This window comes from Rana temporaria, chromosome 11 (assembly GCF_905171775.1).
Source record: "Rana temporaria chromosome 11, aRanTem1.1, whole genome shotgun sequence".
Classification (NCBI taxonomy): domain Eukaryota; kingdom Metazoa; phylum Chordata; class Amphibia; order Anura; family Ranidae; genus Rana; species Rana temporaria.
This window is the reverse complement of record NC_053499.1, coordinates 61,584,886-61,729,064: the sequence shown is the minus strand read 5'-3', so window position 1 is coordinate 61,729,064 and position 144,179 is coordinate 61,584,886. Positions and strand designations below refer to the sequence as shown.

Genomic DNA, 144,179 nt, shown 5'->3' with positions numbered 1-144,179 from the left:
AACACAATAAGCATTTATTGATTGGTTTGCGCAAAAGTTATAGCGTTTACAAAATAGGGGATAGTTTTATGGCATTTTTAATAATATTTTCATTTATTAGTAATGGCGGCGATCAGCGATTTTTATCAGTACTGCGACATTATGGCGGACAATTCGGACACTTTTGGCACATTTTTGGGACCATTGGCATTTTTATAGCGATCAGTGCTATAAAAATGCATTGATTACTATAAAAATGCCACTGGCAATGAAGGGGTTAACACTAGGGGGCGATCAAGGGGTTAATCATGTTCCCTGGGTGTGTTCTAACTGAAGGGGGGGGTGGGACTGACATGGAGAAATGACAAATCGCTATTCATACATTGTATGAACAGACAATAGGTAATTTCCCCCCCTGACAGGATCGGGAGCTGTGTGTTTACACACACAGCTCCCGGTTCTCGCTCTGTAATGAGCGATCGCGGGTGCCCGGCGGTGATCGCACCCGCCGGGCACGCGCGTCGGGATCAGGGCCGGATTAACAAAGGGGCTGATGGAGCTGCAGCTCCAGGCCCCTTCCTCAAGATAGGCCCATTTGCCCCTCAAAAAAAAAAAAAAAAAGATCGACTTTGAGGATTGTAGCTCAGCGACCAGGGGTCACAGAGACTACACATTTGAGGGGTATGTACCTGAAGACCCACCACACAACTGTTCAAAATATGGGGCTGCTATCATTAATGGTTCCGGAGATACGGGGCTCCTTGCGAAGCCTGTCAGAAGCCACATACAAAGCGACCAGGTTAAATACAAGCTGACACACTCTGCAGCAGACTGAGAGGATGAGATCACAGGGCCATATTCTGAGTAAAGTTACGATGGAGTACCTCAGGATACTCCATCGTATCTCTCTTTTTTGGCCAGTGTATCTATGCGAGTGATTCTTAGAATCATTTTCGCATAGATACGCTGAAGATCCGACATGCGTAAGTCACTTACACTGTCGGATCTTAAATGTAATTACTCCGCCGGCCGCTAGGTGGCGTTTACGTTCAGGTCTCATTTGTTTATGCAAATGAGCCTGATACGCCGATTCCCGAACGAATTTGCGTCGCGTAACCATCGCTTACGTCGTTTGCGTAGGCGTAAGGTTACCCCTGCTATATGAGGGGCAACCTTACGCCAGTCCCACATAGGCCATGTTAAGTATGGCGTCGGGTCCGCGTCGTGTTTTCCCGTCGGGTACATCGTTTTACTAAGTCGTTCTTGAATACGACTTTACATCAATGACGCATACGTCGGCGTCATTGACGTTTTACGCCGAGAACTGGAGCATGCGCACTGGGCTATTTCAAGCCCGGCGCATGCGCAGTTCGTTAGAATCGGGGGCGTGCTTAATTTAAATAGAAGCCGCCCCCTTGGATATACGCGGGGATACGCCGGGCCAATTACACTCCACCGCCCCAAACTACGGAGCAAGTGTTTGGGGAATACAGCACTTGCTCCTGTAGGTTGGGGCGGCGGAGTGTAAATGGCTTACGCGCCGCCCGCCTACTTTATTTAAGAATATGGCCCACAGTGCTTATAATAATTATTTGTATATTACTTATGGTAATTAACCCCTTGTCACCCAGGCCAATTGTGACACTCCTCTCCTACATGTAAAAATCATCTTTTGTTTTTTGCTAGAAAATTACTCAGAACCCTTAAACATTATATGTATAAAAAAAAAACACTAAAGTTAGCACGATTTTTTTTGTATACTAAGCCAGCGGTCATCAACCCTGTTCACAGGGCCCACTAACAGGCCAGGTTTTATGTATTACCTTGGGGAGATGCAGACTAGAATACTGCAATCACTGAGCAGCAAATTATATCACCTGTGGTGTATTTCAGTTATCTTGCAAACCTGGTTTGTTAGTAGGACCTGAGGACAGGGTTGATGACCATTGTCCTAAGCGATGCTTTAACTTTTTTTACAGGTTACATATTTAGAGTTACAGAGGAGGTCTAGTGCTAGAATGATTGCTCTCGCTCTAATGATCGTGGTGTATGTAACCTGTGTGTATCTGGCTCTGATACTAGCCAGGGCCTTCCCAGGCACTGACTAGTATCTCTCCCCAGCCTGTCCCCACACACCCTCTCACCTGCTGATCTGTGGATGGGGGAATCACTTCTGCAGTGTTATTGTGTTCCGCCTGTGAATACAATGATCAGTGTTGCTAACTATAGCTGGCAGCACTGATTGTTTTGGGAAAAGACAGATAATAGATTGACTTGTGTAAAACCAGCTAGCCCATACATAGATCGACTATGGCTGGTCTCTGCTTAATTGGCGTAATTTCAATATAGATATAGCTTTCAATGTATGTACCGCTTAACCACTACGCATTTCCTAAACATCCTTCTACAAACCTTTACATTTTTCCTTCCCAGATTCCTTCATCTTCCTCACCTGTACATACTCTCCATACTTCTCTCCTGTACATACTGCTCACTGTCATAGCCTCCACACTTCTCTCCTATACATAGTGCCTGCTGTCATACCCTACACACTCCTCTCCTGTACATAGTGCCCGCTGTCATACACTTCTCTCCTGTACATAGTGCCCACTGTCGTACTCCCCACACTCCTCTCCTATACAAAGTGCCCACTGTCATACCCTCCACACTCCTCTCCTATACATAGTGCCCACTGTCATACCCTCCACACTTCTCTCCTATACATAGTGCCCACCATCATACCCTCCACACTCTTCGCCTGTACATACTGTTCACTGTTATACCCTCCAAACTTCTCTCCTATACATAGTGCCCGCTGTCATACCGTCCACACATCTCTCCTGTACATGCTGCCCACTGTCATATCCTCCCCACTCTTCTTCTGTACATACTTCTCACTGTCTTACCCCCACACTCATTTAATGTACATACTGCTCAGTATCATACCATCCACACTCCTCTCCTGTACATACTGCTCGCTATCATACCCTCCACATTCCTCTCCTGTGCATACTGCCTATTGTCATACCCTCCACACTCCTCTGCTGTGCATACTGCCCAATGTCATACCCCCCACACTCCTCTCCTGTGCATACTGCCCACTGTCATACCCTCCACACTCCTCTCCTGTACATACTGCCCACTGTAATACCCTCCACACTCCTCTCCTGTACATACTGCCCACTGTCATACCCTCCACACTCCTCTCCTGTACATAGTGCCCACTGTTAGACCCTCCACATTCCTCTCCATCACCTGCACTACGTCCCTACTCCTCTCCTACGCCTCTTACCCACAAAAACAGTTCTTTAAAATTATACTGAATATCCTTAATATTACCAGCTTTAGAATGGGCACACTTTTGTTAGTTCAACTAAAGGAAATCTTCTAAGTCCTCATATTTGTTCTGCCCATTAATAGTACTCATTTAATTTTGTGATTTCTACTGTGATGTATGGAGGAACATAGGGGATCTCAGCTACTCTAAATCTAGCACTTGTAAAAAAAAGTGTCCCTTAAAAATATTTTTGAAATGTTGGCAACTATGCACTTAGGCACTGCCCAAGGGCCACCGGGTCAGTAGGGGGCCCCATGAGAGGCTCCTTGGATCCTGTGATAATAAAGCAGTAGTAAAATTCACTAAGATTACTACTTTTTAGAGGCCCTGAGGTAGGTTATGCCATATTGTACAAATATGCACAGCATATTAGCACATTAGGGTACACTTAAAGGGTCACTAAAGGATTTTTTTTAGCTAAATAGCTACCTTACTGCAGTCCTGGTTTCATGTCCTCATTGCTCGTTTTTGCTCTGATGTTGCTGTAATTCTTCTCTGTTCTGAACACTTCCTGGTTGTCTGTTTCCTGATGACCACAGTACTGGGAGTTTCTAGTTTCATGTTCCAAAACATCACTGCTCTATGGCTCTGTATAGCACAGAGGCAGGATAACATGCAAAAACGAAACTAGATGCAAAAACGAAACTAAAAAACTACAGGTACATTATATGATTGATTTTTATCTATTTTTAATCGTAAAAGGAATCAGTTAACTATTATGTCTCTATACCCTGTAAACAGTCATTTCAGCAAAACATTATTTTTTTCTTTACAACTCCTTTAAATTGTCAGACTGAGCCTTCCAGTGCTTCGATCTGTGATCTGTCCGGCAGGTCCCGGCGCTTCCATCTTCACCCAGTCTTTCCTTCTGGGCTCTGTGCCTTCGGTCACTTGCCTTGGCTGGGCTGCGTTGATGTCATTCCCATACATGCTCATGCGCATCCTCTCTCTCTAATCCCCCCTTTCTCTCTCATCCTCCCTCCCTTACCCCTCACCCCTCTCTCATCCTCTCTCTCTCTCTTTCTTTCTCATCCTCCCTCTCTCTCTTTAATTTAATTTGTTATAACAAAAAATTGTTTGTATATTTATTATTTATAAAAGACCCACCAAAATCCTCAGCACCAGGCCCATGATGTTCTTAATCTGGCCCTGGTCGGGATCAGGGGCGAGCGGGGGGCTAGTGCGCGCCTCCGGCGGCACGCACGCACCCCTAGTGGCCGCTTCGCGAGGTGACGTAGATCTGCCGCCGTATAACAGTTATACGGCGGCTGGTCGGCAAGTAGTTAATGTATTAATTCCCACGCTTGGCATGCTTTTGATGAGTTGGTAGAGTAGGGACAGGTACCCTGTCAGGGACAGTACAAACGATAGTGAAAAGTTACTGACTGGAAGGGAAAGCGTAGGGTCTCAATGCTTGGACATCTTTCTGTTTGGGGCACTGGACAGCCAGGCCGCATTACCCTCTCTTAACAGACGCTGATATCTTCACATCATTAGCATTCGTCAGTGTACTCGGATGTGCAGGCGTCCCTCTGGGTTGTTGTGAACCTATGGGGCCCACACAGGATCGGTTTGGTCCGATGAAAACGGTCCATCAGACCGTTCTCATTGGTTTGACCGATCATGTGTACGCGGCATTAAAGTTTGTAAATGTAACTTTTGTGGAGAAGCCCATACAGTTTAATTTCTTTGAATGCTGTGACACATATTATCTATACCCTGTGAGTAGGCACTGCTGTTTCACACATAGTCCACTGTCTCCTCCTCTTATCACCTACAGAGCCAATGAGAGGAGGAATTTCAGGGGGAGGAGTCAGTACAGACAGCAATGTTGACCTTATTCCGACGGCCCACATGATGTCTTAGTGCTGTTTTTAACTACTTGGCCTCCTGAGTATTTAACCCCCTTCATGGCCAAGGCAGTTTTTTTGCGATAGGGCACTGTGTTCCTTTAACTGACAATAGCATGGTCATACAACGCTGTACCCAAATAGAGCTTTCTTTTGGTAATATTCAATCATCTCTGCGTTTTTTTTTTTTTTGCGCTATAAACAATTTTTTTTTAAACAAATAAAATTTTGAAAAAATATATATATATTTTACTTTCTGCTATGGAACCTATCCAATAAAAAATTAAAAAAATCAAATTTCTTCATAAATTTAGGTCAATATGTATTCTGTTACATATTTTTGTTAAAAAAAATCCCAATAAGCATATATTGATTGGTTTGCAGAAAAGTTATAGCATGTACAAACTATGGGATATTTATTTTTATTTACGTTTTTTTACTAGTAATGGCGGCGATCAGCGAGTTATAGTGGGACTGCGATATTGCAGTAGACATTTGGACATGAATAGACAGTTTTGATACTTTTTGGGGACCAGTGACACTAATACAGTAATAAGCAATGCTAATCAAAAAAGATTTTTCCTTCTCATTAAGAATATCCAGGTGAAATCTTTAGTAATGATTTTACTCAAAACGTTCTTATATTTTCTTCCAGGGTCCAAAATAAGTGGAGCATAGGTATCTCTGTCGCCAAGGATACGTTGCATCTCTTCCATATAATCCTTTTTGTCAAGGACAACAATCCCTCCCCCCTTGTCAGCCAGGCGAATGACCAGATTGTTGTTAGTACACAGAGATTCTATACCTTGCTCGATAGTTTGTTTACATCTAACTTGTTTGACTTTCATAGTGTCAAGATCTTTCAAGACAAGGTCTCTAAAAACCCTTAGTGAGGCTGGTAAGTGTCCAGGCGGATTATAAACAGGGGCATTAGCCAAACCTGAGTGAACATAGCTTAAAGTTGCTTTTTTAGATGGATTGAAAGGGTTTGAGGACATGTAACGTTGAATATTAAGTTTACGGACATACTTGTGTATGTCCATATAGGTCTTAAATTTGTTGATGTTCTTGGGAGGGGCATATTTCAGGCCCTTATCCAAGACCAGCAACTCAGGTTTCGTCAACAGATGCGAGCTAAGGTTAAAGATGCCATCGCCTACTACATCCTTGACCTTTTTGGACTTAACAGCCCTCCCCCCTCTAATTCCTCTTTTAGTTCTGCCACCCTTTTGATACCTTGGCCGGCCCGGGGAAAACCCCATTGTGGTTGACCATAGTTGCCCAATTGGTTGGGCTCACAACCAACCCCATAGCCAAACTCATATGGTCCCGGGTTGCCATGATCAATATTGCTAGGTCCTGGTGCAGAACAATAGTCTCCCTCTGTCCCATTGGACAGTTTACCAAGAGGTAGGAAACTATTGAGTGTTAACATATTATATTCTGGTTCATAGTTCCCAGCATAATGAACCACCTCAGTATCTCTATATATTTGAGGGGGGCCATAGTTGGGTCCCTTAGTATGGTGAAAACCTTGTGATGCCCCATACTGGTTGTTATAGCCAGTAACATAACCCTGATTTGGTTGTGGTGGAGGGCCGATAGCACCTCCTCGTCCCCTTGCCCTAGGGGGACCCAAGCCAACAGTCTGAGAATGGCCCCAACCTTGGGGCCTAAAACTTGGAGGGGGGGCCAGATGACCACGTTGACCACCACCACCTCTACCTGGATTGTGTTGGTATGAAACAATGGGTTTCTTAGTTTTAGATGATCCTCTTGGGGTATTCCCTGAGGCAGGGCGCGCCTAAGTTGTTCCTACAGAAGAGGAATGGGAGGAATTCATACCACCCCCACCCACCTGGGTGGTTAATGGATGAGGGATGGTATCCATTGGTGGATTAGTTAAAGCATTAGCCTCAGCCAATAATTTTTTTTGCCAATCAAAGACAATATTAGAGTGATAATCTCCCATATCCCTATTGAAATTCAAATACCTATTTACATATGGTATTTGATATTTACTGTATGTTATTGATTATTATTGATTTTATTGTGCTTACTATATATATATATATATATATATATATATATATATATATATATATATATATATATATATATATATATATATATATATATATATATATATATATATAATCAATGGGCATAATATTAATAAAGTTATATTTAAATGCAAAAAAAACAACATCAAGTGAAATGTGATAAATAGGGCATGGAAGGATTGCACCATACAGTATTTGTTGAACACTGTCTCGGCAACAAATTGGCAACCAGGGACACTGCACACACTTGCATGATTATTTGGTCCCCACACAATGTGCAAAAGTCATCCAAAGCATCTAATGGGCTATCTGCATCTTTACATAGAGTGGGAGTACATTATTCCACTTATTTTGTTTGGTTTAATTTTTAAAATGCCCTTTGTTTTACACTCTTTCTGTGTCATGAGAACTATTATTTGTGAAAGTAATATATCTGTTGGCATCAAAAAACAATTTCTATTACTTCTGTGTGCGTTGATTTGAATTGATCAATGCAGATTGACCTACCTAGTGTGAACAAGCTCTTCTAAAAGTAAAAGTACACTTTTGAGCATTCTAAGGAGGAAACAAATCCAGAGGCTGTGAAGAGGTAAATGGTGGCGAGTGTTAGGAACTTTATTGATGATTTATTGGATATAAATGAAAATGCATTTCCATTTCCTATTAAATATCACAATATTTAAAATGTTTACAGCTGAGTTTGAAAAAAATGCTACAATATTAGATCTTGTAAATTTGTACAGCTCACTTGTTAAAGTGAATCTCCAGCTTCTATTATTTTACTCACTTCTAGCTGGTGACTTTGCCTACTTGTTCCCCCCTCTGCCACTAATACTCTATGCTCTGCCACCAATGCTGCCAAATTCTGTGCACTCCAATGCCTGTAATGGAATTTCTTGGCTGAACAACATAAAGAATCCAACACCATTTCCGGTCTACTCTTAATGTGATTTATACTTGAGGTTTTTCAGGCTACAGTGGTGATGTAATGACAATACTGATATTGCAAGTGGATGTTACTAGTGGTGATTACTCCTCATTCTAGCTTAGGCATGGTTCCCTGATGAGGACATTACGCTGCTCCCCTATATAGTCTGGAAAGAGGAGTAAGGAAGTGATCAGAGTAGTTAAGTGTCTAAGGGCCAGATTCAGAAAGAACTGCGGCGGCGTAACGTATCGTCTTTAAGTTACACCGCCGCAAGTTTTCCTCGTAAATGTGCCTGATTCACAAAGTACTTGAGTATAAACTTGTGGCGGAGTAACGTAAAGACGTCCGAGGCAAGCCCGCCTAATTCAAATGGGGCGTGTACCATTTAAATTAGGCGCGCTCCCGCGCCGGACGTACTTCGCATGCTCCGTTTTGAAATTCCCGCCGTGCTTTGCGCGAAGTGACGTAATTTTTTTGAACGGCGACGTGCGTAATGTACTTTCGTATTCCCGGACGTCTTACGCGAAAAAAAAAAAATTGAAATTCGACGCGGGAACGACGGCCATACTTTAACATGGCTCGTCTAAAGTTAAGCCATGTAAAAGCATGCCTAACTTTGCGACGGGAAAAAATTACTAGCGACGACGTAACGAACGCGAAAACCTTTGTGGATCGTCGTAAAAGCTCATTTGCATACCCGACGCTGGAAAATGACGCAAACTCCACCCAGCGGCGGCCGAAGTATTGCAGCCTAAGATTCGGCGCGTGACGGCGGGGGAAGCTGCCCCACTGGGAGAAGACAGTGATTATGCTAGTGGCTATAGCAGCTGTTAGCAAAAATAGCAAGTGAATCTAGCAGGCTGGTTGTATCCAAGTTGATCAATCGATCAACTTGGTACATTCAGCCTGCCCACACATGGTTCAAAGCGATTTTATGGCCCACTGAATGGTCGTCACATGACTCTTATGGATTCATACTGGGATTTTATCATTTAGTAGCGCTTACTTAACCCCAAGCCATAACCCAAAATCAATTACAATTTTACATCTACATATATATAAAGAATAAAAATGCTAATTCAGTGATAGCAAATATATAAAATAAAATACAGTGCTCCAGTATTCATGTCCGTCAGCATTATCTTGTGCTATAAATGTCTGCAAAGTGCCAAACAAACAGTGCTGTGGTCTCACGTGCCCTGTGTAAGTAAAAAACTCACCAGAGAGTAATCACCCTAGACTATAATTGGGACAATACATGCTTATTTGAACGTAGGATGCCACCACTTTGAATCAGGATCAGAACTTTGCATCACTTTTGAAACTCTCAACCTCAGGCTCTGTGCCCTCAGTATAGCTTAAACATGGGAACAGAGGGATCCAAAGCAGAAATCATGGTGCAATCAGTTTGTTAACCCCTTTGCGCCATCTCCTGCCAGCCCTTTAAGGGATTGGGCATTTCAGGAGGCGGGGCTTTTGACCATATGACCGCCGTGATTGGCTTTCACGACGGTCACATGATTGGAAAACTCGTAATTGTAAGAAGCAATCTGGAGCTTTTCATGAGCTGCTGGAAGCGCACTTTCAGCACAGCTCTATCAGCGCTAATGCACACAAATATGCGTCACCAAGACCAGGCCAGCACCTAGGGGTTAAATCCCAAAAAATAAAAAATAAAAGAATTACCTACTCACATGATGTGCTGCCTACCCGGCACCCAGTATAACCAACGAGACACTAATGAGAAGCAAACTGCTGCTGTTCCAAACCCAAAACCAGCGTGACGCCATCACCCAGAAATTATGTTTTTGGCTGTGACATTGATGTCCCTAGACCTGCCTCTATGCATTTCGCCTTCAGTAGGGCATCCTCAGGAAGCTAGTTAAATGCCATTTTTAGAATGGAATATATACCCACAGTGGATTAATCACAATTTAACCCCTTATATGATAACTAATTCTTACACATGTTTTATTGCTTGATATTGCTGGATATACCTAACAAATACATGTATGCCCAACATATACCCAGGCCCGGATTTCCCACAAGGCCACTGAGGCCAGGCCTTGGGGCGGCAGGGCTCCAAGGGGCGGCAGTGGCATGGAGTACCCCGAAACATACAGTTAAGGGCGGTAAGTTATGCGGGAATCCGCTCGCTCGTTAACAAGTGATTGCGGCGATGTCGCCAAAATCACTTGTAAAATATGTGCTCCCGTCCGTCCTCCCCTCTCCCCCCCCACCTCACATACCTCTCTCTGCTGGCTCTGTCTTCGGGACTCTGTCCTCCCCCCGGCCACCGAGTCTGTCTCCTGTCCCTGCTGCCGATGTACACAGTGAGAGGGGAGAGCTGTGCTCTTCCCATCTCAGCTGTGACAGGAGTTCTAGCACAGTGCTAGGACTCCTGTTTTGGAGGTGACAGGGTCAATAAAGAGAACCTCCAATTGCTATCAATATAGCTATAAATTGTTTTCTCCTGTGTGATAGCAAAAAAGTTAAGTGGAAAAAAATTGATAAAAAATAAATAAATAATAAGAAATAATAATTAAATTAATAAAATAAAAAAGTAAAGAATAAGAAAAATAATAAGAAAATTATACAAAAATTAAAAAAAGTAAGCGACAAGCTACAAATAAATAAAAATAAAAAAAGTGATAAAAAAGTAAAAAAACAAACAAAACATATTTGAACTAACCGTGCCGCACATTCTCCGTTAATTTGGGGGGGGTTTGGTTGGCGGGGAGGGGGTGCATTGTGGAACCTGGCCTTGGGGCGGCAGGGAGAGCAAATCCGGCCTTGCATATACCCACTTGCATACCCACTTGTTGCTGGCTGCACTAGCCTGGGTCACTTGCACTGGTGTAGCAGAGATCAGGAACACTGTTGCTGGGTTCACAGATTTAGCAATGCTGGGACTGGTGTGCCAGCAATTTAGAACACTATTTCAAGCTTACACAAGTCTGATGCCACAGGAACACATGTAGTAGCAATTAGGAACACTATTACATGGGGAAATGAGACAAGGTGCATGTTGAGGGCATGTGGCCTGGTATGGTTCAGGGGGGGGGGGGCTCGCTCATCCCTCCCTTTCCTGACCTGCCAGGCTGCATGCACGGATAAGGGTCTGGTATAGATTTTGGGGGGGTGGACCATGCCACTTTTTTTTTTAACATTTTGGCATGGCGTTCCCCTTAAAATCCATACCAGACCTTAAGGGTCTGGTATGGACTGGGGGGACCTTACTTAATTTTTTTTAACATTTTTCAATTGCCGACATTTTTTATCTTTACATTCATCAGTCAATGGGGAGTTGGCGCTGCTAGATAGAATGTATATTAATACATGAGTCCATCAGGTAAGTCCTTTAAGAGGAGTACTCAGTATAAGAGCAAAGAGGGGCTAAGATGGAGGACGTATACCTATATATAATATAACAGTCCAGAAACCAGGGCAAGCCTTTGTAGGGGAAGTTGAAAGCAGACTCCAGATATGCTAAGAAAAGAGAGACAGGTGCCTCTAGGCTAGAAATGTAACATTTTAAAATAATACAGATGCATTATCCACTTACATAGAAGTTAGGGAGGTAAGGCACATGTCCATCCACGCTAGTGTGGCATCTGTCACTATGCAGCATCGTTCCCTTAGCTGTCTTTGCCTGAAGGAGAAGTATGCTGGCCGGCAGGATCTCTGCAGCCTGAGAGATGAAAACGTGGCTTGGATCAGGCTGATTCACGATGGTGAGGACTGGAACGCGGCGTCGGGTGTGATGCCCCACCAGTGACGTCCTCACAGATCATGGTTGTTGATGACTCATGGTTGTATAGGACGCGGGCAGCCGACTTCCCGGCCCACTGCTTAACAACCAGCTATTTCTTCACACAGAATTTGAATCGGTCGATTGTTTTTTGTTCGATCCGAATTCTAATTGTTCTAAAAAGTTGGAATTCGTTAGAAAATTAATAAGCGACAAATTTTAACAGATTTCAGCTAAATTTGTTACTATTCGTTACTATGTGATTCGGAGATTCGGATACTTTTGAATCTCTGAATAACCCAAAATTTGTCTGAACTTGTATTTGGACCGAAATGAATTGCACATATCTAATGCTGGCCCTGGGGATGCCTTAACAAAGATGACACTGTCAAACTAAGCAAATTGAAGGCAAAAGCTGTTGATTTACTAAAGGCAAATTGTTTTTTCACTTTTCAAGAGAATATTCCATTAGTTTAGTAAATGCTGGGGACATGGGACTAAACAAGTGTCCCCATGTAACTTGTTCACCCCACTACAATCAACCATCTACTGTTCCTCCCTGTGTTCTTGTCAATGATTAACAGCTCCAATTGTATTTGTACAATAAAAGGTACTAAATCTTTCTGATGGCTTTCTCTGTTTATCTTTTCAGATCACGTGGCTTTTCTCCCCCACCTCACATACTAGTCACTGATAAGAATTTACAGAAAACCTATATTGCCAGAAGATCCTCACTGCTTTGATCCGGGGCTTAAAAGTTGATAATTTGAATGTAAATTAAGCAACCAATGGGGTTGAAATGTTTACCTTCATGGACCCAGATTCACAAAGCACTTACGCCGACGTATAACAAGTTACGCCGACGTAAGTGCAAATGTGCGCCATCGTATCTGTGCGCCAGACCCACAAACTAATATGCGCCTAAAAACAGGCTACACCCCGCCGACGTATCTTGCTTACGGCGGCGTAGAGTGGGTGCACATTCAAACATGCAAATTAGGGAAATACAGTGATTCACGAACGTGTGTGTGCCCAGCACATGCTACGCTAGATGCGCGTAAGTTGTATGTCAAATGAATGTCTGCAAGGTAGACAGACAGAATAGTGTAATGATTCTGTTAAAAAACGAGTAAATACCTATTAAATTCTTTCATCTATATCACCTCCGGCGTTCTAGTTTCTGTTCTCTCATTCACTTCCTGGTTTGCGGCGCTCGTTCATGTAAGAACTACATTTCTCAGTATGAATTGCGGCACGCCCAGTAATTCACACCTCCTTGAAGTCTCTAACAGAGAGAGTATCCTGCCGCACAGATGTAGTTCCCAGGAGGGGGCGAGCACGTTACTGACCACCGCAGTAAAGCCTCCCATTACGGTGGTCAGTAAAATCAGACAAGCAGGAAGTGAACAGAACAGAGAAGAAATAGAGCAACTTCTGAGCAAAAACGAACAATGAGGAAGTGAAAAGAGGAATGTCTGCAGGCAAAGGATGCTTATTATGAAAAAAAAAAAAAAAATCCTTTACAACCCCTTTAAGTTCTGCGGACTTACATCATTTAATTATGTACAAGCAAAAATATGTTTTCTTTTATTTTCCTTGCACATGGTTGGGTAATTTTTAGCACATTCCCTAAGATAGGGGAAAATTCCCTTGCAAAGTGGATAAATATAATAAAAAAATAAAAAATTAAAATTAAAACCCTGCTGTCAATCTCTCTGAGAGGTATATTATGCCTGTTATGCATTACTTAATATGCATGCACTAAGCATGAAAATACATCTGGTCCTTGGTCTGCTTTTATAAGGCTTTGGCCATAAGATTAAGTGCTGTACTTCACAATATATTCCACTTCTGTAGATTATGTACTTTTTTACACTGAAACACAACCTGCATTATTGTCTAAGGCACCCCGGCATCCATAGATTTCATTTGTGCTTAAGTGTCCTTTTTGATTCTATACACTGACAGAACTCTTTGTCTAATGTTAGTTCAGGAATAGCTAGCAGCTTTTCTTTCAAAGCAGGATTGGTAATGCTGATCTCAATTTTATCTCTAAGCAGAAGATCTTTGGTGCTTTTAAGCTTACAGTCTTTGGCCTTTTAGCTTTAGCTCAGCCAGATTTGTTGTTACCTCCATTGTCTCACATTGTGTGTGCTCTAAACTGAAATATTTCAAACAGTTTTTTTTCTTTCTAGAATTGCAGTACATTCTCATTTCTGCCAACATTTTGCCTATGATGGGTGTTTGGGGATTCTTTGATACATATATTCAATAACAACTCCAAGCCTTTGACAAGGGGGTACAGCACAATGGATACTGTCTGATCCCTTGTATATTTACAAGTAACTCCTGCAGTCAGATATAACTCCATTTTTTGTTCCTATCGCATCTAGTTTCATTTCAACAGGGTGTCCATCGAATATCAAAGTGTTAGGAGGTTTATCAGGTGCACTATACTTGTTAAATAATCTTTGTAGAAAACTGTTTATTGGAAATGTACAGTGGTGAAAATAATTATTGGTTCCCTGCAGATTTTGTAAGTTTGCCCACTTACAAAGAAATTAAGGCCCAGATTCTCAAAGGCGTTACGACGGCGCAACACCATTTGCCAAGTCCTAATCTGGCTCCGGGTATCTATACGACTGATTCTTAGAATCAGTTACGCATAGATACCCATTAGATCTGACAGGCGTAAGGCTCTTACGCTGTCAGATCTTAAATGCACTTTTTTTTTCCGCCGCTAGGTGTCGCCGACATCCTTTTCCCCGTCGCTTATGTAAATTAGCAAATTACGCCGATTCCCGAATGTACGCGCGCTCGACGCAGAGAATTTACGATGTTTCCGTAGCCTTTGCGAAGCGTAATGTTGCCCCTGGGGTCTATGAGGCGCAGCCAATGTTAAGTATGGCCGTCGTTCCCGCGTCGAAATTTTCAAAATCTACGTCGTTTGCGTAAAACGTCTGTGAATGGCGCTGGACGCCATTTAAGTTAACGTCTAAGCAAATGACGTCGGTGCGACGTCATTTAGCGCAATGCACGTCGGGTAATTTACCCGACGGCGCATTCGCAGTACGCTCGGCGCGGGAACGCGCCTAATTTAAATGGTGCCCGCCCCATTTGAATTGGGCGGGCTTGCGCCGAGCGCTTTTACGATACACCGCCGCAAGTTTACAGGTAAGTGTTCTGAGAATCAGGCACTAACGCTGTAAAACTGCGGCGGTGTAACGTAAAACACATACGTTACGCTGCCCAGGAGCAACGTAATTGTATGAGAATCTGGGCCTAAGAGTCTATAATTTTAATCAAAGGCATATTTTAAATTATAGAGACAGAATATCAATGAAAAATCCAGAAAAAACACTAAACAAATGCTATAAATTGAGCTACAGTTGGCAAGCACAGAGGTAAGACATTTCTTTTAGTTGGTTACCAAGTTTGCACACATCTCAAAAGGGATTTTGGTCAGAGTGGTCATGGTGGTCTTATGGTCGTAGTCAGCCTTTTTCTTCATCCAAACACAGCGAGTTGAGTTACATAGTTGGTAAGGTTGAATAAAAACAATAGTCTATCCCGTTCAACCTGTGTGGGTGCACATGTGTCAGTGTGCCAGATTCAGATAGATTAGCGGATCTTTAGATCCGCGTAATCTATCTGATTTACGATCCGCCGGCGCAATTTTGAGAGGCTAGTGCAGTATTCACAAAGCACTTACCTCGAAACTTGCACCGGCGGATTGTAACTCCCCCGGCGGAATTCAAATTCTGCGGCTAGGGGGAGTGTAGTATTTAAATCAGGCGCGTCCCCCCGCGCATGCACCGCCGGCTAAATTTCCCGGCGTGCATTGCTCACACTGACGTCGCTAGGACGTCAGTGGTTTCGACGTGAGGGTACCCTGCGTCGGGCCTAATTCTGAATCGACGTACGCAAACGACGTTAAAATTTAAAACTCAGCGCGGGAACGACGGCCATACTAAACATAAGATACGCCGCAGTTACCCCTGCTATAGCAGGGGTAACTATCTGCCGGAAAAAGCCGAACGCAAATGGCGTGAAAAAAAAGCGACAGGCGGGCGTTCGTTACTGAATCGGCGGTTCTCCTCATTTGCATATCCGACGCGTAAAAAACCGAGGCGACACCTAGCGGCCGGCGGAAGATTGCAGCCTAAGATCCGACGGTGTAAGTCACTTACACCAGTCGGATCTAAGGGAGATCTATGCGGAACTGATTCTTATGAATCAGTCGCATAGATCCGACCGTCGGATCTCAGAGATACGACGGCGTATCAGGAGATACGCCGTCGTATCTCTTTGTGAATCTGGCCCAGTGTCTATAATTATTTCCCATATCCCTTTATGTTGTGTTCTTTAACCACTTAACGACCGCCGCATGTACATATACGTCCACAGAATGGCACGTACAGGCAGATGGGCGTACATGTACGTCCCTGCCTTTCCGCGGGTCGGGGGTCCGATCGGGACCCCCCCCCGTTTATCTCTGGCTCTCTAACATTTGTCTTGACTTGGCTGACTATCCGATCCAGTTGCCGAACTTTGGCCTTCAGCCGCAAATTCTCTGCACAATAACAATTATCAAAGCGGCAGTTCCACCGATTGATCATTCTTATAGGCAGCAGGAGGGGACTCCCCCTCCTCCCGCAGCCATCCGGTGCTTCTCCGGGCTCTCCCGTGCCATCGGGGGCCCGGAGAGTGAATCGGCCGGCGCTGGTTGGGAAGCATAGAGATGACTGGTGACCAGGTGGTCACCAGTCATCTCTATGACCGTCGGAGGCCTGGGCGCGATGTTATGACGTCACGCCCGGTACCCGGAAGTAAACAAAGCCGCAATCGCGGCTGTCGGCATGAGATCAGTGATTTTTTTTTCACAATCTCATGCTTGTAAGCCTGGAGGAGAGATGTGTAGTCTTATTGACCCCACATCTCTCCATAAAGAGGACCTATATGTTTACATTCCTTGTAATAGGAATAGAAGTGATAAAAAAAAAGTGTAAAAATAAAAAAATGAAGTAAAATAAAAATATTTTTTTTTTAAAATGCCCCTGTCCCCAGTAGCTCGCGCACAGAAGCGAACACGCATTTAAGTCCCGCCCACATATGTAAACGCCGTTCAAACCCCGCATGTGAGGTATCGACGCATGCGTTAGAGCATGTGCAACAATTCTAGCACTAGACCTCCTCTGTAACTCGAAAATAGTAACCTGTACATTTTTTTAAAGCGTCTCCTATGGAGATTTTTATGTACCGAAGTTTGGCGCCAATCCATGAGTGTGCGCAATTTTAAAGCGTGACATCTTCTTACTTGGCATAACATCATCTTTCACATTATACAAAAAATTTGGTTAACTTTATTGTTTTATTATTTTTTAATTCACATTTTCCCCAAAAAAAGGCGTTTGAAAGATTATTGCGCAAATACCGTGCGAGAAAAAAGTTGCAATGACCGCCATTTTATTCCCTAGGGTGTCTGCTAAAAAAAAAATATATAATGTTTGGGGGTTCTGATTAATTTTCTAGTAAAAAAATTGTGATTTTTACATGAAGGAGAGAAGTGCCAAAATCGGCCCGGTGGTCAAGTGGTTAATTAGGTTTTTTAAATTATGGTATAGAAACCCAGGTTTCACTTTCGCTCTTCTATATTTATTACCTATTGGAATGCACTGTGTGATACCTTTGTTAAATATGCTCCTAAAGCATTTCCATTTCTCTTCCGTGTTCAATGTATCTAGGATTTGGTCCCAATTGATGTCATGTAGTAATGACAGTAATGTCCGCAGTTCAGAAAAATTGTCTCGTTTTGAAATTTAGTGTACTTGTGCTTTCCTCGTGCCTCCTTTTTCTATATTTTACGTTAAATGTGCTTAAAATGCTAGATCCCAAGTTGTCCCGTATTTCCACATCTGAGATCGGACTAGGATCGTTCGTAATTAATAAACATAGCAGGGCATTCTTTCTAGTTGGGAAATCCACCAATTGGGACACAAAGTTGTCCTGTAAGACATTCATGAAATGACGTGCCTTTAATAAGTGAGCTGTCCCCTCTGCGCAGTCAATATCGGGATAATTGAAGTCACCCATTATGATGATATTTCCCTACCTCACTGACATTTCTAACTGTGATAGTAGGTCCCGCTCCTCCTCCTCCTTCAGGTTGGGTGGCCTATAACATACCCCCACTATTAATTTCCCACTTACTTCTTCTCTTTGAAGTTCTACCCATAATGATTTCACCCCCCCATCCCATTCAAAATGTTGCTCCTCTCTACCACCCTTGTATCACTTTTTACATATAGAAACACCTCTACCGCTCTTCTACCTTCTCTGTTTTCCACTACAAGGACTATCCCTGTATTTATGTCAGCCATCGTATGAGCTGTCAAACCAAGTTTAAGTTATTCCCACAAAGTCTAAGTCCTCCTCATGTAACAGCAGCTCCAGTTCCTCCATTCTGTTAGCTAGGCTCCTAGCATTTGTGTATACACCTCTCAGCATTATATGGGTGCATATTAACTTCCCCTTAGTTTTCCTAAGGCTTTGGGGCTGTTTCTCTGCTAAAGGTACAGACCAACTTTGCCTCATTGAAGGGCCAATGGATGGGGCCATATATTGTAAAATCTTGGATGAGAACCTTCTTCCCTCAGCCAGAACACTGAAGATGGGTCATGGATGGGTCTTTTAGCATGACAATGACCCAAAACATACCACCAAGGCAACAAAGGCGTGGCTCAAGAAGAAGCACATAAAGGTCATGGAGTGGCCTAGCCAGTCTTCAGATCTTGGATATAGTGAAAACTAGGGGGTGCTGCTAGTGAAGCTATATACTCATACAAATAGTGTAAATAATTGCAAACGTGACCAACAATAAATTAAATAGAAAAACAGACAATGTGAATAATAACCTAAATAACCCCCAAACAAATGGGGTTATTAGTGGTAATACATAAACAAGATGAACCAATTAATCAATCAATGTGCAAAAAAGTCCATTAATAAAGTGCTGGTGCTCAATAAAACGTGTGCTTGAATACTGGTTCAAATCCACTATACAAGGTTTCCACCTCCACCAAGACGAAAGATCACCCAAAATGTGCTCAAGGATGGCACCTTACTAAATGGTGTTGACCTGTTTACTTAAAAAGAGGTCAAAAATAGCATGTACCACAAGCCTTGGACTTCATGCACGGCTCTTAGTCCCTTGATTCAGCCAGACTCCATTACAATGAAGCAAAACAGAGAAGAGAAAGGACCGCCATAATATAATAAAGTTTTATTTTAAAATATTAAAAGCATACAGCGCCAAATGGCCCCTTACTGTTGTTGGTGCCTTTCCCCGGCACTGAGGCTGTTCGGCATTGCAAAGCTAGTGGAGAGATGGTTCCACGCTGGGGAAGCTGGCATAGAGCGTGCGTTCCACCTCTCGGATCCAGGGAGCGCTGCCGAAATGCCTGCAAAGCACTTTTAACCCTTTTTTGGCCACAAGCGGACGTAAAGCTCCACTAAAAATAGCGTTGTAAATACCTATTTAGGATGATCTTAAGGCCAGTCACATGACTCGCGGCCGCTGTATACATCCGATATATGGCTTCTGCAGGAAAGGCTAAGATCTCCCTCGGACGTCAGCCGGGGAGATCACATGGCCACTCAGCCCCTCCTGCAGTAGGAAGCCAGCCAAGAGTCACGTGACCGGCCTGAAGATCACGCTAAAACTGTATTTACAATGCTCATTTTTATAAAATACTTATACAGTGTGCTATGCCTAACTATATTGGTTAACAACTTGTGGATGAGCCACAGTTTTACCCTCCTTCTGTGTACCCCCTGTACATCCACCAATCACAACCTATTAAAGGGAGTGGGGGTGCTTGTGCGGGGTTCAAGGGGTTAAGGTGGTGAAGAGCCAATACAATGCCTCCCCACTGCCTAGCAAATGCTAATTGAAGGGCAATCAGAACACAGATTACAATTCACATGTGAACAAGTCTTTATGATGACACGCTGACTGGTATAGCAGCGAATAGAGACACTGGGACTGGTGTGACAGTGATCAGGGACAATGTGACTAGTGTGATGGTGATTAGGGACAATATGACAGGTATGGTGGTGATCAGGGACACTGTTACTAGTGTGATGGTGTTTAGGGAAAATGTGACCCATGTGGTGGTGATCAAAGACACTGTGATTGGTGTGGCAGTAATTAGGGACACTGTAGGTGAATAACGGTGATTAGAGACACTGATGGGTGGGGGCGTGATTGGGGACACTGACCAGTACTGATCTGGTGACATTGTACTGCTGTGGCAGTGTTCAGAGACAATGAATGACTGCACTGACATACAGTGATATCAGAGCAGCCAGCTATGGTACACAACCACCGCCAAAACAGTACAATGTCACCATAGTGACACTGCATTTGGTCTGGTGACAGTATGTAAAAAACAATAATTTTTTTACAATTTTTCTTTTTACTATTTTTTTTACATATTTTCACTAGAGCAGTGCAGTGAAGCCATAGGGGTAGATTCAGAAAGGGCGTCCTAACTTTGCGGCGGCGTAGCGTATCGTGTTTACACTAGGCCGCCGTAAGTTAGCGAGGCAAGTACATGATTCACAAAGTACTTGTCTGCTAAGTTACGGCGGCGTAGCATAAATCGGGCGGGCGTAATGGCGCCTAATTCAAATTTAGCTGAGGGGGCGTGTTTTATGTTAATGGGGCTTGACCTGACGTGATTGACGTATTTTACGAACGACGCATGCGCCGTCCGCCTACATATCCCAGTGTGCATTGCGGCAAAGTACGCCGCACGGTCCTATTGATTTTGACGTGGACGTAAATGACGTAAAACCCTATTCACGGACGACTTACGCAAACGACGTAAAATTTTCAAATTTCGACGCGGGAACAGCGGCCATACTTAACATTACTATTCCAGCTATTTGATGGAATAACCTTAGGCCTGATAATGCGTTACGTAAACGGCGTATCTGTACTGCGTCGGCCGGGCGTACGTTCGTGAATAGGCGTATCTAGTGATTTACATATTCTACGCCGACCGCAATGGAAGCGTCGCCTAGCGGTCAGCCTAAAAATTACACCCTAAGATAGGACGGCGCAAGCCGTCGTATCTTAGATATGTTTAAGTGTATCTCTGTTTGAGAATACACTTAAACTTAGGTCGGCGCAGATTCCGAGTTAGGTCGGCGTATCTACTGATACGCTGGCCTAACTTTTACTGAATCTAGCCCATAGTGTCACTTTACTGCTCTCAAGAGGGTGATCGTGTTATTTTTGTTTGTTTTTTTCCTTAACACTGTTTAAACACTGCATTCATGTTTCTTTGTTAACTACTGTGACTGCTGTGATTGGTCACAAGGATCACGTGTACAAGGCCAATAAGTTAATAAAATTGTCCCTATACTCTGAACTGTTATCCACTGCATCCGAGGGACATAGCAAATTACAGAGTGGGCATACACAAGGTTTGCGAGCAGGAGGATATACAAATCTGTCTTCCCAGAATGGCGCTTGTCTCACCTGACTGTTTATGTACAGTGGCTGGAATGGAAAAAGTTAAGGTAGACTGTGCAGAAAAGCATATATAATGGAAGGGTTTCAGGTTTTAAAAATTTGTGTTTTGAAGATTGTAAATGTCTGATGTGAGCTTGTGGTGGGTAATTAACCCCCGGAAGGTTTACCATCTTCATGACCAGGCAATTTTTTTAAAAACAGCACTGCGTTGCTTTAACTGACAATTGTGCGGTCGTGCAACACTGTACCTAAATAAAATGTATGCTTTTTTTCCTCATAAATAGAGCTTTCTTTTTGTGGTATTTGATCACTTCTGCGGTTTTTATTTTTTGCACTATAAACAAAAAAATACAAACAATTTTGAAAAAAATAAAATATATATATTTTTTACCGTCTGTTAAAAAACACACCCAATAAATTTTTTAAAAAAATCTAAGTTCTTCATCAATTTAGGCCAATATGTGTATTCTGCTACATATTTTTGGTTAAAAAAATTCCCAATAAGCATATATTGATTGGTATACGGACAAGTTATAGCGTCTACAAATGATGGGATAGATTTATGGGATTTTTATTTATTTATTTATTTTTACTAGTAATGGCGGCGATCAGTGACTTATAGTGAGACTCCGACATTTCTGTGGACAAATTGGACACTAAGTGACACTTTTTACACTTTTTTGGGGACCATTGACACTAATACAGTGATCAGTACTACAATATGCATCGTAATAATGACACTGGCAGGGAATAGGTTAACATCAGGGGCAATCAAAGAGTTAAATGTGTGCCTAGGGAGTGCTTTCTATCTGTGTGGGGGGTGTTTGTACTGTGGGAAGGCAGAGATCCGTGTTTCTGCTTAGCAGAAACACAAGATTACTGCATTCCCTTGTCACAGAACGCCGCTCTGCCTTGTTTACATAGGCAGAGTGCTGTTCTGCCTGTGCCTTGAATGATCGGTGGGTCTGGTGGACATCGCGTTTCCCGGACCTGCTGATTGGCTCTTGCTGTGTCCAATCACAGTAAGAGGGGGTCGCCGGTTGCGCACATGCGTGCCCAAGTCCCGGAAGTGCAGAATCATGTACCTGTATGTGATTCTGCGCAAAGGAGCCGACACCCTGCAGTAAATGTATGTGGGGTGGTCGGCAAGAGGTTAAAGCATGTTTTGCTGGTAAAAAGACTGTAGTAAATGTCTGCTGTATATGCAGTGCTCAGTTTTTTCCCATGCCCCTTTAAGCCTCTCCCACTGTTAATGTGATTTGGACACACCCACCTATTTGCTCAACCTTATTACTCTAAACACAATTTTTTGTATGGGGGGGCTTAAAAATGATTGGCCCCAGGTGCCAGACATGTTGGGTATGTCACTGGATAACCTACCATGAAAAATGCCATGCACATTTTGCTGAAGCACATACATGTAGACAGTAATATCAGTAAGAGTTCACCAGCAACAAAAGAATGAAAGTGGCTGGTGGGGAAAAATGTCCCCAACATCAACATATGGGACAATGGCAGACAAATTAGTTAAAAAAAACAAAAAATGATACAATTTATTTAGATGTCAGGCACACTTACCTGTGATTGGTTAAAAGTGGTTTCCAACGGTTCTGGCACAAGTCAATACCTATAAAAAGGAGAAAATGCATCATAACTAGAAGCAGTTGGTGGAGATTGAGGAAGAAAGGACATCTGCAGCTGTTTTGTGCTTCATTATGGGGTCATTACTGCGGAAGCTTATGGAGCAGGCTAGCACGGTGAACGGAGAAGAGTGGATGAAGCATTGCTTGTCCTTACTTGGGCATCCTTCGTTTCTCTCACGACTTTCCTTACTGATGTTGGTGTCCCCCAGCCACAGCCATCCATTACTATTATGGCCCTGCCGCTGTTTCCGGCAACTCCACTTCATGATGATGCTTTCTCCCGTGATGTCATTCCGGCCTCCTCCGATTCATCGTCTCGTTCCCGCGATAGCCGCTGTGATCTTGTTCCCTTAATGATGACATTGATCCTAATATGTGTTCGGTTTTTACTCATCTTTTGTTGGTGTTTTGGTTAAAATTTGTGCTGTTGACGATTCAGCTCTTTTAGTGAAAGCTGATATAAAATCAGCTTTCCGTTTATTTTCCATCAGCATTCAATTCTTTGGGATTTTTTTTCAAGGAGAATATTTCTTTGACAAATGCCTCTCGATGGGCTGTTCTCTTTCTTGTAGTTACTTTGAGCTTTTTTCTACTCTCCTGGCATGGGTTGTGTGTTATCGGTCTGGTTCTTTTGGCTGTATACATACACTATCTAGATGATTTCATATTTATTGGTAAAGCAAACTATTTGGATTGTCTTTACATATTCACAGAATTTCAGATAATTTGTAGATCATTCGGGGTTCCTTTGGCATTGAAGTTAGCAATCTCATTGTCTCGTCTACAGATGGACACATTTTTAATATTGGTTCCAGATGCAGTTCAGATTGGCCTGTCGTGCCCTCCCCATTTATGGACTTTGATATGAAAATTTTAACAATTTCTGTTCGGAACTCCTTAGCTCCTTCCACGTGGGTTGGATATAGTGCTGTGTGGAATTTATCATGTTCCTTTTTGAAATATAGAGTTCTGAATAATTAATTTGGAGAAAGTCTTGTGCTGTCCTTTTAAAATTATTTAGTTAGCTGTGAATATTTTTATTCTTATATCTTGAAAACTCTGTCAGGAGTGTGATTTTTCATACGTTTGCGTGGTGCACCTTCATGCGTTAGTTTCTTTTCTGTGCAGTGTGCACTGAAAGGTTATCGAAAAGCACACTTTGTTCATGATAACAGACTTCCAATCTCTGTAGATTTGTTACTAAAGTTGTGTTGGTCGACTACGACTGTATGCTTTTCACCTTATGAACCCTTATTATTTAGACATTCTTTCTGCCTTTAGAATCTCTGAGCCGCTTCCAATCAATAAATATGGGCGTTCTGGTCTAATGTTTTCTAGAAATACTTTGTATCCTCTTGCGCAGTAAAACCGATCAATTCAGACATGGTCGTTTGATCATCACCCACAAATACTTGGATCATTCTACCTGTGCTGTATCCTTATCTCAACAATAATTACGGTATCGCCCATTGACTAACAATCTATTTCTTGTTTATGCTAATAGTTGTCCGTTAACCATATATAGTTATTTCTGTTTTGAAGAAATGTTTGGCGTTTTTGAAGATTGACCACCTTCCCATATCCTTGCACTCCTTCCGGATTGGAGCTGCTACTAAGGCAGCAAATTTAGGTCTTTCCGAATTAGTCATCAAGGGTATTGGTGGGTGGAAATCCAACTGTTATAAATATTATGTATGCCCTAATGTTTCCATTTAATTTTCCGACTCTTCATGCATAGTCTGGATCGTCTGACATTTATATGTGTTCTGGGCACACAGAAGAGCCGAATATAGATGTTATGTCCTTCTTTGGGTTTTCCTCCGTCTCGATTTCGTATCTATTGGTATGGACTACGGGTATGAAGTGGACTGATCTTTGTCTAAGTTGTATTTAAAACTGTTATGAATATTATAGTTTTTCATTTAGCTGGCAACAATATTGGTCTCCAAAAAACTTTGGACAAGTTCTTATTAAAAAAGATTTAACTTGCCTCGATTGCTTTGGCTTAGCCCAGTGTTTAAGCATTATGACAAAATTTGTAGGAGAATTAACTGTGTGATGGCTAAGTTTATGCCTCAGACATGTGGATTTGGAGGGAGGTATTGGAGGTTTTTACCTACATGACCAAGTTCACTTGTCTGATATTGTTTTGGACATCTTAAATCTTAATTTGCAATCCTGTGTGGAGTTGGCTGTGGGCTGGGTGGGGTGCCATGCTCCTTGTGCATGTGCGTGGTGTTTGGGACTTTGAATTTGTAATGTTTAATAGCTTGAGCTTGTAATAGCTAAATATGCTGGTGGTATATTTTTTAAAGATCAGTATTACCATTTTGCTGTTATTAAAATTTGAATACCTATAATAAAGGGCGGCGGCCAATTGAATCCACAATAAAGAACTCTATCCTGAGTTATAGCTTTTATATAAGTTAATGTTAAAATATGTTCTGAATCCTGTCCCATTACAAATAGTTATAAATATGACCAGGTCATTTTTAGCTATTCAGTACTGAGCTATCTTTAAGTGGTTGTAAACCCTTACACACCACTTTTCACTACAGGTAAGCCTATAATAAGGCTTACCTGTAGGTACCATGGATATCTCCTAAACCCTTGAGTGGTTTAGGAGATATCCACTGCATCAACATTTGCTGACCTCCATCGGCACATGCGCACTGAAGAAACGGATCGTTTGTGCTGTTTATTCAGCTGATGTGCCGTGACCGGTGGCTAAGCCAAGTAATATTCTGGAGACATGTCACCCCCGTCACAGCGGTGTATGGGGACCGCAGCACCAGCTTCGATCTAAGGTAAGTATTTCATAATGAGCTAGTATGCGATGCTTACTAGTTCATTATGCCTTTGTCTTGCAGGTTTTATTTTATGGATTTACAACCACTTTAACTGGCAATTGCGTGGTCATGCAACATTGTATACAAATTTATCTCATTTTTTTTCACAGAAAAAGAGCTTTCTTTTGGTGGTATGTAATCACCACAGTTTTTTTTATTTGGTATTATACAAATTAAAAAAGAACAAAAATATTGAAAACAAACTACTTTCTGTTAAAAAAAGCTTTTTCAACAAAAATAAATTTCTTTATAAATTTAGGCCAAAATGTATTCTTCTACATGACCGAAACGCTGCCAGTGATCAGGGCTGATTCTGATAACATTTGGGACAACATACTGTTGAAGACACTAGGACAGTTCCGATCATGATAAAAATACTGATACATACAGACACTATACTAGTAATGGTGGTAATCTGGCGCTAACTTATTAAAATGTTTCTTTATATTAATCTTCCTTTTGTTTGAAAATCAATAAAAACATCAAATTTCTTAAGGTTCCTATCTGGAGCATATTTAAGGCCTGGTTCCAATTTTTTTAATTCTTCTACTGTAAAAATGACTTCACTTAGATTGAAAATCCCTTGCATTAAGTCTCTTGTTTTATTTTCCCTCCTCTACCACCTCTTGTCCTTCTCTCCTTATTTCTTCTCCATAAAGTTAGGGTGGTAACATGGGGTACCAAGGTCTCCATTCCCCTTCTCTCCTCCCTGGGAATATTGACCCCTTCCCGGGCAGACCTCCATACCCCCTCCTCTGAAAATTCCCCCTGTGGTTATTATGTACTGGGTGGGCTCCTTGTACCCTTCCTGGGGGACTCCCCCTGGACTGATTGACAGTCCAAGAAGGACCTCCCCAACTTCTTCCATCATCGTAATCTCCTTGGTGATGAGACCCCCTCTGTTTTTTTTTTTGGATCAAGCAGGATTTTTCAGTTGTGGTAGGTGTGTGATTTGTAGGACTTCTAAATCTAGGATAACTACACATTTCACATCCATTTTTAATTTCCTAAAAGATATCACTTGTGGGACCACACATATTAATTACCTTTTAGCCTGTCCCTGTGTGCTCCAATATGTGGGCAGAACCGCTAGAAAGTTGGGGGTTAGACTCCAAGAACAATATAGAGAAAGGTTATAGACACTACAGTTTGTCCAACCACTTTAGACTCCATCATGTGAAGGATCCAAGTGGTTTGTAGAGGACCACTGGAGAGGAGGAAATTTAAAAAAGGCCCTTTCCCAAAACGAAACACAGTGGATCCATCATTTGTGGACGATGAGTCCTTATGGGTTAAACATAGAGTTGGACTTGAATTGTTATCTGTCAAATAATTCCTCATTTGGTCAGATTTTTTATTCAAATGTAATTTAATTCGATTTATTTCATATTTGTTTTAAATTTTTTAATTTTATTAATTTAAAATTTTTTATTGTTTCATTTTTTTTTTCATTTTCATGTTAGTTTTGTTTTAATTTTTATTTACATTTAATTTTTATTTATTTACAAAAAAATGTATTTACATTTAAAAAAAAATAGTTTTATTTGTTATAATGTTTTGTTTTTGAATTAGGGGGTTTATTTTTAATTATTATTAATTTTAATAAAGCATGTTTTTAAAGTTTTCACAAAGTGATTAAGATATATACTTGTGGATTGACATCCTTTGGATTGATTAGACATTTCTAATCTACGGGAAAATGGATAAATAAACTTTTTACAACAATACTGCACTATTGGGGCACTTTGTTTCGTTATATATGGAGAGTCCATGATATCAGGTGTCACGTCTGGATCTCGGTGGATATCTAACCCTGTAAGGGTTGATGCTGTTTTGCTGAGCGTGAGAGTGCAAGGCATCGTCATTTGGTGAGTTTTTAACCAAAGGGGAGTGGAAATACTGAGTTTCATGCAATGTGGTGAAAGTTTTGAAGATCCCACATCAGGATATATTCAGATTTTCCTTGTTTGAGACAATCCAGACTTATTTATGGACAATTTTTTCACAAACTTTAAATATTAGTTTTTTATTTATGTATTAGTGTTGATCACTATCACCTGTCACTGGGTTTATTTATTCATACTGCTTAGCGCAACTCTCTATAGAAACCAATCAGCTTTCTGGTTTTACTGTCAAAGCTCAATTGAAAAAGTTGAAGTTTGAAGCTGATTGGTTAACATACACAGCTGCACCAGACTTTGCACTCTCCAGATTTAGTAAATCAACCACATTGTGGTTTATTGCCATTCATGTTTTTGCCGTTTTTCTATGTCTTCCAAAGAAGTGTTTTGACAGTGTATGACATCTTGCGGGGTGGTATCCCCTTTGTAGTTCCAGTGAATCTTCTGATTTCAGGCAGTTCAGCAGGATCTGGTGGGAAACTTGATTTAGGCATTGTGAGTTCCACCTCTTGTTCTGACTCCTGCACAGGATCGCTTTGGTCAACCTTTTCCTCTGGTTTGTTTGTCATATTCACTTCACAGCTTTCAGGGATCAGTGTTTCTGATGATGGACGCTCATCAAAATAAACACTATGGATTATTGTCACTTTGTCAGTGTTTGGGTGTAGGATTCTGTAGCCCTTAGTTTGCTCGATGTAGCCTACTAGAATGCCCTCTATGGCTCTGTTCTCCAGCTTGGATAATTTTTTCACTTGGAATATAGGCATATGCTTTACATCCAAATACTCTAATGTGCCCTATGCTAGGTGTCATGGATATGCAATAGTCTGGCAGCTTACCTGTTTCCATTTGTCCATTAGAGGCCTGACTCTGTTCTGGTTACCTTCTTATTTCCTCTCCTTCCTGTATGGCCCCACCCAGGCAATCCCAGGAAGTCTATATTAACTATTGCACTACAGGCCTGCAGTGCTGTTCAACAGCGTTGTTTGCTTTAGTTCCTATCTGCAGTGTGCTACGATTACCTTGCTGTGTACCGTTTTGTCTCGTCCCTGACTTCGCCTGTTTGCCTGTGCCCTTGACCTTTTGCCTGTCCCTCGGTTACCCTAGTCTGCCTGTTGCCCTGACCTTGGCTTACCCATCACTACCGTTTGTCCTGCTTGCTTCTTCCCCTCTCTCTCTGCGGAGCGTGACCTAGGGGATCCCAGGGGTCGCGACCTGGATCCAGCTGCGGCGAAGGCCATCCTCACCTGTAGAGGCTCTGGTGAACACAAAGCTGGGTCTTAGACACTGTGCCCTGGGCGATCTTGGGATTGCTTCCTCTCTGATCACAGCAGTCGGCTATAGGGTTCACTACCCTGTGGTGCATCCCTGACCCCCACGGGGTGCACTTGTCACCTGGCCACAGGTGACCTGACAATAGGCTTTGATCCATGCCACATTTTGAGAGCAATTGGCTATACTAAAGCTAGGTTGGGACTTTAAATGAGGCCATACCTGGTATGTACCTCCATCCCCAATAGGTTGAAGAACGAGAACTATGTTTTGGGACTTTAAATGAAGCACACTGCTAAATGAATGAACCAGCTAAGGTATACATATTTATTGATTGCAAAGAGGGTGTGACAGACAGATAGTAAATACAATAAATAAGGTAAATATAAGCCTCAACAAAATAAAGTCTAGACAGTGCAAAATAATACCTATTAACAATTAAGCATACATGGTAATGTATAGCAATCATAGGTCACACTGAATACTTCCAGACAATACATAGTTGCAGAAATTCATCTTATGGTAGCAATATAATGAAAGTACATGTAGCGTCTGAAAACCAAGTTTGCAATAGTATCAAAATCAATAAAATAACCGTAATAGTTGATTCATTAGAGTAGATTTAAAATATGAATGATGGGTCTATACTGTGACATCTCATTGTAAAGAAGCTCTACGCGTTTCGTGGTTTATACCACTCATCAGGAGCAGATATACAGTATGAGGATGTATCTATAATAGAAAAATTGAAAAAATGATAAAATAGTAATAAACGGTATATTTGTAAGATATGGTATATATCATACATAAAAGACAGAGGGGGAGCAATAAAGGTCCCGAACACTCTCACCTATTGGTAGCATGATAATAAGGTAGTAGGTTAGATAAGTTGATATAACTGGTAAAGGGCCACTGTGGGCGACATCCTCCCCGGGAACTGAGGCGGCTGACATCAGAGACACGGCAGCAGAATCAGCAGATAGTAATAAGACGTGAACGGTAAACAAGTTGAAATAAGTGTAATTCATAATTAGTATATAATGTAAAATCAATTCCCAGGGGTATCTGTGGAAATGAAAATATGAATGAAGTGAAATAAGTGACCGCTAATGGATAAGAGAGGGCAATAGGGTAAGGGATAAGAAATAGTGCAGAGGATATAAAGTGATGAAGACCAAAACCATGAGATTGTAGCAAAGACACCATAATGGAAGTTGAGAATAAATAAGTGATCTTAAGGGTAGATAAAGGTACCTGCTGGAGTAAATAGAAAAAATAAGCCAGCAGAGTGCAAACGTAGCATGAGGTCTCATGGGACATGTCAGAGTGTTGGAGCGGTGCAGAGGGGTGTTAAGTAGTAGCCGTGGACTAATGATGACCGTCAACACCACGCAACGTCATAAGGGGAAGGGGCGGCACCAGCGCTCGAGCAACATAACGTGCTCGGCGTTTGGCGCCAAAACCTTCCTCCAAGAGGCGTGGATGGACAAGCATAGTAGCGTTACGGCGTCAATACATGACGTTGCACGCTAAACTATGCATGCGTGGTGTCGACCCGCAGTGAGTTCCCGCCCCGCTCCCCACGTGGTGGGAGGAGAGGGGGAGGTCCCAAAGCGGGTCGCAGTTCCCGGGGATACTGAAAGAGAGCCCAGCCTCACCTGGCGATACTGATCACTAGATAAAGAGAAAAATAAATAATAGCAATTAAGAGAGTCACAGTGGTAGTAAATGGAAATGATATTATAGCAGTATGGTTCCATCCCCGATATTTGAGAGCAATTGGCTATACTAAAGCTAGGTTGGGACTTTAAATGAGGCCATACCTGGTATGTACCTCCATCCCCAATAGGTTGAAGAACGAGAACTATGTTTTGGGACTTTAAATGAAGCACACTGCTAAATGAATGAACCAGCTAAGGTATACATATTTATTGATTGCAAAGAGGGTGTGACAGACACATAGTAAATACAATAAATAAGGTAAATATAAGCCTCAACAAAATAAAGTCTAGACAGTGCAAAATAATACCTATTAACAATTAAGCATACATGGTAATGTATAGCAATCATAGGTCACACTGAATACTTCCAGACAATACATAGTTGCAGAAATTCATCTTATGGTAGCAATATAATGAAAGTACATGTAGCGTCTGAAAACCAAGTTTGCAATAGTATCAAAATCAATAAAATAACCGTAATAGTTGATTCATTAGAGTGGATTTAAAATATGAATGATGGGTCTATACTGTGACATCTCATTGTAAAGAAGCTCTACACGTTTCGTGGTTTATACCACTCATCAGGAGCAGATATACAGTATGAGGATGTATCTATAATAGAAAAATTGAAAAAATTATAAAATAGTAATAAACGGTATATTTGTAAGATATGGTATATATCATACATTAAAGACAGAGGGGGAGCAATAAAGGTCCCGAACACTCTCACCTATTGGTAGCATGATAATAAGGTAGTAGGTTAGATAAGTTGATATAACTGGTAAAGGGCGACTGTGGGCGACATCCTCCCCGGGAACTGAGGCGGCTGACATCAGAGACACGGCAGCAGAATCAGCAGATAGTAATAAGAAGTGAACGGTAAACAAGTTGAAATAAGTGTAATTCATAATTAGTATATAATGTAAAATCAATTCCCAGGGGTATTTGTGGAAATGAAAATATGAATGAAGTGAAATAAGTGACCGCTAATGGATAAGAGAGGGCAATAGGGTAAGGGATAAGAAATAGTGCAGAGGATATAAAGTGATGAAGACCAAAACCATGAGATTGTAGCAAAGACACCATAATGGAAGTTGGGAATAAATAAGTGATCTTAAGGGTAGATAAAGGTACCTGCTGGAGTAAATAGAAAAAATAAGCCAGCAGAGTGCAAACGTAGCATGAGGTCTCATGGGACATGTCAGAGTGTTGGAGCGGTGCAGAGGGGTGTTAAGTAGTAGCCGTGGACAAATGACAACCGTCAACACCATGCAACGTCATAAGGGGAAGGGGCGGCACCAGCGCTCGAGCAACATAACGTGCTCGGCGTTTGGCGCCAAAACCTTCCTCCAAGAGGCGTGGATGGACAAGCATAGTAGCGTCACGGCGTCAATACATGACGTCGCACGCTAAACTATGCATTTAGCAGTGTGCTTCATTTAAAGTCCCAAAACATAGTTTTCGTTCTTCATGCCACATTTTGAATGGAGTACTTTTAATGGCTCAGGGATAAAGTTGTAGAGAAGTTTAAAGCAGGGTTAGGTTTTAAAAAAATATCCCAAGCTTTGAACATCTCACAGAGCACTGTTCAGTCCATCATCCGACGGCGTAGGAGACTTACGCCGCTCATATCTGGGCAAAATCTATGCGTAACTGATTCTATGAATCAGGCGCATAGATACGACGGCGGCCATTCGTAAATTAAGTCCAGCCCCATTCACGGACGACTTACGCAAACGACGTAAAATTTTCAAATTTCGACGCGGGTACGACGGCCATACTTAACATTGGCTAGGCCAGCTATTTGTTGGAATAACTTTACGCCGGAAAATGCCTTACGTAAACGGCGTATCTTTACTGCGACGGACGCACGTACGTGAATCGGCGTATCTAGTAATTTACATATTCTACGCCAAACTCAACGGAAGCGCCACCTAGCGGCCAGCGGAAAAATTGCACCCTAAGATACTACGGCGCAGGCTGTCGTATCTTAGCTAGGTTTAAGTGTATCTCAGTTTGAGCATACACTTAAACTTACGACGGCTTAGATTCCGAGTTACGTTGGCGTTTCTACTGATACGCCGGCGTAACTCTTTGTGAATCCAGCTATTTGTCTTTACTATGTTAATGACCTGCACCTTGGTTTACAAACCAACCACTTACAGTAAAACCTTGGTAATTAGTTCCAGAAACATGCTTGTAATCCAAAGCACTTGTATATCAAAGCATTTTTTTAACAGGGTATAAAAGAGAAGAGAGGCACCTCAAAGTGTAGCAATAAGTTGCTAAATGTTGTACCTCCAATAAATGTAATCATATTAATACACTTAGAAGCTCTTCTCTTCTTTTTTATACTCAGTTGCGTCATTAAAGCTACTCTTATCAAGACATGGCTTGTATATCAAGGCAAAATTTATTAAAACATTTTGCTTGTCTTGCAAAACTCTCTCAAACCTAGTTACTCTCAAACCAAGGTTTTACTATAGTTATTTTCCACTCTTTTCTCAAGGCCTGTACGTTTCCCTTTAAAATTAACAACATCAAATAAATTGATTATCTTCCAACCTTTTAGGTTAATTTTGCCATTGCAAATGTTTCCTGCATGGCACCTACTAAATTTTTTAAATACCCATTTTCTTATATTTTTTATTGCAATTGCCATCCCCATACCTTACTACCTTTCTCTGCCACTAATTCATATCCTCAGATATCATACCATTCTTGCCAGCTTTATTCCTTTCTCTAGCATCTGCTCTAACTGCACTTTATTTATTTTCTTCCACTGAAGAAATGTGTGTAGATGTCGGGGGCATTGTATGTGAAATTACCCAGATTTAAAGAAAAGGACAAAAACCTTGACACAATCAGTTACAAGAAATTTGATGTTATTATCATAATTATTGTTTGTTAGATGTATTGGTAATTTAGAACTAGACCAGATAAGGTTGGCTTCATGAAAGTAATTTGTTAAAAAAAAAATATATATATATGTATATATATATATATATATGTGTATATATATATATATATATATATATATATATATATATATATATATATATATATATATTATATGAAAAATATTAAAACCAAAGGATGTAAAGAGCAATTCTGGTGGGCCTTTAAAATCAACCAGTGAACTACTGTTAATGTTAATCAGAAATTGCAAATACGCTAACAGAAAGTTCACTCACTTAACCTTAATTTGAGGTCCTAACACCACTTGACATCGGAAATGTTTTATCACCTTCATGACAAGGGCACTTTAACTGGCAATTGCTTGGTCCTGCAAAACTGTACGCAAATTAAATTGTAATATTTTTTTTCACACACACAGGACTTTCTTTTGGTGGTATCTAATCAGCATAGTGCTATATAACAAAAAAATACAGATAATTAAAAAAAAATATATATATATATATATATATATATATATATATATATATATATATATATATTTGTTTGTTTCTGTTATAGAATTTTGCAAAAAAAAAAAAAAGTTCTTCTAAAATTTAGGCCGGAATGTAGTCTGCTACATTTCTTTGATACAAATAACACAAATCTGAGTATATTATTTAGTCTGAAAACTTCTTTATGGTATAGTATATTTGAAAATTGATCAATCCTGATGTACTGATTGCCTATCTCATTTATTGAGGCTCTAAGATGCCAGGACAGTACAAATGACCCCTTTTTGTAAAATAGACAATCCAAGGTATTTAGTAAGAGGCATGGCAGTTGTTTTTAAGTTGTAACAAGTTTTGTCACAATTGTTTGGAAAATGAAGAAATTAAATACATGTCCACCTATTGTGGGCATGGAATCTCAATGCTGCGCCCCTGGGGGGTGCGTTATGAGCATATGCTGAGTGATGTTCCAGTACGTCACCTAGCCTGCTGATGCTGCCTGTCCACACTAAATTTACTGTAAGCAGGCAATGAGTGGTTAATTCATATGAACCAGAATCAAGAATAAACCTCAGAGGGGCACTGGAAATTTAACTAACACAATTTCTGACTCTTTCGCTAACTGCATTCAAACATCCAGGGAAGACAAACTGAATTGGTGACTGTGAGAAACTTCTTAGAGCTGATATTTTTATATCAAGTGGTCAGTATTTAGGAGACATTAACCACTTGAGGACCTTATTACAAAGGATGTATTCCCATATAACCCTATATTGACCCTTAGTTATTCATAATGAAATATAATCAACTCCTTCCCTACCTTTTCACCTTAGCTGTTTTTTTTCTGTTGTTTTTTGATTTACATTTTTTTCCATACATTTTTTTGCTTTTTCAATATTTTTATTTTCATTTGTTTTGATTGGATTTTTTTTTCAGTGTTGCATTATGTCTTGTTTTTTTTAGATTGCATAGAAAATTGAATACATTTTGAAAGACAAGGTTGGCAAAAGAAAGCTTAGTTTGACCCCAAAAAACAAAATATGTATTATTATAATATTGTAATTTGTTAATTTAACCACTTAATCCCCGGACCATATTGCTGGTCAAAGACCAGGCCACTTTTTGCGATTCGGCACTGCGGCGCTCTAACTAACAATTGCGTGGTCGTTCGACGTGGCTCCCAAAAAAAATTGGCGTCCTTTTTTTCCCACAAATAGAGCGTTATTTTGGTGGTATTTGATCACCTCTGCGTTTTTTAGTTTTTGCGCTATAAACAAAAATAGAGCGTTAATTTTGAAAAAATAAATAACATTTTTTACTTTTTGCTATAATAAATATCCCCCAAAAATATATATAAAAAAATGTTTTTTCCTCAGTTTAGGCCGATACGTATTCGTCTACATATTTTTCGTAAAAAAAATCGCAATAATCGTTTATTGATTGGTTTGCGCAAAAGTTATAGCGTTTACAAAATAGGGGATAGTTTTATGGCATTTTTATTAATATTTTTTTTTTTACTAGTAATGGCGGCGATCAGGGTTTTTTTTTTAGGTACAGCGACATTATGGCAGACAGTTTGGACACTTTTGACACATTTTTGGGACCATTGGCATTTTTATAGCGATCAGTGCTATAAAAATGCATTGATTACTAAAAAAATGCCACTGGCAGGGAAGGGGTTAACACTCGGGGGCGAGTAAGGGGTTAAGTATTTTCCCTGGGTGTGTTCTAACTGAAGGGGGGGGTGGACTGACTTGGGGAAATGACTGATCGCTGTTCATACATTGTGTTTACACACACAGCTCCCGGTCCTCGCTCTGTAACGAGCAATCGCGGGTGCCCGGCGGCGATCGCGCACGTTTGGCTGCTGGGCGACCTGCCGACCTGCCACCGTATAACTGCGGCGGCTGGTTGGCAAGCAGTTAAATTATGACAATGCTATTGTCAAATAAGCAGGCTCATAGCAAAGTGTAAATATTGCTCTATCTAGCTGTAAGGCGTATACAGGTTCAAGAGCTGAAGTGGTTAAGAAACCTACGGTGAGTGTTTTTCCTGTTACATCACCATCAAGTGAGTGCTTACCAAACTGCCAACTCCAGCTCCATAAAAAAAGTAGAACATGCTGTATTTTTTCTGCACTGGACTGTACTGGAACGCTGTAAAATGCATCAAAAAGCACTGAAACACACATAAACGCACCAAAAACCCACTGGAACACACATGTCCTTATATAAGGTTAGGAAAAAAGTGTGTGTGTGTGTGGGGAAATGCAGCAGGCTGCATCAAAAACGCACCAGAATGCACCAAAAAGGCATTAAAAACGAGCATGCAGAAAATCATCTGGAACGCATCTGGACTGTGTTTCTATGGTGTAAATTGGCCCTCAAAACTGAAAAACTGAATGCGTAAGCAGTGCTTCCTACATACATTTTAAGCCTAACTTTCAATATTGACTGCAGTGTACCTTTAAAACAATTTCTGCCTATTCATGTATAACAAAGAATGCAAGTGTCAAAGTGTACTATAATGTTCCGGAGTGAAAAGTGCTTAATCATGGCTGATGAGCAAGAATGATGCTTGGCAGAGGCTTTACAGGACTTAAAGGGTCACTAAAGGAAAACATTTTTTTTGCTGAAATGACTGTTTACAGGGTATAGAGACATAAAAGTTAACTGATTCCTTTTAAAAATGATTAAAAATAGATTAAATTCTATCATATAATGTGCCTCTAGTTTCACTTTCGCTTTTAAACTGGTTTCATGTTTCTGTGAAGTAAAGAGACCCACATAACAAAAACAAACAAATCCAGGGCAGTGTTTTGTTTTTAAAATGAATCTGATTGGTTCTGAGGAGTTTTAGACACACAGCTTAGACCACAGTAAGAAGCTCCCATGAGTTTTTTCATAAGGAGCCAGACAAGCAGGAAGTGTGGAGATCAGAGCAGAATTACAGCTACTTCAAAGCAAAAACGAACAATAAGAACATGAAACCAGTACTGCAGTAAGGTAAAGGAAGCTATTTAGCTAAAAAAAAATTCCTTTAGTGATCCTTTAACCTCCCTGGCGTGACTCGGGGTTGGTTTAAAAAAATTCCTTTAGTGATCCTTTAACCTCCCTGGCGTGACTCGGGGTTGGTTTTCAATGCTAAGATCAGTATCCCCGAGTCACGCTCGGGGTGGACGTGCAGCGGCGCGGCTTACCTTTCGCTGGATCCACAGGCAAGTTACTCACCTTGTCCCTGGATCCAGCGATGCCACCCCGCTGTGTGAGCGAGCAGGTCCTCCTCGCTCGATTCACAGTGTCCCTGTGTGCCGCCGATCTCCGTTTCCTGCGACGTTACGACGCACGGGGGCGGAGAACGGTGCCAAATTCAAAAAAGTAAACAAACACTTTACATACAGTATACTGTAATCTTATAGATTACAGCACTGTATGTAAAAAATACACACCCCCCTTGTCCCTAGTGGTCTGCCCAGTGCCCTGCATGTACTTTTATATAATAAAAAATGTTCTTTCTGCCTAAAAACTGTAGATTGTCCAAAAGTGTCCCTTTATGTCAAAAATGGTTTTAGATCAGCTAGAAAACAGCGATAATAAATTATAATCACTTGCAGAAATGTGCGATAGCGATTTGTGGGTAAATTCGTCATAAAAAAATAATAATAATGACAGCGACAATTCTGCAACTGCAAATTTCAGTGATTTTGAGTTGATTACATTATTGAATAATTTTTATTATAATTATATTATTATTTGTTATAATTATTTATAATTATTTATTATATTATAATTTATAATTTTGTTTTAAAAAAAAAATCATACCCGGGATGCCTACAAGACTCTTGCTTGGTCAGATTTAAGTGAGTTATTTCTAAAAATTACAGGCCTACAGTATAAAACGCCAAATTTCCTTGCAAAATAATTGTACCGCTTTTGGTACGTAATTCCAGACAGAATCATACCGCCAGGGAGGTTAATACAAGGAGGAGAATGGACTACAGACACCAAATAAATCAAAGATCTCTGTTGAACTCTACTAAACTTTGTATGTCCTGTCTGACCTACTTTGAATTTTATTATTGCATCAAAGGTAATAGAACTTTTCTGTCACTAAGACCCCTTTCACAATGGGGTGCTTTTGTAACAGGTGCTCCACGCGCCTATTACCTCCTATTTGCGTTCCACCTTGGAGCGCATTTTTGGCTGTGACCGCGCAATGACGTCATCGCGCAGCACCCCGTGCGTTCCACCCTGGAACGCGGAAGTGCGCCCCGGCGAACGGCGCTCCTTTCAAATCCACTGCGATGCACTACAGCTGGTTACAGGCCTATAAAGGCATTGACCTTACACTCAATCCCTGTTCTATAATTATGGAAACGAAAAATTTGCGCTAACCAGAAAATATATAAATATTAAATTAATAAAAGCATAAAGGAAGTGAGTATGTTAAACCCGAAGGCAGCAATAAACAGTGCATATACACATAAATAACATAAGAAAAGAAAAACTGTGCCAACTCTATAAGCCAGCTGTGATACCGGAGAAATCAATAAAATGATCAATATAAAAAATAGTCCAAATAAATGTCCTAATAAAAAAGATGCAGCAGGGATATTTCAACTGGAGTCTGACAACACCGCAGTGAGGGGCATGCTTAATCAGTGAACCACCACCACATAGATAGCCTCTTACCAGATTGATAAGAGGGAATAGCCGGAGGGCTCTTTCACACGGAGCGGATCCGTAATTGATCCGCTCCGTTAGCCCGTTTGGCTCAGCGGGAATTCCTCCGTAAATCCCAGCTGAGTTGTCGGCGGACAGGACGGTCCCCGCACATTGTGCAGAGACCGCTCTGTCTTTCCTCCCGCTCTCCCCTATGGGGAATCAGATGAATACGGACCGTGTGTCCGTATTCATCCGATCCGTTCCGCCGGATGGAAGAAAAATAGGGTTTTCTTCCGTCCGCAAAAGCGGATCTTTGCGGACATTAGCGGATGCATCATCCGCTAACGTCTGCAATCCCATAGGGATACATTACAAGTACGTAAACGGACTTGTAATAAACGGACTGTTTGTCCGTATGTGTGAAAGGGCCCTTAAGCAAATACACCGCTCTGTAATGACACCAGATCCGGGGGAATCCTGATCAGATCATCCAAGGGAGAAAAGCCAGCTGCCCAGGAAATCCTCCAATCATCCAGTCCTCCACAAAGGAAGTAGCAGCCCTTCCACTCAGAAGCATCTCCCTTAGTGGCCTAATACATCCCTATATGCTCAACGTGATATGATGTAGAGAACCCCCAAACTCCTGTTTGTGTGGAGTGACGCCTGGGGCCCGTACTGATAATCACTTGCATATAGATGTGTATTGGAATCTTGACCTTTAAAGTATCTTATATAATTTTAAAGGCTAAGCTCTGGTCGCATGTTGTAATGCGTCCATTCTTAGTAGCTCAATGCCTTTTTTTATGTGACAGAGAGATGATGTAGAGATCCCCCAAACTCCTGTTTGTGAGGAGTGACGCCTGGGGCTAATTGTTGTCACACAAAGAAGCGCATTGAAATCCTTGCTAACCGCAGTTGTGGTTCACTCTGTTCACCAGTGCTGTAATAGCTTTTCAGATGTTTTAGCACTAAGAATAGCGCCTGTAAAGCGCATCTCAAGCCACCCAAGAGTGAAAGCTTGAGTGCTTTCACACTGGGGCGGTGCGCTTGCAGGACAGGAAAAAAGTTCTGCAAGCAGCATCTTTGGGGCGGTGCGGGAGCAGCACTCCTCCACTTCCCCATATCATTGAAATGATTGAGCAGTGCTTCCAGAAGTGCCTGCAAAGCGATTCGGCAGTGCTGCAAAATGGGCATTAATAACCATTTTCCTCCCCTGAAAAGCTCCACTATAACAGCGGTAAAGAGCAGCTAAAACTAGCGGCTTTGTACCGCTAAAGGACCTGCCTTAGGGTCAGGTGGCAGGAGATATAAAGGCAATATGTGCAGACTCATTACATAAGCTTTCACAAGGTTGCTGCAGTTCAAAGCAGTTTCACCTTTATATCTTACAGTGGTTGTAAACCCTCACACATAAAATAAACAAAGCCTCCTACATAGGTTTTACTTGTTTATCTGCAGTAATCTCTTCCCTACACTCCTTTCAAAGGGCAGAAAAGTGTTAAATTCTTTCTTCATCTGTCAAGAGCACAGAAGAGAGGGCGGAGAGGCTGCAGTTACAGTGCGTGAGAGCTGATTGGAGGAAACACACACATCCTCCTTCACTCAGCAGAAGAACTGTGTTCTAAATAGACAAGCTCTGTGCTGAACTCATGCCGATAACAGAGGAACGAAGCACCAGAAAGAGACAACACAGAGATTTACATAAATATAAATGAACACTACAGAGATACAGTATTTGCTTTGCTCAAATACCATGACTGAGGTTTACAACCATTTTAACCACTTCCAGACCTTAGGTGTTTTTCAGATTTGGTGTTTGCAAGACTAAAACAGTTTTTTCTGCTAGAAAATTACCCCCAAACATTATATATATATTTTTTCTAACACCCTAGAGAATGAAATGGTGGTCATTCCAATACTTTTTGTCACACCGTATTTGCGCAGCGGTCTTACAAGCGCACTTTTTTTGGAAAAAATTCACTTTTTTTAATTAAAAAATAAGACAACAATAAATTTGGCCCAATTTTTTTATATATTGTGAAAGATAATGTTACGCCGAGTAAAATGATACCCAACATGTAACGCTTAAAAATTGCGCCCGCTCGTGGCATGGCGTAAAATTTTACCCTTAAAAATCTCGATAGGCGATGTTTAAAAAATTCTAGAGGTTGCAATTTTTGAGCTACAGAGTAGGCCTAGGGCTAGAATTATTGCTCTCGCTCTAACGATCGCGGCGATACCTCACTTGTGTGATTTGAACACCGTTTTCATATGCGGGCGCTACTCGCGTATGCGTTCGCTTCTGCACACGAGCTCGTCGGGACGGGGCGCTTTAAAAAATTTTTTTTTTGTTTTCTTATTTATTTTTATTTATTTTATTACTTTTTACACTGAAAAAAAAAATTGATCACTTTTATTCCTATTATAAGGAATGTAAACATCCCTTGTAATAGAAAAAAGCATGACAGGTCCTCTTAAATATGAGATCTGGGGTCAAAAAGACCTCAGATCTCATATTTAGACTAAAATGCAAAAACATATAAAAAAAATTGAAACTGTCATTTTTTCAAATAACAAAAAAAAAATTGTCTCTTTAAGAGGCTGGGCGGGACTGACGTTTTGACGTCACTTCCGCCCAGAAGAGCTATGGGGACGGGTGAAGGAGATTTTTCCTTCAGTCTCGTCCCCGCTCAGCTGCCGAACAGTCCCGATCTCCTCCGCCGCTACCGACGGCTCCGGTAAGCGGCGGAGGGCGCCGATCTCGTGGCGAATCCGCCGTGGAGACCGCCATTATCGTGTACCAGACCGCGCACACTAAAGATCGATACCTTGGTTGTGGCAGCAGTTGCTGCCGTTACCGAGATATCAATCTTTAAAAAAAGGACGTACATCGTCGTGCGCAGGTCTGGAAGTGGTTAAAGTGGATGTAAACCCTCACATATACCCAGGGAAGTGAGCAAATCTCCCTACGTTAGACATGTACATTTGTTTTAGTCCGAATGCATTTTAGTCCGAATTTCAGGGATTTTCACGTTCATTTTAACATACGAAAACAAACGTACAGAATCCGAAATCCGAAACATCCGACATAAAAAATGCTTTATTTTCATTTAGTTGCGACAACAATTCGATATAGATAGAAGATTCGACATGACGGTGACAATAGCTATCTGTGTCTATCGAACCTGCGGTCGAATGTGCCTAACCTAACTCTATTAGTCCAAGATTATTCGACACAGAGAGGAAAGATTCGACATTATAGAGACATGAAGATTCGACGAAGCAGCTAAAAACATACGATCTCCACAAACGGACATTTATGGTTAAATGCTCTGCCCATAGGCTATATAAGAATTCTAATGTTGGTTAACTAGTAATAATAATTAATAAATATAATTATTACTAGTCATACAACATTAGAATTCTACTATAGCTTGTGGGTGGAGCATTCGACCGGAAAATGTACGATTGCGGCGTCGTACAGTTTAGCTGCTTCGTCGAATCTTCTTAGAACATTTGACGGACACTATAAGCCTTCAATGACAGATTCGACCTTAATTAATTCGGATTTTTGGACGAATGCATTTTTTAACGAAACACAAATAAAAAATAATAATTTTGGGAGTAACTAAATTAATTAATTTTTCGGAGGAAAACTAAATTCCAAAACAAAATATTTCAGTGTGCACATGTCTACCCTACATTAGTTTTACATGTACAGTATCTCACAAAAGTGAGTACAAGTGAGTGTCCACTCAAAATAACTCAATGAACAGCCATTAATGTCTGAACCGCTGGAAACAAAAGTGAGTACACCTTTAAGTGAAAATTTCCAAATTGGGCCCAATTAGCCATTTCCCTCCCCGATGTCATGTGACTTGTCTCAGGTGTGAATGAGGAGCAGGTGTGTTAAATTTATTGTTATCGCTCTCACTCTCTCATACTGGTCACCCGAAGTTCAACATGTCCCTTCATGGCAAAGAACTGGCAAAGAACTCTCTGAGGAACTGAAAAAAACATTTGTTGCTCTATATAAACATGGCCTAGGCGATAAGAAGATTGCCAAGACCCTGAAACTGAGCAGCCGCACAGTGGCCAGCATTCTTCACAGCGCAGTACAAAGCAAATATCCCCTAAATGGCACATGTTTAGGAGATATTTACAGCACCTATAGGTAAGCCTTATTATACAGTAGGCTTACCTATAGGTACAACTTGAAAATATAGGTTTACAACCTCTTTAAGCTTCAATATTCTCCTTTATGGCTCCCAGATTCTTTTTAATTACTGGCTAATTCATACAGAAATAAAACAAGTTTGCTGAAAAGCTGAGAGTAGAGCTATGATGGGGCCTTTCCCCAGGTTTTAGTTTTGCACCTGATAAGCACAGTACTAAAACCAAGAAAGTAAACAATGCACAGGAGTGTAGTCACTTTGTAATGTTTACATTCCAGGTACAGGTACAGTATTCCTGGCCCACTACATGCTGAGAGTCATCACCCACTGCTCTTCAATGATAGCTGTATGTTCTGTGAGTCCTCATAATAACTCAAGGCCTGAAACTAGGATGACCACATTTCCAAACTGTCATTCAGGGACAACCCGTCCCCAACATGCACCAGTTGGTGACTTCACAAGGGGGTAGTGCCATCATGTGACGTTGCTGGGTGGCCCTGCCCCTTACCTAGTTAAGAAATGTCACTCTGCTTACAATGCAGTCGGCGGGTGGTCATACTCGAGAAGGGAGCATGTTTTTTTTTCTTATTTGGGTCGGTCGGAGACTACGGACATACTACAGGAGATAATTAGAGACTGCGGGCATACTACATGAGACAGCCAGAGACTGCGAGCATACAACAAGAGACGGTCAGAGACTGCGGGTATACTACAGGAGACAATTGTGTTCTCTACATGGTTAACCCTTTCACTCTTCTTTGCTTTTTGTTGTGCTATACAGTTCATCAGATCTGCACAGACAATCTAAGGGACAGCAGCATATCTTTTAATACTGTACCTGACACTGGTTGGCCAGATGTGCAAAAAGCAGCTATAGGGTCTGAGAGAGGCCTGGGTGTTGGTACTGCATAATCTGCTTCTCCCCTACCTTGTCCTGCATGGCATCCTCGTCTGAGTGAGGGGGATAGATCCCTGTGGGGTTTAGACTTTGCTGGGCTTTAGAAGGTAGGAGTGGATGTGCCAGAGCCATTCGTGTCACCAGCGGTGGACACGCTGGCCAAGGGAGAAGCTGCAGAGGTGGACACTAGAGGGCTGGCGGCGGACCAAGTTACATGGTCGCCACTTTGCTGAGTCCCTCGGGAGACCCGCGGGAAGAAGCCTGAGAGCTTAGAGGGTTGCGGCACTTCCCCTTTTGTCAGGGCATGCTTGCTGTGTTGTCCGATGCACACTGGGTGCCCTCACTCTGCCCTCCTTCCCATATACTTTGGGGGTGGGGGATTGGGCTGGCACTTTCACTGTTCATCGCCCCCACGCCTCCTGCGATATGCATGTAATGTGCAGTGGGCGTCCCTTCACTCAAGCGTGGAATTTTTCAGCTGGGCTGACACGTGGAAAGTAGGTCCGGCGGCTGCCGTGTTGTCTCTCCTTCGTTGTCATGCCAGTGTGATGCTGGATGGGACCCTGGCTACTGGGCTCACCCTGCAGTTCCCCTTCTGTGACCGTTTTTTAAGCAGTTCCACTCTGCACTTCAGTTTTGGTTCCTATTCCATCAGGACCTATTTGGGTAAATATATAGCAAGCCCTTGATGTATTTCCAGTTCCTCTTTCTCTACAACAAGCAATATTACTATTTCTTTATTTCCATATTTATTTACTCTAGCTTTATTTCTTCTCTCCTGATTTCAGGAATCCTATCTTCTCCTCCCTACTCTTATGCCGCGTACACACGATCATTTTTCGGCATGAAAAAAACTTTTTTAAAAAATGTCATTTAAAATGATTGTGTGTGGGCTTAACATCATTTTTCGATCGTGTTTGGGCTAAAACAACGTTAAAAACCTGTGCATGCTCAGAAGCAAGTTATGAGACGGGAGCTCTCGTTCTGGTAAAACTAGCATTCGTTATGGAGATAGCACATTCATCACGCTGTAACAGACAGAAAAGCACAAATCGTCTTTTACTAACACGGAATCAGCTAAAGCAGCCCAAAGGGTGGCGTCATCCGAATGGAACTTCCCCTTTATAGTGCCGTCGTACGTGTTGTATGTTACCGCGCTTTGCTAGAGCATTTTTTAAAAACGATGATGTGTGGGCAGCGTCGTTTTAATGATGAAGTTGGAAAAACTTTGTTTTTTCGAAATGCCGAAAAACTTTGTTTTTTTCATGCCGAAAAATGATCGTGTGTACGCGGCATTACTATATGGACACTTCATTACTTTCTCATTCCGTTCACCTTGGTGACATGTTTCACAACATTTTTATATTGTGGTGATGGGTTTGTTCTATATTAAATTCTTTCTATTTATACCGACCCCCAGCAGGTGGTATCGCATGGTCGCAGTATCAGTTCTTATGTGAGTATTTTCAGTTATGGCTGTCTATCTGTTTATTACTATCCCAAAACTCTCTCTCCCCCCCCCCCCAGTTGGTAGTTATAACAAACTATAATGGCGATTTTTATTCCCCTTTTAGTATATCGATACACTTGCTCCTGATGAGTGGATAGAAGTCCATGAAACGTTGTTGAGCTTATTTTGATGCATCCACTTCATATTTATGATTCTAGATGGTTTTATTGCTTTACCTACCCTGATATATTGTCAATTTCTACTCCATTTGGGGGACTGTGATGTACAATATTTATTCTCTGTGCAATGTTGGTTATCTATATATATAAAACTCAACGTGTGTATGTATGTATGTTCCAGCATCACGTCCAAACGGCTAAAGATATTAACATGAAACTTGGCACACATGTTACTTATATGTCAGCAACAAACATAGGATAGGTGGTTTAACCCTTACCCACCCCCATTTGCCATGGTCGGGGTTTTCCTTTAAAGTCCCATTCAACTCTATGGGAAATACATGTTTGGAAATACATGTTACTTCATAACTTCCAAACGGCTGTACATATTTCGATAACACTTGGTCACATGTTACTTATATGTCCACTTAAACTATAGGATAGTTAATTTATCCCTTAACTACCCCCATTTGTGAGGGACGGGGTTTTTGTTTAAAGTCCCATGCAAATCAATGGGAAATGTATGTTCCCACATAACTTCTGTACGCCTGGAGATATTTCAATAATACCTGGTACACATATTACTTATATGCCAAATAAAAATATATGACAGTTAAATTAACCCTTACCTACACCCTTATATAAAAGATGGGTATATTTATATTACTATGATTTTCCTCCCCAAAAGGTTAAGATAGGAAGACCGGGCAACGCCGGGTATTCAGCTAGTTTACAATATGTATGTTGTTATTTTGTATTTTATATGCCAATGTGCTATTATGCATTTATATGGATTGATCTATTCCCTATTTTGGTCTATTAATAAATATAATTATTTACATATACATATGGATTTGTCTGACTCTACCCCACGCACCTCATTCAAAGTCCCACCCTCCCCCTTCTTTTTTTGCATAGCAATTAGGGATGGAGGCGCAAACCCTCCCTTGCGTCTCATCTTATGTCCCAAATATTCCCTTTTTTTCTGATGCTTGCTGTGTATTGTGCCTGTGGCTGGTGTCTGTGTCAGTCTAGTGGTGCTGTGATGTAGGTGATGGATCTCTCGGCGATCATGAGGAGCTGCAGGTCAATCATCCACCTTGTTGGACTGTCTCCCGGGATACTGTATTCTCCCAGAATGAAGGTGCCCGGGACACGGGATAGACTTGCAAAATGCGTGACTGTCCCGGGCAATCCAGGACACGGTGGTCACCCCTAATACTGGGTTCTGTCATTATTGCTAGGCCTTGACTGGGAGCTGATAGCAAACAGCAATTAAAATGGAAGGGGATCTTGTCTTTCCTTACTCTACAAACTAAAAGCATTTTTATTTTTATTCTTTCTGTGGTGCTGTTACAGCTTTGCCCACATTTTCTGTCTGTTGAATCGTCAAAAGGACAGTATGTTAGGATTAATCTCTCTAACGGACCCTCAGAAACCTGACAGGAGTTCTAATCCTTCTCTACGCCATTGGAAAAAAGTTTTGCCTGGACCAACACTTTAAGCTGCAGGCACACAGTACCTTGAAAGGTGACCTCAGGTGCATAAAGCAAACACTTTTGAGTGCCTACTTGCCTGCTTAGCTCATCTTCAGATTGCTTGGAGACACTAAAACACTCAGTACGGTTTATAAGTAAACATTGGTTGTGTAACTTCTTGATTGATAACTGACCTGCCTTCCTCCCCTGCCCCACATCCCCTCTGCCTTCATGCCTGCTACTACTGTTATTAGGAGATACAGCATCTGCTTAGTTATTCCTTTTATACATGTTTCAAATGATTAATCAAGTGAAGTGCATACCAGGCTTAAAAATAAAAACACTGCTTTTACAGGGTTTATTGTGTATACAAAGATAATTTCACAAATACACCACTGAGCCTACATGATGCCTGCTGAGCAAAACTTTACAGTGGTATGCTTTTTTTTCTAATTGTATGTGTATTGTGGAGAAATTATGGTAAAACAGATTAAATTAAAGATGCTTAAAGATCCACTCTGCACTAGTAAGTGCAATTGCTGTAGATCGGAGGCGAAGCTCTGCTGATTTTATCATCCTATTATGTGCAAGCAAAAATGCTGTTTTTTATTTTCCTTGCCTGTCCCCCTCAGATATACAGCGACTGTACTTCCAAGTGCTGTAGTGCAAAGTGTATTTGCCTTTAGTAAATAACCCCCATTAAAATGCATGCACTTCACATGAAAAAATACATCTGGTGCTGGGTCCACCATACGGTGTGTTTGTGTGTATATTATATATATTGATACCATAGCTCTATGATCATTGATTTCTTTCCTATTAGAGGCACAGAATGAGTTTGTATGTTTTTAAGCCTTGTTTCTGTGAGCTTCTTTCAAGTATATTTTGCTCTACAATCCAAAATGTGCTGGTTCTAGCCAAAAACTGGCTTTAATGTGTGTATGACATTGGTAAAGACAGAGTGCGGCTTATATTCTAAGCTCCTTTGAGACCAGAGTATAATAACGGGCTCATAGTGATCTCTGTATAGAAATGTAACAAAAACAATTGAGAACTATCTGTGATACTTTTTTTGCACTAACATTCAAATTCTCAGAAGAAAAAGGGGTTGCACCCCAAAAGCTTGTCCTGAAAATTCAAATGTTAGTGCAAATAATAAAATATTACAGACAATACTCAGCTGTATTTGTTGCAAATGCAATAATACGGCTACAATGATCACTTCAAGCATCTAAAGAAATGTGAAATATGATTGCTTGATATCATTTACTGAAATATGTATATTAAAATACCTTCCTGCCCACCCCAACGTCCCTTGGCTGTCAAAGTGGTCACATAATGAGGAGCTGGTCCCGCTGGCTACTGATTGTTAGGCCTCGTACACACGACTGTTTTCCTCAACAAAATCCATCAAGAAAAATTGCTTTTTTGCCAAGGAAAACAGTCGTGTGTATGTTTTTCGTCGAGAAAACTGTTGTGGATCTCGACGAGAAAAAAAGAGAACATGTTCCCTTTTTTCTCCTCGGGAGTCTCAATTTCCTCTATGTGTTTCTCGTCGGGCTGTTTTACGATGAGAAACACGTTTGTGTGTATGCTTAGAAACGCGCGCATGCGCAGAATAAAATATGAGACGGGAGCGCACCTTCGGTAAAAGTAGCGTTCGTAATGGAAATATCACATTTGTCACGCTGTAACAGACTGAAAAGCGCGAATCGTCTCTCACCAAACTTTTACTTAATACGCAGTAGCATGAGATTAGCAAAAGCAGCCCCAAGGGTGGCGCCAGTGGAATCGAACTTCCCCTTTATAGTGCCGTCGTACGTGATGTACGTCACCGCGTTTGAGAACGACGGGATTTTGTCTTGACAGTGTGTATGCAAAGAAAGCTTGTCAAGATTCTCGACAAGCCTGACAAGGAACTCGTCGAGGAAAACGACGTTTCATTTACGACGAGATTCTCGATCGTGTGTACGGGGCCTGAGTCTAGAGTAGACCAAGAACTGTATTTGATAGCTCTATTGATAGCACAGAAATATTGGCTGCCCAGTTAGGCATATGTGCGGCAGATTGTAAGCTCTAACGAGCAGGGCCCTCTGATCCCTTCTGTATTGATTTGTATTGTGACTGTACTGTCTTCCCTGATGTAAAGCGCTGCGCAAACTGTTGGCGCTATATAAATCCTGTATAATAATAATAATAATAATAATAATAATAATACTGTATGTGTTATGCAGACAGCAATAAGTTAAAGAATTTGAACACTTGGGTGGTGGTAAAAGTGGGCCTTTTTTGGTTTATACACAAAAAGGTTTATTTTTTGGGACACCTTTCGCTTGACATTATTAACCAAAGAATTAAATGGATTTTATTTTCCAGCACCACCCCCGCCTCCCTCTTTTCTTTTTCGGTGAACACCCCAAGCTGCCACAGAAATTGCTGGCTAGTCTTTTGGGTATCTCAGTGACTCGGACCTTTGTGAACCACCATGTCTTTTTATGTCTGAATAAAAATAATGACACATAGGGGGTTATTTACGAAAGGTAAAACCACTTTGCACTACAAGTGCACTTAGAAGTGCAGTCGCTGTAGATCTGAGGTGAAGATCTGAAATGAGGGGAAGCTCTGCTGATTTTTTATCATCCAATCATGTGCAAGCTAAAATTCTGTTTTTTTATTTTCCTTGCATGTCCCCCTCAGATCAACAGCGACTTCCAAGTGCACTTGTAGTGCAAAGTGGGTTTGCCTTTCGTAAATAACCCCCATACTGTACATTCTTAGACCATAGTTAGAGACTGGCATTATCTTTGCAATTTTTTTTTCAAAATGAAAAAGCAATCAAAGCACGGATTTCTAATCCTCTTACATCATTTCATAATTCATGTTCTTGCCCTAATTATAGAAAATGAAGAGAGAATACTTTAACAATGCACTTCTCTGCATCTTTCAGTAGCCAAATGGTTCAATTGTCTGTAGCTGAGGCTTGAATTTCCATTAACAGTAAGATGCAAAGAATAAACAGGCTGTTGAACTATATGTCAGTGTGCTCATATGTAATGCAAAATGGAATGTGTGCATTTGTGTCATTCTCTAAATCTCAAGGTGTTCTGCTTTATCATACATAACATACAGTCACTTGCCACCCTTTATGCCCCTTGCACTTTGCCCATGTTTCAGTGCATTCCCCACATTTTCCTCTTCCCCTCATTAATCCCCCACTGATTGTAGTGATACTTTAACTCTGCCGGACTCTGACTCTCTATATAATCCTGAACCTCGAGCTCAAATACCTGTACTAGCTGTGCCCTGAGCAACAGCAGCCACATGTTCTTACTGGCATTCTCCATCAGAAAGGGGCACTAGGCTGAACTTCCAAAGTTCCTAAGCAGATCCCCAATTATTACTGCTATACTTGTTTCATCTAAATAGCTCCAACCAAGAGTCCTCTGGTCACCTGCTTGATGGGACTCTTGACTAACTGCATATGCTGAAGGTAAGATTTTACTGTTAGATCCAGAGTCACTCTTCAATGAGTATAGTTTATTAAGGAAATATGTGAGTCAGTTATAATAAGCAATATATTGACATTTCATTGTATGATATTATTTTTAATTGTCAAGTGTGGTTGTCAAACTCACTCATATCACTTGTATTCGGGGTGTAAGCTGAGTACCTGCAGATTTACGTATCCTACTCTGCAAAGTCTAATTGTAAGCCGTGAAGCACTGTGTACTGCATATGCAGTAAATGTTCCCTATTTAAATCTGGTCTGTAGAGTAGCTAAGGGGGGTTATTTACTAAAGGAAAATCCACTTTGCACTACAAGTGCAAACTACAAATGCAAAGTGCACTTGAAACTGCACTTGGAAGTGCAGTCGCTGTAAATTTGACAGGGACATGCAAGGAAAATAAAAAACAGCATTTTAGCTTGCACATGATTGGGTAATAAAATCAGCAGAGCTTCCCTTCATTTCAGATCTACTTCTCAGATTTACAGCTACTGCACTTCCAAGTGCACTTTCAGTGCAATTTCAAGTACACTTTGCACTTGTAGTTTGCTCTTGTAGTGCAAAGTGGATTTGCCTTTAGTAAATAACCCCTAAGGTGTCTTAAAAGTCATTGCTAAACTCAGAATGCTTTAGATAAGTTGTTCACAATGGGCAGGTCAGATTCCACAGGGTACAAGAATCAGTTTTGGGTGTCCTTTTTTTTTTTTTTTAGATATTGACACACAGATTTTTTTCTGGTCCCAGACAAAAGAAAAAATAAAGTTTTGCATCACACCTGTAAATGCACACAAGTAAAATTGATATTAGTTATTGGACTATGGGGGTTGATTACTAAAGTGCTTATGTGCTCTGCAAGCGCAGTTGCTCCAGAGCTTAGTAAATGAGCAGAAGACATGCTGACTTCCATTCATCATGTGCAAGCAGAAATGCTGTGCTTTTATTTTCCTTGCACGTGATTGGGTATTCTTTGCAAAGTGAAGCCTTACCTGCGCAAAGTATTTTTCCCTTTAGTAAATCAACCCCTATATGTCCTTTGGCAAAGCATTATATTCAATGTAGAACTGTCTGGAAAGGAAAGCATTAGGCAGTTTAGTTTATTAGAAAGTTTGCTAATTCCTATTCAGCAGACTCAGTGGGATGTGAAGCAAATTCTCTATAACAGGAGCACCAATAGTCAGACAGGGGTTCTAACCTCTTCATGCTAGACATGGGATACACTCCCTTCATGCCACCTTCATAGCTGCCGGATATTGTCCTGAGCGACTAACAGCTGTAAGAAGAGTAAGGGCTCTTTCACACGGAACAGATCCGTGATAATCCACCCCGTGAACCTCCGCTTGCTCAGCGGGGATCGCTCCGCTGATCCCCGCTGAGTCGGCGGGTGACAGGGCAGTCCCCGCACACTGTGCAGGGACCGCCCTGTCAGATTCTGCTCTGCCCTATGGGGGGATCGGATGAACACGGACCGTCTGTTCGTGTTCACCCTATCCAATCCGCAGACGGATAGAAAAATAGGGTTTTCCTCCATCTGCAGAATCGGAGGATTGCGGACCCGAATAAGATGTTCATCCGCTGACAACCGCAATCTCATTGGGATCAATGTATGTCCCTTTTTCATCCGTAAACGGATGGATGAAAAAGAGGACATACGGTCCGCATGTGTGAATGAGCCCTTATGCTGCTTGCACACCGCATTTTGCCCTTTCTGCTATTCAGGAACCCTGTAGTAATTTTTTTACCACAATGTAACACACTCTGTGATTTGGCGGTAAAGATTCCATCATTCAATGGCTCTCCTTCCATTCACAGAATAGTATGAATGGCAGAAAGAGAAACGATGGGCCAGAACTCTTCATGACTGTTTTCAACTCATACAGCAATAAATGATAACTACAACTCACCAGGTGCACAGACATTCTATGATCAATCTTTTAATACCAGTTTAAGCGCTGCTGTTTACTTTGCTCGCCTTTGGTGGACAAGGCATTTTTGTGGCTATTATTTGGACTTTATTAGCAGTATCTATTTTTTAGATGTGAATTTTTTTATACATGAGCGCTAAGGGAAGTGATATTACATGCAGTATTCTTTGACACAAGATTGCTTTGTATATGGTTTTGGAATAAAAGATAACTGCTTAGGGCAATATACAATAGCTATGAAGGAAGGAGCAGCAACCTACAAGATATTCATCATAATCCTCTTTTTATAATTTATATTACTTTTCTATATACTCCTGTATGCATGGCCAGGGTTGGGAAGGTTCCCTAGGCGCAGTGTTTCCATGTCCGGGGAGAGAGCTCTGCCTACACAGGATGCCAGAAAATCCATCACCCTCTCCTGCAATTTAAATCAGTGTCGCTGATCAGCCTGGCCAAGCAGCAGAGCCTACCCCCGTCCTGCAGCAAGCTGCCTGCTGCAATATCAATCCCTTCACTGTGCTGCTGAATTGCGAGAGGAGGAGTTCTATGGGCCCAAAGACATTTAGGGGATGATTTACTAAAGGCAAATACATTGTGCACTTTGCAAAGTGCAATTGCACTCTGCAAATGCAGCTGTTCCAGATCATAGTAAATGAGGTAAAGCTTCACTTTGCAAAGAATAGCCAATCACGTACAGGGAAAATAAACAGCATGTTTGCTTGCACATGATTGGATGATGGAAGTCAGCAGAGCTCTCTACTCTACGCTCTGGAGCAATTGCACATGCAGAGTGCAACTGCAGTGTAGTTGCCTTCAGTAAATCAACCCCTTAGTTGCTAAAGTGAACTGTTTGCAAGGTCACTGATAAGTTGTGCTGACAACTTTGTAAATTGGAACAATGTAGCGCTAATACCTGTGTAAAGATATGGAAAGAACCCACATCTAAAGATAACAAACCAAATCTACATATATTAATACATGACTAAATCTTAAAGTGTCACCATGTGACCTTACTAAACATATAGTAAAGGCTTGCAAATAACAACAATGAATTGAGAAAGTGCATAAAGTGACTGGAATCCAAACGAATGGAAATAAGGGTGAATTCTCCAGAGGAAAGTGCATGAAGTGACTAGAGTCCAAATAAATGTGGATAGAGATGGCTTCACCATAAGGAGATCTTGAAGATGGAACAACAGCTTGACAGAAGTGCCACCACCAATGGTAGAAAAGGGGGCTTACCAAATATAAATGACTTGGAAAGGCCAAGAGGCCGGACAGCATGTGACCTCACTTCCGGTTTAGAAACCCGGAAGTGATAATAATGGCAAATGTTTCACCTATATATGGAATAGTGTGGCATATATTAAACATATAACACTCCCAAACACAAAGAAAATAAGGAAAAAACATGTCAAACTACCTTTCAGTCCGAATAAAAAACATTCCTGTCATACCAGGAAGTGTCAGACGCAACCAAGTCTCGCTATGGATGGGACGGAATGACATAATTTCATGCCATTCCGTCCCATCCATAGCGAGGCTTGGTTGCGTCTGACACTTCCTGGTATGACAGGAATGGTTTTTACATCTGTTTATTTGGACTGAAAGGTAGTTTGACGTGTTTTTCACTTATTTCCTTTGTGTTTGGGAGTGTGATATGTTTAATATATGCCACACTATTCCATATATAGGTGAAACATTTGCCATTATTATCACTTCCGGGTTTCTAAACCAGATGCGAGGTCACATCCTGCCCGGCCTCTTGGCCTTTCCAAATTGGGGGTCATTGTCTTTCTTATAAATAGTGATGCAGTGGTGGAGGTCCACATCCCAGATGACGACATTTCTAGTTGAAACGCGTCAAGTGGACCCATCCACAACATCGCTTTTGGTATCATAACATTTGACAAGCCTATGAAGAGCATTTAACATGTGAGTTTTATCCTACTTTTAATAAACAACACTGTTCATATGGTATCACGCTATGTGAGTTCTTTTCAATATTTCTTGCATGGCATGTGATTACTGAGCCTCTATGAAGTTACCATTAACACTGTGATTTGGGATCATTAAGTTGATTAGCCGTTTGGATCCAGGACCAGCTGTTTAGATCAGGGTGATCGATACAAGCCTTTGGTGACTTGGGCGGTATATACCTTCCCAAGTCATTTATATTTGGTAAGCCCCCTTTTCTACCATTGGTGGTGGCACTTCTGTCAAGCTGTTGTTCCTTCTTCAAGATCTCCTTATGGTGAAGCCATCTCTATCCACATTTATTTGGACTCTAGTCACTTCATGCACTTTCCTGTGGTGAAGTCACTCTTATTTCCATTCGTTTGGATTCCAGTCACTTTATGCACTTTCTCAATTCATTGTTATTATTTGCAAGCCTTTACTATATGTTGGCACACTAATATGTTTAGTAAGGTCTCATGGTGACACTTTAAGATTTAGTCATGTATTAATATATGTAAATTTGGTTTTTTATCTTTAGCTGTGGGTTCTTTCCATATCTTTACACAGGTATTAGCGCTACATTGTTCCAGTTTACCTTATTTTGCTCTATTCCAAAGTTGTGTGGCGGCTTATATTTGTATTATACACAGCGCAGTTTATTCTTTATATATTTGTGCTGACAACTTTGCAATCATGTCAGTACATCACAGTTCAGGCAGATTTCAGCACACTGTCACTGACTCCAAAAATAAAACAGCTGCAAATATGCTGAACCCCTATTCAGCAATTCAGCCATAGTGCAAGGAGGGATGTCTTGGCAGGTGGGGCAATAGCGGGCTCTGCCACTGGTCCAGGCTGACCAGCGTCAATGATTACTGCAGGAAACGGTTTTGGCTTTGCTGGCATCCTCTGTGAAAATCATCAGCACCAGATCTGGAGGAAAAGCTCTTAGGGGGTTGTTTACAAAAGGCAAATCTACTTTGCACTACAAAGTGCAAAGTGCACTTGAAATTGCACTGAAAGTGCACTTGGAAGTGCAGTCGCTGTAGATCCGAGGGGGACATGCAAGGACAATAAAAAACAGCATTTTAGCTTGCACATGATTGGATAATAAAATCAGCAGAGCTTCCCCTGATTTCAGATCTACCCCCCAGCGACTGCACATTCAAGTGGTTGCGAGCCACATCAGAAGGCTCTGCAGTCCACAAGTTACCCCCCATTATCCAATCATGTGCAAGCAAAAATGCTGTTTTTTTTTTTCTTAGGCCCCGTACACACGGACGGATAATCAGACAGAAACAGAAATCAGACAGAAATCCGTGCGTAAACAATACGCGGGGCGTGGCCGCGCCGTCGCCGCGACGATGACGCGGCGACGTGCGCGGCCCTGGAAGTTCAATGCTTCCACGCATGCGTCGTACTGATTCGACCCGCGTATTGTTTACGCGCGGATTTCTGTCTGATTTCTGTTTCTGTCTGATTATCCGTCCGTGTGTACGGGACTTTGGACTACAGGAGAGTTAGGAAGCCCACTAACACACAGCTCTTTTCTCTATCTGCAACGTAGAGAGTCTCCTGACTCTCCTGTAGTCCAAGGGAGGGGGCGAGCACGACACTTCACACCAGGGAGGAAGCCTTGCATTACTGTGTGGAGTTACAGACAGAAGAACAGAAAGTGAGGATTTCTCAGAAGAAAGAAGGACATTTGAAAGCAAAATGGAAGGATGAGGTAAGTGAAAGAGGACTGCACTAAGGTAAAGGAAGCTATTAAGGATTTTTTTTTTACCTTTACAACCCCTTTAAAGGAAACCTGTATTGAGGAAAATATACAGAATTCCATTCCTGGCCCTCTGGAAGTTCTATTTGGCTGGCTGTCTAGGCTTCAATACAATCTGATTTAGGCCGGGTTCACATTAGCTGTGGCCGCGGCTCACAGTAGGGGGTCCGGTGTGTCCTTGTTCTCTGTTTCAGGGGCGAATCAGGTCCGAATTTCTGCCTGAATTTGGACCTGAAACTGAGCCAAAGATGCACAGGACCCTTTTCCAGTACGTTCCGTGGCCATCCCGGAGATGTGTGAACCAGCTCCATTGTGAGCCGGTCTCAGTCTCCTGTCATCCCAATTGGATGCGGGGGGAACTGCAAGCGTGAACCCAGCTTTACTGACTTAGAAGAAGCAAGGGAAGAATTTCTGCTGTGCATTATTATTATGAGATCAATTACACAGGATGACAGCCAGGCAGCTAGCATTTTCAGAGGGAAGGTCAGCAGTTGTAGCCATTATGTGTCCCAGTATTTTGCAAGGTTTTTTTTTTTTTATATGTGAAGAGATTTTCCTGTTTAAATCAATTGAGAATTTATCCATCACAACCAGCACAGGTAGTGGAGGGTTGGAGTAAAACACAGTGGGAGGTTTCTGGGAATTGATGTAAGTCGTATATAAACAGTAGGGGCCAGATTCTCAAACGAGCTCCGACGGCGTATCTCCAGATACGCCCACGTATCTCTGAGTTGCGCGGTCGTCTCTATGCGCCTGATTCTTAGAATCAGTTACGCATAGATTTCCTGTAGATCTGACTGGCGTAACTGTGTTACACCGTCGTATCGTAACTGCATATTTACGCTGGCCGCTAGGTGACGTTTCCGTCGAATTCCGCGTTGAGTATGCAAATTGGCTAAATATGCGAATTCACGAACGTACGCCTGGCCGACGCAGTACATTTACGCCGTTTACGTTAGGCTTTTCCTGGCATATAGTTACCCCTGCTATATGGTGGCGTAAGTGCGGCGTACCAATGTTAAGTATGGCCGTCGTTCCCGCGTCGAAATTTAAAATTTTTACGTCGTTTGTGTAAGTCGTCCGTGAATGGGGCTGGACGTCATTTACGTACACGTCGAAACCAATACGTCCTTGCGGCGTACTTTGACGCAAAGCACACTGGGATATTCCACGGACGGCGCATGCGCCGTAAGTGCAAAACGTCAATCACGTTGGGTCACAGCACATTAACGTAAAACTTTTAGGTTTTAGGTGGGCTTACGCCGGCCGATTTACGCTATGCCGCCGCAATTTACGGAGCAAGTGCTTTGAGAATACAGCACTTGCCCGTCTAAGTTGCGGAGGCGTAACGTAAATCAGATATGTTACGCCGCCGCAAAGATACGCGGATCTACGACAATCTGGCCAAATATTCTTATATGTTATAGTCACTTAACTCAAAACCATTTACATGAAGTTCCCTTTAAACACTGCTGGATTAATAATATTCTTTGTTTTGTGATTTAGTTGAACTAATTTGTTTTGATGTTTTCAAGACCACAATCTTTAATCACTTTTTCTTCAGGAAGAAAGCTATTTTATAACCAAGGAAAGTCACCGCCTTGACGCTGAAAAGGTTAACAAAGGAAATTACTTTCCAAGACAAAACATTAACTCAAGAACTGAACGCGATATTTTGCCTAAATTGGTGTGGAAAACAGAATTATGAACGCCCATTACAGAGAGATGAAAATCTAAAGAAAATTCAAAGATTATCTATGAAACTACAGTGCTTATCAAAGAGTTGTTATAAGGGTTTCCAATACTCAAAGAATAAAGAACATAATTCTGAGCGAGAAGAGAGGATTTCATTATAATCCTGTTTAAGAATGCCTGTGGAAATGCTGGCATGAGTTCCTCAGAAAACAGAATATAGAACAGTGAATTTTCTCCAGCATTGTTCTGTCCTCTGTGCTGTGGAAAAGTTATTGTTGAACTCCAATCTCAAGAGGAAAAACAACTTTATCTACAGTTAAAATAAAGACTATTTTTTCCATATTTGGGTGGTGAAAGTGATTAGAGAGGTCAAAGTTGAGTTATCAGCCATGGCATTTGCAGATCTTTTGGAAAAAGCTGGAGGCATGGGACGGTTCCAGATCACACACGTTACATTACTATGCATTCCTATATTGTTGATGGCCAGCCATAACCTTCTCCAGAACTTCAGTGCTGCAATTCCAAGCCACAAATGCAAAATAAATGACACTGGGGTTGTTAACAGCAGTACTGAAAGCGAGGGTTGGATGGGGGTCTTCATACCACGGGATGATCAGGGGAGGCCTGAGTCATGTCTGGAGTTTGCTGAAGTACAGTGGAGAATGGTGGATTCCAACAGCACATGGCATAATACTACAGATGCAGAAACAAGATCCTGCACAAATGGTTGGGAGTATGATCAGAATGAGTTCAGCTCAACCATAATCACTGAAGTAAGTGTATGGGCGATATAGTTCTGAAATGTTATAATGTATACCGCTCAACTGAAAGGCATTCAAAACATCTGTACAATCTAAATAGATATTTCAGAGAGAACAGAAGTAGCATTATTATCCCACTGGTTCCTTATAGTCTTTGGTAACTCGTAAATGTCGCTCCGTTACGGTTTACCATCTTTGCATAAAGTTACACAGTGTCCTAATGGCTACAGTAGAGAAGGGTTAGAAAGCCAGATGCAGAAATCTTTTAGCCAAAGGAGACCAAGACTAAGCTTCCAATCAAAACTCAAATACAGCTTTAGGTGAACTAACCTTCTGATACCTCAACTACAAAAATCTCCGAAGCTATGCAGTGCCTGTAAGGCGGAATTTTATTAGTAGGCATGAGCTTTCATTAGTAGGCATGAGCTTTCTTTTTATGGAAAATTGTGGACAGACATGGCTATGACCATGCTAAAAAGATTGAGATGTTAAATGCTTAAACGATTTCCCAAATTTTTAAAGCACTGAAGTATTAAGCCTCGTACACACGACCGAGGAACTCGACGGGCGAAACACATAGTTTTCCTCGTCGATTTCCTTGTTAGGCTGTCGAGGAACTCGACAAGGCAAGTTTCTCCATTCCCGTCGAGGAAAAAGAAGGCATGCTCTCTTTTTGGCTCGTCGGGATCCTCGACAGTTTCCTCGTCGAAAAATCTACACACGACCGGTTTCCTCTGCAAAAAAAAAATCCCAGCAAGTTTCTTGCTGGTTTTTGCCGAGAAACTCGGTCGTGTGTACGAGGCCTAGCACAGTGATGTACAGAAAACATAGATCCTTTGACATTAACCCTTGTTCCTCAAAGTAGCTCACAATAAAATACCCCTGCAACAATAACATACGCAGAAGGGGCAGTTTCAGAGGAAGCCAATTAACCTATCACTATGTTTTTGGACTTTGGGAGAACATCGGTTCTTTTGAAAGGCAAGAACGCAGTGACGTAATCGCGTACGACGAGCATGCGCTCGTCACATTCGATGCCGTCGCCACCATCTTGCTTCACCCTACCTATGCCGTGGAAGCTACCGCGCATGTGTCAAAGTCATTTCGAGCATGCGCGGGTTTCCACTGCGACAGGTAAGTATACACACTCTCGGGTTTCTCATCCGGAAACAGGCCGACAAGAATCCTGACGCAAAAATAGAGCGCAGGATCTCTATTTTTTTCGTAGAGATTCTGGCCAGATTTCCCGACGAGAAACCTGAAAGCCTCGTACACACGCTCGGTTTACTTGGCAGGAAAGCTCTGCCAGCAGTTTTCTTGCTGGTTCTTGCCGAGAAAACCGAGCGTGTGTACGAGGCTAAACTCCATCTCCCATCTTGGGAGAGATTTAAACACAGATGAGCAAAGCAATTTCTTCATTTGCAGAAAATTGGTTAATTTGACGGAGAGGCAACATGTTTTGCTTGATTCATCTGGTAACTGAATAAGTGGTCCAAAAGCTCACTTTACGTTTAGGTGGTCCAAAAAGGAGTTCCACACTCCCGCTACAGGGGTGACCTCTGGTCTTAACACCATTCTGGGATTATTTGAATTTCTCAAATGATAACCCTTAATGTTGAAGCATATTGCTTCTTTAGTTGGCCACAAACACAAGCAAGGATTCTCATTCCTAATCCCCTGAAGTATTAAAAGCAGGATTCGTATTGGGTCCCACTAGATAACTGGAGGCGAATTAGGTCCCTACAAACAAAATAGAAAACTGCAAATTCGAAACCAGCACTAACAAATATAAACATAAATTCTGTGTACTGATATATATACAGTACATTATTATTTATAATAGAAAACTGATCATTGCTTCTTTGTGGTAAATGATCCACTATTTATGCTGGGAGAAAAGAGTATGCTCCCAGCAGTGCAAATTATGAGATGTTCTCCCACAATTCAATGGTAGAGAAGATTTGTATTGCAGGACTCAAGGACTGGAAATCCTGCACAAATTATACATTTACACAATAATTGCATACACTGACAAACGTAGTAATAAAGTCACAACTGCTCTCGGGTTTCTTCAACATTTGACCTAAATTTTATCAGCAGTTTTATCTTGCTTTATCTTTTTATCTCTGTATACAGAGCGATTAATAGTAGACTAATCTTAAACAGCCTAGTCTGCAGAAAATGCCTAATTTAAACTTATTGCATAAAAGCCCATTGTTCTTTAAAACACATATTGTCACATGTCAAAAAATCACTCTCTTTTTAGGATTTTAGTATGTAAGCAATTAAAAGGAATATACAATATCTATCTATCTATAGATATAGATACAGTATATATATCTGAATACAAAAAAAGGGGAGGGACATAATTATGGAAAAGCCGAACCCTGTCTTAGTATAGAGAATCTATTAAGAAGTAGGGTCAACCTTTTCCTTCAGAACAGATGTAATCCTTCCTGGAATGCTGGGATATAAGTGCTGAGTTATGTGTAGTAGGGTTTTGCACTGTTATGTATGAAAAAAGTCTCAAGTTCATTGAAGGTGGTAAACATCTACGTTACCATCTTTGCCTTTAACTTCCTATAAATGTTTTATGGAGTTTAGGTCTGGAAACTAGATTTGGGACATGTTTGATTATAAAAATTAGCTATTCCCACTGCACACCTTAATGGAAATGGTCATAGTAACTAGGCTGTTTTAGCTATAGGCATTGTATTATTTAAACAAATATATATCTTACCAGTACACCTAACAAAGTTCAGAGCTTTATTCAAACATCAAAAAGATCACATCTCAAATAAGAAACATTTCAGAGCCATGCAGAGCCCCTTTATCAGATTTGCTTGACAATTTGTTTAGCAGTTGGCACATGGGCATTTTTATTCTGGCATTGGGAACTTGGCCTTTCAAAGGTCCTTAACTTTCTTGGCTAATGCAGAACATGCACCAGAACAAATGAATTCAACAAGATGGCCACCCATAACATTACAGAATATTTTAGTTATAAATTGTAGCAATAATAAATCTTGTTACAGAGATGTACTTGCTTACGTAGAGATGTACTCTCTACGTAATTTCTCTGCACCAGCTTCTTGATAGTAACAATAATGAACCATGCATAATGCCTGCTTGCATGCCTACTTGTAGCCTTTATCGGGTGCAGGTAAGATACCATATAAAGAAGTAACTAAATAGGGGCCATCATGACAGGATCAACAGGTATTTTTTTACCGGTTCCCGACTGGCTCACGTATTTATACTGCGGCCCACAGGTACAAAGTCCCCTTTAGGCGCTACCAGAGGGTGCTCGATCACATGCACGAGCCAGCACAGGGATTTGTGTGCTGTCAGGGGATAGGAGACATATCGTTTGTTACTAATAAGTATGAACAGTGATATGTCTCCTCCCCCAGTTAGTCATATCCCCATACAGTTATAACACATCTAGGGAACACAAATTTTTTCCCTTGAATGCCTCCTAGTGTTAACCCCTTCCCTACCAGTGACATTTACACAGTAATCAGTGCATATTCATAGCACTGATCGCTCTATAAATGTCAATGGTCACAAAAATGTGTCAAAAGTGTCTAATCTGTCTGTCACAAAGTCGCAGTACCACTTAAAATCGCAGATCACCGCCATTACTAATAATTAAATGCCATAAAAGTGCTATAACTCTTTCCCATAGTCTATAGACAAAACAACATAGGTTTTCAGTTGTGCCATTCTCTTTCCATTTTCGAATGATGGAGTGAACAGTACTCTGTGAGGCCTCGTACACACGACTGAGAAACTCGCCGAGTTCCTTGTTAGGCTTGTCGAGGAACTCGACAAGCTTGCTTTGCGTACACACAGTCAAGCCAAAATCTCCTCGTTCTCAAACGTGGTGACATACAACACATACAACGGCAGGGGAAGTTCGATTCCACTGGCTAAACTCTTGGTACTGCTTTTCCTAATTTCATGTGTTTGCGTGTTAAATAAAAGTTTGGTAAGAGACATTTGCACTTTTCAGTCTGTTACAGCTTTAAAAATGTGTTATCTCCATTACAAATGCTACTTTTACTCAGGTCTCATATTTTAATCTGAGCAAGTGCGGGTTTCTTAGCATACAGACGTCCGAGTTTCTCGTTGAAAACCAGCCCAACCAGAAACTTGACAAGCCAAATCAGACTCCTGTCGAGAAAATAGAGAACTTGCTCTCTTTTTGGCTCGTCGAGGTCTTTGACAGTTTCCTCAATGAAAATGTACACACGACCGGTTTCCTCATCAGCAAAAAAATATCTCCCAGCAAGGTTCTTGCTGGTTTTTGCTGAGAAACTCGGTCGTGTGTACGAGGCCTGAGATGTTCAAAGCTTGGGATTATTTTTTATAACCTAGCCCTGCTTTAAATTTCACCACAACTGTATCCCTGACCTGTCTGGTGTGTTCCTTGGCCTTCAATATGCTGTTTGTTCACTAAGGTTCTCTAACAAACCTCTGAGGGCTTCACAGAACAGCTGTATTTAGACTGAGAATAAATTACACACAGGTGGACTCTATTTACTAATTATGTGACTTCTGAAGGCAATTGGTTCCACTAGATTTTAGTTAGGGGTATCAGAGTAAAGGGGGCTGAATACAAATGCACGCCACATTTTTCACATATTTATTTGTAAAAATATTTGAAAACCATTTATCATTTTCCTTCCACTTCACAATTATGTGCCACTTTATGTTGGTCTATCATATAAAATTCCAATAAAAATACATTTAGGGGGTATGAATACTTTTTCAAGGCACTGTATATATTTATGTCTTTAGCACTTCCCAAATCCCTGTATATTGTGTTCGCTAAGATGCTTATCTAAGAGATTTTTTACATTTTTGACACTTTCCACTGACACCACCGATTGTGGAAGGGAATCCCACATCCTTACCACTCTAATGCCTCGTACACACGAACGGAATTTCCGACAACAAATGTTCGACCGTGTGTAGGCTCCATTGCGCATTTGTTGTCGGAATTTCCGACAGCAAAAATTTAGGAGCTGGTTCTCAAATTTTCCGACAACAAGTTTTGTTGTCGGAAATTCCGATCGTGTGTACAGAATTCCAAAGCACGAAATTCCACACATGCTCAGAATCAAGCAGAAGAGCCGAACTGCCTATTAAACTTTATTGATCTTGGCTCGTCGCACGTCACCGCGTTCTTGATGTTCGGAATTTCCGTCAAAATTTATGTGACAGTGTGTATGAAAGACAAGTTTGAGCCAACATCCGTCGAAAAAAAATACGCGGTTTTGTTGTCGGAATGTCCGATCGTCTGTACACGGCATTACAGTAAAGAACTCACTACGCAGTTTAATGTTAAACCACTTCTCGTCCAACTTCATTGAGTGGCAATGTGTCTTCTTCTTAAATAATTCATGTCACAATGTAGAGCAGCAGTATCAACTTTCATAAAATCTCTACCGTTAAGTGGATATAAATCTGATCTCTAAATTTATAGCATTTCAAAATGAGTTTTAAATGTTTTCTTTTTAAATCATCAGTTTCTATTAAAACAAAACTTAGTGACTCTACCATGAGGGTCCTTGCTCAAGTATTTGATTATATAGTATCTGTTATAGAGTGACAAGGGGCTCCCCAATCTGCACCTGTATTGTCACATTGTCACATTTGGACAGCCTGTTAATTTCAATCGGCTGCCCTGTGCATGAGAAATGTGCACCCTGAGTTTTGGTGGGTGTGAATGCATGCATATTTGGTAGATGCAAGGGGTCCTAAGGCTGCTTTCACACTGAGGCGCTTTACAGGCACTATAGCGCTAAAAATAGCGCCTGTAAAGAACCTCTCCTCTCACTTCAGCCCGAGGGCTTTCACACTGGAGCGGTGCGCTAGCTGGATGCCAAAAAAGTCCTGCAAGCCGCAGCTTTGAGGTGCTGTAGGAGCAGTGTACACACCACTCTTAAAGTGCCCCTGCCCATAGAAATCAATGGGCAGCGCCACCCAAATGCCGGTGTTGTGACGAGAAAGGTCCCCCGTCTAATATTGCCCGCCCTGTACTGCACAGGCGCAGCGCTTGCGCAGTACGGAGCACAACGGAGCCGCCGAAAGTCTCAGAACATGAACAACTGTTGATCAGCTGTACACGCCACCTGTGCAATGAAGACAACATTGTGCCGCACACTCCCGATGCTCTGCATGGGGTGGGTGTATTCTTCATTGAACTCTGCAAGGGGCGGATGCATACAAAAGAGGCCGTATTGTATCATGATGGGCAGAGCTCATACAATCGGGGTGGATTTTTCAAAGGGGCGGATGTATTATTGAGAAGCATTTAAGTGGCGGATGCCTACAGAAGAGGCCGTATTTTAGAATGATGGGCAGACACGCTTCTGAATAATACTTCTCAATAATACATCCGCTCCTTTGAGAAATCCACCCCCATCGTATGAGCTCTGGCCATCATAATACAATATGGCCTCTTCTGTATGCATCTGCCCCTTGCAGAGTACAATGAAGAATACCCCCACCACTTGCAGAGTTGCACGAGCATCGGGAGCGTCCGGCAGCGTGTGGCACAATGTCGTTTTCTTTGCGCAGGCGCTGTGTACATCTGATCAACAGCTGTTCATGTTCGGAGGCCTTCAGTGGCTCCCTTGTGCTCCTTACTGCACAAGCGCTGTGCCTGCGCAGTACAGGGCAGGCACTATTCGACGGGGGGGCCTTTCTCGTCACATCACTGGCAAAGCCGCGCTTTGCGGGTGCTTTTAAAGGGTCACTAAAGGAAAAAATGTTTTTGCTGAAATGACTGTTTATTGGGTATAGAGACATACAAGTTAACTGATTCCTTTTAAAAATGATTAAAAATTGAATTTAATCTATCATATAATGTGCCTCTAGTTTCACTTTCGGTTTTAACGGTACATACATGAAGTTTCGGGTGAGAGGTTAGTCGGGAAGACTGAATCTGATTGGTTCTGAGGAGTTTTAGACACACAGTAATGACAGCTTAGACCACCGTGAAAATCTCCCAGTATGATGGTTATAAGGAAACAGGCAACCAGGAAGTGTGGAGATCACAGCAGAATTACAGCTACTTCAAAGCAAAAACGAACAATGAGGACATGAAACCAGTACTGCAGTAAGGTAAAGGAAGCTATTTAGCTAAAAAAAAAAATTCCTTTAGTGACCCTTTAACTCTTTTTCGGCCATTAGCGGGGGTTACCGACTGAAAAGTGCCTCAAAAAGGACGGTAAAATTCCGCTCAAAATAGTGGCGCTTTAACACTGACGCACCCAATGCCCCGGTGTGAAAGTAGCCTTAGGGTGCAGCAAGGTGAAAGTGGCCTGGCATGTTTTCGTTTAGAGAGCTTGTAGCATACACAGCTCCAGAAAGATAGATGCCAACTCAGTTAAGTACTGCATTTGCAATATGTAGAGTTTTAGTTATCTATATTTTCTTTTATAGTGGAATTTGGTGTGCAGCAAAAAACACAGAAGACAGCTGGCTCAGTCCTTGTACATGGCAGGTGTGCTTGTGGGAGCCATCATCCTGGGAGGCCTGTCAGACAAGTGGGTGACACCTTTTAAAATCTATCTTACTCTAATAATCATAGATGTCATTATATGCATGCCATGCCTGTAAAATCACTGCTTCTTTATTTTTCCTAGGTATGGTCGAAGGGCATTGTTAATTTGGTCATACCTACAAATGGCCATCAGTGGGATCTGCACTGCCTTTTCTCCAAACTACCTCTCCTATTGTGTGTTCCGATTTCTTACTGGGATGGCTCTGTCTGGCATTGGACTGAACACTACTGCCTTGAGTATGTAGAAATAATATAAATATACACTATATTGTCAAAAGTATTAGGATGCCTTCCCTTACACGAATATGAACTTTAATGGCATCCCAGTCTTAGTCTGTAGGGTTCAATATTGAGTTGGCCCACACTTTGCAGCTAAAACAGCTTCTACTCTTCTAAGAAGGCTGTCCACAAGATTTAGGAGTGTGTCTTTGGGAATGTTTGACCATTCTTTCAGAAGCGCATTTGTGAAGTAAGGCACTGATGTTGAACAAGAAGGCCTGTCTCACTAAACTCGCTCCTACATGTCTTTATGGACCTTTCTTTGTGCACTGGACCAAATCATTTGTAGGAGGGGGGATTATGGTGTGGGGTTGTTTTTCAGGGGTTGGACTTTGCCCCTTCACAGTTCCAGTGAATGAAACTCTTAAGGCGTCAGCATACCAAGACATTTTGGACAATTTCATGCTCCCAACTTTGTGGGAGCAGTTTGGGGACAGCCCCTTCCTATTCCAATATGGCTGTGCACCAGTGCCCAAAGCAAGGTCCATAAAGACATGGATAAGTGAGTTTAGGGTGGAGGAACTTGACTGGCCTGCTTATCCATGTCTTTATGGACCTTGCTTTGGGCACTGGTGCACAGCCATATTGGAATAGGAAGGGGCCGTCCCCAAACTGCTCCCACAAAGTTGGGAGCATGAAATTGTCTAAAATATCTTGGTATGCTGACGCCTTAAGAGTTCCATTCACTGGAACTGTGAATGGAAAGCAAGGCCCATAAAGACATGGATAAGCAGGCCAGTCAAGTTCCTCCACCCTAAACTCGCTTATCCATGTCTTTATGGACCTTGCTTTGGGCACTGGTGCACAGCCATATAGGAATAGGAAGGGGCCTTCCCCAAAATTCCCACAAAGTTGGGAGCATGAAATTGTCCAAAATGTCTTGGTATGCTGATGCCTTAAAGTGGAGTTCCACCCATTTTTTTATGTTTGTCTGTGCTGCATGCCCTAATCTCATAATGTTCAGAATGGACAATTTTTATTTATTTTGTTGCTTGTAAATACCTTTATTTTGTAGTCCTTCATTACTTCCTCCTCCTTATTAGCCTAGGCTATTAAGTTACAAGGCTATTCGCAAGGGTTTCTGGGATAGGCATCATGTATCCCAGTAGTCCTTGCAAATAGCCTATTTGCATAGAGAAGGGGCGGCAACTTCCTCTGACACTCCCGCTGCTATGGAAACCTGACTGAAACCTATTACATCGCTTGTGCAGCACTGAGCATGTGCGAGATCTGCAAGGCTGAAATCCAGCAAGTCATACAGTCTGGCTTCATGATGCCCACACTTAAGATGGCCACGGTCTATTTCTAGATTATAAACTAACTAAATGCTCTAACAACCTAACAAAATGGACCTCAGTTTACAGACTAACTTTACTAGACTACATTAAGCTTGTGTATTACAGGGGTATTTATATTTAAAAAGTGAAATTGTGGGTGGAACTCCCCTTTAAGAGTTTAATTTCACGTCATTATTTTTTTGCTGGTGACAATGGTCACTAGGACAAATAGATAGGGTGAAACTCCTCAGCAGGGACACATCAATACAATCATGACAGGGGTTCTAACACTTCTATTTAATATGAAAATACAATGTAGCTATAGACACACTTTAACTTGTTACAGCATACAATACATAATGTAAAAACAGTGTCAAATTTGACATGGCAAATGGGATATAACAGTACAGAAATTGTTCTACTTTACCACAATCAGCAGATAATGACTGCCAATGGCTTATACATTTCTTATGCAGCTGTGGATCTCATCTATATTTTGGCCCTGCAAAAAGTTTAATAATGTTAGACAGTCAAAACTACAAATTAAAGCGGCATTAGACCACCAATCATTTGATGTGGTGGCTGTATTAGATTTCTTCTTTTTTTTTTTTTGCCGATCTGGCTAGTAACACGCCTCCTGTTTTAGCGTGCCTACACTGTGGATGAAGGAGCACAGGGAGTACCTTTGGACAGCAGCATTGTTAGTCTGGAGGAAGAGGAGTGTCAGATGTACTAACAGATTTAAATACGCTAACACATTGAAGCCAAACTCCAGATAATACTTTGTAAGCACTTACAGCAAACAACTTTTTCTTTTGGGACAAAGGTTTCACATTAATAAATAAAACTAAACATTTTACGCACCCCTGTCAGGCACTATTCGGTCGATATCGGGCGCTTTTAATCCCTGCTAGCAGCCAAAAAGGGTTAAAACCACCCGGTATAGTCGCGATGCCCTTTCATGTCAATGGGCAGGAGCGGTATACACACTGCTCCTTCCCTGCTCCAAAGATGCTGCTAGCAGGATTATTTATTAAAACTGGAGAGTGCAAAATCTGGTGCAGCTCTGCATACAAACCAATCAGCTTCCAGGTTTTATTGTCAAAGCTTAACTGAACAAGCTAAAGTTAGAAGCTGATTGGCTACCATGCACAGCTGCAGTATATTCTGAGTGCTCCAGTTTTAGTAAATCCCCCCCAAAGTCTTCCACACTAAGAACTGACAAGCACTGCAAGCACACTCACTAGAGACCAGAAGAAGAACAAACCGGATGTGACCCGTCACATGATTGCAGTTTCATAGAAGAAATTGGGTCTTTTATAACTTTTTTTTACATTTTTCCTAAATAGGTGAAGAGGAATATAAATTTTTTTTCAGTGCCTGGTGTGATTCTATAATTCATTATATTATTTTATTTGATGTTAGCCAAGAAACAAATTGTGACAGATTTTAAGCACTCTCTTAACAAGTACAAAGGTTGTAAACATGAAGTCAACAGAAATTTAGGAAATGTTGTACAAGCTTCATGTTAATGAATATATTTTGTATTGCATGTAGGAGAATTGGTTACTCTTTGACTACTAGATGCTTTCTCACATACTTACAACACTTGCAATAAGACATGTCTCTACAAAAACATATTCCAGATTTGAGACAGAGACTTCCCCTCTCACACCTGGAAAAATATAGAGTTGGTCTAAACGGTGCTCAGCCATTTATAGGCAGCTTGGTATTCTGTGAACGAATACAAAGCTTTCTCTGGTTGACCGTTGATGATGTCACGCTCTCCGACTCAGCCATTCAGAGGAAGCTTTGTATTTATGCAGAGAATACAATGCTGCCTACGAATAGCTGAGCACTCAGACCGACTCTGCATTATTGAGACAGGAAGACTCTGTCTCACAGTTGTGACATGGAACTGTGTACTGTATGCAGCTGAAGCTACAGTACATGCAGTACATATTTAGCTAGATTCAGGATGGCGAGCGCATAGTTGCGGCGGCGTAGCGTATGGCATTTACACTACACCGCTGTAATTTAGCCAGGCAAGTACATGATTCTCAAAGTACTTGCCTGCTAAGTTACAGCGGCGTAGCGTAAATCGGGCGGGTGTAAGGGCGGCTAATTCAAATTCGGCTGAGGGGCGTGTTTTATGTAAATGGAGCTTGACCTGACGTGATTGACGTATTTTACGAACGGCGCATGCGCTGTCCGCCTACATATCCCAGTGTGCATTGCGGCTAAGTACACCACACGGTCCTATTGATTTCGACGTGGACGTAAATGTCGTAAATCCCTATTCACGGAGACATACGCAAACGACGTAAAGTTTTCGAATTTCGACGCGGGAATGGCGGCCATACTTTAACATTACTATTCCAACTATTTGATGGAATATCTTTAGGCCTGATAATGCGTTACGTAAACGGCGTATCTGTACTGCGTCGGCCGGGCGTACGTTCGTGAATAGGCGTATCTAGTGATTTACATATTCTACGCCGACCGCAATGGAAGCGCCAACTAGCGGCCAGCCTAAATATTGCACCCTCAGATAGGACGGCGCAAGCCGTCCTATCTTAGATAGGTTTAAGTGTATCTCTGTTTGAGAATACACTTAAACTTAGGTCGGCGCAGATTCCAAGTTAGGTCGGCGTATCTACTGATACGCCGGCCTAACTCTATGTGAATCTAGCTAATAGTGCTTAGAGACACTGCAGCACTTAGTGAAGGAAATTGTTCACTTGAACCGACTTGGTCCTAACAAACTATTTAAAGTGACAAGAAACATGGAGATCAGCTTTAAACCCAAGAACAAAAATGTAATACAGTGTACATTGCAGTTTACCAGTCCATAGATGTGGTGACTGCATTCATTTTTGGATTAGAACATTTTCTATCTGTGGTGATATTTATATCCTTAGAACGATGTTGTTCGTTGGCAGGCAGGCTGCCATCTCTTTTTCTTTTTACTTTCCCCTGATCTTCTTTTTTTTTTATTTTTTTTTTCTTCTCTTTTTCTCTTCTTTTCATTGATTGTTCTTTGATTTGATAATTTTGTTTTTTACACGAGGATAACATCCTTGTTATTTCTCATTCTCAGAGTGTTATGTTTAGAAAAAAAAAAAAAAAAAAGATATATATAAACATTTGTATTAGCCTATGTTTAGGTTATCAAAAGATTCCACCAAATTTTTGGGGATGTTAGGTATGTTAAGGGTTTTGAAAATATATATTTACAGATACTGGTGGGTATTGGTGATAATTATTGGAGGGAGGGAAGGGGGATTGAAAGGTTTACTTAACCTCTTGGACACAGACAGTTCCCAGTGGGGGTGTCAGAGAGGTCATTGTTATCCAGAAATCCTGTCCTTTATTCGTTCCATGAAATTAGACCCAGTACACACATGGGGTTTTTTATTATGTGACAACAATAAGCCTAAGGAATTATATAGTATATGGAAATATCCTTTTATTTATTTAATTATAAATTATTGGTTATACCTAGCTTTTCTTTTTAGCTATTACAATCTGTTATACTCTCACTGTATGGTGATAGCATATGATATGGCTGTATATGATAGTCAGTTTCTATGACAAGACCATCTTCTATGTAAAGCAATGCATTGGATTTATTATTTTCTGTGTTTTACTGAATACTGTATACTGCTGTTATAGTACAAATGTATGTACTTTTATTGAAAATAAACTTAAATTTGAATGAAAAAAAAAGAACATTTTCTATATTTACCAGACAGTACCTGTTGATGTTGTCAGAATTCCAGTCTCCATGTAAATCCCTGTGCACTGAACTGCCATCTGAAACAATGTTATCACCTTTCCCAGCTATCTTCTGTGAACCACAAAATACCTTCTTCCTATGTAATGGAGATTGGAAGATGTTTTAATACCAATCAGGAGAGCAGCCTAGAGTGACAACATTACTCTTTCATAGATTTTGTTTAGTAAGCGAGTGCTGTCACTCTAGGACAGGAACTGTGTTTCTGAACTAATAAGCTGCAATATATTACATTTCTGTTTATGGATTTAGACATACAGAACTTTTAATAAACGAAAACATTGGAATTGTATATTTTCGGTGAAATAGGAAATAAACTGTGCAGACTATGATCTTCCAGCTGTTCGTATTGTTTACATGGTGCTTTATCATTTCAGTTGTGGAATGGGTTCCAACTAAAGTCCGCACAATCGCTGGCACCCTGGCAGGATATTCCTATACTGTTGGACAACTCCTTTTGGCAGGTTTAGCATATGGCATCAGAGACTGGCGATGGCTGCAGCTTTCTGTTTCTCTACCGTTTTTTGTGTTCTTCTTCTACTCTTGGTAGGTCAAATACATTTTTTTATGTTACAGTTTTATCTACTAGAGGCTACCAAAATATCTGAACAGCAGCTGCATCTAATTGGGTGCTGATTGGATTGGACTGTTCAGCTAACAATTTTCCAACTAGTTCAATCTTTCAAATGAAGGATATCGGGCAGGAAGGGGCTAACAAGGCTGACAATTTTAGGCCTGGCTTCTTTAAATTCTTAATTCAGGGGCATCAGATGTGAGAGGGCCAACAGGGCCACCCTCAATGCAAATTACAGCTGGTTCTTCATGAACTGGGCAAAACTTGCACAATGTATGTCCAGCTTTAGACCTACATTGAATGTATTATTATTCCACGCTACCGCCTCCCCTGGGAAATTTGTAGCAACTGAGCTTATATAAAAAAAAATACAGTGTATTCATACCCTTGAAATTTTCCATTATTTGTCATGTTACAACTAAAAACGTAAATGTATGTTATTTTTTTTTTTTGTGATAGACCAACACAAAGTGGCACATAATTGTGAAGTGGAAGGAAAATGATAAGTGGTTTTCAATTATTTTTTTTTACAAATAAATATCTGAAAAGTGTGGTGTGCATTTTTATTCAGCCCCCCTGAGTCAATACTTTGTAGAACCTCCTTTTGATGCAATTACAGCTGCAAGTCTTTTTGAGGATATCTCTACCAGCATTGTAGATGTAGACAGTGACATTTTGCCCATTCTTATTTGCAAAATAGGTTAAAGTGGAGGTTCACCCTCAAAAAAAATTCTGACATCACATGGAGTCGAGCCATCCTATCGACAGAATGCCGGTGTTTTTTTTTTCTCAGCACATACCTCGTTATCACGATTTTCACCCCCCGGCAATCCCGCCGGTCTGGGCGTTCCCAAGCACTGCCTGTGATTGACAGGCTTCCGAACGGCGCATACTGCGCGTCACAGGTTGCCGACAGAACCCGAACGTCGGTGCGCAGGCGCCGTATAGAGCCGCACCGACGTTCGGGTTTTTTCGGCAACCTGTGACGTGCAGTATGCGCCATTCGGAAGCCTGTCAATCACAGGCAGTGCTTGGGAACGCCCAGTCCCGCGGGATTGCCGGGGGGTGAAAATTGTGATAACGAGGTATGTGCTGAGAAAAAAAAAAACACCGGCATTCTGTCGGTAGGATGGCTCGACTCCATGTGATGTCAGAATTTTTTTTGAGGGTAAACCTCCACTTTAAGCTCTGTCAGATTGGATGGAGAGCTTCTGTGAACAGCAATTTTTAAGTCTTGCCACAGATTCTCAATTGAAGTCTGGACTTTGACTGGGCATTTTGAAACATGAATATGCTTTGATCCAAACCATTCCATTGTAGGTCTGACTGTATGTTTAAAGTTGTTGCCCATTGCAGACTCTAACAGGTTTTCTTCTAAAGCCTCGTACACACGACCGAGGAACTCGACGGGCGAAACACATCGTTTTCCTCGTCAAGTTCCTTGTTAGGCTGTCGAGGAACTCGACAAGGCAAGTTTCTCCATTCCCGTCGAGGAAAAAGAAGACATGCTCTCTTTTTGGCTCGACGGGATCCTCGACAGTTTCCTCGTCGAAAAATGTACATACGACCGGTTTCCTCGGCAAAAAAAAAATCCCAGCAATTTCCTTGCTGTTTTTTGTCGAGAAACTCGGTCAAGTGTACGAGGCCTAAGATTGCCCTGTATTTGGCTCCATCCATCTTCCCATCAACTCTGACCAGCTTCCCTGTTCCTGTTGAAGAAAAGCATCCCCACAACATGATGATGCCACCACCATGTTTCACGGCAGGGATGGTGTGTGCCAGGTGATTTGCAGTGTTACTTTTCCACCACACAAAGCTTTTTTTTAGGCCAAAAAGTTAAATTTTGGTGTCATCTGACAAGCGCACCTTCTTCCACATGTTTGCTGTGTACCCCACATGGCTTCTTGCAAACAGGACTTCTTATGGCTTTCTTTCAACAATGGCTTTCTTTTTGCCTAAAGGCCTGATTTGTGGAGTGCATGATTAATAGTTGTCCTGTGGACAGATTTTCCCACCTGTGAATCTCTGCAGCTCTTCCAGAGTTACAATGGGACTCTTGGCTGCTTCTCTGATTAATGTCCTCCTTGCTCGGCCTGTCAGTTTAAGTGGATGGCCATGTCTTGATAGGTTTGCAGTTGTGCCATATGCTTTCCATTTTGGGATGATGGATTGAACAGTGCTCCGTGAGATGTTCAAAGCTTGGGATATTTTTTATAACCTAACACTGCTTTAACCACTTTAAACCCCGCACGCCGTCATATGACGTCCAAAAAGGGGATCTGTTATCCCGGGTGGACGTCATATGACATCCTGTACTTTGTGCGGGGATATCTGAATAATGCCTGCACCTAGAGGCATCATTCAGATATAATTTTCTTCCGGCGGCAATCCTGCGCACCGTAAGAACGATCATAGCGTCGGTTCCGCCGCTTGATCGTTCTTATAGGCGGCCATCCGGTGCTTCTCCGGGCTCTCCCGTCCCATCGGGGGCCCGGAGAGATGATCGCCATCCGCCGGATGTGCAGCATAGAGAAGACTGGTGACCAGATGGTCACCAGTCATCTCTATGACTGTTGTGATGCAATGTGATGACGTCACGCCCGGGTACCGGTAAGTAAAAAAAAACGCAATTGCGTCTAGTAAGAATGAGATCTGTGAATTATTTTCCACGATCTCATTCTTTCCAGCCTGGAGGAGAGATGTGGGGTCTTATTGACCCTGCATCTCTCCTTAAAGAGGACCTGTCACACACTATTCCTATTACAAGTGATGTTTACATTCCTTGTAATAGGAATAAAAGCGATCGGAATTTTTTTTTTTTTTTAAAGTGTAAAAAATAAATAAATAAGTAAAAAAAAAAAAAACGCCCCTGTCCCCGGTAGCTCGCGCTCAGAAGCAAACGCACACGTAAGTCCCGCCCACGTATGTAAACGTCGTTCAAACCACACATGTGAGGTGTCGCCGCGTGCATTAGAGCGTGTGCAACAATTCTAGCACTAGACCTCCTCTGTAACTCTAAACTGGTAACCTGTAAAAATTCTAAAGCGTCGCCTATGGAGATTTTTAAGTAATGAAGTTTGGCGCCATTTCATAAGTGTGCGCAATTTTAAAGCAAGACATGTTAGGTATCTATTTACTCGGCGTAACATCATCTTTCATATTTTACAAAAAAATTGGGCTAACTTTACTGTTTTGTTATTCTTTAATTCATGAAACCATTTTTTTTACAAAAAAAAGGCGTTTGAAAAATGATTGCGCCAATACAGTGCAAGATAAAAAATTGCAATGACCGCCATTTTATTCCCTAGGGTGTCTGCTAAAAAACATATATACTGTTTGGGGTTCTGAGCAATTTTCTAGCAAAAAAAATATGATTTGTACATGTAGGAGAGAAGTGCCAGAATAGGCCCGGTATGGAGGTGGGTTTTAAAGCCCTTTATTGAAGTGGTTAAAATTTTCCACAACTTTATCCCTGGCCTATCTGGTATGTTCCTTGGCCTTCAAGATGCTTTTTGTTTATTAAGGTTCTCTAACAACTCTGAGGGCTTCACAGAACAGCTGCATTTATACTGAGATTAAGTTACACACAGGTGGACTCTATTTACTAATTAGGTGACTTCTGAAGGCAATTGGTTTCACTAGATTTTAGTTAGGGGTATCAGAGTAAAGGGGGCTGAATACAAATGCACGCCACACTTTTAACATATTTATAAAAAAAAAAATGAAAACCATTCATCATTTTCCTTTTTATTTTACAATTCTGTGCCACTTGGTGTTGGCCTATCACATAAAATCCAAATAAAATACATTTACGTTTTTGTTTGTATCGTGACAAAATGTGGCAAATTTCAAGGGGTATGAATACTTTTTCAAGGCACTGTATACTCAATCTGAATCACCATATACATTTTTACCCACTTACTGTCTGGGGCAATTTTTTTAACTTTGCACACACAGTAAAATGAAAATAATGAGAATATATTTTATGAAAGCAAAGGCCCTAGAAAATAAAATGGTGGCTGTTGCAATTTTTTATGTCACAAGATATTTGCACAGCAAGTATACTCATATGCAAATTTTCAGGAAAATACACTAAAATACATTTTAGTGCACACAAACACAATATAATACCCAATTGTTTCATAACATAAAATAATTTTGCACTAAATAAATACATCATAAACATGTCAAAACTCAGTGTTGTGCACCTAAGAAATAGCAATCCATTACCTAAAATTGTCCATGGATGATTTAAAAGCCTTTACAGGTTATCAGTGTATTCGTGAATGATGGCTTGCTGCAATACCTCAAATGTGTGGTGCAGTTGCTGTTTATATATGCATGTGGGATCAACGGGGGTCAGGGGGCTTTTCATTCTTTTAATTATTTGTATTTATTTTATTAAAATTATATTGTTTAAGTTTATAAAAAGTGTTTTTATTTCATTTTATTGCCATCACAAGCGGGCTAATAAGCCCCCATGTGATATCTTTGGGCAGACACCCTTTATGAAGACATGAAAGGTCTATCAGACTCCCAGTTTCTCCCTTGCCCTCCAGATCAGCTAATCAAGCACCTTACGTGCTTGATTAGCTGCTTCTTTGGCTGTAACATTTAGAGAATGACAGCTCTGAAACCAGAAATGACAATATCGTTATCACTTCCAGCTTAAAGGGGAGGTTCACCCTAAAAACGACTTTCTAGTATTACAAGTATTATGGCCCCCCACATTACAATACAATTATGCCTATTATGTTTTTTGGTATGCTGTACATACCTTAGGAACAGCTAATTCACCCGTGGCTTCCGGGTTGCGAGTCCTGCGGGAGTGGTCATTCCTAACATGCTGGTGATTGACGTGATGACCAAAAACGTGCTCCCCCCGTCGCGTAAGCTGCGTCACGATTGCCGAAAGGAGCCGAACTGCGGTGCGCAGGCCGACTTACATTCAGCTTAAAACTGATGTAAAGAATCCAAAGAGCCACGCCATGCCAAACCAAGCCACAGCAACCACCTTTTTTAAAATGTGTGTAAAATGATTCATATAACCCCACTCCGTGCTAACAAAATAAAAAAACAGTCAAATTAATGAAATACCTAATTTTTTTAAATAAATAAAAAATAAATCACTGCTGCTACGTAAACACCTGTCAATGCACAAATTTAATATAATAAAAACAAAAAGTGCTCATTACTTGCAGTGCTGTGGCTAAATCAAGTGTCTATACAAAGGTGCACTTTAAACTTTAAGGTCTAAAGGGGGTTATTTACTAAAGGCAAATCCATTTTGCACTACAAGTGCACTCGGAAGTGCAGTCGCTGTAGATCTGAGGGGGACATGCAAGGAAAATAAAAAACAGCATTTTAGCTTGCACATGATTGGATGATAAAATCAGCAGAGCTTCCCCTTATTTCAGATCTTCCCCTCAGATCTACAGCGACTGCACTTCCAAGTGAACTTTCAGTACACTTTCAAGTGCACTTGCAGTTGGATTTGCCTTTAGTAAATCAGCCCCATAGTGTTAATTTAAAAACAAAGTGCAAACTGAAATATATACACAGGTGTCCAACATAATTCCTCTTCCACCAAAGAGCACCAAACCTCACCAAGCAGAATAACACTTACCAAATTAAATTGCCTCTCATATTTCAGACAGGCAAAAACGGTTTGATAGGCAACCCGGTAAAAATCCTGCTCAATGTGGCGATCCACCACCTCTTCTCCTCACCACATGGGGTAAGTAATAACGTATGCAACATAAAAAGAAAAAAACTCCAGTAGTGAAGTTTTTCCAAACTTCTGAATTTATTCCATAAAAATGAGCTCACCAGATCAGTTCTTGGCATTACACATGCCATATGGAACATAAAGAGCATAACCACTAACATATAAAACTGCTTTGCACCACAGTACAAATTCACCTAAATCTCACTGCAACAATTGGCACCAGTGTGGTGTCACTTCCTTGTTCTGCCACACCATGCTCTAAGGCGTTTTGTAATTTCTGACTATTTCAAGGGCATGCTTTCTGCCTTATATACGCTACCTATACCAGTAAGCTCCTTAATTACATGAATGGGCACATTTGTTTGAATACCACTAAAAAAATAAAAAAATTGGGTGATATGGCACACTCTGGTTATGATTCAATGAAAGGAGAAAATATTAGGAAGGGGTGGGAGAACGGGATGGTAGTAATGCTATTATTAAAATTGTTTTTTTTGGGGGGGGGGGGGGGGATTGATCCATGTAAGGTAAAAGGATAACTGTTCAGAGAAGACAGCCAGTTCAAAAAAGTAGAAGTAAAAGATCTCTGTAGTGGAAGAAGGGAAGAGAGAACATCGCCCTCTAAGTGCAGTGATTACTTATTAATATGACACAATTGAAATGTTTGCACTCACAGAATTGTAGTGGAAACAGGCATTGTAAAGATCATCCGCTCCGACTTCCGGGTGAAAAGAGAAAGTTTGTCCTCGCTGTGCATGCTGGGGAGGGGTATTTATGGGGCAGACGCCATTGGTTCTGGGTCTTCTTCATCCAGTGTGGCACCCACCTTTAGGGTGGCCACATCACGACGCCCCAGCGTTATGACCTACATGCCACGCGGTGTTCCTGGTCCCGGAGCATCTGAGCCGTGACGGGAACCCAGTAAGTGACTGGGTTCCCACCTTTGAGGATCCCAAGCTGTACTGCTGTTCGGTGGGGAGTCAGTCTGAGGAGCGCCATTGAGAGGCTGGCGGTCCAAAAGGGCCTGGACAAACCCCTGGGGATCGAGGTAGCCGGACACCGAGGGATTGATCACCTGTTGGTCGGTACCTCGGCGACAAGCTGAAGGAGATCCAGACATAACTCAATTGGGGAGGCATACCTCCAGAATCCAACCCAGAGGGGACCTGTGGCAGAGGTACCTTCTGAGGCTCACTGAGAGGAGCCTGTGGCAGAGACTTTCTCCCAAGTTCACCTAGGAGGGTCTGCGGCAGAGACTTATTCCTATATTTGTCCGAGTGATACTCCGGCTGCCAGGTCGGTGAGCGAGGCTTGTCCGGGTATGCTAAACCCACTCACGCTAGAGTGGTTCTAAGAAGTGTTACGTTTGGGAGCAGGACTGTTTCCTATCATTAGGCCTGAATCTGCTATTCTCCTAGCTTTACTTTCCTCACCACAAGTTTACTGTTTTTACCTGGCTGGGTAATAAAGAGCACTGCAAAGAGCACCTGTCTGGACATTCCTTTTACTTCTACTAGATGTACTACACATCAATTACCCCTAGGAATTTCGGAGGAGCCAAGAGGTAACACGCCGCCCAAAAATCCAGCTCCTCCGGGGGTAATGCTACATAAGTTATCACTGCACTTAGGCCTCGTACACACGACCGATTTTCTTGGCAAGAACCAGCAAGAAAACTGCTGGCAGAGCTTTCTTCCTGAGTAAACCGAGCGTGTGTATGAGGCTTTCAGGTTTCTCGTCGGGAAATCTGGCCAGAATCTCGACGAGAAAAATAGAGATCTTGCGCTCTATTTTCTCGCTGAGATTCTTGTTGGCCTGTTTCCCGACAAGAAACCCGAGAGTGTGTATACTTACCTGTTGCCGTGGAAACCCACACATGCTCAAAATGACTTTGATGCATGCGCGGTAGCTTCCACAGCATAGGTAGGGTGAAGCAAGATGGCGGCGACGCCATCGAATGTGACGAGCGCATGCTCATCGTACGCGATGACGTCACCGCATTCTTGCCTTTCAAGAGAACCGCGGTTCTTTTAAAAGGTCTGTGTGTACACTCAGGCGGCAAGAGATTCTTGCCAAGAATCTCGTCGGGAAAAACAACGTTTTTTTCCTGACGAGATTCTTGCCTGTGTGTACGAGGCCTTAGAGTTTGAATACCACTATAAACTCATAACTTCCACAGAACATTTAATAACTAAATTCATCAATAATTAGATAAATACATCTATAAGTAGATGAATAAATATATAAAGATCACAATAATATATCTGTACAAAATATATAATAAATGTAAAAACCACTCCAACCAAGTCCATAATAATAAATATAAATATCTATCTATTCCACATGTCTAATCTTAAAAACTCACATAGAATTCCTGCCTAACTTCATATATATATTTTTATATGAAATAGATAAAAACAAATATCAAGTTTATTCAAATAAATAAATTAAAAGATTAAAAACTAAATTTAAAAAGAGAGATAATCAATAATCACTTATAAAGCAGTTGACATACAGTATAATTTTGTAAACAGACCTGCTGGATGCAGAGAACCCAATGTACAGTATACATTTAATAGGTTTCCCTCTTGGAAAGATCCCTTACTCTATTTGATCCTCTCCAAAAGGTAAAGACCCTGTAAATTCTCCTAAACTGGAGACTTGAGGGGTCTCTATTGTAAAATACCTGAAGTGTGCTGACACACTATGCAGTTTAAAACCAAGTAAAATATTTTGGATATTGTGTTTTACCTATAAAGATGTATGTAATTTAAATGGACTTTTTGTATTGAAGAAAATAAATAAAGAATAAAAAAAAAGACATTTAAACATTAACAATAAAATTGGTTGTGGAGAAGAATACACCTCATAATCTAAAGAAAAATTGGGGATATCTTGAGCAATATATTTCCTAAGTGGACATTTGGTTCGGTCAACATATTGATGACTATACAGATATTCAAGAACATGCACCACATGAATGGTGCTACCTGTTATCAGATCTTCAATCTTGTTTTGCTTCCTGTTTATTCTAGATACATCTAGAACGTATCTCTTCTTCTACTATTTACTCTGCATGTGGTGCATGGTCTACACTGCCTACAAGAGAAAAAGTCCTGCTTTAACTAAAGCTCCGTACACACGGCCGAGGAACTCGACGTGCCAAACACATCGAGTTCCTCGGCGTGTTCAGTCCTGGAGCCGCCGAGGAGCTCGGCGGGCCGAGTTCTCCCATAGAACAACGAGGAAATAGAGAACATGTTCTCTATTTCCTCGCCGAGGTCCTCGTCGGCTTCCTCGGCCGAAAGTGTACACACGGCCGGGTTTCTCGGCAGAATTCAGCTCTGAACCGAGTTTCTGGCTGAATTCTGCAGAGAAACTCGGTCGTGTGTACGGGGCCTAAGAAGGTGTTTTTAGGGGGATCTAAAACTCTCTTAACTACTTTGTCCTCAAAAGTAGGGGCCATTTGGTACACAAAGTAGGTTGTGGAGGAAGGTGTGCACCCAAAACCGTATCCATCAAAAGTATGGGCCAATGTTTGCGGAAAATATCCTCTACTTCCCTGTAGTGTACATAAAAACCAGAAATAAAAGCCAGTTGATGTTTAGTATACGATATAGAACCATGTTCACATTGTATTTCCTCCCTCATACAATCTGCCCTTGGGATAGCTAGTGTATTTTGAATGGTCTTATTGATAATATTCACAGAATACCCTTTTTATATAAATCTTTTCCTTAACGCTTGTGATTTTCTAAAAAGTCACCATCTTTGGTACAGTTTCTTCTTATCCTTAAAAAATTGTGGATGATGGCTGCTATTGATTGCCAAGTAACTATTTCTGTCAGTGGCTTAAAAAAAAAGTCAAGAAAATTGATATTCCAAATAAATATCATCAGAGTTGTTATTAAAGTGGTTGTAAACCCATTACAATCACTTTAACCTACAGGTAAGCCTAGATTAAGGTTTACATGTAGGTGCAACAAATATCTCCCAAACCTAAAGGGTTTAGGAGATATTTGCAAAAATAGCGACATCGATATCTACGGCGTAGACATCGGGCACAGGTGCACTGAGCGTGCCGCTTATAACGGCGATCATGCCGTAAGTGGCGGCACCCGCGCGCATGCGCGGTCATGACGTCATCGCTGCTCCGGGCCAGTCACAGCACCGGAGCAGCGATACCCAGAAGTCACTCTACACTACCTAACCTTTTTTCAAATAAAAACAAATAAATCACTGTTGCTACATAAACACCCCTCAATGCTCAGACTCAATATAATAAACACAAAAGTAAAAAGTAAATAACTCAGCTATGGAGGTGGTACATTTCTTAAATAATAGAATTCTTGATTTGAATATGGCTTTTCACCAAACTCAGGAGAGCAGCCATATGGAGATCATGATAAGATCATAAATGGGTGGGCTATTATTTCTATAGAACGTTATCTAAAGGAAGGAATAATTGTAAGAATGCCGGGATGGGATGTGGCCCCTCAGGATGCTGTAAATGATCAGGAATCCAAGGAAGAGTTGCCTAATGTTATAATAGGGTGGGTAAGGAACTCCTGGAATTGACTTTGAAATGAAGAAAAAATATTGAAAGCTAAAATTAAAGATTTGCAAACCAAGTTAGAACCCATTAAGGATTCTGTGGAATGTACTGAGTTCAGCCGGAATTTACAGATGAGATTATAGAAAGTTGAGCATGACATTCAAATTAAGAAAGGTAAGATGTTTAGGAGGGATTTGACAGACTTTAAGTATAATGAGGTGGCAAAATGGGCAATCATGGAATCTGTAAAGACTGGCAGCAGTAATCCTGCTAGAAACATTACAATCAAAGTTCTCAGAAGAGAACCTGTTATAGAGAGACAACTAGGGGACAATTTGGCCAAGTCAGGGATATGACCTCCAGTAAACCAATATTCAGAAAGGTTCCCTCAAAATAAGTCAGGTTGGAGGGGTAGCCCTTACACACAAATGGGTGGAAGAAGACCCTTTTATGGTAGTGGACATAATATAACTAATAATAGATTTGAACCTCTGTCTAGGTTTTGGGGTGGTAATAGAGAGATGGTTAAAGATTACTGTCCTACTTTCACTCCTTCTACTTTTAGGCCCTCGGGAACAGGGAGTACTTGGGGAGACCTCAGGGCAGGGAAAAGAGTCCAACAACAACAACATAAAAAGAATTAGGAAATTGTGAATAGTGGTATTGTTAATTTAACTAGTGTGCAATTGACCAATAACATAACAAAACTTTTGAAATTGGCTTTACAATCTGCACCCAAAAGGGTAATTAATAAATTTGAGGTGTTTATTGACACTCATAAATATATTAGAACATTGAACTTGAAAACATATTTTTAGGTAATCCTTTGGATCAGAGAGTAAAGGAAAGAGTGGGTTGTTTTTTAAAGCCACTGACAGAAATTCTTATTTGTCAATCAATAGCGGCCATAATCTGCAGTGGCTATGCAATATTCCCAAAGGCCAATTTAAGGCTGCATTCACACCTAGGCGTACAAAGTCGCGGCGTTTTGTCCCACGAATTGCGGCGACAAATTGCAGCGTTTTGTACCACGATTTGCGGCGACAAAACGCAGCCTTGACCCCCTCTATGGAGATGGTTCCCATCTCCTTTGCCGAACGCTGAAAGCCGCCTGAAAAAAAGGTCCGGGACTTTTTTTCAGGCGGCAGGCGTACGGCGTTCGGTGTTCGGCGTCTAGATGTGAACCATCTCCATAGAGGTGCATGTTAAATCATCCCTCTGGGGTCTCGGGGCTGCTGCGGCGTCACACTACAGGCGACAAAACGCCTAAGTGTGAATGGGGGCTAAAGGATAAGAAAAAACTGTACCAAATATAGTGACTTATAACAAGTTTTAAAGAAACGATAAGAGCATTCAAAATACATTAGCTATCCTGAGGGAAGCATGTCTGAGAGAGAAAACACAATTTGAAAAGTGTGTTATATGTAATAATAAACATCAATGGGCTTTTATTTTTGGTTTTCCTACAGAGACGTAGAGAATATTTTTTTTGCAAACATTAGTCCATACTTTTGATGGATAGACTGTCTTCTACAATCCACATTTGTGTAAAAAAAAAGTGCCCCTAATTTTGGAGACAAAGCAGTTAAGAGAGTGTTAAATCCTCCTAAAAAGAAACACTTACATTCCTGGATAAAGCAGGGTTTTTCTCTTGTGGGTGAACCATGCACAAAATTCAGAATAAATCGAAGAAGAGATACGTTTGTATCTAGAACAACCCAGGAAACAATATTAAACTGAAGATCTAATAATATGTAACACCACTCATGTGGTGTATGTTATCGAATGTCCGTGTGGCCAGCAATATGTTGGCCGAATGAAACGTCCTCTTAGGAAACGTATTGCTGAACATATCCAAAATATCCAACCAAATCCTTGAATAATCAGAAATGACGAAACGCATCAGGATGTGATGTGGCAGAAATAGGAAGTGACATAGCAGGAAGTGATGCCATACTGGTGCTGATTGTTGTGGTAAGATTTAGATGGACTTGTAGGATGGTGCCAAGCGGTTTCACATGTTATCAGTTATGCTTTTTATGTTCCAAATGACATGTATAATACCAAGAATTGATCTGGAAGCATTTTTCTAATGAAATTAATTCAGGAGTTTGGTAATACTTCACTATTGGAGTACTTTTCTTTTTAAGTGGCATAGCTTATTACCCCATGTGATGAGAAACAGAGGAGGTGGAGCACCCTATAGAGCTGGGTTTTTACCATTGGGTCGCCTATTGAGCTGTTTTTGTCTGAAATATGAGAGGCAATTTATTTGGTAAGTGTTATTCTGCTGGGTGAGGTTTGGTGATCACGAAAAGCACTGGTGCACTTTGATGGAAGATGTTTTATTAATGGACACTATGGACTTGTTTTTAGTGCACTTTTGTAATGAGCATTTTTTGGGTTTATTATATTGAATTTGTATATTTTAAAGCATAGGAAAAAGAACAAGATGCGCTAAATAAAATAATACAAAATATGATACCATACAGCATGTGACAAATCAATGTCCATAAATAGAAGTAAAAAAATATAGAGGAAATAAAGTTCTTAAAGGGACGACAAGGCTCCTATTCACCCGTGTAGTGAAAAGAGGAGATGAACCTTATTGATCCACCAATAAGTCCAAGGTTCTATAGGTGACTATCCCAAAGCAGTGATCCACCACCGAGAGTAAGTATAGCCTCTTACCGGATGTCCGGCGGTCTCTTAATTAAAAGAAGACCCCAGAAAGCATATAAAGATGAACCGTTGGAAATCAAAGTGCAGGTGGGCTGGAACGAGTGCGGCATCGGATCACCCCCCGTATTCTTGCACGACTTCTTCACCATTTGGACGGGTCAGTTTGGACAGCTTCCGGCCGGAGCTCCAATTAGACATGCCCTTATAACATTGTTTAAATGTAAGTGTGTTTTTGACTTTTCTTTTTAAAATAAATGTATCTATGGTTTTACAATATTGCGGTTCCCATATGTTTTTCCATGGTACCTGATAATCGAGTTTGCAAGCACCGGAATGAGATAAAGATTGGTTTCCAGCTCAGCCCACCTGCACTTTGATTTCCAACGGTTCATCTTTATATGCTTTCTGGGGTCTTCTTTTAATTAAGAGACCGCCGGACATCCGGTAAGAGGCTATACTTACTCTCGGTGGTGGATCACTGCTTTGGGATAGTCACCTATAGAACCTTGGACTTATTGGTGGATCAATAAGGTTCATCTCCTCTTTTCACTACACGGGTGAATAGGAGCCTTGTCGTCCCTTTAAGAACTTTATTTCCTCTATATTTTTTTACTTCTATTTATGGACATTGATTTGTCACATGCTGTATGGTATCATATTTTGTATTATTTTATTTAGCGCATCTTGTTCTTTTTCCTATGTTATCACTGTTCTATCACATGCAGTAAGGTGCAGCTTTATTTGTTCATAATAGTATTCTTTAGGAGTACCATTACACTGTACTTGTATTTTTATTAGCACAGTTGCTCCCCAATTCTTTTTCCATATTTTAAAGCATGCCAAATCCACTTCACTCCACCTCCATGCTCCACTTCTGTGCCAGCCCTGTCCCAGGTACATTTACCTATCAAAAATTATCTTTTATTTCTAAGAAAGGCCAGTATGCACTTCTGGGTATTAATCAAGTAGTTTACCTTTATGAACACTATATACACCTCTCCTCATTCCTCCATACATGTAGTTGAACATAAGAAAAAAAAATGCATATTGTAAACTTCTGAAACATTTTTTCTCATTAAAACAGCATTACAATTCTCACTGGGTGGTGCACAGATAGCACCGTTTTAAAGTATGTGTGTTGCCTGTATAGCATGTATAGCCTGGGCTCTTCTGTTATCCTGAGAGCAGTACACAGATCTTCAAAACATGATGATGTCACGTGAAGAGGGTCTGGTTTTGATAATTTTTGCTTACACTGTGTTGATGTAGTTGATAACCACAAGGGGAAACTTGTGCTGCGATTACTGTGTTGCTGTCATTGATGACCACTTCTGTACTGCACAGAGGATTCCACAGTACTGTGTATAAGGTCTTTCTGTGCTGCATAGAAGGTTCTCCACTGCTGCACTGCACAGCACTACCTGTCTGCCAAACATGTGCAAGGATGGTGGTTTTAAGTACTTTACACTTCAACCCCATTATCCAAGTCCATAACAACCTACCAAAGTCTGCAGCAGACTTCATCAGGGCCCTGCAATTCCAAAGTGGTTAAGATTCAGGCTCTGGAAGTCCAGCTGAACACCTGGGACCCATAAGACCTGTGGACCCAAGTCACCTGACACGGGCTTCATGAGGAAGGCCCTTTATCACCAGGGGGGCATAGAGGGCCCCCCTGGTGATAGAGGGGGGGCCAATTCCTAGGCCGATCAGGCTTGCACTAGGTCATCAAGAATGCTCAAGATATTGGCTGTGCATTCTGATTCACAGTCTATTACATCACCATATAGAGACTGGTTGTTATTTTACATTTCTTTACTAAAAGTAAGTGCAAACAGTCCACATTAGTGGGGGCATTGCAGTTACTCTGGTAAATATTAACTTACAGTCCATAAAGATCATAACAGTCCCTTAAGAGAGAACTATTCAACTACTTCAACAAAGTGGAAGAAGGGAGAATTGCGGTACTTGCAATTATTGTGCTGTGTGCTGTATTCCTCATTGCCATTCAAGGGTCACAGCCCTTAGTTTCTAACTATGCGTCTCCCCAAAGGGGAGAGCCCATACCCACAGCTCGGCTGCCACATCTCATCAGGGCCACCACCCATCAAATTTAGTGGAACTTTTACGCTATCAAAAGACTGGTGTCAAAACTGTTCACAACTGCAACTGCAGATAAAAACAAAGGCTAAGATGACTACCCCATTCCCCCCCTTTCACCCTCACAGTGCAGGCACTATCACTTTTTACGTTTTGCCATTTGTCTTTTAGGATTAGACTCACAAGTGTCTGCAGCAGTGTCCTTTAGTTGGCCCCTTAGAGTAGGCTCTCAGACAGCGCAGGAGTTCTCTCTTTTCATAAGATGACAGTTTGCTTGGCTGTAAATTATAAGAGGGTTTAGTTCCACTTTGAGTAAAGTGGAACCTTGGATTGCGAGCATAATCTGTTCCAGGAGAATGCTTGCAATCCAAAGCACTCGTATATCAAAACGAGTTTTCCCATAGAAGTCAATGGAAACAAAGATAATTTGTTCCACATTGACTTCTATTGCATGCAATACCGCATGTGGCAAGAGGTGGAAGGACGCGGGAGAGCCTCAGAAATACTTGGGGACAGCTCGGCTGAACTCAGAAACCCTCGGGAATGGAGTATTTCCGAGTGTTTCTGAGTATTTCCGCGTGATTTTGAGTATTTCCGGATGCTCCGAACCATTCCAAGTGTCACCGGCGCCCCCGCACCTCTGGCCAAATGTGGTACTGCACAGCCTATTGTCTTGAATCCTACTCGTTTTGCGAGAGCACAATCGCAAACCAAGTCAGGATTTAAAAAAAAAAAAGTTGCTCGTCTTTCAAAACACTTGCTAACCACATTACTCGTTAACCAAGGTTCCACTGTATAGGGAAATCCTGACTCTCTGCATTCAGGGCAGGTTGTACAGTTAAAGGGAAAGTAATCCCTTCCTACAAGCAATTTGCTTTGTACTCCAATAAGTACTCACTGTACTGGTAGCTAACCTACCTAAAATCTTGCATTGCATGTAAGTAAACTTTTTTTCTGAACAAAAATATGTTTTGTTACTGACAAATAACACATTGAAATTATATTTAACGTATCCAAAAACTATATGCAGAGATATTAATTTCCACAAAAAAATGCTCATTGTTTCCTTTGCATCACTTTAGTGAAAGAAAGGCAATAAAACCGCTAGATTACCGGTATATACCAGAATAATAAAGATTGTATATGAATACTGTACTATAAAAATACCAAGAGGGAAGAGGGAGTGTTCCATATAGTGGCCACACATGTATTGAGATGATCATACAATCAATCATTTAATAAAAATAAAATACACACCAAGACCCTCTAGTCAATCAATTTGCTGAGCTCTCGATCAATTTTGATAATTTTTATTTGATCATTTACATTTATAACTGATAGACCGTATTTTTGATTGATATTTTCATTTATGTACAAAATGCAATACTATATTGTAAATGTTGCATCGTTTGATATTTTAATTGATGATGAATCACTTGTTTGGAATTCCTTTTAGTTAAATAGAACACAAATCACTGCTTGTATGACAAATGTAAAGTCCTTCTCAGGGATACAGATATGCCCCCACCCAACACCCTCTGAGTGCTGTGTTGAAAAAGAAAAAACTGATCTAAATGTGACTTTTAATTTACCCTAAGCTGTGGTCACATAACACTTAAAGTGGTATTAAACTCAAAATTAAACATTTATTTTATTGCAGCTTACCAATTCTTAGATGTGATGCCTGTATTATTTTCCTATTTTTGTTTTTCTTTCTTCTATTTTCATCTGGTAATCTGGGCAGCAAGTAGGGTGACCACGTGTCCCGGATTGCCCGGGACAGTCCCGCATTTTGCAGGTCTGTCCCGGGCACCTTCATTCCAGGACTATACAGTGTCCCGTAATGAAACTGACACAGCCACCCCCCAAGCCTAACTAATGCCCCCAAAAAAGGCTGCCACATCACCGCTTTACTCACTGACAGTACTTGTCCTGGACGGGAATGCCTGGAGGAGCACAGTCCCCGTCCCCTGCTTGTGATTGGAGAAATAATAAATCCCGCCTCTTGTGTCCAATCACTGTGTGTGATTCGTTACACCTCAAGCTGATTTTTGGGAAGGGGGTGTCCCTGAATGGTAGTCTGGAAATGTGATCACCCTAGCAGCAAGTCTGTTTTTGAAAAACACAAGCTCTCCAGAAGAATGTATCACTAATATAGGGGGTAAGCTTCAATATAATACATTTTTGGTTTTGGTTTTAATATCAGTCGCTTCCTGGTTGGGTCTTTCTTCAGGTATTCACACAACTGCCTACATGATGTGGACACTTCCTAGTTGCGGTGACTGGTGATCTTGGGTGCCATCAAAGAGCTGAATTAGTGGTCCCCGCACCTGGAACCAGTGTTGAGGGACCTGGACAAGGGACATAGATGAGTATGGCTTACCTGGTAAAGAAAAAAAGGTTTGAAGGATGGGTTAGAGCAGGGGTGCCCAACCTTTTGAAGAGCAAGGGCCACTTAAGCAACTTGGTAACCGTGGGCCACAATGAGTGGAGCGGGCAGATGACAGGTCATGGCTACTCTATAGGCCCTCGGATCCGCCCAGATGGAAGGAGACGAATTCCCTTATTTTTTTCAGATTGGAGGTAGGTGGACGTAAATGGACATCTGTCGCTCTATAGAGGTGAATTGAGGGTCCCATTTGGTCGGGCTGATCGTGTGAAAAGGGCCTAAGACTGCTTTCACACTGATGTGCTGCAGTTTACCCACACCGCAGGTGCAGCATAGTGCACCTTTGTCTATCCTGCGGGTTAGCTGAACTTTGCCATAGACTCCGCCTGTGGCAAAAGCCAGTGCTGTAGAGGAAGCATCGGTTTATGGGGCTCGGCTCCGCAGCCGCTTTCTTCCTCTTCCACCAGCTTCATTCACAACACTGATGCTGTGGTATGGCGGGTCGGCAACATGCGATCTGGGCTTGCCAACCCGCCATTCCAGAGCAGAAGGTCGCGGGCCACATCAGAGGGCTTCGCGGGTCACATGTGGCCCCCGGACCACTGGTTGGCCACCCCTGGGTTAGAGGATGCTGAGAGAGAAGGGTAGTAGACAGACACTTTTGGTCTGAGTGGGGCATTTATAACCACAGATAATAATATAATATATAAAATATTCCCGCCATATTATGCAAGCCTGGTAGACAACTGACTTCCTTCTTATCAAAAGTATCAAGAAAATATAAATAATAAAATGAAAACACAACTACAATTTATGGAACACATAAGTTCATGCCTGGTCCTTCAAACAATGTTCTCCACTTATTATTGATGACCTTAAAATAAGAATACTAGTCAACTGGCAGTTTCTGGCATAAGCACATTTTGGATTACTGACTTGGTATTCAGAACTCATGATCTAAATTTGTGTCCCCAGGTGACTCAGAAAGTACTGATGCCAGTGGAAACTTTTACACAGTTTCCAGTTTGAAGGTTGCAAGAGGCCCTCATCAGCCCACAGGGGTCTTCCATGTGTGGATGGTGTTGCAGACTTTGGAAGCTGCATGAACTATATTCCTGTAACAATGTACCGTAGCATTAAAAAAAAAAAAACAACTCTCCTGCTTTTTTCTCAGGTGGTTTCCTGAATCTGCTCGCTGGCTTGTTCTCTCTGGCAAACCTGCCAAGGCAGTCAATGAGATGAAGAGAGTGGCCAAGCTTAATGGAAGGGAAGAAGCAGCTGAGAAAATAACTTTAGAGGTATGGTATGGACTTTGAAAGAATACAACAAGTGAAGGAGCAACAACTTCAAAAACCATATAGGACTCTATAATAGTGAATGTTATTACATGATAAAATCATACATAATCTAAAAATGGGTCTAAGATCAGTTTGTTTTGTATGCACAGTCTATCAGAGTCTGTATGCAATGGTGCCGAGGGTTAAAAGTCCAAACCAAGCAGGGCAGCCATCATATGTGAACAGAATGGCCCAGATTCAAGAAGCACTTGCGCCCGCGCAACCATAGGTTGCGCGGCGCAAGGGCTTACTTGCTCCGGTGTAACGAGTGCTCCTGATTCAGGAACCTCGTTACACCGACTGCAGCCTAGGATGTGACAGACATAAGCCTCCTTATGCCTTCACATCCCAGGCTGCATTCTTGCGTTGGCCGCTAGGGGGCGCGGCCATTGTGATCGGCGTATAGTATGCAAATTGCATACTACCACCGATTCACAAAAGTTGCGCGGGCCCTGCGCACGCAAGGTACGGAGTTTCCGTACGGCCACTTTAGCATAAGGCTGCTCCTGCTAATAGCAGGCGCAACCAATGCTAAAGTATAGCTGCGCTTCCCGCTCGCGACGTTCAAATTTTACGTCGTTTACGTAAGTGAACCGTGAATGGCGCTGGACGCCATTCACGTTCACTTAGAAGCAAATGACGTCCTTGCGACGTCATTTGCCGCAATGCACGTCGGGAAAGTTTCCCGACGGAGCATGCGCTGTTCGCTCGGCGCGGGAGCACGCCTAATTTAAATGATTCCCGCCCCCGGCGGGATCATTTACATTAGACGCCCTTACGCAGGGCTATTTAGCATATCGCCCGCGCAATTTACGGAGCAACTGCTCCGTGAATCGCGGGCAAAGCGCAATATTTGCGTGGGCGCAGAGAAAAATTTTTGCTCTTTGCCCACGCAAATATTGCGCGATTCTACCTGAATCTGGGCCAATATGTTCAGGGAGCTGCAGAGAAACATGGAGAGAATCATCTCTGGTTCCAATCGTTTTTTAACAGGCTTTAATGAACATAGTAAGTAAAATTGACAGAAAAGTAACAGGCGTAACAGTGGAGGTAAGTATGTCGAGTGTGATGATCCTCAGTCCTAGGCCATCTGTATCCTTTGACACGGGGTCTGGATCCAGGAGGTGTCCGCCGCCAATAGATGTATAGAGCCAGTTTCAGGGGACAGGAACTCCAGGGAACTCAAAACGAGGCATATGGCTCTCAAGATGGCGGGGCTACAGGAGATGACGTCACTGCTAATGGACGCGTTTCGTGTCCTGGCAAGCCACGCTCCTTTCTCAAATGACATCGAGATGACATCAACTACGGCCGCACTTTGTCGGGAGGCTGTCATATGACATCCTCCCTAGTTCGCACTGCCTGCGTGCCCCCTGTGGCATGCATCGGCAGAGATCTGTGATTGCGCAGTGGCTCTTTACCACATGATCAGCTGTGTCCAATCACAGCTGATCATGGATGTAAACAGAATTTGCCGAATATCGGCAATCCTCTCCTCACGCTGACAGTACGTGAGGAGAGGAGAACCGATAACTGGCAAATCCACACAGGAGATATCTGCACTGACAATCAGGGCACTGATCATCTGTGTCCTGACTATCATTGCAGCCCCAACAGTGCCCACCTGTGCTTCCAATCTGTGCCCGCTAGTGCTGCCAATAAGTGCCCACCAGTGCTGCCAATCAATGCCCATTAGTGATGCCTGTCAGTGCTACCCATCAGTGCTCATCAGAGCCACATATGTGCAGCCTCATGAGTGCCTCCTCATTATTGCCCATCAATGCCCATCAGTGCCACCTTATCAGTGGCCATCAGTGCAGCATATACCTGCAGCATCATCGACACACATCAGTGTAACAGAAAAAATTACTTATTTACAAATGTTCGGGTTTTTTTTCATTTGTTTAGCAAAAAAATTAAAACTGTGGTGGTTAAATACCACCAAAAGAAATCTCTATTTATGTGAAAAAAAAAGAATACAATTTCATATAGGTACATAGTTGAATGACTGAGCAATTGTCATTCAAAGGGTGACAGCCCTGAAAGCTGAAAATTGGCCTGGGCAGGAAGGGGGTGTAGGTGCCCAGTAGGCAAGTGGTTAAAATGCTTCATGGTGGCATCTTAACACACCTTGTTGAGGTTTCTCTAGTGATATGATAATGATTGAAAGTTATTTGTCCCTTTTAGTCTGATCAAGGGAGGTTTACTATCTATTCACTTGTTCCTTGTTAGGTATGTAACCTGTGTCATGGCATACTGTAGGTCGCATATCTAGAAGTGTGGTTAAAGATTCTTAAAGTGTATTTAAATCCCAAACGTTTTATTTAAAAAACAAATTAAATCCAGTGGTGAGGGGTTATGACCCTTGTCAGATCTTATTGTTTTTTGTTTTTTTTTATTGTACGTTATCTATTTATTTTTCTTAAATAAAATTAATTAAAACTGAATTACTTTACAGTAGCATTTCATGTCATATATCTGCTTTGCCTAAAATAATCAATCATAGACAAATTTGACAACATTAATCAATCAATTGCAGGAATACTGGCATGACTGGAAAATTGGATAAACTATTTTCTGCACAGAATTATCAAAAATACAATGAAATAATTATGATATTTATACATAAGTTATAGTAAAACACTGGCAAACTCATGTTATGGTGTTTTTCCTGAACTTTCTTTTAAAAAAAACTGGGCAAGAAAAGCCCTTAAAAAGAAGAATAGAGCGACTGGTTGGGTCCCTTAAAGCTCTACCTTTGATGTTAGTTCTCACACTATATAGAGCTCATAGAGCGGTTCTGCGTCATAACCATGAGCACCTACATGTTTCCCTTTTCCTGCCCTTAAACATGCCCTTATGCTCTCATTTTCTTTAACCGTAGACACTAAAAGCTGATATGGTGAAAGAGGTGGCTTGTGGGAATTCAACGTATACAGTGTTTGATCTGGTTCGAACCAGAACCATCCGCAGAATATCCTTTGCTGTGAGCTTTGTGTGGTAAGAAGACTGTCAAAAGTAGCACCCCCCTAGAACATTTGCTAATTTTGTATGTTAGTTCTAAAGCTGCAAGAGAAAGTAAACTGGAGTATTTTGATATGGATCTAGAATTTCAGCTTTTGACAAACAGGCCCAAAAAATGAGCTTCCCTAGGTTAACTACTTGAAACCACCTTGTCAAGTGAAGATGCCATCAACATGAAAGCTCCCTGCAAAACAAGAGCTCTTATACTAACCTCTATGGTGGGCAGCGTCTCCTAACATCCCTCTATTCCAGTGCTGCGACCGCCATCAGTGTTGTTATTGATTGGACCTTGGGCAAACATTTTCTTGGGTCCCCCCATGCAATTTGGCCCCCCCATCATTACACAAGACCCCTTTCCCCATGCTACCCCCATCATTACATAGGACCCCCTCTCCCATACTGCCCACCATTATTACACAGGACCCCTCCCCCATAGTACCCCCATGATTACACAGGACCCCCCCATACTACCTCAATTATTACGCAAGATACCCTCCCCATACTACCCCTATTATTAGACAGCACCCCTCCCTCATACTACCCCCATCATTACACAGGACCACCTTTTCCGCTCCCAAACACCCCTGCATCCTCCCCACAGCATTCTCACCTTGATAGTATCCAGAGGATGTCAGGGGAACACCAAGCACACCCTGCCAAATCCCACGGCGAAGAAGTTTTCAGCGGGCCATGGTCTGCGGCTTCTCAGTCATGGTGAGGGAGAGAGGTTGATGTGACTGTGCTCGGGACAGACAGGCACTCTCCCGAAACAAGGTTTACCTTACCAAGCTGGCCAATCACCGCACAGGCAGCAGACATAACAGCCAAAAAATATTCATGCATCGCCTGAGTGATAGCCAAACCCAACTATTTGTGGGCAGCGTGGGCTCATGGGGCTGCTGCTTTGGGCCCCCTTAGCAATGACTGGGCCCAGTGCAGCTGCTCCTTTTGCCCCACTTTAAAGACGGCCCTGTCTCCAGCCAACACTTTTTGGGAGTGATGATGCCTTTGTCCCCCCTTTACTTAGGTGGTTTCATGCATCCCAGTCCTGTAATTATGTAATGGTCAGAGGATGGAGCCACAGGAGTCTCCTCACTCCCAGAAGTGAACAGTGAAGAGTCTTATAGAGGCAGCAGCATTGGGATGATGGGTAGGTAAAAAGACATGGACCACCAGGAAGGTGAGCATCTTCATCTTGATTTTATCTTCACCTGACAGGATTGCTTTAATACTTTAATAGGAACTTGTCAGGATAGAAATATGAATGCTATAAATTCTCTGACCTGGAACAGATATATGTGCATATGAAGTGGTATGAAATGTTATATGCACACATTTGTTTTGATTCTGTGCCTCACTTACTAGTAAAGCATGGACAATGAGGCAGCCCTAAATCATGCAACTTTAAAAACAAATCAGCAAGGGCAGCTCCATATGCTAATTCCAGCAGATTCCCTTTAATCTGCATTTAAAATGCTGGAAATTAGAAAAATCAAAGTCTCAGGCCTCGTACACACGACCGAGTTTCTCGACAAAAACCAGCAAGGAACTTGCTGGGAGATATTTTTTTTACCGAGGAAACCGGTTGTGTGTACATTTTCGTCGAGGAAACTGTCGAGAAACTCGACAAGCCAAAAAGAGAGCATGTTCTCTATTTCCTTAATGGGAATGGAGAAAATTGGCTTGTCGAGTTCCTCGACAGCCTAACGAGGAACTCGACAAGGAAAACGATGTGTTTCGCCCGTCAAGTTCCTTGGTCGTGTGTACGAGGCTTAAGGCCTCATTCACACTGGACGTTACAATAACGTTATAAAAATGCCAGTAGCTTTGCAGTGAGTTTTTCAACTTTTTTCAGCTTATTTCAACATTTTTGCAATGGCGTTTTTTTAGCATTTATTAGCGTTTTTTCTTACGATTTTTTTTTTCTTTTTCAATGGATCAAAAACGTTAAAAAACGCGGGTGAGTAACATTTTGTAGCATTTATCGACGTCCATCAGCGTTTATCAGCGTTAGAGCATTTTTACAGCTGAAAAACATCTCTCATGTGCATGGACACATAGGATAACATGATGGAGAGTTTAATGACTGTAGAAAAAAATGTCTACTGTCAAAAACAGCTGCTGTATAAATGACAAAAAACGTCCAGTGTGCATGAGGCCTTATACTGGACACATGTTACAGTATTCTGGTGGCAGTGGTTCTGTCTATCTGTCTATCTATCTATCTATCTATCTATCTATCTATCTATCTATCTATCTATCTATCTATCTATCTATATATCTATCTATCTATCTATCTATCTATCTCTATTTCTTTTCAAATACTATCACTCTTTATCTTTGCCTTCTTACCTCAAATACAAAGACATCTCTATTTGTGCTGGTGACCATTGTTACCAAGACAGAAATAAAGGGGAAATATTTTTTATTTTTTTTAGATGTCATTATTGCAAAAGGTGAGGGGAAATCTTCCCATGGGGGTGGGGACATATTCTGATGACAACTATAAGAAGGTAACACCCCCTACTTTTAATAATTTGTTAATAAAGTCCGAGGCCAGAAATTACCCAGGAAAAAAATTCAGACAGTAAATATTGTAGTGACCAATTTCCCTTTCCCTGATTTAGCCAAAACTCAAATAAAAACAAGTTTTGTCTGCAGTTGCACTTTAATGGTCTGTACTTTTCTGTATCATATTGTACTTTTCTGTATTGTCATAGGTTCTCTACTAGTTTCGCCTATTACGGCTTAGCAATGGATTTACAAAAATTTGGAGTGAGCATCTATCTAATCCAGGTGATCTTTGGGGCTGTCGACTTTCCAGCCAAGCTAGTTTCCACCATATGCATGATCTACATTGGTCGGAGAGTCACACAGTTCTTTTCCCTTTTGCTTGGAGGACTGGCAATCTTAGCTAACATCTTTGTGCCAATTGGTAAGACAAAAGGCCCTCTTATTATTGGCGCGCCATTAAAATAACTGCATAGAGGAAATTAATAATCATTTGTCTTTTTAGAGCTGCAGGCACTAAGGACCAGTCTGGCAGTTTTTGGAAAAGGCTGTTTGGCTGCTTCTTTTAGTTGTATTTTTCTATACACCACAGAACTCTATCCTACAGTCATCAGGTAGGTACAATCAGTCATGTTCTGCACTCATAAAAAATGATGAAAGTGAACAATATTTTAACTGTAGAATTTGCTTGAAGGGTTGGTGTTCTTGCAGCTGGCCATAGATGATTTAATAATTAAAGATGAACTTCAGGCAGAGGCAAATACACATTAATGCAGCTAGGTAATAAATAATAAATAAGCAAATATATTTTTTTAAATGAAAGTAGAGTAGAAATGTTCATTTGACTTGGTATAAGCTTTTTTGAATACCCTATACAGCAGCGTTCAGTCTGAGAGAGAGGGTGGAGCAGGACAGCTAGCCAATTAGGTATGCTGCATGCAAATATGGTGACATAGAACATGCAGATAGTGGAAGAGAGATGGGTGAGTGGAGGGATGAGCTCACCAGTCTTCTGCTGCTCATTTACTGTCCAGTCATGCTCTGGGTGAAGAGAGGACACAATTGTATTTGTTATAGTGGTGTATAGCCTAAATCTTTTTCTTTTTTGGATAAAGTAGAAAAGGGTTAAAAGCCTTGACAGGTTATTTTTGCTGCCTGTGTACTATTATGGAAACTTTCAATCACTGGAGTTCAGTTTTGAGGCTGGGTTCACACTTGTGCGATGTGGGAACCAGCATGATTCCTGTGCGGGTTCCCGCATTGCACCAGAATTACGAACCTGAACATGAGAACCGCTGCAGGTGTCAATGTAAAGTTAATGACACCTCCAGATCGTTTCACAGATCGCAGTGCGACCTGTAAAATGGTGCAGGAATTAGACCCCATAAGTGTGAACACCCATGCAATCTGATTGCACTGTAGACCAAAAATTTGGTGTGAATGCAATGCCATTTCAGCCATACAGTTTGCCATACAGTTTGCGAATTACATGCAATGTTTGTGATCGCACAAGTGTGAGCTCAGCCTCAAAGAGCTTCTGATTTAGAGCCTGATTTTTATGTATGCAGAAAAGTCAAGTTTTAGGCCTCGTACACACGACCGAGGAACTCGTCGTAAATGAAACATCGTTTTCCTCGACGAGTTCCTTGTTAGGCTTGTCGAGAATCTTGACAAGCTTTGTTTGCGTACACACTGTCAAGACCAAATCTCTTCATTCTCAAACGCAGTGACGTTCAACATGTACGACGGCAAGGGAAGTTCGATTCCACAGGCACAACCCTTGGGGCTGCTTTTGCTAATCTCATGTTACTGCGTGTTTCTAAGCATACACACGAACGTGTTTCTCGCCGAAAACCAGCCTGACGAGGAACACGATGAGGAAATTGAGACTCCCGACGAGGAAAAAGAGAACTTGTTCTCTTTTTTTCTCATCAAGTTCCTCGACAGTTTTCTCGATGAAAAACATACACACGACCGTTTTCCTCTAGAAAAAAGCTCTGCCACCAAGTTTCTTGATGGATTCTGTCGAGGAAAATGGTTGTGTGTACGAGGCCTAAGAAATCGATGTGCGCATCACTGTCAGCAATGATAATGGCAGGCCCTAGCTTGTGTACGAGGATGGAAGGATATCTTCTCACCCATCAATCTCAAGTAGATCTTTGTATCTCTGCTGCCATTACCACCTGTAGGTACACCAACTGCCATTATTGAGACTATGGAAATTTCTGCTTATATGCTCTATCTGTAATGAGTTAATACTGACAGCAATATTTATGTCTTTTTGCTTCATTAGACTTCACAAAATGTTCTCTGCATGAAAATATGTATTTCTTCATAATGTCAGGGTCATTTTGTAACTCCAGTTTGACACTGGAAATGAGTCACGCGGAATACATTACTTGGGAACCTTATTTTCTAAAGAGAATCCAGTCTTTGTACCAGCAATTATCACTGAGTGTTTGCACCACTAGGTGTTGCTGCTGTTGCATTTTCAATTAGAAACAAACCCTGCTTTCTGTTTTTTATTGTTTTAGCACATAAGAAATCTATTATTTATCTTCTGGTTTGCGCAGGATAATTTAAATGTCATGCGGGCAGGTGTTTCAGTAAATATTTTTTTATGTTTTAATTGCTTTACTGACCTGATATGTCCACTGTGATACGTTTCATTATGTATTTAAAAGAAAGTTAAAATGAAGATAACCAAAGACTTTCATTTTTTTTCATTCCTGGTAAACATTTGAAAATGTGTATTTTTTTTTTCAAATATGATAATTATTTATCTCTTCGATCCATTTCATGCTTGTAAAAAAAGGTGATTCTATATTCTATCTCTGTAGATGCCTCGTTATGTTAAGGGTATGTGCGCACTTACTCTGTAGGTGTCTACACTACGTGGTGGCACTGCCTGCTGAGACCGCACCAACCATGTCCCATTACCAAATGAACCAAAAATGCGTTAACCACTAGATTTTTTCAGCAGAGACATAGGTGTATTTGTTCCTGAAAACTGATAGTAAAACCTGTAAAAATATGTTTTATATAGGCTTTTGAAAGAAACAGGACAGTCATGTAGGTGCTATGGACATTGGCCCAAATCTATGGGGTCATCGTGTATTATGTATGTATAGTATGTTTGTATATATATATATATATATATATATATACAGTATATGTATATTTTCATATTTATACTGTATATTGTGTTTTAGGTTGATTTTAGGTTGATTAGATATACAGAGTGGGCCATTTATATGGATACACCTTAATAAAATGGGAATGGTTGGTGATATTAAAGTGGAGGTTCACCCTTTAAAAAAAATTCTGACATCACACAGAGTGAAAAGTTTCCCCCCTCACATATACTAATGTGCCACAAACAGGAAGTTAAAGTGGAGGTTCACCCTCAAAAAAATTTCTGACATCACACGGAGTCGAGCCATCCTACCGACAGAATGCCGGTGTTTTTTTTTTTTTCTCAGCACATACCTCGTTATCAGGATTTTCACCTCACGGCAATCCTGCGGGAGTGGGCGTTCCCAAGCACTGCCTGTGATTGACAGGCTTCCGAACGGCGCATACTGCGCATCACAGGTTGCCGACAGAACCCGAACGTCGGTGCGCAGGCGCCGTATAGAGCCGCACCGACGTTCGGGTTTTTTCGGCAACCTGTGACTCGCAGTATGCGCCGTTCGGAAGCCTGTCAATCACAGGCAGTGCTTGGGAACGCCCACTCCCGCGGGATTGCCGTGAGGTGAAAATCCTGATAACGAGGAATGTGCTGAGGAAAAAAAAAAAACACCGGCATTCTGTCGGTAGGATGGCTCGACTCCGTGTGATGTCAGAAATTTTTTTGAGGGTGAACCTCCACTTTAACTTCCTGTTTGTGGCACATTAGTATATGTGAGGGGGGAAACTTTTCAAGATGGGTGGTGACCATGGCGGCCATTTTGAAGTTGGCTATTTTGAATCCAACTTTTGTTTTTTCAATAGGAAGAGGGTCATGTGACACATCAAACTTATTGGGAATTTCATAAGAAAAAACAATGGTGTGCTTGGTTTTAACGTAACTTTATACTTTCATGAGTTATTTACAAGTTTCTGACCACTTATAAAATGTGTTCAATGTGCTCTCCAGTGACATGCGGCGAGTGCTACGCTGTGGGCTCTTGCTGAATGAAGCTAGGACAGCCACTGATGTTTCTTCATTAGACCCCTTTCACACTGGATATGCCTATAGCGGAGCGTTAAAATCACGGTAAAACACTGATATTTTACCGCAATTTTACCGCGATTTTAAGGCTCCGCTATAGGCGTATCCAGTGTGAAAGGGGTCTAATGAAGAAACATCAGTGGCTGTCCTAGCTTCATTCAGCACTCGCCGCATGTCACTGGAGAGCACATTGAACACATTTTATAAGTGGTCAGAAACTTGTAAATAACTCATGAAAGAATAAAGTTACGTTAAAACCAACCACACCATTGTTTTTCTTGTGAAATTACCAATAGGTTTGATGTGTCACATGACCCTCTTCCTATTGAAAAAACAAAAGTTGAATTCAAAATGGCCGTTTTCAAAATGGCCGCCATGGTCACCACCCATCTTGAAAAGTTTCCCCCCTCACATATACTAATGTGCCACAAACAGGAAGTTAATATCACCAACCATTCCCATTTTATTAAGGTGTATCCATATAAATGGCCCACCCTGTATATAGGTTTTTTACTTGCTGTTAATTTTGTGGTTGCAAGCAAACTGAATTGTCTTTTGCTAGCATAGAGCTTTGAAGGAGTTACACAATGCAATTGTATTTTTCAAAAGAATTTATACTTCCTAAAGCTTTTTACAATTTGCTTAAAGGAGTTGTAAAGGAATTTTTTTGCCTAAAATTAATGGGCCAAATCCACAGACATGCAGCCTAACTTAACTTTTCAGAGTTAAGTTACACTGCCGCAATTTTCCGAAGTTAAGTACCGATCCTCAAAGCACTTACCCGGAAAATTGCGGCAGCGCAACTTAACTCCGTCCATCGTAAGGCGTTCCTAGTTTAAATGGGCGATTCCCATTTAAATTAGGCGCGCTCCCGCACCGGACGTACTGCGCATGCGTGTGACGTCATTTTTCCCGACGTGCAGCGCGCGAACGTAATTTACGCCGGGCTTTGTGGATTGCGACGGGACAATAAAGTTGCGACGGGTGAAAAAAAATTTACGCGCCGGGAAAAAAAATTCAAATTTAAAAAAAAATCGCGGCGATCGAAAAAAAGGTCTGGTTTTACATGGTGTACTAACTTTACACATTGTAAAACCAGCCCTAATTTTACACGTGCAAATCGTAACTTACGCAGAAAACACAAAGCTTAAAAGCTTTGTGGATCTGCTTAAGTACTCATTTGCATACGCTAGGCGGCATTTCGACTCGAAATGCCCCCAGCGGCGGATGCGGTACTGCATCTTAAGATCTGACAGTGTAAGTGTCTTACAGATGTCAGATCTTCTGCCTATCTTTGGAAAAATCCTTTTGAGGATCGTTTCCAAAGTTAGGCACAGAGATACGCAGGCTGAACAGCAGTTCCGCCTGCGTATCTCTTTTGTGGATTTGGCCCAATGTCTGCAAGGTAGACAGACAGAATAGTGTAATGATTCTGTTAAAAAACAAGTAAATACCTATTAAATTCCTTCATCTATATCACCTCCGGCATTCTAGTTTCTGTTCTCTCATTCACTTCCTGGTTTGCGGCGCTCGTTCATGTAAGAACTACATTTCCCAGTATGAATTGCGGCACGCCCAGTAATTCACACCTCCTTGAAGTCTCTAACACATAGAGAGCGTCCTGCCGCACAGATGTAGTTCCCAGGAGGGGGCGAGCACGTCACTGACCACCGCAGTAAAGCCTCCCATCATGGTGGTGAGTAACAATCAGACAAGCAGGAAGTGAACAGAACAGAGAAGAAATAGTGCAAAAACGAACAATGAGGAAGTGAAAAGAGGAATGTCTGCAGGTAAAGGATGCTTATTATGAAAAAAAAAAAAATTCCCTTTACATCCCCTTTAACCCCCTTAGCGGTAAACCCGAGCGTGACTCGGGGTGGGTTTCCAATGTTAGGATCGGTATCCTCGAGTCACGCTCGGGGTGGACATGCAGAGTGTGCAGCGGCGCGGCTTACCTTCTCGCTGGATCCACAGGCAAGTTACTTACCTTGTCCCTGGATCCAGCGATGCCACCCCGCTGTGTGAGCGAGCGGGACCTCCTCGCTCGATTCACAGTCTCCCCGTGTGCCGCCGATCTCCGGTCCCTGCGACGTTACGACGCACGGGAGCGGAGAACGGCGCCAAATTCAAAAAGGTAAACAAACGCATTACATACAGTATACTGTAATCTTATAGATTACAGTACCGTATGTAAAAAATACACACCCCCTTGTCCCTAGTGGTCTGCCCAGTGCCCTACATGTTCTTTTATATAATAAAAACTGTTCTTTCTGCCTGCAAACTGTAGATTGTCCAAAAGTGTCCCTTTATGTCAAAAATGGTTTTAGATCAGCTAGAAAACAGCGATAATAAATTATAATCACTTGCAGAAATGTGCGATAGCGATTTGTGGGGAAATTCGTCATAAAAAAATAATAATAATGACAGCGACAATTCTGCAACTGAGCAAATTTCAGTGATTTTGAGTTGATTACATTATTGAATAATTTTTATTATAACTATATTATTATTTGTTATAATTATTTATAATTATTTATTATATTATAATTTATAATTTTGTTTTAAAAAAAAATGTCATACCCCGGATCCCTACAAGACTCTTGTTTGGTCAGATTTAAGTGAGTTATTTCTAAAAATTACAGGCCTACAGTATAAAACGCCAAATTTCCTTGCAAAATAATTGTACCGCTTTTGGTACGTAATTCCAGACAGAATCATACCGCCAGGGAGGTTAATACTATGGCTGCTGTTAAGATTACCTTTTTATCCATTTGACCTGGAGTTCAGACAAGCATTGAGTTTTGTGACTGTGTGCCACATGAAGTGGATATAAAATGTCTACACATCCCTGTTAAAATGCCAGGTTTCTGTGAAGTAAAAAAGGAGACAAAAATAAATAATTTCAGAACTTTTCCACCTCTAATGTGACCTATAAACTAAACAACTCAGTTGAACAACAAACTAAAATCATTTAGGTGAAGGGAAGTAAAAATAAAAAAATAAAATAATATGGTTGCACACCCTTAGGCCCCGTACTCACGACCAAACATGTCTGCTGAAACTGGTCCGCAGGCCAGTTTCAGCAGACATGTTTGGTCGTGTGTGGGCGCGAGCGGGCCGAATTCCAGCAAACATTTGCCCGCCGGGCCTTTTCCCAGCGGACAAATATTCCTGGACTTGTTTTAAAACAGTCCGCTGGAATCCTGCCCGCTCGGACATGTACGGTCGTCAGTACAGACCTACCGTACATGTCCAGGCGCCCGCCGTCCCTCGCATGCGTCGAATGACTTCGACGCATGCGTGGAAGCATTTTAAAGGCGGGCCGCCCACGTCGCTGCGTCATTGTCGCGGCGACACCGCGTCATCGACGCGGCGACACCGCGGACACGCCCCGTGTATTGTTTACGCGCGGACTTCTGTACGATGGTGTGTACAACCATCGTACAGAAGCCCTCTGGCAGACATGTATGGTGAAAACGGTCCGACGGACCGCTTTCACCATACATGTTTGTCCGTGTGTACCCGGCCTTAAACTTATGCCCTGTACACACGATCGGTCCATCTGATGAAAACGGTCTGTTGGACCGTTTTCATCGGTTAACCGATGAAGCTGACTGATGGTCAGTCGTGCCTACACACCATCAGTTAAAAAACCGATCGTGTCAGAACGCGGTGACGTAAAACACAACAACGTGCTGAAAAAAATTAAGTTCAATGCTTTCAAGCATGCGTCGACTTCCAAGCATACGTGGCTTTTTAACCAATGGACGTGCCTACAAACGATCGTTTTTTTTTTAGGTTAGTTATCCATCGGTTACGTTTAGAACAAGATTGCTTTTTTTTAACCTATGGATAAATAACAGATGGGGCCCACACACGATAGGTTTGGTCCGATGAAAACGGTCCATCGGACCGTTCTCAACGGTTTGACTAATCGTGTGTACGCGGCATAATATTTTGTTGAAGCACCATTTTATTTTATTACAGTACTCAGTCTTTTTGGGTATGAGCCTATCAGTATGGCACATCTTGACTTGGTAATATGTGTCCACTCTTCTTTGCAAAAACAATCCAAATCTTTCAGATAGCGAGGGCATCTCCTGTGCACAGCCCTTTTAAGATCACCCCACACATTTTTTGTCAGATAGAGGTCTGGGCTCTGGCTGGGGGATTCCAAAACTTTAAGCTTCTTCTAGTGAAGCCATTCATTTGCTGACTTGAATGTATGCTTTGGGTCTTTGCCATGCTGAAAGATGAAGTTCCACTTCATGTTCAGCTTTCTAGCAGAAGCCTGAAGGGTTTGTGCCAATATTGACTGGTAGTTGGAACTGTTCATAATTTCCTCTACCTTGAATAAGGCCCCTGTTCCAGCTGAAGAAAAACAGCCCCAAAGCATTATGCTGCCACCACCATGCTTCACTGTGGGTATGGTGTTCTTTGGTTATGTGCAGTGTTGTTTTTGCACCAAACATATTTTTTGGAATTATAGCCAAAAAGTTCAACCTTGGTTTCATCAGACCATAACACATTTTCCCACATGCTTTTAGGAGACTTTAGATGTGTGTTTGCTAAATTTAGCCAGGCATGGATGTTTTTCATCATAAGAAAATGCTTTTGTCTTCCCACTGTACCCCAAATAAATATATATATATATATATATATATATATATATATATATATATATATATTTATCATACAATCCCATACCCACAGTTGCTCCAGAGGAAGGCGAAAAACCTCAGCAAAACATGATCCAATTTGCTACAGCAGGGAAAAAATTCCTTCCTGATCCCCAGAGAGGCAATCGGATATTCCCTGGACCAACTTTACCTATAAATGTCAGTACCAAGTTATATTATGTACATATAGTAAAGAATCTTAAAGCAATCTACTGAGCTGGCCAGAACCACCTCCGCAGGGAGTCTATTCCACATTTTCACAGCTCTTACTGTTGTAGTACCCTGCTCCCAATGAATGGGGTGCTATTATAAATTTAGGGGGCGTCTGAGCCAATAGTTGGGCTCAGACTTTACTAATTCTATTGAAATTAGCCTCTGTTCTGGCTATGGTTGTGCTTGATGAAAGTTTTCCTCTGTTGCCTGTAGGTGGCATTACCACCTCAGGCCCATGTTGGAACTCAAGCAAACCATGGTGTGTTAAGTGACCCTTCTCGGCAGAAGCCCAGTGGGAGTGGTGCCCCACTGTGCATGCTGGGAAGGGGTACTTAAGGGGCAGACGCCGTTTTTCGGGGTCCTTCGCCTCGTGGCCCTCCTGGCGTGAGGCACGTGTGTGTGATTCCAGCCCCAGGACCACGTTGGTCCGAGACTGCATCTCTATCAAATAGGCCCAGCTATGCTGGCTGGGGCCTATGATTCTAAAGGGGATCCCGAGCTGTCCATCCAAGTGGGGGAAGCTGCTTAATGAAGGAAACCGGGGGAGGACCTGCCCTGGAGGAGACCAAGCAAGGCAAGCTGATGTCTCGGGATAGGCCTGGTGACTTCGTTATAAAAGGGATCCACTACTCAATTTGTCTTACAGTCCCCCGGATTGGCTTAAAGGCTCTTTTGCTGTAAGGCAGGAAGTTCGAGACATAAATCCTGTGGTAGAGGATCCCTGACTATCTATTTTTCGTTCTCATACTGTCCGTGCATCATTCCGGCTGCTAGACCATGTGAGAGGGGTCTATCCGGGTGAGCAATACCCACTCAGGAGTGAGTGGTGAATACTGAAACTTTAGATACTTTTTGTGCATTCTGTACCCCGTACCTGAACAAGTTTTATGCAGCAAAAATAAAACCTAACAGTTGAAGGTTTTACATCTTGTGTGGACATCTCATTTTCTACAGACTTTCTTCCCTGGACAACAAACTTAGAGGTAACGTGCAAAACCCAATCTAAACCAGCAGCTCCTACAGGGGTAATGCTATGCTGTGAAGAAACTTTATCCTATTTGGAGATTAAATCTCCTTTTCTCTAGGCGTAAAGAGTGTTCCCTTGTCCTCTGTGATGACCTTAAGTGAATAAATTAACACAAAGTTCACTATGTGGACCCCTTATGTATTTTACATGTTGATCATATCCTCCCTTATTCTCCTCTTCTCAAGAGAGAATAAATTCAGTTCCTCTTATCTTTCCTCATAGCTGAGCTCCTCCATGCCTCAGTTTGGTTGCCCTTCTCTGCACTTTCTCCAGTTCCCCGATATCCATTTTGAGAACTGGAGCCCAAAACTGAACTGCATATTCCAGATGAGGTCTTACTAATGATTTGTACAGGGGCAAAATAATATCTCTCTCTCTGGAGTCCATACCTCTCTTAATACAAGAAAGGATTTTGCTCGCTTTGGAAACCGCAGCTTGACATTGCATGCCATTATTGAGCTTATGATCTAAAATCCCCAGATTCTTCTCCACTATGGACCCCCTCAGTTGTACTCCTCCTAGTATGTATGCATATTCTTAGCCCCCAAGTGCATAACTTTACATTTATCAACTTTAAAGGAGTTGTAAAGGAAAAAAATGTTTTGCCTAAAATGAATGTCTGCAAGGTAGAGGGACAGAATAGTGTAATGATTCTGTTAAAAAAACGAGTAAATACCTATTAAATTCCTTCATCTATATCACCTCCGGCATTCTAGTTTCTGTTCTCTCATTCACTTCCTGGTTTGCATCGCTCTTTCATGAGCACGTTACTGACCACCGCAGTAAAGCCTCCCGTCCCGGTGGTCAGTAAAATCAGACAAGCATGAAGTGAACAGAACAGCGAAGAAATAGAGCAACTTCTGAGCAAAAATGAACAATGAGGAAGTGAAAAGAGGAATGTCTGCAGGTAAAGGATGCTTATTATGAAAAAAAAAAAATTCCTTTACAACCCCTTTAAACCTCATAGTCGCCCAATTAGACGTTGGCTTTGAATTTGAAATCGGTTTGTAAGTTGGAGAAATCCGTCTAAGGATATTATTCCACTGCATAGCTTGGTGTCATCTGCAAAGACTGAAATGGTACTTTTTATCCCAGACCCATATCATTTATAACAATATTAACCACTTCAGCCTCATAAAGGATTTACCCCCTTAATGACCAGGCCATTTTTTGCGATACAGCACTGCGCTACAAATAGAGCTTTTTTTGGTGGTATTTTATCACCTCTGCAGTTTTAATTTTTTGTGCTATATACAAAAAAAAGACTGCCAATTTTGAAAAAAACAATACTTTTTACTTTCTTGTATAATACACATCCAAAATAAATAAAAACAACAAATGTATTCATCAGTTTAGGCCAATATGTATTCTTCTACATATTTTTGGTAAATCCCAATAAGCGTATATTGATTGTTTGGTGTAACAGTTGTAGTGTCTACAAAATAGGGGATAGATTTCTGCCATTTTTTTATTAAATTTTTTTAACAGTAATGGCGGTGATCAGTGCATTTTAGCGGGACTGCGACATTGCGGCAGACAGATCGCACACCTAACTGACATTTTTTACACTTTTTTGGGAAACAGTGACATTATTACAGCGATCAGTGCTAGAAATATGTACTGACATTGTACTATTGGCAGGGAAGAGGTTAACATCAGGGGAGATCAATGTGTTCCCTGTTCGTGTTTTCTAACTGTATGGGGGACTGTGTGACTGGGGAAACACACAGATACGTCTTCCTGCTTAGAGCCCCCCCCCCCCCCGTGCTCCTTTGTATACACAGAGCTGAAGAAAGCATTTAAAGCAGAGGTTCACCCAAATAACATCTATATAAGACCAAATTCTTTAAACTTCTAACATGTACATTGTAGGCGCGTCACGAGAGTCACAGAGTTTCCGAAAGTAGCCGAACATGTAGAGCTACGAGTCAGCTCTATACGGCGCCTGCGAAGTCAGCTCTACATGGCTCCTAGTTGGTGCGCAGGCGCCGTGTAGAGCTAACTCGCGGCTCTACATGTTCGGCACTTTCGGAAACTCTGTGACTCTCGTGACGCGCCTACGCAATACGGGGGGGGGGCCTTATGCGCCGGGGGGAACTTTTTCTGAAGGACGTCACTCATCTGGGCAAACTCCCAGATTACATTGCGCCTCAGGATAGAAACGCCTACTCTCGCGGGAGTGAGTACCCGGAAGCCGGATTGAAAATAGTGATAAGATATGTACAGCCTAAAAAAAAAAAGTGCCTACTGTACATGTTAGAAGTATAAATTATTTGGTCTTATATAGATGTTATTTGGGTGAACCTCTGCTTTAATACATTTGCTTTCACTTTGTCCCCAGCCACCCACTCTGGATTATTTTGTAAAAGGTCTACATGCTCAGACCTGACCTTTTTACTATTAATATATTTTAAGAATTTTTTGGGGTTTGTCCTAATATCTTTTGCAATCTGTCGTTCGTTTTGAATTTTTGCATCCTTGATTTCCTTTTTACATATTCTGTTACATTCTTTGTAAAATTTAAACAACGATAGTGTTCCTTAATTTTTATATTTTTTAAAGCTCTTTTCGTATTATTTATAGCTTTTATAACTTTGTCCATGAGCCACATTCGTAAAAAATTTTTTAAACTTTTAAACTTATCGCCCATGGGAATATATTTTGCAGTGAGTTCACATACAGCCACTGATGAATTCACATTTCTGCTCTGTGTACATCGATGCCAATATTTCCCCCCAGTCTAAATCTTGGAGAGCAGCCCTCATCCTTGGAAAATGTTCTCTCTTAAAGTGGATGTAAACCCGATTCATGAAATTTGAGCTGGGCACATATATCTGCAGTATTTTTTTATCTTATTTCAATGAGCTAAGTCTTATAGCTCTGTTATCAGCCTGAGAACTCCTAACATTTTTTTTTACTTTTTAGACAAAATCAGCCAGAATCTTTTGTCAAATGCGGTTGCTAAAATAGATTAGCAGAGAGCAGCTCCTATTACAAAACAGCTCTGAGAGTCTCTGCCTATGATGAGAGGGGGTGTGTGCCTTTCCTCCAATAAGCAATTTTAGCTATCTTGGCTGTATGCCCAGACATCACATTCTGTGTTAACCAGGAAGAAAAAATCTCCTAACACGATCTGAATGGAATGAAAGGGAGGCCCACCAATGTCACAGGCAAGGCACATACATTTCAAATGTTGGTGGACCTGATCATCCAATACCAGTGAGATACAGCTTGATTCACTGTGAATTCATGAAAGCTGGTTGACTTATTTCTATTTAAAGCAGTATTAAATCCAAAACCAAACATTTATTATTAGGGGTGTCCTGATACCACTTTTTTTAAGACCGAATACAAGTACCAATACTTTTTTTTCAAGTGCTCGCTGATACCGATTACGATAGTTTTTTTATGTCATGTGACAGTTTTCAAAGTACAATACAGATGAGGTGGCACTGATATGCAGCACTGATGGGCATTGATAAGTGTCACTGATGAGCACTGATAGGATTAGGTGTCATTGATATGCAGCACTAATGAGCACTGACTGATGGCTGGCACTGATGGGCACTGACAAATGACTGGCACTGACAGGTGTCTGGCACTGATAGGCAGCACTTATGGGCATTGGGTACTGATAGGTGGCAATTATTGGCACTAATGGGCAGGAACTGAAATGCCATGAGAGGAGAGGCTGGCTGCCAAGCTCCCAACTTGGTGCTTCTTGCACTCGGCCACATAAAAGCAGCAGCGGCCATCTTGTTATACCCAGCCCACTGCTGGCTTACTGCGGCTGAGTGCAATGTGTACCAAGATGGGCGTTGGGATGTTGTCACTTCTGTTGTTCCGCCCACTGACTTCTGGTTACGCTGGGTCACCTAATCTGAAAGACTGCATCTCCCAGGTATTGGATCAGGCATCGGGAGCATTTTTGCGAGTACAAGTACTCACGTAAATGCTCAGTATTGGTCCCGATACCAATACTAGTATCAGTATCGGGACATCCCTATTTATTATATTGCAGCTTACTAATTCCTAGATGTGTTGGTTTTTTGTTTTAGGTTTTCTTTCCTTCATTTTCATCTGGCAATTCAGCCATTAAATCTGTAGTTTTTCAAAAAAACAAGATGTATCCGTTTACAGGAATGAGACAAACCATTTTACTACTGACAAGGGTTCTTACAATGATCAGCTTTTATTTATTCATGTAAAACCTTTATCCCAAACCTTTATTTTGGGTTTAATACTGCTTAAATATTGAGACATACTGACTGTAGGTGTATTGGCCACCTGAGGATTTGAAAAATCAGAATTTACAGAAAATATAAAAAAAAGTTAATGATACTACACCCTATGAATAGAAAAACACAGCTTGAATCATTTTGCTAGAGACATGCAGAGACATTTGCTATATAGTCTTATTGGTAATCTGTGTTTTATTCATTTTAAAAGCTTATCAAATCTACATGAAATACACATTACAAAACTAATCTGAATAAAATCTGCATGCTAATGTTATCAAGTCTAAATAAAGAAATGTGTCTTTTCAAAAGTTTCTGGTGTATTTTGCTGCATGCAAATACATCCAAAAGAGGAAAATCCCTTTGAGTCCATCTTTCTGGATATGTCTGTTGAAGGTGGGGGAAACTGTCAACATCAATGAGAACAAAGAGGCTGTCTCTGATAAAGGACAAGGGTGGGTAAATGAAATAAAATACCGTATTTTTCGCTCTATAAGACGTACCTGACCATAAGACGCAATTAGGTTTTAGAGGAGGAAAACAAGAAAAAAAAAAATTCGGAACCAAATGGTGTACTAAAATATTTGCTGCGGACATGGACAGGGACAGGCGCTGCGGACCTGGACAGGGGCTGCGGACATGGACAGGGGCTGCGGACATGGACAGGAGCTGCGGACATGGACAGGGGCTGCGGACATGGACATGGACAGGGGCTGCGGACATGGACATAGACAGGGGCTGCCGACATGGACAAGGACAGGGGCTGCGGACATAGACAGGGACAGGGGCTGCGGACATGGACAGGGCTGCGGACATGGCCATGGACAGGGGCTGCGGACATGAAAAAGGACAGGGGCTGCGGACATGGACAGAGACAGGGACAGGGACTGCGGACATGGACAGGGACAGGGGCTGCGGACATGGACATGGACAGGGGCTGCGGATATGGACAGGGACAGGGGCTGCGGACATGGACAGGGCTGCGGACATGGCCATGGACAGGGTCTGCGGACATGGACAAGGACAGGGGGTGCGGACATGGAAAAGGACAGGGGCTGCGGACATGGACAGAGACAGTGACAGGGACTGCGGACATGGACAGGGACAGGGGCTGCGGACATGGACAGGGGCTGCAGACATGGACATGGACAGTTGCTGCAGACATGGACATGGACAGGGGCTATGGACAGGGACAGGGGCTGCGGACATGGACAGGGACAGGGGCTGCGGACATGGACAGGGACAGGGGCTGCGGAACTTAGTAAGCATCCTTCTTCTAATACATTTGCCGGTCATTGCTTACATGTTATATCACTGTGACTGTACCTCTGCTGAGCCAAGCCGACGTTAAGACCGACCGCCCGAGCATAGCCGAGAACAGCCGAAGTGAGCTGAGCGGGGACTGCCCCCTCCCACCCGAGCACAGTCGAAGTGAACTGAGCGGGGACTGCCCCCTCCCCCCTGAGTATAGCCGAACCCAGCTGAGCAGGGACCGCCCCTCTTCCCGAGCAGCATAACCGAGCCCAGCTGAGCAGGGACAGCCCCTCCCGCCCGAGTATAGCTGAGCCCAGGTAAATGGAGACCGCCCCAGGACATTCACTGTATGCCAGGATAATGGGGGACTCATTATGCCTTGCATACACACGATCTTGAAAAAAAATGCTCAAGCAAAGCGCGGTGACGTACAAAACGTACAACGGCACTATAAAGGGGAAGTTCCATGCAGATGGCGCCACCCTTTGGGCGGCTTTTGCTGATTTTGTGTTAGTAAAAGTTTGGTGAGAGACAATTCGCGCTTTCAGTCTTCATGCTTTTCAGTCTGTTACAGCGTGACGAATGTACTATCTCCATTGCAAACACTAGTTTTACCAGAACGAGTGCTCCCGTCTCATAACTTGCTTCTGCGCGTTTTTTTCCCATCGTTAAAGCCTACACGCGACCGTTTTTCACGGTGTGAAAACCGACGATGTGAAAAACGACGTGAAAAATTACAGCATGTTCTACATTTTTAATGGCCATTTTTCACGTAGAGAAAAATGCTCTGGAGCCCACACACAATAGTTTTTAATGACCAATTTAAAAAATGCCATGTTTCTCGTCATGAAAAACGGTCATGTGTACACCCAGAAAGGTTTGCTTACAGAAGCTGTCCTTTTTTTTAACATATTCTGTAAATGCTGGAAGACTGTACATGTTCCGAACCGATAATATCACTGCTGAAGATCAGTTTATTTGTTACTGCTGTCTATTGTGCAAGAGTTATAAAAAGCATTAGAGCTATACACACTGTGTGCCAGAATCTCACACGGAACCGGTCGAGATTGGACCATTAATTGGCAGGCTGAATGCACCAAGTTGATCGATCGATAAACTTGGGTACAGCCAGCCTACTGAATTTGCTTGCGATTATCGCAATTGGCCGCTATAGCCACTCGTCTATGGCCTGCCTTATACATGGTACACAACTTGGGCCTTGCCCACAGGCCCATAGTTTCTCACTGTCACTCATTTGGAGGGACTGTGCCTCTTTTGGAAACATGGCAGGGGCACATCCTTAACCTACCTGCATGGCACTAAAAGATGCCCCTCTTTCTCATCTCAGAAAGCAGGGTGGTATGTGATTCATAGATTTGTGCAAGCATACTGAAGCAGAGAGGGGGTTTTCAAACACTCATTTAGGGTTCATGCACACAGGGTGTTTGCCCATCTCTCCTAGATGCCTTACCTACTGGCAGTAGTGTTTTGGCAGAAAAAATGCTTAATGCTTGCAAATGCGTGTAAACGTGTCTAGATGCACTTGGGTGTTAGTTCATTTCATTGGTCAGAATAATAATTTATTCTGCCTTTGAAATTAATTAACACTCAAGAGCTTGACACGCTTAGCTTTAACGCTCGTTTAGACGCGTTTACAAGCGACACACATTTTTTCTGTTAAATCATTGCTGGTCCTGGATGTACTGGCAGTGGGGCTTTTTTTTCTGCATCGAAAAGCCTATGGGGGTTAACGTGCTCCAAATGGATTTGTCCTTTTCTAAATACATTGCGGTTATTTGTAACGATTCGAAATCTCATATTTTACTTTCGTTTTTGACATGCGGCTATAGCCTCCGCCCCTGTACACCATTTTGAGAGGGAGTTCAGCATGGTGAGGGAGGAGCAGAGAGCAGAGAGTGTTATTGTTGGATGTGTGGTTGGGATCACAACAAGTCGACTTGCTGTTAAATTAGGCCGCATTAACGCAACAATGAATTATGCCGAAGACATTCGGGCATTCGCTATTTGCGATATAATTTATTTCGGATTCGTAATTGCTTTGTTCGGAACTTTGAATGTTTCCGAACCTCCGAAAGTGTCTAAATTCGTCCGAATTTCGATTCATTACGAAACGAATTGCACAAGCCTAATCATATCCTCTACATTTTTTTCCTTCACATATTGTCTGCCATCATAACCTTTCTACCCCTCCCCTACACATACTGGCCAATGTCATACCCTTTTCACTCCTACACACATTATATCTTTTGTAAGATGCCCAATCCTGTCCGTTCTGGAACAGGAACACTTTTTGCTAGAATAAATTAATAAAATTGAAAAGGTTGCAGCAATCCTCCATAGATTCGATGAGATGTAAACCATATTAGCCAAAATGTAAGGCAGCCAAGTTTCATGGTGTAAAAGGTTTTCATAGCAATAGAATTCAGATGGGGAATAACACAGTTTATTAAGAGAATGTATTATGCTCTGCTGCATATTTAGCCAAGCTTCCATTTCCACATGTCCTGTATCACTCTGCTCAGCTGTACTGTCTGCATGGCCCATATTCTCCGGCTTTGCTGTGATGCCCCATGTGTTTGTAGCTTTGCATCTCTCCATTTACTGTATCCCAGCTGACAATGATCTCTTCCCTAGAGAGTCACTCCAGACATCTGTGTAGTTGTGGCAGACAGAGTTCCAGACTTTTATCACTCTCCAGGATTTGCACTTGTGCTTTAGAGATTTCATCTGATACCATATCCACTATAAATGTTTATTAAAAAAAAAGCAGTTTGATTTTCAATATCAGAGCAATGCGTTAAATATTAACAGGCAGTGCCACTGTTTTGCTACTGCGATCTTGTATTCTACACTTTTAGATAATTTTATGCAAAATAGCAAAAGAAAGTAAGATGGTGAAAGTCAATGGGGGTAAAAAAAATACATAAATAAATGAAAAGGCCAAGTAAAATGCTGGTTTCATATATATTATTACTATTATATAGGAGTTATATAGCGCCAGCAGTTTATACAACACTTTACAATATAAAAAGGGAGACAGTACAGTACAATACAATAAACCCTAGGGTTAAGAGGGCCATGCTCATAAGAGCTTACAATCTAATAGGGTGGGGCAAGTGGTATAAAATGTTGGGGATGAGCTTATGGAAGTGATAAAAACTGAGTTGGAGGCGTGATAGGTTTCCCTGAAGAGATACATTTTCAGGGATCGCCTAAAGGCAGCTGGAGTAGGAAATAGCCAAACAAATTGAGGTAGAGAGTTCCAGAGAATAGGAGGGGCTCTGGAGAAGTCCTGGAGATGAGCATGGCAGGAGGAGACAAGGAAACTTGAGAGCAGGAGGTCTTGAGAGGAGCGGAGAGGACAATTTGGGTGAGACCATTTCTGTGGCATAACCAAGATTTGGTGATGTAGCTCGGGAAGAGTTGTGAATGGCTTTGTATGTTATTGTTGGTATTTTTAATTTAATTCACGGGGCAATTGGAAGACAGTGTAGAGATTGACAGAGAGGGTTAGCAGACAATGAGCGGTTGGTAAGGTAGATGAATCTGGCAGCAGCATTCATGATAGACTGGTGAGAGGTAGGCCTTTATTCTGACTCCAATTGTTGTGAAGCGATTTATCCCTTGTGAGACCTCTATGCCTGACCTGTATAAGCAGATATAATCACTGAGGGCAATCCTTATCAGATAGCTTGAACTCACCAATGCCGATTCTATTCACAAAAGTTGCTTTAATCCAAACATCAGAATACATCAAATGACAGGTTACAGCAGATGAACAGGTTGTAGTATTGTGCGCTCAAAATATGATACTGTCTGTAGCGTACTATGCAGAATACATATGCCCTTGTTACATGTGGCCTGTAAGCAGTCTCCGTAGACAGGAAGAAGAAAGTCAGGAAGAAGGGGTAGAGAATTACACAGAAAGGAAGTGTGTCATAGAACAATATGTACTGTATATAACAAATTATACACCGATTGGGTGGCACAGCCTTAGAGAAGAGAGTTGCAATAGTTAAGGCGAGAGCTAACAAGGGAGTGAATGATTAGCTTGGCAGTTTCATTAGTTAAAAAGGGGTGAATTTTTTAGATGTTACAGAGTCTACAAGCTTTTGACAATGATTGGATTTGGGGCTGAATGGACAGGTCAGAGTTTAACATTACACCTAGTACCCTGGCGTGGGGGGAGGAATTGATGGTTGCATTATTGGGAAAGTCATGGGGGGGTATTAACAGCTCAATTTTAGAGATATTTTGTTTAAGGAAGTAGTGTGACATCCATGCTGATATGTCAGTTAGTAAGTTAGTAATGAAAGAGGAGACTGAAGGAGTGAGGTGAGGAGTAGAGAGATAGATTTGGGTGTCATCAGCGTAGAGATGGTATTTTAAGCCATGGGAGGGTTTCAAGTGACCAAGTGAGGGCGTGAAAATAGAGAAGAGAAGGGGTCCAAGAACAAAGCCTTGGGGGACCCTTAGAGAGTTGTAGGAAGTGGCAGCCCATCCATTATGGGCGCATGGGCATCGTCCCCCCTATCCATGCGTCTGGCCCTCTGATCTATATACAGATCGCTGGACCATGGATCCCAATGGAGGGGGGGGGTTTCAAGCATGTGATTTGTGTGCTTCAAATAGGCTTCAAATAAGGGTCAGCTAGGGGTGCAGAGCACTGTGCTCCGAGCCCACTGAGTTGTGTGAAAATAGCAAATTATATTCGCTATTCTCATACTGATTCTCCTCTCGGCCAATCAGGAAGTGAGTCCTTCAACCACTGTTTTACAATTGGCTGAAAGAAGAAGCAATCCTATTAGCCTAGAGGAAGGAGGAGATGCACGGCTGGACACTGGCCAGCTCCATTTCCCATGTTTTGGACTCTGACTCAGATTCTCCACTGTCCCTGACTGGCTCAGAGGTTTGAGGATTGCTCAGGGGTCCCGAGATCACCAAGAAGGACACAGATGGTGGGACTATGGATAAGAGTTCCCTGCCTGTATCTGTGAGGCCATGTCCCAGGTGCTGAAGGGCTACAACTGGTCCTTGATGCCGGTCCATGAATCAGACTCCCTCAAAGCCAAGAACAGGCTTTCAAGGGATAAGGGGAAGCCCGACCCACCAACCAGCCACCACTGATACTCCATGAGGGAAGCCCACCCCACCAGCCGCCACTGCTTCCAGCACTCCTGGCTCGGACAGGGGAGATTGGCATGTCATCCCGTAAGTTAAGGAGGCTTTCCGCATTCCTGTCCGTCTGTCTCCTGCAGGGGGTGTTGGGGTGGTGCTGGTTTGCTGCCCATCTCAAATTATTGAGCACCAGCCACCACTTGTTGTAGGTAACACTGAAGGAGAGCTGTGATAGGTAGGAGGAAAACCAGGATAGAGCAGCATCTTAGAAGCCAAGGGAGTGGAGTTTATTGAGAAGGTGGTCAACAGTGGTCAACAGTATCATAGGCTGCAGTAGTAAGAGTATTGAGTAGTGGCCATTGGTTTTTGCAGTTAGTAACTCATTAGTGAGTTTTAGTGAGACCATTTCTGTGGCATGTTGCAAGCGAAAGCTAGACTGTAAGGGGTCAAGACAGTTGTAGACTAAGCATTCTAAAAGTTTAGAGGTAATTGGGAACATGAGATGGGTCTTAAGTTGTTCAGCTTGGTGGAGTCCAGTGAGGGCTTTTGAAGTATGGGAGTGATCTGAGGGGAAGGTGTCAGTTGAGAGGGATAGATTGAGGGTGTCAGCGAGGGAGCATAGGATAGAATAAGAGGGAGATCGTAGTAGTTGCGAGGAAATAGGATCCAGGGGACAATTAGTTAGTTGGGCATCCGAGAAACATTTTGTAACCTCTTCAGAAGTAGCCAGTTCAAAAGAGGAAAATGTTGACTGTGCTGTTAGACAAGGTATGTTAAGTGGGGAAGATAACTGTACAGTGGGGGTGTTCTCACGTATTGCATCAATCTTGTCTTTTAAGTGATTGGCAATCTCTTGGGCAGTGAGTGAGTTAGTGGGTAGAGGGGGCAGGGGACAGAGCAGAGAGTTAAAGGTATTGAAGAGCAGACAAGGACTGGATGAAAAGGGATTAATAAGAATGACAGAATGGATGTAGGAATTGTATTTTAGGAGGGCAAATTTATATAGGGTGAAGTCCTGAAGGGATTTGGTTGTACACCACAGTCATTCAAAAACACGGCAATGTCTCTTGAGATTTATAGTGTTTGCCAGGGTTATAACATGACTAACAGAGTTGTAACAGGGTTATACATAACTACAAACGGAATATTCATAGTTGTGTATTTCTTTATTTGGCCTCATTTTGCATTCTCCGTTAACCTCCCTGGCGGTAATCCCGAGGTGTGAATTCTAATTACCAAAAGTGGTAACCTCGAGCCACACTTGGGATTGCATCGCAGTATCCTGGGAAAGTTACTTTCCTTGTCCCCAGGATCCTGCGACGTCCTACCACTGAGCCTGGTGCCAAATAAAAAAAAAAAAAAAACACATACAGTACGAAATCATTTCACATCCCTTTTGTCCCTAATGATTTGTCCAGTGCCCTGCATGCAGTTTTATATTATATTATGTTGGGGAGGAGCGGCGTGCTGACGTCACCGCAAACAACGCAAAGTCCCGGAAGGAACAGGCTGATATCGAGAGCCGGCCGGCTCAAATACTATTGACACATTTTTATTTTACTACTTAAGTTTAAGTGTACATCTTCGTTTTTATTAATACATTTTAAACAGTATTACACTATGGTAGCTTTTTTTTATCTAACATGGGGAGCCATTAATAGCTGACAACACAGAGGATTTCTGGCATAGAGGACTCTGGAGTGTCTGCTGTTACCATAGAGTCCCAGGACTGGGGTAATAGCCACAAGTGGATGTGATCTCCATAATAAGAGATCAATATAGCTGGCAAGCGGCACTGATTTAAAAGGTGAAGGATCTTTTTCTATCATATCCCATAACTTCTTCCTTGGTGTTTATTGGTTTGAACTTACCCTGGATCAGCTTATTGAATAATTCTTTAGAACTGTGTTCTGGAGCTTTGTATGGTGTGGAACCTTTCCATTTATGTTTCCAACATTAATAGTGATATGGACATTTGAAAAGGGAATTCATCCTGTATTCATGTGATTCATATACTGTATACATCTGAGTCTAGTTTGTCATATAATTTTAGACCTAGGAGGAAGGTTTCTAGTCTTCATTGATTACCTTTGGTTTTATTATTTATATGTCACATATATATTTTTCTATTATTAACTTTACAGCGCAGCTTATTTTATTTATTTGTTACATTGTGTGTATCTCACATTCAAGTTGCAGCGGTTTATCTATTATTATCACACACCACTTAATACACCTACATGGAGTGGTATGCAGACAGTGCAGTATTTCATTTTGACATATACTCCCATAGACACACCTCTAAACCTGGTGCACAGCCTTTCCAGAAGTGTAGCTGCATTCACTTTGACTGTCCAACCATCAAAAATAACAAGAAGAAAACTTGTTATTTTTGATGGTTGGACAGTCAAAGTGAATGCAGCTACACTTTATTTACTAAGATTAGTGGACATTTTATACTCCATAGCAAAGAGGGGGAGAATGTCCCTAAACACCTCGCTTGTTCGCTTGATCCATCTATTGTCAGCCTTGGTTAGTAAATTTTAATCATCGCCTCATGAAGCTGGAAACAGTTGGGTCAGGGGACTGTCATTTAATGTCTAGGGGCACTTTGACTGCTTTTATGTAAGATATTGTTGCATTACAGCTTGTACAATTCTTTATACTGTTGCTATTGATGTAGACATTTAATGAGTTATGTTATAGTTATGATTTTCTTTGTTCATGTTAATGGTTGTTGTACTTAGGAGACCTATAACGTTCTGTATAGGACTATTGCATTCCCTTCAAAAGTCTTGTATTCAGTGGCAGCTTGTGCACAATATTTTTTTGGGTGTTGTAAATACAATGCCACCACCCCCCGTCCTGTGGGAGACGGACTGGAATGCGACATTACCCCCCCTCGGGAGACGGACGGGAAGGCGTGATCCCCCCTGCAGGAGATGGACAGGAAGGGGGCGATCAGAGGCCTCCTTACCTTAGGAGGCAGATGATGAGGATCCCAGGTAGGGCTACTGCCCCTCGCTCCACGGCCTTTGCTTCTCCTCCAGGCTGAACAGGAAGTGGGTTTCTGAGACCCGATTGGGCAGGAGTCCCAAGACTCCCTGGCCAATCCGGTCTCAGGACCACTTCCTGATTGGCGGGAAGAAGAATCAATAGGGAATATTCATTTATTATTGTCATACAACTTGGTGGGCTCAGGGCACAGTGCTCTGCACCCAAGCTCACCCTTTTTTTAAGCCAATTAGAGCCTCAGGCTCTAATCATGTGCTTAAAAGAAAAACATTGAAATCCATTTGTCCGGCGTCCTGCATGTAGATTAGGGGACAGATGCATGAATTAGGGGGGTGGCGCCCCTGTGCCCATTATGGACGGGCGCCACTGCTTGTATTCATTGTATGACATCCATTATATGTGACATGTATGCTGTGGCTAAACCTAATGGTAGATTACAGAATAAATGTAAAAATAGCTCTGATGGCAGAAATTTACTTGAGAATATACAAAGGAATTATTGCAATTGCGGGTTTTGAATAAATGAACAAGTGATAATTTATTAACAGCATTTAATAATTTATTCAAGACCTTTGAGTGTAGTAACTTCTCGATATATACACGTTATACATTTAAAATACATTAAATAAACATATCTCTCTTCTGGCAGGCTTCATCTTCAACAGTCAAGAGATTGCTCTAATTCACAGCAGAATGCACATATTCCACTATTCCCCAGTTTTCTGAGGCTCACAGATCATTCTGTCTGTTCTTAGGAGCCATCAATATGTAATTCCTTAGGCAATAGTTTATTGGGAAAAAAAAAAACAGAACAGGATCCTAAAAGTTCTTGATATTAATCAGAATTGCTTAGTTGTATCTTATGTCATTCAGTTTCATGTGTTGCAATTTACAAACATATAATGAGTAAGGTTATGCAAGAGAAAATGTCATACAGTAAATGAGTGCATTCGGTAACTTGGTGGGCCATTGTTGCTGATATAGGAGATTAGTGGGTTGGAAAAATTGAACCAGTATGCTATAGCTCTTTGATGATATGGCAGATGTAAGCCAATGCCACGTTGCATTACCTACAGAAATTAACAGATATCTCACAGGAAAATCACTGGACTTTAAAGGTACCTGCTGTTTTAAAAAAAAAATCTTTGGAGGGATAAAAATGTTTTAAAAGAAATTAACCAATATTATTTTTAGCTATCACTGTGGAAAAGCCCTAGGGGCTAAGTGAACAACAAATCTCTGATAATTCCAAGATATCAGAATTCTAAAATAATTTCTTAAACTACTGAGATAATATCTTACAGCTGAATGAGACAATATTCAATAAACTTATGTTTAATAAAATTATGTAAAGTATCTAAAATGTTAACTCTGAGATAAGAGGCTGATTTACTAAAGGATTTGAGAATTGTAATAGAATGTTCACACAATAAATTGTTTAACGCTTTACTTCAATTATCCAATGGTGTGGAAAAAAAAAAAACATGTCTACTTATTTCATCTGCAAATTACTGAATAATAAAAGCAAATATTCACACAATTTATGGTGAAAACCTTCTTAAAACTTTTAGTAATTCACAAGTAGTTCACAAAATAAAATGTGTGAAGATTCACTTCAGTTATTCAATTCCGGATGGCTTATTAAATGTGCACATGATTGGATAATTGCAGTGAATATTCTCAAATTCTTTAGTAAATCAGCTTAAAAATGATAGAATTCGGACATATTTATCTTAGAATTTTGACATAGTGGAACTATGCTACGTGAAGAATAAATAGCTTTAGTAAATCCACTTCTGCCTAAAAAATCTGCCATATTTTGTAAGACTTTTTACCTGACCCATGGCTTCAATGCCAGTAAATTACCAACATTTTATCCTTTTATCCATTTAAGACATCTTCGTGGTATCTTTTCTGCTAATATGAACTAAAAGTAGTAGATACGTGAAAATACAAGGTCTGATTTTCTGATAACCAGCATCACTTAAATTAAAAAAAACACCTACTCAACGGTGCCTAAAATATAACTTGGTGGGAAAAGATTGAAAACATGCTTACCTTGGACCAAGCGTCTGTCCACTTCCTGGAGGTATAGGTGACATATTTGTGCATCATCGCTACCTAGGAAAGTTTTTGCTTGAATGCGCCCCACCAAGGCTTCACAAATACACACAGTGCCATTTTTAAATGAAAAATAATATCTTTGTATCACAAATTATAATGAGTAGTCCCTATTAACCAAAGTTGATAATGTTAATCCACAATATATGTTTATGTTCTTGTGTATGATTATATCTTGACTATTCTAAATATATGATTTTACGTTATTTATTGAGCCAGAGAGGTGCTGTGTTTCCTTTCGGGTTGTCCCTACAATGATTTATATTTGTTATTGTATTTAAGAAAATGTTTCATAGAAAAAAAATTACTTGAAAAAATTAAAATAATAAGCCACATTACCGCAGAAGAAATAAAGTGCTAAATGAATAGTTTTCCCAGAAAACACAGTATTACAAAATGTTCACTATACTGCCACCTACTACTGGGCAATATTTTGATTATTAACCCCAATACATATTACCTCCATTGACAATACACCAAATATGTATAAATGTGTATAAATGTGTGCCAAAGTGCTTATTATATACAAAAATTATTTTCAGAAAAAATGCAAAAAAACATACACATATGTATATATATATGTGCTATACACGTATTAAAATAGTGATCTTATATAAAACATACACCCCTATGTCAGATTCAAAAAATTGCTACCACAGAAACAAACAAATATTATAATAACCGTAAAAAATGTGAAAAATATACATGTGACAATTAGATAGAGGATTTCTAAATTGGTCCTCTTCTCATTAAAAGTCCCAATGGTTAGCCAAGTGCTTATAAACCGATCAATGCTTATCCCAAGAGATGTTAAAATACAACGTAATTTCACCACTTCAGTGATATTCCCGTCACCGTTAAAAATGGCAACTCACCAGATTTCATTTAATAAATGCCTTTGGTTCATTCCCAGGATAACCACTCCTCTTATACGTATTTCAACCAACTGCCAGGTGCCTTGGATGTACTAGTGGGGTCTCTTTGTTTTCTACAAAAGCTCACAGAAAAGAGGAATGCCCCTCATGGTGTAGTACGTAAAAAAATTATTGGTTTCTTAAAAAAAAGTAAGTATTACACTCACATTTGGTTGTGCCCGTATGCCGGCACCAAGCTTCTCCAGCCGTGTATGCAAAAGACAGGTGAAGGATAAAAGCCGATCCTTTCGTGTTCACCATACGCCTATCTCACGATCAGCGCGTGGTTCCGTAGATGTCAGCAGCCTCTACGCGTTTTGCAAGATGTATTGCGTCCTCAGGAACTTGGGACTTTTAATGAGAAGAGGACCAATTTATAAATCCTCTATCAAATTGTCACATGTATATTTTTCAATTTTTTTACGGTTATTATAATATTTGTTTGTTTCTGTGGTAGCAATTTTTTGAATCTGACATAGGGGTGTATGTTTTATATAAGAGCACTATTTTAATACGTGTATAGCACATATATATACATATATGTGTGTTTTTTTGCATTTTTTCTGAAAATATTTTTTGTATATAAGCACTTTGGCACACATTTATACACATTTGGTGTATTGTCAATGGGGGTAATATGTATTGGGGTTAATAATCAAAATATTGCCCAGTAGTAGGTGGCGATAGATTAGCATCTGACCCTTCCCCACCTGACCCTTTAACAGTTAAACGAATACTTATAGCGGGGTTCCGTTTGCAAGCTAAAATTAATCACATTAAATAGTCCCTAAAACATATTGATAGCTCCCCAATCATTCCAGAAATCATTGCAAACACTTGCCTTATATCCTCCAGCTCATGTTGTGGCAGTATCCATCATATGTGTGGGCATGTGAAGCACAGTTCCTTTGTCTTCCTGGTTTTCAAGGAGAGGTGCATGCTGGGTGATTTTTAGGCACAGTAATGCCCAGAGACTCCTGGGAAATCAGTGTCATAATTTCCATGGAGGCAATGGGGTCTTAGAACAGGAAGTTGAACCACCTAGGACCAGGAACTAGACAGATTAAAAAATCTGCTTAGTAACAGCCAGATAGAAGTGAGTACATTTTTCTTTAATTTAAAAAAAAAAAAAAATTATATTAAAGGCAAGCTGTTAATAGAAAGTTCATTTTTAGGGTGGAACGTAACTTTAAAGGAGTTGTAAAGTCAGAGGATTTTTTAATCTTAATGCATTCTATGCATTAAGATAAAAAGCCTTCTTTGTGTAGCAGCCTCCCCAGCACCCCCTAATACCTACCCGAGCCCCATCTCTGTCCAGTGATGTCCACGAGTCTCTCGGCCCTCCCCCTTGTGATTGGCTGAGACACAGCAGCCGCGACTTTGGCTCCCGCAGATGTAAATCATAGGAGCAAATCAGGAGAGAGAAGGGGCGAGGCTGAACAGAAGCTCCGTGTTCGAATTGACACACGGAGCTGCAGCTCAGCTCAGGGGCCTCCATAGCAAGCTGCTTGCTGTGGGGGCACGCAACAGGAGGAAGGGGCCAGGAGCAGCGTAGAGAAACACGAGAAGAGGAGGATTTGGGATGCTCTGTGCCAAACGTACTGCACAGAGCAGGTAAGTATAACATGTTTGTTATTTTTTATTTAATTTTTAAACCGGATTAAAATCTTGTTTTAAAAAAATAAAATAACATACATGTTATACTTACCTCCTCTGTGCAGTGGTTTTGCACAGATCAGCCCAGATCCTCCTCTTTTTATGTCCCTCAATACTGCTTCTGGCCCCTCCCTAATGTCGAGTGCCCCCACAGCAAGCCGCCTGCTATGGTTGCACCCAAGCCGAGTCACAGCTCTGTGTGTCCATTCAGACACGGAGCTCCGACCCCTCTCTTTACTGATTGGCTAGCTGACTTTGATTAACAGCCGTTGGAGCCAATGACACCACTGCTGTGTCTCAGCCAATCAGGAGGAGAGTCCCGGACAGCTTAGACACTCATGGACATCGCTGGAGAGATGGGGCTCAAGTAAGTAATTAGGGGGTGCTGGGGAGGCTGCTACACACAGAAGGTTTTTTAACTTCTTTAACACCTTAAAGCGGGGGTTCACCCTATCGACAGGAAAAAAAAAATTTTTTTTTCTTTTACCTTTAAATCAGGCACTGTAGCGCGAGCTACAGTATGCCTGTCCCGAATTTTTTCCCCCCATACTCACCTTGTAGTCGTCCATCGAAGATACCGGGGAATGGGCGTGCCTCTGGAGACGGAGGATGATTGACGGCCGGCTCTGGCGCGTCACGCTTCTCCGGAAATAGCCGAAATAGGCTTGGTCTTCACGACGCGTGCGCATAGCCTGTGCGCACGCGCCGTGAAGAGCCGAGACCTACTCTGGCTGTCTTCGGGGAGAGTGACGTGCCAGGGCCGGCCGTCAATCATCCTCCCTCTCCATAGGCACGCCCATTCCCCGCGGGAGCCGGAATCTACGATGGACGACTACGAGGTGAGTACGGGGTTAAAAAAATCGGGACAGGCATACTGTAGCTCGCGCTACAATGCCTGTCTCGATGGTAACATCATGTGGGTCAGGGTGAACTACCGCTTTAATTCCCCCTCTCAACACCTAATTCCTAAACTATTATTAAAATCTGAAGCCTTAACACTTACGCTTACCCATCTCTATGCCTTAGCTCTTGAAGCTTAATCTCCGGGACAGAGAACCATTTATTTAAATATACACCTCAAAAAGAATATAAGGTATTAATATACTTTGTGTGCTCCAAATGGCCTTGCAAACCCATGTATCAATTTTTAAAAGTAGCAGTGACATCATCACTATGCTGCACAAAGCATGTGCGGAGAGAAGAGCTGTGGGAGGGGCCAGTGTTGCCAACCGTCCTTATTTTTACGGACAGTTCGTAAAAACGGGCACTTTTTTCCCCCCGTCCGTAAATGTCCGTGGTTGCGGAAATGTGCCAGTAAAACAATCCGAGATCGGTTCGGCTTGGAACTGCGCATGGAGATTGGAGGCAGGGGTGATTGGAGGCAAGGGGTAATGGTGGCTGTGGTGGCACCGCAGAGGGGGATGGAGGCAGGGGGCAATGGAGGCAGGGGGAGATTGGAGGCAGGGGGTGTTAGTGGCAGGGAGTGATTGGAGGCAGGGGGTGTTGGTGGCACCACAGAGGGGGATGGTGGCACCGTAGAGGGTGGGGGATGGAGACAGGGGTTGTTGGTGGCACCGCAGAGGGGGATGGAGGCAGGGGACAATAGAGGCAGGGGGTGATTGGAGGCAGGGGGCCTGGGGGAGATTGGTGACAGGAAAGATTGGAGGCAGGGGGTGTTAGTGGCAGGGGGGGATTGGAGGCAGGGGGTGTTGGTGGCACAGCAGAGGGGGATGGTGGCATCGCAGAGGGTGGGGATGGAGACAGGGATTTGTTGGTGGCACCGCAGAGAGGGGATGGAGGCAGGGGGTGATTGGAGGCAGGGGGAGATTGGAGGCAGGGGGAGATTGGAGGCAGGGGGAGATTGGAGGCAGAGGGAGATTGTGGCACCGCAGAGGGGGTGAAGGCAGGGGGTGTTGGTGGCAGAGGGGGGTGGAGGCAGGGGGTGATGTGACTAAATAATTTGCCCTTATTATGTTGAAAATAACAAAAAAATTAATGTTTACCTTAATATCTACCTTAAATCACATTACTTTTTGCCTAGCGTACTTGTTTGTAGCCTAAATACTGAAATTTGCACCTAAAAATTACTAGCTCATTATATAATACTTACCTTAGAACAAAGGCCTGCAGCGGTGCCCGCACACAGCTGACATCTTTCCCGGTGTTTCTTCTGGGTTTGCGTGCTCTGGCGCTGTGATTCGTTGGAGCCACCGGTCACGGCACAGGCCCTGATGAAACGGTACGGGCAGCTGTTCCTTCAGAGTGCATGCGCCAATGACAAAATACCCAGTGTATACAGTGAATATCTCCTAAACGGTGCAAGTTTAGGAAACATTTACAGTACCTATTGGTAAGCCTTCTTATAGGCTGACCTACAGATAAAAACAAAATAGGGGAGTTTACTTCCTCTTTAAGTATATTAGTTATTTTATGCAGTATTTGGATTTTTTTCTAGTTGCATTGAAACAAAATATCCACATGTCCCTTAAGAATAACATCTGTAAGGCATAGGAATAAATATTCACAGTTTTGCACAGAGCATAAAACTAACATTTCTTATAAAACGAGCAAGTGGGATGCAGTACTCAAAACCATGTATTAAGAAAGAATTAAGCAAGAGAATGGGAAGTTTAGGAAACTGGCAAAAAATCTGGCTATGACTTCAACTCCTGGATTCTTGCAGTTACAAATATCGATGAACCCCCCATCCCCCCTTCTGATTATTTTCTGTATGGGCACCCCCTAGAGGAAAGGAAATATAGCTGAGGGGGACTTTGAGGATTTTATTTGTTGGTTTTTCACTGTAAACTGGGAATAAGAATTACATCTGTAGGTTATAAAAATGATCAATATTAACAGCACAGAAGATATTTGGAGCTCCTTAACTCCACACATAAAAGTAAAAAAGTAGCAAAAAATAAGAAAACATTCCAGTGTACTGCATGTCTTTACCAGATTTTGCATATGTTTTTTAAAACTATAAACTGTTATGCAATACTACAATGTGTTTCCAATTTCACAATATACCATGTATAAATTATTTTTCTTTGCATAAATATCTCAGTTCATAATGTGTCTGTGCTGAACTATTTTGTTTAACCAATGTATTACAATGTCACTCTATAAAATACTAATGAAATAATCAATTTCAGACAGAGTGGTCTCGGTTTGGGCAGTACCATGGCACGTGTGGGTGGAATTGTTGCTCCTCTAGTGAAGATGCTGGGTGAATTCTATCCTTTCTTACCATTGGTCATATATGGAGGTGCACCAATTCTATCTGGTCTACTAGTATATTTCTTACCTGAAACAGTTAACAAACCACTGCCAGACACCATTGAAGAGGTGGAAGTAGGGTAAGTACAGTATTAATGTTTTCACATACTATGAGTTTGGGATTATTCTTTCCATAGCTAGTCCAAAAATCTGCAACACTGTGAATGGAAGATTATAGATTACCCAGAATAATGGCGCGCACACACGGCCGGAATTTCCAACAACAAATGTTTGATGTGAGCTTGTTATCGGAAATTCCGACCTTGTGTAGGCTCCATCGGACATTTGCTGTCGGAATTTTTGACAACAAAAATTTGAGAGCTGGTTCTCAATTTTTCCAACAGCAAAAGTTCTTGTCAGAAATTCCGCTCGTCTGTATGCAATTCCGAAGCACAAAAATCTTACGCATTCTCGGAACCATTGGACTTAATTTTTCTTGGCTCGTCGTAGTACGTCACCGCGTTCTTGACGTTCGGAATTTCCGACAACATTTGTGTGACTGTGTGTATGCAAGACAAGTTCCAGCCAACATTCCGTTAAAAAAAATTCACGGTTTTGTTGTCGGAAATTCCGATCGTGTGCACGCGGCATTAGAGAGGAAACAGGATAAAAACTCACAATGGTAAGAAAAAAAGAACAATTCAATGTAAATGTAACTGAATAACATTTAAATTTTCTTAAGCACTAGGTACCATAAGAAAATCCATGTTTATTTTGACTTTAAAAAGAGTTTAATAAAGATTTTACAAGTTATAATACAAGCATCAGTACAAAAGTATCACCAACAGCAGTCAGCAGAACCAGTGAAGACTACCCCAGGATCAAAATGCAGGGCTTGTTCAATGCTAGATTATTAGGCTCACGGATATTCAAAAGTACAATAGAAGGAAGATAGAGGAATTTACGAAAAAAGGGAAAATAAAAAGAATAAAGCAGGGGGTAGAGGTGCTAATCAGAGTCAGTGGGAATAAAGTAGTCCCCAAAACAAAAGAGAGAAATTATACTAACGCACCAGAGAGACATGCATATACAGTAGGTTGCCCACGGCTCCCAGATCTGTTCAAATTTTTGGACTTTGTCCTTCAAGATGCTAACAATATTCTCATGCAACATGGTCCAGGTGACTTATTTACTAACCTGGATGCAGTAGGTTGTTTCCAGGATTTAGCAAGAGTAATTTTACCCCTAACTTAATAAAGAAATCTAAACATTGCAAGCATTTAGGTAATCCAAGCACAGGGGCATTGAGAAGTGCTAAACATGGAGTCTGGGGAACTGACTGACATTCTAAGAATCAGGGCACAAATACCGTTCCAAAAGCAAATCAATTGCCGCTAGCAATAATCACGTGTAAAACTTGGCAAGCCAGTTGTTCCCAAGTTGATTGATCAATCTACTCGGGTACATTCAGCCTACTCATACATGGTTCGAATCTCAGCCATTTCCTGCTTTGGTATCGGCTGCGATTTCAACGGTCTATGGTCAGCTTAAGCTCTAGACTGCACTTGCAAAGCACACAGTCAATTTGCCTTTAGTAAATCCACCCCAATGTGTTTTCAAATGACCACTTATAGTCTCCAACAGGAAGACAGGAGACAAGAATTGCCTAAACAATGATATTCATGATAAGATCACCAGGTGTTTTTTCATAAAAGCTGCAGATTTAAAATGTAGAAATTACTTTTAAAATCTCAGTGTTACATGTTAAAGCTTATATGAAATGTTAGTGATTGTACTGTACTATATTGTACTTTAAATGCCTTAAAGATTTTTGTGGCATCGGAAATAGATTCTTAAAATATTATATTTTACAAAATTTGAAGGGACATACAAAACACTTATGCCGCATACACACCATCACTTTATGTGATGAAAAAAAACCACACTTTCTGTGAAGTAAAAAATGACGTTTTTGAAACTTCAATTTTCAAAGACGAAGTTGCCTACACACCATCGTTTTTCTCACAATGTTCTTGCAAAGTGAGGTTACGTTCCACCACGTTTTACCATTGAAGCTTGCTTCATAAGTAGCTTCTGGGCATGCGTGGATGAAAAAACGTCTTAGAAAACGAAGTTTTTTGATACACACGGTCAATTTCTGTGAAGTAAAAAGTGCACTTTTGAAAAACGACACATAAAATTGAAGCATGCTTCAATTTTTTTTGGTCGTTTTTTACAAGACATAAAACGACGTTTTCCCCCACACACAGTCAATTAAAGTGACGTTTTTAAAAACGTCATTTTTTTTCATCACATAAAGTGATGGTGTGTACACGGCATTAGAACTGTAAAAGGATGGATCACATATTTCATATGATTTAAAATAGCATGTTTATGTTAATACAGGAAAAAATCCCCAGTGAAAAAGGAGAAAAAGGAGATTGTACCTCTACAGACAGTGAAACCCAACCCTGTGCGCGAGGTCGTATGACATCAGAAGTTGTATCAAAGTCTGACAACCTCCAGGAATGCCTTAATTTACTTACCCCAAGTCTTAGGTGGGTTCACGAGATGTAGTCAGCAACAGCAGCAAGAACACTGTAAGAAGACAGAGGAGCTATGTAAAGTAGCAGGTCACTATGTTATATGTCTCTACAGCCAATTCTTCCCTTCTGGAAGTGCGATATTGCTACTGCATTTTGGAAAAATGTTGGTACCCCAACCAAGTCACCCTAAGCCTTTAATCAACACTACACTTCCATGAACTATGTAAAGCTTATTGTAGTAATGATGTTGTCACAGGTACAGAGCAACGTCTCTCAGCAGGACATCTATCAACTGTCCTGGAATCCTCTTCATGTTGTTCAAATGCTTATATTTCAATGATGATTGTCAAAAGCTTTCATGGGCTCAGGAAGAATACGTAGAGGCTCACAAGAATGCTTGTTGGCCCACAGCCATGCAGCTGAGGACACGACTAAGCTTGGAACTTGGCACAGCTGTATTAAATCCACTAGTTGGTACTACTAATGTACACAGCAATGCCATAGTTTGTATAAGTAGCATGCAGAGAACGAAACATAGCTGTGTGAGAGTATGTATGAAATATAATCCATGTATTGCACACATCAACGCTCACATCCAAAGAGGGCACTTTCTGAAGGACAAAAAGACTGGCATGCATGCTGTAGATGAGAATGTACAAAGAATCAGTTTCCTTTGTCAGCTCTTTATCCCTCTTCCTTTTATGTGCATTAAAACATTAAAACATCCCTGCATCTTTTTTTTATATATAAATAAATATCCTCATCAATAAATATTTGGGCATAACAAAGAGAAACATAGGACTGCCCCATAGTGTTTCTGGTTAAAAACCTACTAAATGTCTATAATTGATTAGATACATTAAATATTATGAAGCAGTGCACCAATGGCATTAGCATTAACTAGAAGTTTCAGCAATGCAGTATGAAATGACAGAGAAGTATTTCAAATTCAGTGGATTCTGTTGGTATTTAATCTTTGAAAGCTTGTAAACATGGGCATTGTTTGCATATGTAACGACTGTATAGCTAGCCCTGGGTGCAAAGTACATACATGTCACCTAAAAAGACAATAGACATCCCTAGGCAACTCATATTTCAATGCTTACTAACACACCACTTGCCCTATGTGCACCTTGGAGACATTTGAGGTGAATTTAGCTCTGCAAGGTGTGAATAAGTGTTGTTTGCCTTTCCCAGAGAAATGTATTGTCTTATCAGAGGATTTGCTTATGCTGTGTCCAACAGCCTAATTCAAATAGGAATTCTTATTCTTCAGTATCATTTCTAAAATGCAGTAAAACCCAGCAACCAATCAGAATTATTCTTTTGAAGTCGGATCAGTACAAAATGGATTCTTATTGGTTGCCATGGATTAAGGCTCTTAAGATTCAAACTTTTTCTTATTAGGGTTTTACGTGCACAGAGCTCAGCATTTGCAATGGATTTATACTATAAGTGAAATAAACTGGCATCTTTGAAGAAATAGCAATGTATCAATTAGATTTTTTTTTCGGTATATAGGTTTTTATTCGTTTTATCAAGTTGACAATAAGAACAAGTACTGACAGGAATACTACAAAAGAAGAATGTTAACAGTAGGGGAAACAATATCATCAGAAAGCACAATTTCCACATAAACTTGAACAAAAAGTCACTCTATTCAGTAGAGCAGAAAGGAAGAAGAGTATTCAGTATGGCAACTCAAGCCCAAGTGGACTGTAAGGCCCTGTACACACAATCAATCCAAACTGATGAAAACGGACTGAAGTTCAGTTTCATCGGTTCACAGATGAAGCAGACTGATGGTCTGATGTGCCTACACACCATCAGTTCAAAAACCGATCGAGTCCAACGCGGTGACGTAAAACACAACGACGTTCTGAAAAAAATTAAGTTCAATGCTTCCAAGCATGCGTTGACTTGATTCTGAGCATGCCCGGGTTTGGAACCGATGCTTTTGCGTACTAACCATCGGTTTTGACCTATCGGTCAGGCGTCCATCGGTCCAATTTTAAAGCAAGTTCTCTGTTTTTGGACTGAAAGACAACAGACCGATGGGGCGTACACACGGTCGGTTTGGACCAATGAAACTGAACTTCAGTCCGTTTTCATCGGTTTGGACTGATCGCGTGTACGAGGCCTTTGTATTATGTAGCAACAAGACCTGACTATACATTTAAATTATAGGAACTGTGTTTGGTGAAATTTAAGAATATATGTAAAGGAGAAAAGAAGAAGAAAAGAAAAGAAAAGAGAAAAAGAAAAATAAGAGGTTCAGGAGGGTTGGAAATTAACAAACCATCCCTCTTGTGGAAAGTAGATGATGTAGGGGTAAGCAATTAACTGAACTTACTTTCCAATGTATTTCAAAAGTATGGGGTAGAGCCAAACTCAAAGCACCAGGAAGATAATGGTCTATCTAAGGGTTCCAGAAAAACAGGGGTGGAGAGCACTGGCAGGGTTGGAGAGCACATGGGTGGGGGAAAAATTCAGGGGGGGAGTGGAGAGTACAGGGGCGGGGAGTGGAGAGTGCTGGGGAGGAGGAAACAGGGGTGGAGAGCACTGGGGGGACCGAGTGAAGAGCACTGGGGGGGATAACAGGGGTGGAGAGCACTGGGGGGAGAATAGGGGTGGAGAGCACTGGGGGGGGGACAGGGGTGGAGAGCACTGGGGGTCTGGAGAGCAATTGGTGGAGCTTGAGAGCACTGGGAGGAGAAAGAACGGGGGTAGGGAGCACTGGGGGGTGGGGAGAACAGGGTGGAGAGCACTGGGGGGGGAGAACAGGGATGGAGAGCACTGGGGGTGGGGAGAACAGGGGCAGAGAGCACTGGGGGGGAGAACAGGGGTGGAGAGCAGAACAGGGGAGGAGAGCACTGGGGGGGGCAGGGGTGGAGAGCACTGGGGGGGAGAACAGGGGTGGAGAGCACTGGGGGGAGAACATGAGTGGAGAGCACTGGGGGGAGAACAGGGATGGAGAGCACTAGGGGGAGAACAGGGGTGGAGAGCACTGGGGGGAGAACAGGGGTGGAGAGCACTTGGGGGGAAGAACAGGGCTGGGGAGCACTGGGGGAGAACAGGGGTGAAGAGCATTGGGGGGACAGGGGTGGAGAGCACTGGGGGGGGGAAGGGGTGGAGAGTACTGGGGGGGAGAACAGGGGTGGAGAGCACTAGCGGGGGGAGAACAGGGGTGGAGAGCACTGGGGGGGGGACAGGGATGGGGAGCACTGGGGGGGGAATAGGGGTGAAGAGCACTGGGGGAGGACAACAGGGATGGAGAGCACTGGGGGGGGGGAGAACAGGCTTGGAGAGCACTGGGGGGGGAGAACACTGGGATGGTGGCTGGAGAAGGATGGGGAGATCAGGGGGGCAGAAAGAACAGGGGTAGAGAGAACTGTGGGGGGAGGGGGGCTGAAGAGTGTGGTGGGGGAGGAGAACACTGGGGGGAGCTTCAAGGAGAACCTGATAGGAGGAGAAGCAGGGTGGCTGCATATAGAGGAAATTAGTTTTCTATATTCCTCCATACAGCCGCGGAATGCTTGATTCTCCTCCTCTCCCTCCTGCAAGCATTCAGTGACTGAATGGAGGAATATAGAAAGCTCATTTCCTCTATATGCAGCCACCCTGCTTAATCCGATCCTCCTATTAAGCACCTTGGGCGGGCTGTACAGCAGGCATGACATCTCCTGTGTATAATCACTAAGCTGGCTGGCCTGGCTGGGTCTGTGTTCAGCGATGATGCTGTAACACGGTCCCACCCCCCTAGACCGGCTTGTGTGATAGGCTGAACACTGATTCTATCTACTATCACATGAGTCGGTCTAGGGGGGCGGGACCGCGTTACAGCATCATCACCGAACACAGACCCAGCCTACCAGCTCCGTGATGAAGGGGACATGGAGCACTGCAGCCCCGCAACTAAAACCGGCCACAGGACAGGCAGCCTTCCGGGAAATCTCCCAATATCCTGGTAGGCCAGTCCGGCCCTGGCTCTCTCATCTTTTTAAGTGGAAGAACTTACACAATTGGTGGCTGACTAAATACTTTTTTGCCCCACTGTATAACTAGAGAAAGAATAAATATACTCCTATAACACCTGCCAATTTTAGGTAGCTCATATGCATCACTGTCAAACAGATTTTAAAAGGTCAATGAATAAAATATATTTTGTTTAAACATGTGTAAAAAGTTTGCAATAATGTAATATTAGAGACTGTCAAAAGAAGTCAATGGTATGTAACATATGGCAAATTGACAGGCAAACATTTATATCTTTATAACTTTAACTGTTTTTTTTTTAATTATTTCTAAGGGGTATAGCATACATTCCCAAAACTTCATCAATATTAGTTAGTGATTTTTCTTGTTTAATTAAAAAAATGTAATACTTTACGCTTTATTCTGTGTGGGATTGACAGCCTGAACACCCATTTTCTATGCTGTGCAAGCATCAACATTGTAGCTTCACATGGGCAAATAATAGGTTCATTGGGGAACAGACCAGGGCAGGGTGTGTGTTCCCTAAAATTGCATCAGTGCGTTGTTTATAAGGTTTCTGTAAAGGTTGGCAAAGGAAAAGGAACTATTTTAGCTAATTCCTATACTGCCTACTTTCAATATAGTAAGAAGTTCTATCTGAGTTCTGCCATGCTTCATAATATCTTATAGGTTCCTGACACCCTCTGTGTTTAAACTTCATCCAGCTACTATGCACCTTCCATGTTTATCCCGGCAAAAGTGTCAATGACTGAAATAAAAGCATTAATTGACAAAGGCAGCATGAATTCAAAAAGTTAAAACAATTTCTGCAGTGTCTTGATTTCATTTAGAGCACTGTGATCTTACATCACATGTGTAGATGCAAGAATGAAGTGCCAAACCCAAGATAGGAGTCCAAGTAGAAATGTTATTAAAACGGTTAGATTCCTTCCAAACAGCCAAAGCCAGGTGGATCTTGGCTGCTACAAGCAGTTGCCATGGAACTTGCCTATACACATTGTAATATATATCTACTCCACCAACTATTCCCAGAGTCCAACTCTCATTCACATAATATATGTAAAACCATGAAGGAGGTGGCACCCTCTATACTTTATTTCATACCTATTAGCTAAGTTTACATTTGGACTCCTACTTTGGCTTTAGTTTTTCATCGTTTCTCCTGTGGTTTCTAACCAAAGTGTTCCTGTAAAAAAAATTGTATATGTAAGCCGTTGTCTAACACCTAAGGCCCCGTACACACGACCAGTTTCCTCGGCAGAATTCAGCTTCCGACCGAGTTTCTGGCTGAATTCTGCCGAGGAAACTGGTCGTGTGTACACTTTCGGCCGAGGAAGCCGACGAGGAGCTCGGCGAGGAAATAGAGAACATGTTCTCTATTTCCTCGTTGTTCTATGGGAGCTCTCGTCCCGCCGAGCTCCTCGGCGGCTTCAGTGCTGAACTGGCCGAGGAACTCGATGTGTTTGGCACGTCGAGTTCCTCGGCCGTGTGTACGAGGCTTCACACATTTTAAGACATTCAACTCAACACAAACCTGCACAATTGTTTTTCCAATTAGGGCCCAGTGCCAGGAGCTCTCCTCTTTTGCCTATCTCAAGCCAATATATTTTCTTCATTTTGGACAGATTAGGGAAGGGATAGGTCTGTAAGAAAATGGCAGGGGGGGCAGTGTTTAAACAACTAATAATAGGGACAATAAAAAGTAATATTAATATTATTAATTAACACCTACTTCTCATCGTTTGATAGTAGTAGGTCAGCAATGAAACACACGTCACAAGGTGAAAAATAATATATTGTTTAGAAATTTAACATGAGCAGATTATTGCCTGTCAAGGAAATATTATATAAGTAATACAGCCTCTGCACCAAAGAGGACAAAAACATATAAAACTAAAGACAATATGCAAGCCATTATAAACTGGAACATCCAGATGTCTCTCTGTCAGATGTGGGCCCTTCTCAGTCAGACATCCATTCAAGGTCTCCTCCTCTGGTCTTCAGTCAAGGTCTCTCCCAGTGTCCCATTTTCTGCTATTCTTATACTTGTTCCTTTGCAATTATTGATGAATCTCTGATTGGTCCAAATGGCTTAATAATAACTTTATCAAAGAAGCGATTGGATAGAATTAAAGTCCACTTAAATGTGATGACTCTCATTATTTATATCTAATTAGATCTCTTGTTGCTTTTTGTAGTCACTGGGGCAGATTCATGTAGCACTTACACAGTTTTTTTGGGAGATGCGCGGCGTAAGTGCAGATTTGCGCCGACGGATTGCTGCGCCGTACCCAGAGAACCAGATTACGCCTCCAAATAGACTTCATCGCCTCGGTGTAACATTTCCACGCCGGCGAGGCGTTGGCGAAGATTTACGCTGGTCGGATCTGGCACGGCCATGGTTTTTGTGTTTTAAATATGCAAATGAGGCTGTTGGGCCGATTCATCAACTTAAGCTTGACCGGCGCAGGCTACTCCCGGTGCGCGGAACTGAAAATTCCGGCGCCAAGTTACCCCTCATAAAAGCAGGGGTAACTTTGTACCAGACTTGCACAGGTCAGCTGGAGAGCAGCTAAAGCAGCAGCGTTACAGACAACCTGAGCAACAACACTTGCTGGACAACACATCTGTGTGCCAACATGCCAGGGGCAGCCGTGGTCCTTGCACTATTGCGTCGACGGGCACGTAGGAGGGCACGGGAGAGGATATTCCGCACGCACATTGATGTCTTTGCCATGGGGGAATTGGAGGTGTATCGCATCTACAGATTCAGCCGTGAAGTCATCCTGGAATTAACCAGAATCCTGCAGGATGACATCACCAGCCCAACACACCGCACACATGCAGTGCAGCCACTGGTGAAGGTCCTGGCAACACTGCATTTCCTCGCCACTGGATCTTTTCAAAGAACAAGTGGATTGTCGGCTGGGATGTCACAATCCACCATGAGCAGATGTGTGCACCAGGTTATCCCTGCAATCCTGAGATGCATGGCCAACCAAATCATAAAACCCACCCAGGAGGTCCAGCGGCTGAAGACAATGACAGATTTCTACCAAATTGACAGATTCCCACGCACTGTGGGGGCCATTGATTGCACACATGTGGCACTACAGCCCCCCGTGACATGGAGCACATATACTGCAATAGGAAGCATTGGCATTCCATCAATGTACAGGTGATTGCCGATGCCCAATGCCTCATATGGCACGTCCGTGCCAAACACCCCGGATCCTGTCATGGCAGCTTCATATACCGTCAAAGCACCATCCCTACAGAATTTGAACAGAACGTGTATGGGAACAGCTGGCTGGTTGGTGAGTGACATGGGTGTCAGGTATGACTGTACCCCCCCATGATGCAGACATCACGAGGGGCACATGCACGACTAACATTCTCCTGTCTTTTCCCTTCCAGGTGACGCGGCATATGCACTGGGACCCCATATGATGACTCCATTCCGGAACCCCCAGACCCCAGGAGAGAGAAGATACAATGAAGCACACTCACGTACCCGTGGAGTGGTGGAACGCACATTTGGCCTCCTGAAGTCCCGTTTCCGATGCCTGGATAAGTCTGGGGGTACCCTGTTGTATTCCCCAGACTTTGTGTGCCAGATCATCGGGGCATGTTGCATGCTGCACAACTTCGCAGTGAGAAGGGGCCTGGAGATTGAGCTACGTGATGACCTGACCCCCCAACCAGACAATCCCCCCCTGCCAGAGGCTACCCCGTCTGCTGATGGAAGAGCAGTCAGGACACGCCTCGTGGAAGGCTTCTTTTCACGTTAAACACCCACATTAATCATGGCACAATGAGAATGCACGCATGTACACCACTGTGGTCCCTAGCACATACACCCCACATCCACATTGAATTGGATTAGACCGAAGTACCCCCCATGGTACTAGGGAGCAGCAACGCCGCGCCAAGGCTACAATTATGTTGCTGTACATTCATACACCTTTCACACGGGTCGTGGGGATCACTTCTCCCCAACGATTGAGGGTGACAAACCTTAATGGCAGGAGTGTCACCCCCCCACATTCACACACCATTCACACTGAAGCCTGCACTACTCCCCGTGTGCAGGGAAATAAATAAAAAAGACTCATAACCTGAGTATACAATAAATAAAAAAGACTCATAACCTGAGTAAAAAATAAATAGTCCAAAAAATCAACGGCCCTGGCGTGGGCTCTTTCTTGTCCCTAGGGTTTTGGGGCGCTGTTGCCTGGTGCGAGCCGGGGCTGGGGGGGCTGGTGGAGCTGGGGGGGCTGGTGGTGTAACCTCCCCCAGTCTCTCCATAGCTGCCTGCCTGCCCTCCATTGCCACGGCTAGCCGGTGGAGGTACCTATTGGTGGCAGCCTGCATCCGCAGCCGGCAGGTGGTATTACTGCGCTGCTGGCGCCGTGTCAGCCTCCCCTCCTCTCTGACAGCACCTGCCAGGCTCCGGACCTCAGCAACCAGCTGAGATGTGGTGTCCTGCAGGTCCCCCAGACAGGACAGAAGGGCTGCCCCGTTCCCCACAACGTCCTGCAGGCTCTCATTGATGAGCCGACTCTGCCCAGCCTGCTGCGTAACAGCCTCCTTCACTGCCACAGTGCAGGCAGCCTGGCTCTCGGCAGAAGACGCCAGGCTAGCTGCGACCCGTGTTAGATCCCCGCAAGAGTCCCAATGTGGCGGGTCTGCCTGGTTTGGTCCCTTGCCAGACTGAACTCCAGCTCTGCAGGGACTCCCCTCGTTTTTTTTTAAAGCCTTCCTCAGGGCAGGAGCGGCTTGAGGCCGGGTGGAGGGGCTGGCCCTGGAGGGGCTGGGGTCCCATGAGGGGCTGGCTCTGGAGGGGCTGGGGTCCCGTGAGGGGCTGGCCCTGGAGGGGCTGGGGTCCCGTGAGGGGGAATCCCTGATAGGGATTGAGAGCCCTGAGGGGGAAACTCTCATGAGGGGGGAGGTTTGGGAGGGGCCATCAATGGGGGTCTCCACCAATAAATAAATAGTCTCCTCCTTTACCACGACCTGCTCCTCCTCCACTTCCTCCATCACAGACGTAGGGGCAGTCTCCACCCTGGATGTGGTGGGTTGCCCTGCAGCCGATGATGGCCCAGCTCCATCCTGCACATCTGTGGAGGACACAAAACATTCAGATGTTGGTGGACCCACACACTTGACACTTCTTCCCTCCCCCCCCCACACACACACAAGCAACACACCCGAAAGAAGATAAAACACACTTACCTCTCCAGAATCAAAGCCCTCCAGGCCCTCCACCAGCTCCCTAGCCAGGAACCTGGCCACAACAATGTCCTCCGCTGTCAGGGTGATCCTTCTGGCTGGTCATCCTCCTGTTCCACTGGCATGCTTTTTATTGGCCACCAATTTTTCTTTTACTAAGCGACGCAAATCATTTATTTTCTTCCGGATGTGCTTTGGCTCCCTCTCCGCCACCCCCAAAGCATTCACCTGCGCTGTGAGTTTGTCAGCCTTGCCAGTGTAGGCACTCTGTGGCCCATAGAGGCGGTCCCCATGTTGGGAGAGGCCCTCAATAATTACAGCCCTCTCCTCTGGGCTGAAATTGGTCATCCGCCCACCTGAGGATTCCTCATCAGCCATAACTGCCCCAGCACACTGCAAACGACCTTGCTTGGAAAAAAAAAGCTTCAGTACATTTGCACCTGCAGGGCGGAAGTCTGGGCTGATTTATGGACTGGGCATTGGTAGTGGGCCGGCGTAGCTCAGGGGTCACGCCTGGGCGCAGTTCTGAGCATGTGCAGATTGGGGCATTTACCCCTGGATGTCACTGCGCATGCGCGGTCTAAGATGCGCCCCGGCGTGACCCCTGCGCCACGGTCGGCACTTCATTAGCATAGGGTGACTCCCATTTGGCCTTACCCCGCCTTACGCCATCTAAATTCCGCCCCGCTGGCCCATCTTACACAGAAATTTTTTGGTGAATCACCTAACTGCCTCTCCGCGCTAGGCCGGCGTAGTCTAAAAATGATGTGCTACGCCGGTCCAAATCTGCGCCATTGTACATGAATCTGCCCCACTGTGTCTAAAGCAAATATACGTCAGGTAAGTCCCTCACCCTAGACTTTTAAACATCAGCATACCAAAGCCATATGAACAAATGGTGACACAATGTCTGGTAACTGGCCAACACCTTATTCATCAGCTCTCATGACAAAAGGGGCAATGAAGGAAACTGTTAAAGCCAGTTCTTGAGAGAACAATCTCGTAAATATGTGCTTGTGCCCATCTATCATAATAATCAGATATAAATAAAATAATGGGTTACATTTCCAAGAAATACATATTTTATTGGTCAAATACATTTCTTACAGGACTTCCTATGTGGTCACTGGGACAAAAAATGAATGGCATTTTAAACATCTCTACTTGCATCTTGTGTTTTTTACCTGCATAAGATGTGCATTAATTATTTAGTTTCATCGTGTCTTTTGTTGACCTGTACGCACACAGTAAATCTTAACATTCTTATGCCAGCAGTTGTTTTTTATTTTTCGAACATGAGGTATGGCAATGTACAGGTTAAGTCTAAGAATTGACACTTCCTGTGAAGAAACTACATATCCCACAATCTCTGATTCCTCAGTCTAGTGCTCTTCAGGTGAGAGCTAGAAATTAATTAGATCTGACACAGACACAAACAGGCAGTGTTCACCATGGTAGAAGAGATGTGTTCCATCACATTGACACTCCCCATTGTGTGATGCAACACAGAGGAAATGGTGAGGCATGGATTGGATGCTGCATGACCCTTCACAAGAAGTTGCTTGATTTATCAAATAGGGATAAGCTACGTAAAATAATACATGGGCATAGAGGGATTGATCAGCCATGACTCTACAAACTTCAACAGCAACAGCATTACAAGGTAAGACATATGAACAGCGCAATGAATATAACTACACTAATACCTAATGAAAACAACCTTAACCAGTGTTCAATGCCTTTAAAGTTTTCTATGGGTAATATGGACAGCATTTTCTTTATTAGAATGCATAAAAGTAAAAACCTACATTTCTTATTGCTGTCTGCAACCCTGGTAGGGGGATTTTTCTTACTTCCGGTGCAGTTCACAGGACCACAGACAGCAATAAAAACCCGACAGAGATTCTTAAGCTAAAAAAAACGTTTTGCTGGAAGTTGGGCTTCAATATTTTTTAAACTGAGCATATTACAAGCTGTTTATAGCATATAAAGGAACCAGTGGATGAGCATATACAATGCTCTATTGTGCTATAGATGGATTATTCCGACAATGACAGCCACATAATGAGAATGGGACTGATTTTCTTTGGCTCAGATTTACAGAATGTATTTATGAATGCAGGATTATGGAAACATACAAATGAAAAGCTAAATATCTGACTTTGGGATGTGAAAAAATCATGATCCAGTTTCAGAACAGTTTTCTATTTGCTATTTTATGCTTATTTAATTCTCAAAATACTAGTTTACTGTGCTTATACAGAGAATAGTGATCTCAGATCCAAAATAACTATGCATAAAAGAGTTGAGCAGGTTAACATTACTGTTATTATTAGTCAGTTAGTGGACACAGGAGGGATAATATTATCAAAAGTATACTGACCTCCTTAAGAAAATGCTAGTTGACTAGCTGTAATGCTGTCCTCTAGGTCAATGTTTTCTGAGTCACTGTCCCATAACCAACATGCATATGTAGCCACCCTGCCCTAAGCAAGAGTGACTAATAAAAATGTGTGTTTTGTTCTGCTGTAACCAGTCTCAGCTGGCTTTCTGTAGGTGTTTCTTAAGCTCAGAGTTATTGTTGGCTTCTGCCTGCTGCTGGGGAGTGTACCTGGTGATAGTGCGGGAGACCACAATGACCTGCGTTATGAATATTTATATCTCCCTGACCAACCACTATGAGTTTTTTTGCCTGGGGTGTAGGCTGGATATACTGTACATATTCAGGAGAACCTTCTGGTAGCTCTCTGGCCTTCCAGGCTTCAAGGTGTTGCTGCTGAGGTTCTTATCATCCAAGGTCTGCTGCCTGGGGAGGGTGTACTGAGTTACAAAGAAGCCCACGCCTTGGGCCTAAAGCTTCCTGATAATTATTACTATGCAATTATGTAATCCTGCTGGAGGGTATATAGAACAGAAGTAGAACAGGAAGGTGATTACTTAGACTGAAGCACTGATGAAACTTTGTCTCGGAGAAGCTGAGGACATTGCACATTGCAGGAAGACTTCTGGCTCATCCATAGAGTGTGAGACGTGAGTGCAGAAATTGCTAACAGGCAGTGGTACAAAGAATATAAAATTGCTGGTCTGGTATAAAGATTCTGTGTGTAACTGCAATTCGTTTTTTTTAGAGTCTGCACTTTTAAAGTGACAGGTACCCAATTGTTCACAACCCCAATATAAGTCTAAGCCTCAATCCTGAGGTGAAATATCAACTCACCTTGATAGCGATTGACCCCTGAAACAACCTCAGGGCTAACTCCATTCTGCCGTTTGATTCAAATTAATAAGGTGAAATATGTGGACCAGACAAAAAGATTCACATCCTCACCTTCCAACGTTCAACAGTCAAGAGAGGGCCTGAGCTATGGCCCCCACAGCTTTATTAAAAGCAAAGAATCACAAAACATGCATTGATTGGTTCACATCATACACCCACACCCACTCTACCATCCTCCCCTGTGTGGCGTGCCCTTGGCATGAAGCTTCTCATTGGTCAGTTCATATAGAAATGGTTTCCTATTCCATGTTCTTCTTGAAAATTCACGTGCCATAAGAAGTTCATTGTCAGCTCAGCAAGTTTCCTCCAAGCGTCACACAGAGGGGGAAGGGAAGGCTTCCCTGTTATAACTATGGAATCTGGAAGGGAGGGGGACGGAGTGAGAGCTGGAGAGTGGGGGGGATGACATCTGCTCTTAAGAACATGTCCTTTTTGTTTCACCATTTCGTCAATGCTGAGTTCATAACTTTAAAACAATATCTGATAAATCTTATCAAGGAAAATAAGCAGTATTGATCATTCCCATACATACATATGCATAATGCGTATAAAACAAATAAACAGTATAAGGAATATAAGAAAGAGAAACATTTCAGTGATTCTAATAATAAAAATAATTAGCTTGATTTGAAAATAGGAATTTTATAGAATCATCCAATACAACCTGACCTCTGGGGTCTATAATAGCCTCCAGGGGGTAATGGGGTGTTACAAATATCATACAATTAAAAAAAAAGGCCTTGTACTGGTTAGTTATACACTGTTGGAGCAAGAAAGTCTGCACAGCAGGTAGATAACTAGCAAATGGCCTTGGCCAAGGGTGGTAGAACTTCCAGGAGGAGTATACAGGCAACCAAACATCATGATGCTATTGCAAATTCCTGTGTATTATGAAAGGGTTTAGAATGCTTC

At 42.0% G+C, this 144,179-nt stretch overlaps 1 protein-coding gene across 1 annotated transcript; it reads left to right on the top strand.

Annotated features, from left to right (window-relative positions):
* The first annotated feature begins 50,354 nt into the window (after positions 1-50,354).
* Positions 50,355-131,488, top strand: LOC120917388 (solute carrier family 22 member 6-A-like). The gene is made up of 11 exons (XM_040328652.1): positions 50,355-50,576; positions 57,815-58,718; positions 66,162-66,265; positions 66,365-66,519; positions 72,012-72,180; positions 90,834-90,957; positions 93,881-93,996; positions 96,741-96,955; positions 97,037-97,145; positions 128,153-128,356; positions 130,623-131,488. Exons 2-11 carry the CDS (start codon positions 58,335-58,337, stop codon positions 130,705-130,707), a joined length of 1,665 nt encoding a protein of 554 aa, XP_040184586.1. The 5' UTR covers positions 50,355-50,576; positions 57,815-58,334; the 3' UTR covers positions 130,708-131,488.
* The last annotated feature ends 12,691 nt before the right edge of the window (positions 131,489-144,179 follow it).

Coding starts and splice junctions, on each gene's coding strand:
- LOC120917388 (XM_040328652.1), top strand. CDS start 58,335: ATGGCATTTGCAGATCTTTTGGAAAAAGCTGGAGGCATGGGACGGTTC. Junction 72,181..90,833: donor GTGTTCTTCTTCTACTCTTG/GTAGGTCAAATA, acceptor CTTTTTTCTCAG/GTGGTTTCCTGAATCTGCTC. Junction 97,146..128,152: donor CTCTATCCTACAGTCATCAG/GTAGGTACAATC, acceptor AATCAATTTCAG/ACAGAGTGGTCTCGGTTTGG.